Here is a 144,179-nt window from a genome sequence, read left to right as displayed (position 1 = left end):
CCAGGCCTTTATCCTATCTAGTCAAAGAGTAATATGCAGATTGACCGTCACTCCAACACACAATATGGCTGGCCCCATGTGGTCAAAGATCCTGCCCCCATGTGGACACAGATGGCCACCATAAGATGGCCAGCAGGGGAGGACAGTTGGGAGGAACCAGGCCTACAAGGGAGTGCAGTTGGGAGGGACCAGGATGTCAGAGGAAGGAAGTTGGGGGCAATTGGGCCTGCAGGGAAGGACAGTTAGGGACAAACAGGCTGGCAGCAGAGCAGTTAGGCATCAATCAGGCTGGCAGAGAAGCAGTTAGACATCAATCAGGCTGGCATGGGAGTGGTTAGGGGGTGATCAGGCTGGCAGGCAGAAGCGGTTAGGGGGAATCAGGCGAGCAGTTGAGAGCCAACATTCCTGGATTGTGAGAGGGATGTCTGACTGTCCATTTATGCATGATCCTGGGCAATCAGACATCCCTCAAGGGGCCCAGATTAGAGAGGGTGCAGTTGGGCTGAGGGACACACACCCCAGTGGATGAATTTCATGCACAGGGCCTCTAGTATATACATAAAACATGATTTAATATACTGTTTGAAATTATGCCGAAGTAAAGTTCTCATCCAGGTTGACTTTATCTCAACTGTGGTAGACTTAGAAGATGATGCTTACTTTATTGAAGATTTTGCTCCATTAGAAGATGGAAAGGGACAGAAGATGGGAGGGTTAGAGACTGTGGAATCCCAAAAATATTTAATGACATTGTGATCATAAACAACAAAAACCCCAGACATATTTTCTTTATGGGAAGAAAATGATGAAATCACTTGAAGATAGAGACATTTTTAATGTGTCTTTAAAATTTTTTTTTTATTTCTGAGATACCTGAAATTCTTATTGGCATACTTAAAAAGGAAACTGAGTCAGATGGGTGGTTGCCTCCTGTTCTTAATAACAGCAAAATATATGCTCCTACGTGTAATTGGGAAAGTAATTTCCTAAAGAGAATTTAAATCCGCCTTTCATCATAAGCTTGTGTAACCCCAAATCCTTCCCTGACCTGACTTTCAGCTTCACCATTTTTTTCTGCCCTCTTTGGGGGTAATGGGTCTTCTGAGGCTCTGGCTGTATATTTTTCCTGAGAAATAGGACTGAAATATTATAAAATAAACTCCAAACTGGTATCTTTTGGAACCAGGCTGCCATTTGAAAACTTTTTTTCTCCCCTAAAGAAGCAGAAATATACATTAATAAAATGAAAAAAGAAGTGTTCTCTTAGTTTAATAAACTAGATTTTCTAATTTTTTTAAAAAAACTTTGTTTCCCTCTAGTGCTCCAAAGTGCACAGTGCATGAGGATTATATAGAGACATGTCTAACTCAAAGGTATTTGTTCATTTAAAAGGAACTGGGAATATTCACTCTCATTGTCCCTTTATCTGGCATTATTACCCCATTCTGGATAATGTGTGGACCATGATCTGGAACCCCCTCATCTTCCCCAGCTCACCAGTACCCCTAAACACCTCCTTTCCTGGTTGTACTCAGATTTCAAGAGACTAAGCAGATGACTGTGTTTGTTTCCATGTCTTCTGCCTGGTCCTAGTATTTTTGTCTAAATTTAAAATGCTGCAAATTTATGATGATGTGTAGGTATTAGGTTCAAATTGGAACAATTTTTAGCTTATAGGTTAATACAATCAAATTAATTTAAGGCTTCATACAATCAAATATTCATTTTATTATGCCATAATAACACATACACATGGGATTTTTAAAAGAGGGAATTCTATTAACTTATGGATTTCAGGGGTCAGGCATTCTATTTTTGACCCAGAGACCCCATCCATGTCATATTTCTTTTCATTCTTGAGCATCTGAGATAATAGGAGTCTGTCTTCCCCCTGGTCTTAAGAAAGAACAATGATCAGGACTTGCTACCATAGCAAGAATTATTACTTTGGGGGAGAATTACTACCTTATTGATATTCTAAATGAGGATTAATATGCTTTGCAGTCACTCTAAGTTGGGGCTCAGAACTGGTGTTCAGAGCTGCTTAAAATGCCTCTTGGTAGGAGGCTCCTTAAGGTATATACAGCCAAATGATATTTTTATAGCTTTTTCAGGGTTTGATGATCTCACAGTGTTGACTGGACAACTCCCCACAATGACAGGTTTATTCATTAGAGAATTTAGGTGTGACAACCAGTCAGGCGATGGCTTTGTCCTCTTCTCAGAAAAGAAGGCAGTAGACAAACCAACAGGGAAACTCACGGATACACTGTGAGCTTGTCCAACCTTGACCTTTTGTGGTCTAAGTATATGGCAAGACACTCCAAATTCATACCACTTGTCTGTTGTCTATTAGATGATGGCCAGGAAACACAATAAAACAGCATCGCTCAGCTTTCAGTCAGCCAGTTTTCTAATTTGTTTGTACAGCCCGTGATAGAACTGCTGTGTAGCAGGTGACATCCTGGGTATTTAGAATATGAACAGGCAAGGTTGAGATAAAGTCAACCTGGATGAGAAGTTTTCTTTGGCATTATTTCAAAGATTACTTGGCAGTAATCTTCAAAGGAAGGTGTGTGTTTATCTTTCTTGGCACAGCTTTTGTTTTACTCATTCTGGAGCCCCACCTCTTATTTTGGATAATATATTCTCCAATCTCTTTGGCAGCTGTGCTGAGGCTTCTCCTAGCACCAAATTATCTGGTCAACTTAGGGAAAAGATTGGATAATTTTAATTTTTAGCATCTATTAGAAAGATTATTGCTTTGCAGTTCAGAATGTTGGTTGTGATGGTGAGACAACCATAAAGCAATCTTTTTAAAAAATATATATTTTATTGATTTTTTACAGAGAGGAGGAGGGAGGGATAGAGAGCTAGAAATGTTGATGAGAGAGAAACATAGTCCAGCTGCCTCTTGCACACCCCCTACCGGGGATGTGCCCGCAACCAATGTACATGCCCTTGACCGGAATCGAACCCGGGACCTTTCAGTCCGCAGACCGATGCTCTACCCCTGAGCCAAACCAGTTTTGGCCATAAAGCAATCTTAACACTCCAAAATTTTGGCAACTCATTTATGTAGAACTCAGTAAAGCGAGTTCTACATAATATATGTAAATGAACATCTTATTTTACTTAAAAAATTATTCCAGTTCTCTTACCCATTGCCACCAGCTTCATTTTTTTTAATGGCAACAACAAAAGGCAGCGATTTAGGATCTTCCACTAAAACTTGACTGTAGACCAACATTTAGGATGGGAGTTTTTAATGAGTTCATTCTTAATGTAAAAATATAGTGTCAAGTGCATGGGTTTTGGAAGTATACAACTTTGAGGCTGAAAACATGCTCTACCAGTTGCTAGTTGGGAGAACTCTCTGAGGTTTAAGACTTCATGGAATTAAGAGTCTCTCTTTTCTTTTATGCCACTCTGCCTTTTGTACTTGGGAAGTGGTCTAACACATAGTGAAAGCTCAAATATGTTTAATGGCTACATGAATGGTAAGTTTTTTTTCTGGGCTTGAAAATTCTTTTTGAGTTAGTGTTTTCCTATACAAAGACTGACCTATTACTCTTTTCTGAAGATGAATTATGTTCTGCAGAGTATTGTGTGCCTAAGAAGATGACACATCCCTCAGAAATCTGAAATCCCTTTCTTCCTGCTTCCTATTGTGTTGCTATGTGTTGAGCATGGCAATTAGGTTGTTCCTGAAACTACTTCCTCACTGAATGTTTTGTGACGTTTAATAAATAAAGGAACTCTCTGAATTCAGAGCCTATAAAGCAACAGTCATCAAAACTAAGGCAAAGAATTGTATTTTGCTGTTAAAACCTTCAGTTGTAAACTATCTTCTGTACTCTATGACCTGTCATCATCAGGGAGCTTTATCACACCAACATTAAACTTGGGTCTTACCACCAAAGTAAACTTTGAGAAGTTAGTTCTCAAGGTCTTTTCATAGTTACAGGAAGTTCCTGTTGCCATATCAAATGTATGTTTCTGGAATATCTTGAACATCAACTCCTTTAATTTCATCCACTTTACATGAGCAATTACTGTGGGACTGGCCCTGAACCAGGCTTGGAGCACTCAAAAGTCAACACAGATATTTCATATCCAAAAATTGTATACTATAGTTTACTGATAGGATAGTGATATGAATACAAACAAAATATGATGCCTTGTGGATGTGCGGGTGATCTGGCTATAACATCTGTAACCACATTGATCGCCAGGGTTTATTCGGCTGATCTGGCTGGCTAGAGGGTATCCCTTTTCTCCCTTAAATAAATAAATAAATAAATAAATAAATAAATAGTGCTTTGTAATAATGGAACATGTACAGAATAATGGAAAATTTCACAACACAAGGGTATTCAGAGACTGGCAATTGCCTATCCAATATTAACCCTTCCTTTCTTTCTTATAAAAGAATTCTAATTTTATACCAGGTAGAAAAAAAAATGCTCAGTTAAAAACTCCATTTTCTAGCCATTTTGTAGCTAGATGTGGCCAAGAGAGTAAGTTTTGGCTAATGAGATGCAAGTGGAAGTTTTGGGACTGGACTTCTGGGAAGTCTCCTTAGTGTGGGAATAAATAGCTGGAATGTAGACATGGTGGTTGGAGCTCCTGGAGCAATTCTAAAGGATGATGCCAATGACATTTTAAATAGACTAGTCCTCATTGGTCTGGTGTTCCTCATAATTAGAATCAGTTTATACATTCTAAACCAAATATTTAATTGGTAACACAGTGTTCTCCTCAAGATGTCTCACCTGCAGGCACACAGTGGCCATCTACTCCTCACCAGGGACATTGATATTAATCTTCCACTGAAGGTGTTGCCTGGCTTCTCCCCTGTATAATTACTTTTTTTTTCTTCACTTGAAACTAATTAGCAGTTATGTGATAAGGCACTTTAAGTCCATTTCAAGTTCCTGATTTTCATACAATTTTCTCTCTAGATTAACACCACTGATGATTTTTGCCCGATCTAATCTTTACTATGATGCTGCAAAACAATGATCCAAATGTAGTGCCACTTCCACGTTAACCAGTCAGCACTCAGCATTCTGCCTCAAAAGCATGAGACCTACTTTTTTTCTCACTTTTTTAAATCTATTTTTTTAAACAGTAATACTTATTCGCTCATATTTTTCAATGGTTTATAATTCATTACTGTACTTAATAATTTGGTACTCAAATTATCCCCAATTTGATTTGGCAACTGAAGGCCTATTCAAGTTGGTTCCTTGTCCTTGTGCAAGACCTAATCATTTTATTTTTCTTCACTTGCAGACATGAAATGCTTTTCTTACTCACCTTGTGGGTGATTAGTGAGTACCACATCATGTCTTTGAATCCTTAGCCTAAACGATATTACGAATCTTTGTGCAGATAAATTAGATATTAATTTAAAAGTATTTAGTTCAGTATATCTCTCTGAAGTTGAGCCCTAGTTCCTTTTAGTTGGAATGGCATTAAAGGACAAATTTTGGGATTAGGTATGCTTTTGGTTACTTAGATATCTTTGCTTCTTGGCTTTTCTGGTACACAAAGCTAGGAAATATGTATCTATGTATACATATATATGTATATTGACATATACATACAAACATATAGATGTGTGTACATGCATGTACATCTGTATATTCATAAACACATGCATATACAATTTCAATATTTTAGAAATTAAGTTTTATTCATTGCTAAATCCTATAAAATGTCTCAACTGTTTCAGAATCACTTCACTCAAACCTCTACAATAAATACATCTACTGCTGAAACCAGTTTGGCTCAGTGGATAAAGCATCGGTCTTGGGGCTGAAAGGTCCCAGGTTCGATTCCGGTCAAGGGCATGTACCTTGAATGCAGACATATCCCTGGTGTGGGGTGTGCAGGAGGCAGCTGGTCGATGTCTCTCTCTCATCAATGTTTCTGGCTCTCTATCTCTCTCCTCTCCTTTCCTCTCTGTAAAAAATCAATAAAAAATATTTTAAAAAAATAAAAATAAAAATAAATACATCTACTAAAAAAACCTCAGCATTTCGTTACAAAAATTTTCATCCCATAAGTATTATATTAATGAGAGAATAAATTTCAAAATCACCAGTGTGGGGTTTGTAGCTACTATTAGCATACGACTATAAATTTAATGTGGAAATAGTCCTTACTACAAGCTTCAGTGTTCTCTGTTTGCCACATTCACCTTGCTGAGTGTAAATCCTCAATGACTGGTGTGTAAATATGTGTGTGAGTGGTTGAGTGTGTGTGAGTGGTTGTGTGTGTGTGTCAAAAGGTTTTTTAGTGTGTGTGTGTGTGTGTGTGTGTGTGTGTGTATGAGAGAGAGAGAGAAAGAGAGAGAGAGAGAGAGAGAGAGAGAGAGAGAGAGAGAGAGAGAGAGAGAATTTATTGGCAAGGCACTAAGAGTATTTATTTTAAAACTAGAGGCCTGGTGCACGAAAATTTGTGCACTCAAGGATGGGGGAGGGGTCCTTCAGCCTGGGCTGCTCCCTCTCACAGTCCAGGACCCCTTGGGGGGATTTCCGACTGATGGCTTAAGCCCACTCCCTGGGAAATAGGGCTGGCAGTCAGACATCTCTCTGGCAGCCCAGGAGCCCTTGGGGGATGTCACCTGTGGGGAGCGGGCTAAGCCATTAGTTGGATATCCTTTGCGCTGCTGTGGAGGTGGAAGAGGCTCCTGCCACTGCTGCTGCCCTGACCAGCCATGAGTCGGCATCTGGCTGAGTAGCACTCTCCTGTGGAAGCACACTAACCACCAGGGGGCAGCTCCTGCATTGAGCATCTGCCTCCTGGTGGTCAGTGCATGTTATAGCAACCAGTCAGTCGGTCCTGGTCATTCTGCCGTTTGGGTCAATTTGCATATTACCTTTTTATTATATAGGATTTACTGGGTTCTCTTTATCCTTTTCTCTTTTTCACCACTCCATAAAGAAAAATAGCAAGTTGCACCTTAGATGAACACTGCTAGGTGAAAGAAACCAGTTTGAAAAGACTACATACTATGATTCCAACTACATGTTACTCTGGAAGAGGCAAACTATAGAGAAATAAAAAGATCAGTGGTTGCCAGAGGATTTGTGGAGAGAAGGAAAGGGAATAGGTAGAGCATAGGATTTTTAGGGAAGTGAAACTATTTTTGTAATGTATAATGACGGATACATGGTTATGCATTTATCAAAATCCATAGACTGGTACAACATCAAGAGTAAACCCTAATGTAAACTATGAACTTCAGTTAATAATAATCTATCAATATTGACTCATCAACTCTAACAAATGCATCACATTAATGCAAGAGGATAAAAATAGAGGAAATGGGGTGGGTGGAATGGGCAAGGGAGCATATAGGAACTGTACATTTTGCTTAGTTCTTCTGTAAACCTAAGAAGGTCTTTAAAAAATAAAGTCTAGCCAAAACTGGTTTGGCTCAGTGATAGAGTGTCGGTCTGCGGACTGAAAGGTCCCGGGTTCGATTCAGGTCAAGGGCATGTACGTTGGCTGTGGGCACATCCCTGGTAGGGGATGTGCAAGAGGCGGCTGATTGATGTTTCTCTCTCATCGACGTTTCTGGCTCTCTATCTCTCTCCCTTCCTCTCTGTAAAAAATCAATAAAATATATATTTAAAAAAAGTCTATTAATTTAAAAATTGCAAGTTTCAAATCTAGAAAAACTCAACTAGAGAAATAGAGAGCCTGTATATTATTATGAGCTTTTCAAACACACCTGGCACAGACATTAATTAATTTTCCTTCTAAGAAGTTGATCTAAATATTGTCAAAGGACTTTTATGTTGTTTTGATCAACTGTTTTTTTATGCTTTTTAAAAGTTATAATAAATTTGGATATTTTTGGAAGTAGAAAAAATACTGGGTGGGGCAAAATAGGTTTACAGTTGTTCACATGGAAAATAATACAATAATTAATAAATAATAATACAAGAATAAACTGTGTTTTGCATACTCATAACTGTAAACCTACTTTTGTCTACTCCTGCATTTTATTTGGCTTTCAATGAATGATTTCCAAGCCATCTTTAAAATAAACTCTCACACACCTGCCAAGGCAAGTCCTACTGGAATTTACCTAGTTTCCTTCTGCATTGTACCCTCCTGAGAGCTGCAGAGCTACAGATTTTTCTGGACTGTTCTCAGTGGCCAACCCACTGAATCTGAGTTCACATTAGCAAACTCCTAACTTGTGCCTGCTCTTCCTTGAGACTCCTAGTTCCCTAGCTTGGAGTAGCAGCCATGCTCCTGACCTGACTCCTGGGAAGGCACATAGACATTAGCTTTCTTCGGCCACAAAAACACGGCTCAGGGAAGAAACTTGAGTGACTCTGACAAGGAGGTCATGTTGTATATCAGGGCCCTTACTGGTCAGGACAAATGAGTCTCTCTGCATCTTTAGGGCAGTGATCTCTATCACCTAGATCACATTACACTGCAGTTTCTCTACAGTCCTCAGCAAAATTCTTGTGCCTGTTATTATGTGACTTGGAGAATGGCTTCTCTTATTCTGAGCGTAGCCATGTAGCCGTGCCCTGAAACTGTGTCCTTGTTGCCTAGCTGCCTCTATGTTCTGCTCTCTTAGTTTCTCTTGGTTTTGAAGGGTAGAGAGAGGCAGCCTGGAGGTGGCTGGCTCTGATGGGAAATGTGGTTTTCCGGGTGGTTCCAATGTCTCTTGAAGTCTGTGATTCATGTTACAGAATGTGATTCATTTCCCTGGTAACTGTTTATGATGACAGCGGCATAACCTTTTCATGCCAATCATTTTATACATTTCATAAACATAAAGGAATATTATTTAGGTAATAATGACAGGCTTGTGGGCTGTTGTCAACATAATACATGCAAATTATTACCAAAAAGGAGCAAAATGTAGTACTGATACACACATTTGCAACAACTAGGTGAAATTTTATAACCAGAAGAGAGTTTGATGAGAGAGATTAGAATCTAATAATATTTATCATTTTCCTTTTTCTGTCACAATGCCAAAAATAGCCACATGGAAGTCACTCTGCAGAAAGTGTTGGTGTGTTTCAGTCTTCGCTGTACCCTCATGCAAAACTGGAAATATGGAAGAGTGCTGCTAGAAATCCAGCTTGGAGACTACAGTAGTTAGCTAGGGTTGCCATAATAAAGTACCACGATTGGGTGACTTAATATATACCACTCTGTTGTATAAAAAGTTAAATATTCATGTGGGTTTTCTTCTATGGAAATTGTCCAACGAATCAACTTAGCTATCCTTATACTGTATTAATTATTAAAGCTTTATAACAAGTTCTTACATCTGAAGGGACAAATCCTGCACCTCTACACTGTCTTCTCTCTCTCTCTCTCTCTCTCTCTCTCTCTCTCTCTCTCTCAATCCTCACCTGAGGATATTTTTCCATTGTTTTTTTTTAGAGAGAGGGAAGGGGTTGTAGAGACACAGAGAAAGAAACATCTACCTGAGAGAGATGCATTGGTTGCCTCCTACACACGCCAGGGATTGAGTTTGAAACCAAGGTATGGGTCCTTGATTGGAATCAAACTTGGCATCCTGCAGTCTGCAGGATGTTCTATCCACTGAGCCATACCTTCCAGGGCCAACACTGTCTTCTTATTGAGAAAAGTCTAGGGTATTCTCTCTATTCTATGAAATCAACTGATAGACATCCATGAAGAACTCTGTTGATGCTTTGATTGGAACTACATTAAGTATATAATTATTTGGGGGAAAATTACTGTCTTTCTACTATTAAATCTTCTTACCAAAGTACACAAGATCTGTTTCCATTTTATTTAATTAGTAGAGACCTGATGCATGAAATTTGTGCAAGGTGCTCAGCCCTTGCAGCCGTGGCGGCTGCCTGAGCACTCACAGTCCCAGCTTCATCCGGAAGGTCGTCTGAAAGGTTGTTCAGCTATCTGGTCTAATTTACATATTGCGCTTTTATTGTTATAAAAGACTAGAGGCCTGATGCACAAATTCATGCATGGGTGGGGTCCAACTGGTCTGCCCTAGTCGGGGTGGAAGGGGTTGATCAGGGGAGGGGCCATGGATGTTGGCCAGCCTGCCCCATCCCCTGGTCAAACTCCTGATCAAACTCCAGTCAAGGGACAATTTTCATATTAATCTTTTATTATATAGGATTATTTCACTAGAGGCCCGGTGCATGAAGGCCTGGCTGGTGATCAAAGTGAAAGTGTCTGGTGTGGAAAGGCAGATCCCAGCTGACCTCTGGGCCTTGGGCAGCACCTGGGTCCCCAAAACCCCATGAGCCTCCCTCCACCTGAGTCTTGGCACCCAAGTCCCAATGCAGAGATACGGTGAGTGCAGCTGAATACCACAAGCCTGGGCACAGTGTGGGCCTCTGCACTGCCCAGCGGCACCACATGGAAGCCAGGCAGGCAGCATGCTCTCTCCCGAATGGCCTTGCAGACAGGCTCCTGACCAAACCCATGGGGAGTCCACCTGGCCCCTGCAGTCCTGACAGCTGCAGCCCATCTCACTCGGAAGACAGAAGATGCTGCACTGGGGTGGGGCAGGCTCCTCACAAGGACCTGGCACCTGAGTGTGGGGACTTATCCATCACGTGAGCCTTGGTGTCCCAGGGGAGGGTAGCAGGTGGAGTGAGAGCGAGCTTGGTGGACACCTCGCATTCTCATCACACCTCTGTCCCCATCACCCCTGCCCCCAGGTAGTTGGTGAGAGGTTTCAGCCCCTCTTATACCTGGATACTGCGAGAGGTTGGTCGCTTCCCCCTGGTGGTCAGTGCACTTCATAGCAAGTGGTCGAACTCCTGGTCTCTTGGTTGAACTCCTGGTCGAATGACTGCCTGAGGGGACAATTTGCATATTAAGCTTTTACTATATAGGATGTCCTAGAAAGTTTCATAATTTTCTGCATATCATAATTTTATTTTTAAAAGTCTTTTTAGCCGAAACCAGTTTGGCTCAGTGGATAGAGCATTGGCCTGCGGACTGAAAGGTCCCGGGTTCGATTCCAGTTAAGGGCATGTAACTTGATTGTGGGCACATCCCCAGTAGAAGATGTGCAGGAGGTGGCTGATTGATGTTTCTCTCTCATCGATGTTTCTAACTCTCTATCCCTCTCTCTACCTCTATAAAAACTCAATTATATATCTATATATCTATATCTATATCTATATCTATATCTATATCTATATCTATATCTATCTATCTATCTATCTATATATATATATATATATATATATTTTTTTTTTTTTTTATTATTATTTTTTTTGTCTTTTTATTTTTAAACTAGAGGCCCAGTGCATGAAAATTCATGCACTGGAGGGGGGTTCCTCAGCCCAGCCTTCCCCATCTCACTGTCCGGGAGCCCTCAGGGGCAGGAGGCAATCTGGCAATCAGGGGAAGGCAACACCCCATCACATCTCTGCTGCTGCCACTGCCGGCAACACAAGCCTTAGCTGGCCCTAGTTACCTGAGCTTTGGGCAGTCCTGGATGGCTGGACAGCTGCCTGCACCTCAGGCCAGCCCTGGGCAACTGGGGGACTGAGGGACTAGGATTCTCCGGAGGCAGGAATGTGGAGCTGAGGGGACTGGGCACTGCCATCTTTGAGGGCAGGGCAGTCAATTAGCATGTTCCCTATTTATTAAAGAAAATATGTTTTTTAATGATTTTAGAGAGAGGAAGAGTGAGAGAGATAGGAACATCAATGAGAAACATTGATTGGCTGCCTCCTGCATGCTGCCTACTGAGAATTGAGCCTGCAACCCAAGCATGTACTCTGACCAGGAATCATACTGGTGACCTCCTGGTGCATGGGATGATGCTCAACCAACTGAGCCACACCATCCAGGCTGCATATCATAATTTTCTTGCATATCACAATTTAGTAAGCATAATGAGGTTCATCTCCCATTTTAATCTACATATATTTGTGAGACTTTTTAAAGCTCTTATAGCTATTAAAATAAAAATAGAAATAAAATAAATTTAGAATCAGATATTTAAATATGCTATTAATAGAAAAGAATTAACTATAAACTAATATTTTTATTGAGAAAAATGTTTTATGCTATTTTATGCTATGTTATCCTTTTTTATTTCCATGGTATATATTCATAAGGAATGCTTTATAAGAAATACATGTCAATAAGATTTTTTGCTAAGAAAAAGACTGGGAGAATGAAAAGCAGAGCTGCTGATGACTTTCAGGAAATCAGGACTTGCAGGAAATGCAAGAAATGGCTGACTATGATTCAGCTATCTGTTTACCACTGAAATGAAATAATTTACATGAGGATGCCCAGAAGATTCTGGAAACATCTTACATCTAAAATATGCTAAAGAACATGATATGCCTTCCTGCGAGAGAGGAACAATATTATGATTTCTGCTTCTCTCCCACCTTCTAAAGCTCGAGTTAGAATATAATGTAAAACCCTGTAGCAGGGATTCTGAGAATGTAGTTCCTAGTCTTCTAGCCCTTGTTAATAAGAGATCTTGGGTGGTAAAGAATGTTGGGTGAATCACAGATAATTTGCACAACAAAAAAATACACAGAAATACAAAAATAAAGTCATTATACTATATCGGTATAAGCACTTGAAAAAATTTTTTTAATATATTTTATTGATTTTTTACAGAGAGGAAGGGAGAGAGGGATAGAGAGCTAGAAACATCAATGAGAGAGAAACATTGACCAGCTGCCTCCTGCACACTCCCTAGTGGGGATATGTACTCAACCAATGTACATGCCCTTGACCGGAATCAAACCTGGGACCTTTCAGTACACAGACCGATGCTCTATCCACTGAGCCAAACCGGTTTCTGAGCACTTGAAGTGTTTTAATTCTAGTAGAAATCTATATATACAAAAGCGTAATATGCAAATAGACTGGACTGCAGAATGACTGGTTGTTATGACGATCACTGACCACCAGGGGGCAGATACTCAATGCAGGAGCTGTCACCAACATGCAGACCCTGATTACTTGATCAGGGCCTGCTGGCAAACCCTTCGGTTCCCTCCTCCCTCCCCCCAGCTGGCATGCTCTGATTGCCCGATGAAAATTGGAACTGGGTTTGGGTGGCAGCAGTGGATATAGGTAGTGCCAGGCCAAGGTGGGTGCGAGCGAGCGGCACCCCAATCCCCCCCACTGGTCGCCCCACACACAGAGGTTGACCAGTGGCAGGAGGCAGGGCCAGTGAGCAAGCAGGAACAGCCAACCTATTGGTCCCTCCCCCTGGCTGGCAGGCTCTGATCATTCAATGGGGAATGGGGAACCGGGGGGGGGGGGGGGGGGCGGGGGGGGGGCGGGTGTCAGTGAACGAGGGTGGCGCCAAGCCAAGGCAGGTGCCAGCGAGTGGGGCCCTGATCACCCCAATGATTGCCCCACACACTCAGGGCAACCAATGGCTGCTGGCAGCTGGGGAAGATCAGCCCTGATCACAGGCCAGGCCTGGGGATCCTACCCATGCACGAATTTTGTGTGCCAGGCCCTCAGTATGTAATAAAAATATTTTGGATTATACTTTTCTAGAGCCCATTAACTCTAGGGAGTCTCTCACTCTCTAATTCGTAATCCTTCTCCCTAACATTTTGATTTTTGATCACATTCTTCAAAAAGGTGACTCCAGTAAATGTTTAGGACACAACAGACATACAGAATGCATCAATTTCCTCCTTCTCCATCCTGCGCAGATCCTATGATGTGTAGTCGATCTTTGGCTATAAATACTTTCTTCCTGAAAATTGACTAGAAATATAGACAGTAGATGGTACAGTTGAGTGAGCAAAATTCAAATGCTCTAATAAGGGCTGGGGAGAGGGGGAGACTGTAAACCACTCTTCATTAATATATTTGCTTCAGCACACAAAAACAGAAATAATTATAGACAGTATAGCTTTCTGTATCTGAGGTAACACTAGTCTAATCCAAAGCATTGATAGCACCCCTCATGCATTTTGCGTAACTTCTTTCTCCATGTTAGGGGCAGAAATAGAATATAAGGGACCAGCTACAATGATAAGAAATATTAATCATGCTCTGTCAATCATGATTGTTCTGTTCCGATTAGAGAAAGCACATTCTAACCTCTCTGGGAGTTGTACGCCCTGGAACATGGGAGCTAACATCGGAATGCAGTCCATCCTCCTGTCCTGAGAACTACCTATCATTATGGAAAGATCTACAACAACATGACTGAGACAATCTAGTCCTGAGGCACTCACTCTTTATAGCCCCCAGCCCCTATTGTCTATAATCTGGTCCCGGAGCACCTAGAGGCGCCAGCCCTCTGCAACCTCCTCCCTCCCAGCCCGCATGATTATCCTTTGCTTACTTTCCCACGTAATAGTTATTCTTCTACCCAACAAAAGCTGCTGGCTTATGAGAAGAGGCAGAGCAGATTTTTGTGGATGACCTGCTGCTCTCCCACACTGCTGGCGTTATTGGATTCAATGCTGTCTCTGCTTAATTGTATGAAGTAGTGACAGGCAGCCTGGACCCTTTGGTTGTCCAGTTACATAATTTGGTGACTCTGGTGGGACACAAGTGGAGCATCCTCTTGGGTGAGTACGGAGGATCCTGTTTGCTGCCTGGACTGGGGGCCTCCAAGGCTGAGGCCAGACCTTTTTTACTTGTAGCACTGCCAGGAATTTTCCCATTTTGAGTCCCAGCCACAGCCTCAGGATTCCCCATTGTCTCACCAAAATCCTAAATTGAATGGAGCCTTCTGAAACTATGTAACAGGGGAAGCCAGTTGTCTGTTGCCCCCTGTTTGGGGTGAGTTTGATAAGCTCCTGGTTGCAAACAGCCTCCCAAGGTTCTTGCCTGGGTATTTTGTTTTGCTGTGCATGGTAAGGTTTGGCTGTGCAGTTAGCCACAAATGGTTGTCTGTTTGTTGTGTGCACTTATAAATATTGTATAATAGGGTGATTTTAGCCTGATGTAACTTTGCCTGGAATCTTGCCTAAATTGTTCAAGGATGGGTGCTGGTGGCTTGATCCCAAAAGATACTCCATTGGGACAGATCTTGGGGTATTGAGTTACTTATGCTTATCCACCAATGAAAAGAGGGTGTTTTACTGCAGCAGTTTTTGGCTTCATCCTTAAATATCCTCTTGATTGGAGAGAAGTGGAGATTAGTGTTTAGGAGCACATGGTGTGAAGCTCTTGTCTGTGGATTGTGCATGCCAGCAATATTGTATGTAAAAGTGTCTTTGTTGATTGTTTTGTGTCTCTTTGTTGTTTGGTTTAATTTTTTAAAATTCTGTATTGTTTAAAGTATTACATATGTCTCCTTTTCCCCCCATTGACCTCTCCCCAGTCGTTCCCACCCTGGTTTAATTTTTTTTAAAAGATTGGACATATGCCACTTTGCTGGGGGCCCTAGCTGTTTGTGGAAGGCTGAACCCATGGCATGGATTGCAAGGACTTCCCAGCAACTGCTGAGGGTCAGCCGCCCCAAATGCTTAACTAGTAAGAGGTTGTCTGTCTGTGATATAGCTTTGGATAAGGATGTTCTTTGCTTGCTTTCTCACCTTTTGGGGACTTAGTTTACTCCTCACCATCTTATGAACACAGGAAATCCTCTGTCTCTGTATTTCGGCTTTGTGCCACTCAGAACCAAAGGTCATTTGCTGTTTTGGATTCTCAGGCCAATGTCCCAGACCCTCCTTTTGGGAGTACCCATTTATTTACTTTAGGAATTGTTTTTGTTTCTGTCTTGAAACAGGATATGATCTCTTTTTATATGCAAGATTCCACGTTGTTACAGTCTAATCTGAAAGAAAATTTTAAGAAATAAACCCTCTAAAGCCCCCAAGTTTTTCCCCAGAAGTGCCCTCGTGCAGGGGCCACTCCCACTTTGTAAAGAAAAAAAAAAAGTAAAGTCTTCGATAACTTAAAACTTTGGAGTTCTGCTGTTTAAATAGTAGAAATTATTAAATATCTAGGTATTTTGAAATAATAGGATACTTAAATATTAATTTATTTGAGTTTGTCTACTTTTATTTTAGAAACCTTAGAAAAGACTTGAAACTATTAGTGCCTACTTTCTCATACTTGTAATTCCTACTTTCCCACATTTTTGTCTTTCTATCAAATATAAGCAGCTGGCTTATGGGGAGAGGCAGAGCAGATTTTTGTGGATGACCTGCTGCTCTCCCATACTGCCGGCATTATTGGAATAAATACTCATATATGATTCACCTCTGTCTCTGCTTAACTGGCTGAAATAGTGACAGGCAGCCTGAATTCCTAGGTTGTCCAGTTACATCCGGACATCCTTCTTGTCTTTTAGTTTGTTTTCTTGGTCTCCAGGAACTGGCTTACTGTTTCATATACCCCTACCTATGAATAAGTCAGTCTTCCTTATTGAAAAAAATAACAACAAAAAAAAAAACATTTCAGTGCTCCACCACCCAATGTTGCTATTCAAGAGGGTCATACTTAGGTCACCAGTGATTCATGGGGCCATGACAATTGACTCCCATTGAGAAACAACAGGAGACTAAGCCCTTTGGACAATTCAGCTTACCTCTTTAGTCTCTCTGATCCTACACCCAGCAGATTCCTCCTCTCCAATAGGGAAGGAGTTTTACCCTTATGCAGCCAACAGAGTACCTTCATGACCCAACATTGGATTGTGTCCAAAGTAAGCAGAGCCACAACAAATCTATAAGGATAGTGACTGACTTCACGTTGGTTCTAATAGCAATCCTTGAGATAAAAAGGTAGGCTTCCTCTCAAGCTTTTGGCATTTTCCATGATTGATGTGACCTGTGGAAAATAAGGGTAGAGTTAAAGAGACATTATTATCTCCCTATACACATAGTGCCCTTTAGACTGAAAATGGTCCCTGTGAAGGAGGGCCTGTTCTGGGCCTGAAGCCTATCATTCCTCGTGGGATGCTAGAGGTACTTGCATCATCCTTACTGGGTTTCCACAATGCACCCTGAGTGTCAGGAGCTGTCTCTGGTGTTCCATGAAGGGAAGTAGATATGACATTTATGCAAAAGATCCTGTATTAGTCCCATCCTGTACTTGGTTCAGTACATTTGCCAGAGTAAGTTTTGCTTGGTTTTGAGTTTTGTTTCAATATTTTAAAGACGTCAGTAAGGAAGGAAAGCAAAACTACAGGTGCTCTGCTGAAACCGGTTTGGCTCAGTAGATAGAGTGTCAGCCTGTGGACTGAAAGGTCCCAGGTTCGATTCCGGTCAAGGGCATGTACCTTGGTTGTGGGCACAACCCCAGTAGGGGGTGTGCAAGAGGCAGCTGGTCGATGTTTCTCTCTCATCGATGTTTCTAACTCTTTATCCTTCTCTCTTCCTCTCTGTAAAACAAAAAAATCATACACACACACACACACACACACACACACACATACTCCCTACAGGTGCTTTAATGTGAATGTGGATTTCTGGATAAATTAATTTAGTAGTACTTTCCTGTAAATAATCCTTTGCCCCTGGCTGTGGAACTTGCTCTTTATGCCACACCTCGTGAGGAAGGCAGAGCTGCCAAATTCCCCTGTCTTTGCCTTTGCCAGTGTATTTTCTCAGGCCTTGTCAGATTTGGCTGTGCAGGGTGGGTCAGCCCACAGGGCGGGCTGCATACCTTTCCTGGGAGACCCCTGAAGCTGCCAGCCATCACAGGGCCAGGAAACTTCAGGTTGGACACTAGGGTTTGTTTACTGTGGTTAGGCATTTGCCCAGAGGTAGCTGAAGTGCTTCAGTGAGATCCTCTTGGTGGTAATTTTTTTTTTTTTTTTTTAGTTATTTAAAATTAAGTCTGTTTACCTTCAGTAAATGAATTCAACGACGTAATTTCTTTTTTTTAACATTTCTTGATTTGCCTCTGATGTCTTGACAAATTAAATAGTTATGTGAAATATATTGGCTTTCTTTCCTTCTAATCTTTGTAGTCAACTCAGGAAATCCCTGAAATAAACCCAGCCCCACTGTTTCTCTCTGCCATTGGCTCTGCTGGGTGAGTGAAAGGAAAAGGAAGGCATTTAATACAGCTGTTTTGATGATATGACACATAGCTTCACTATCCCAATCTTGTCCTACTTTATTGGAGAGTCCTATGGGCTGCCTCACCTAATTTGACTTCACATTTTTTCTTCCGTTACTGTTGGAGAAATATGGATTTGGATGCAAGAGTAAAGGACAACAGACTCTATGGAGTAGCTTTATTAGACCTTGCAGCAAGATAGAAGTTTGATCCCATTTGAACCTATCTATTTTTTAAAAATATATTTTATTGATTTTTTACAGAGAGGAAGGAAGAGGGATAGAGAGCTAGAAATATCTATAAGAGAGAAACGTCAATCAGCTGCCCCTGCACACCCCCCACTAGGGATGTGCCCACAACTAAGGTACATGCTCTTGACCGGAATCAAACCTAGGATTTTTCAGTCTGCAGGCTGAAGCTCTATCCATGAACCAAACCGATTTTGGCTGAACCTATCTATTTTAACAGGCAAATGGGCTTGATTGGGAAAGGAAAGGCAGAGAAGGAATATATGCTTCTAGGTTTCAGTAATCTGAGGATCATGCATTTTATATATGCCCTTTCCTACAGTCTAAGATGGAAATAAAAGTAGGAAGACCACATAACTTCTTAAGTAAATGGACAAGTAATGGTGGCGTACATTCATGTGTAGGATCCGTGAAGATTAATACTGAATTCTGTGACATGAACACATCAATTTATAAAACTTCTTCTTTTTCAGCTCAGAGCTTGCCATCTGTGGTGGCTTTTTCTTTCAATGGTGTGACACTTTCCAAACCTTCATGAGGAAATACATTTAATCAGATAAGACGTGTGCACTGAGTGTCTCTTTATTTCTTCCTACATTTTCTGTACCTACTTGTTCCACAGAGCTTATGAAGAAACAAAGTGGGTGAATGCTGATGTAATACAATGTTATGGGTGCTGGAAACGCCTGACTTTCTAAAAGAATCCCCCATTTTAGCTGTGAGACAAAGGGAATTACAGTCCAGTTTGTCTGGGGCCTTCCCCGGATGCCTGATGCCTTAGACACTGGAGTGAGCCCCAAAGTTGCTCCAAGCAACTAACCGATTAGGAGGAACCCTTAGGTGGGTCTTCTGGGATTGTGTTGCATAAGCAAACATCAAACACTTCCCTTCTCAGCCTTTCTGCATGGGGTTGGCCATGGGTGTGTGAAGTCAAGGTGCACTCCCTGTTTCTGTGTTGCAGAATTATAGTTAGACAGGATTGACAAGTCAGGTTATGCGAGTATTTCTGGGGGGAGAAATTCCTAACCATGACACCTTAGGTCAGATGCAGCAGTGGGAAGTCTAATGTTGGCTTCCAAGGACAGAAAATACACAGACTAAAATGAGGAGGCTTTTCCTCGAGGGGGTCATGGGATAGTAGCAGTGGAGAGTGGAATGGCAGACATGTTGCGACAGTGGAAGCAGGAGGAGTAGCAGCCAGTAGCAGAGGGTTAAAAACCCTGACTCTTTCCCTCCCATGTGCCTGCTGTGAAACTCTAAGCTTGTTGCTTAACCTCTCTGAATCTCAGTTTCTTCATCTGTGAAATGAAGATGGCAGTGTTACTTTAGAAAGTTGTTAAGATGAAATCAGGTAAGGTGGAAGTGCTTCTGAGCTTACCGGACATGGTAAGTGGTCAAGAAGTGTTCTTGAATGGGCTCTGTTCTCATTTCCACAGAGATGAACTTGTTGGGTCTTTGGCAAGTCACCTGACCATTCAGAACCTCAGTATTTTTGTTTTGAAAGTGAGGTTTCAATTTTATGACCTTTTTAGCATTCCCTTTCCACAGGGAAAGGAGGAAAAATAAGAGGCATATTTCCCCCCATAGGGTTAGTTACACAGACTAGAGACTGGCCCAGTACTGCCAGCTCCAGCCACTCCAGACCATTCTTCCCATGCCCATTCTTTACCATATTGTCTATGGCTGCTTTATGCTACAACAGCAGAGTTGAGTTTTTGGACATTGCTCACAAATCCTAAAATAAAATATTTACTATCTGGCCCTTTAAGAAAAGGATTGCTAACCTGTGGCCACCAGGAAAAAGAACAAAGAGGAGGGTTGATTCTGAGTTGTATCAGTTAAGTTAATAAAAGCATTATATATTTTTATTTTATGACATTTTTATTCTGTTTGATGCTACCATATCAATATTTGTCTCTTTATGTGCTCAGAGCCAAGGACTGTCATATTTTATTTGCTAATGTAGAGTTTGTGAACAAGGATCTTGATGGTTTCTCTAATTGGGAGGAGATGTTCTATAAGATGCATTTTTTAAAAGTAACTGTAATATTTTAAACAGCATTGACTTTGGAATTATAGGTTAATAGTGCCTTTTATGTATAAAAATGAATTTAGTTGCGTCTTTAGATTACTTTTTAGTATGCCTTAAGGATTTGACTGGTTTGTTAGTTGAAAATTTCCTCACTTTGTTATTCTTCTTTAGGCATTAGTGGTAGAACTGGTAAAGTCAAGATTTGTTTTTGTGGTAGACATCTGAATGTATAAACATATATAATTTTTTTTAAGGAGAGGACTCGAGTGTTGGCAAGGGGAATTGTTGTGAAATCAGAGTGGTAATAATGCACATCAACTCCAAAGAATTTAAGAATCACTGTTTTTAGGGACATCATTTAATGTTATGAATTTTGTTTCAGTAAAGGCTAATTCATTAGTTTAAATAATGTTTGGAAATTAAACTTGTTCTAGAATCTCTGCTCTCTTCTGCAGGATTTCTACTTTGCTTATACAAAGTGAAAGAAATGGAAGACCATTTTGAGATGAATGTGAGGAGGAATGTGAGAGGGGAGGAAGTGGGTGGGAGGAATGGGTGCAGGGAGTGAGTAAGAGAGGCAACCAGTTGATTTTTATCTCTCACACCAATGTTTCTTTCCCTTTCCCTTCCTTTACCTCTAAAATCAATAAAACAAACAAATGCAGAAACTGGTTTGGCTCAGTGGTAGAGCGTCGGTCTGCAGACTGAAAGGTCCTGGGTTCGATTCTGGTCAAGGGCATGTACCTTGGTTGCGGGCACATCCCCGGTGGGGGGTGTGCAAGAGGCAGCTGGTCGATGTTTCTCTCTCATCGACGTTTCTAACTCTCTATCCCTCTCCCTTCCTCTCTGTAAAAAATCAATAAAATATATAATAAAATAAAATAAAATCAACAAAACAAACAAATAAATGGAAAATTAAAAACTGTTTTGTTTTTTTTTAAAGAGAGAAAATAAATTATCACTGAGAACTGGCTAGATCAGGCTCAGTATAGACACTTGGGCTCCTGCCCTAAAGACGTTTACATTTTTATTTTTTGTTAAACCTTACCTGAGGATTATTATTCCATTGATTTTTAGAGGGAGTGGAAAGGGGAGTATCTAGGGTTGGAGAGAGAGAGAGAGGTTTTTAGAATCAAGGAACTATGGCATTATGATCACTAATCAATTGCCTTATCAAATTTTATATAAAATTTTAGATAGAATCCTAAAAATTTCAATTATTTTTAAGAGCATAGATTTTTTTTAATTCATTAAATCAAATAATTGCATGCATTTTGAAATATATTTTATTGATTTTTTTTACAGAGAGAAAGAGAGAGAGGTTTAGAGAGCTAGAAACATCAATGAGAGAGAATCATCTATCAGCTGCCTCTTGCACACCCCCTACTGGGGATGTGCCCGAAACCAAGGTACATGCCCCTGACCAGAATCCCTTTCAGTCCACAAGCCTACGCTCTATCCATTGAGCCAAACCAGTTTCGGCTTGCATGCATTTTGAACTTTTGATTCTTAATAAAATGTTTAGCTTTTTAAATTGTAAAAATATACAAAATTATAGAGAACACTGAGGAATAGTAACCATGCATCTTCAGAGTTTCAGGATGGTTTGTCGGCATTGTTTAGGGACAGAAGGCCTGGTCAAATAGCAGGAATGTGCCTATGTGACTAGCATGGTGTAAGGAATTCCAACGGAGATCCCTTTGGGAGTTTTCTTCACGAGTCAGTGTTCTTATTTTTTCCCCATGAAATGAAAAACTTTAATTTGCTTGATTTGGGGGTTAGGTGCATAAGTGCATGATTCAGACATTTTTCTATCAATTGAAAGGTATGGAATACTATAGACTTTCTCCAAAATTTCATTTTGGTTCTTTCTCTCCCTCCCTCCCTCCCTTCCTCCTTCCCTCCCTCCCTCCCTCCTTCCTTCCTTCCTTCTTTTTATTGTGCATCTTTTTTTTCATATGAATTCAGTGGTTCTTGATCTGAACAAATGGGTCCTATAAAGATGCTTCCAGGGAGAAGATAACTGGAGCTTGCCAGTGTCTCCTCTGACCTGTTAGTATGAGACAGCCTGCGCCATGATGCTTATCTTTAATGTGCTTGCTACATTGCTGTAATTAACTGCAGATTTCTAGGTATTATCATTTTGGTGTTGTGGGTATTCCCTGTTGAATGACCACTGTTATTGGGTTCCTATCAGCTGAGTTTTCTGGAGCTTATCTCTGATCTTTATAGCCTAAAAGAGGCTGACAAAGTAAAGGAAAGATTTGAACAGGGAAGAGCCCAATAAGCAGGTGATTAAAGTAGCATTCCCTCGAGATGATTAGGTTGGAAACAGAGCAGGGGTGGTGAGAGTCAATGGATAGGTGAGCGCTAGACTGAATTGGAAGATAGACTCAACAGTGATAGGCTAGTGACCATTTAATTAGAAGTGGATGTGAAGAGAGTGAGGGAGGAGGTTCCAACCTTGGGCAATAAATTCAGCTCTGGTAATTATATTTGAGCAATCTCTATATAATCTAGAGAAATCTTCTATTGTTTTAAGAGAACAGTGTTAGAAGTGAGTTGCAGAGCTAATTTTATAGTCTTTAAAATCAGATTTATACCAGTAAAACAGATAATCCAAATTTTTGGAAAATGGTGGATACCCTTTGTGTATTCATACTTACTGTTTATGATCTTCACTCCTTTATTCAGTGAACAATTACTGAGTGCTATTATAAGTCAAAACTGTTCTACATATTTAGAATAAAGATAAATTTGAAGGCCTGGTCTCTAATTTCAAGGGGCTTATAGTATAATACTAAGAAATATTTAGGGATGAAGAGACTAATGCAAAGTGGATGAATTGACTGCAAATTGAAAAAATCAGAAATGATGATCATGAAATTACAAAATAACAATCTAGATATAAAAGTAAGATTTTAATTATAAAATTAGATTTGTGATTCTAAGTTTTTCAACAGAAGAAAGAATAATTCTTTCAATCTTTGCGAAATTGTTTATTTCAGTGGCCAGGAGGATTGCAGTATATTTGTCGTGTAGCTCATGTTTTTCTACTGAAGACCATGAGGCTAGGAAATTGTAAGCCCCCTGGGTATCGCTGGGCTGCATAAATGCTGGATTTGGTAGGTAGGAATGAATGGAAAAATTTTCAAGCACGGTTTCTCAGTGTTGGCACTATTAAGGAGAGTTTGGCTGTGAGTCCTGTTTACCCAATTATAGCTCTGCTCTTACTTCTCTCACTAATTGGAGAGGTTAATGATTGCTCAGATTGCCAAACTATGAACTATATCCGTAAGAAGAACAGACATTTAGAAGACATTAAGAAGAAGATCTGGGAATGCAGATGGATGAGTGACTCTTTTTTCTCTTGACCATCTATTTACTGCCCACTCAGCCTTAAAAGTTAGTCAACATCACCTCCCACATCCAGGTAGACTTCTTCAGTCTCTCTGTTATGCCATACCCAGCACTGAAAATTGCTCTGCATGACTTTATTCTGGTGTATTATAGCTATTTAATTCAGTGTCTGTCTCCCCAAACATGGTGAGTTCTTGGAGAGCAAGCACTAGGTGTCACTAATTTTTCTATCCCTTGGAACTGAAACAGTAATAGAAGCATATTGGGTGCCTAATATCTTAAACGAACAAATAATGAAAGAAGCTAAAGAGAATAAGAGGGATAAGTTGGCAAATCCATTACAGAGGACAATCTGGTAATGCTTATCTAACAAAGTTAAAATGTACTAATCCTTAGATCCAGCAATTATATCTCTAAAAATTAATTCTACAGTCATATACAAACATGTGCTAAAGATTTATGTATAGTGTTATTCACTTCAGCTTTGTTTGTTAGCAAAAGCTTGGAAATGATGGAAATGTCCACTAATATTGATGAAATAGATTGTGGAATAATTCATACTGTGAAATGCCAAGCAGCTGTGAAAACTACAATGTAGAAAGGTCTTCAGGATATAATGATAAAGGGGAAAAAAAGGAAGATTCAGAACAGTGTAATATGCAAACAATAGTATAAAAAAATGGAGGAAATATTCATATCTTACTTTTGCATAGATCTCTCTCTCTCTCTCTCTCTCTCTCTATATATATATATATATATATATATATATATATATATATATATCTGAAAGGACCCAGATGAAACTAATAACTGATTTTTTTTTTTTTTTTAAAAAGATCAGGGCCTCTTATTTATTTATTTATTTATTTATTTTTTAATATATTTTATCAATTTTTTACAGAGAGGAAGGGAGATAGATAGAGAGCTAGAAACGTTGATGAGAGAGAAACATCGACCAGCTGCCTCTTGCACACTCTCTAGTGGGGATGTGCCGGCAACCAATGTACATGCCCTTGATCGGAATCGAACCTGGGACCTTTCAGTCCGCAGACCAATGCTCTACCACTGAGCCAAACTGGCTTCGGCCTAATAACTGCTTTTTATTTGGAGGGAGAGAAAGGCTTTTCATTGTATTCCTTTTTATATTTTTAATTTCTGAAAAAATATAAATAAATTACTGATTCAAAATACTGTATAAATAATATTTTTTAAAATCTGCATATGCCCTGGCCACTATGGTTCGGTGGTTAGTGCTGTCCCATACACCAAAGGGTTGCAGGTTTGATTCCTGACACATACCCAGATTGTGGGTTCCATCCCCAAACCAGGCACATGTGTGAGGATTAGAAAAAAACAACATTTGGATAATTAGATAAACTTTATAAACATTGCCAAGACTTGGAAGCAGCCAAGTTGGCTTCATTAAGTGAATGAAAAAACTGTGATATATCAACACAATGAAGTATTATTCAGTGCTTAAAAAAAAAAAAAAAGAGTTACAAGCCATGAAAGACATGTAGGAAACTTAAATGCATATTATTAAGTGAAAAAAAAAGTAATCTGAAAAGGCTACATGCTGTATGATTTCAACTATATGACATTTTGGAAAAGACAAAACTGTGTAGACAGTAAAACAGTCAGTGGTTGCCAGGGGCTCTGGGGTAGAGAGGGATGAGTAGGCAGAGCTCAGAGGATTTTTAGGACTGTGAAACTCTTCTGCATGATAGTAGAATGGCAGATACATGTCATTGTACATTCATCAAAACCCACAAAACGTACAGCACCAAGAGTGATACCCTAATGCAAATTAGGGACATTGGGTGATTATGAGGTGTCAGTGTAGGTTCATCAGCTGTGACAAACATACCACTCTGGTGGGAGAAGTTGATAATACATGAGGCTGTGCATGAATAAGGGCAGGGGTATATGGGAACTCTCTGTACCTTCCTCTCCATTTTGCTGTGAACTTAAAACTGTTCTAAATGTAGTCTATTTAAAAAGGGAAAAAACAACAATAACTAGTAGTTAGGTTTACACTATCATTCAAGAGCCCCAAATTCTGAAGTGATTTCTGGTCATTCTGCGGTCTGACCTTGTGATTTAATGTATGTGGGCTGTGATACACTATTTTTGGTGCTGTGAGTATATAGGTGCATACATCCATGCATATATATAGACATTTCCTGCCAGAAGCCACTGTGCTTTTCTGTCACCCAGAAGTCGGGCTCAGGCCTGCTGCAAATTTAGCTCACCCTGCAGTCTGGCCACAGTCTCCAGGTCCAAGTGCCTGTGCTCTTTTTGGCTCTTTGGAGAGACAGTGGAGCCCCTTACCCAAGAATGTGGGCTCCACATCAGCCTGTCTAGCATGGGATTTTAGATGTAATGATGTCTAACATCTACTTCCTAGTTATGTAACCTTTTTTTTTTTTAAATCTCTATCATGGATGAATATAACAGCAGTTCCTATATTGTAGGGCTTTTGTGAGGATCAAATGAAATAATACAAGCAAAGCACTTAGCAGTGATTGGCACATACTAAAACTATTGTTGTGTTGTTATTGTTATCATCACCATCTGCCATGCCTAAGCTCTGCTGTTTTCTTTGGGCAAGAGTAGTTGCTGATTTGAAGCATGAAGGAGAGTCAGAAAGCCTCACTTAGGAACTCTGGCCTGTCTTCTTGGCTCCTCGTTATGTCCTCTATTGGAGCACGGGCTTGGAGTTTAAAACACCTGACATCATCACTGTGATCTGTCCATTTGATAAAGAGATTGACTCATCAGTCTTATGGCACCAAGGAAGACATGGCATAAGGGCTAAGAGCTTTGCCATAGTGAACAGTGGGTGTGCACAGAAAATGGGTGTCAGGCTCCTGGGGGCTCTCTACTGTGCTCCGCACCTGCCTCATGGTGGCACCATCGAAGTGAACAAGCAATGCACCAGCTCCTGCAGCACTGACCTCTCTCCACTCCCAGCCAAAGAGAAATTGGTTCTGTAATTATCACCATAATGATATGTCTCTTGTTTTAACATGCACATAACATTTACTTTCTCCACCTGGGAAGAAGATTGGGGACCCTCTTATCTTTCAACTCCTGAAAGTCCCAGCATAATAGATTAGAGATGTTGATTTGTTCTTATATATATACTAGAGGCCCGGTGCATGAAAATTTATGCACTGAAGGGAAGGGCCTTCAGCCTGGACTGCCCCCTCTCACAGTTCGGGAGTCCTGGCGATCAGGAGAAGGCAACACCCCCATCACAGCTCTGCTGCTGCCACTACCAGTGGTGCAAGCCTTAGCCAGCCCTAGTTACCTGAGGCTCAGGCAGCCCATGCCTTGAGCAGCTAGGGGGCTGAGAGGAATGGGGGACTCCAGAGGCAGGCATGTGGAGTGGCTAGGCCCGAGGTGGGCCTGGCCTTGCCGTGTCTGCCACCCTGGCAGGGCTGAGAGGACTGGGTGCCACCATCTTTAAGGGCATGACAGCCAATTAGCATATTCCTTCCTTATTGGCTGTGAGCACTGCCATCTTTTGTGATGGTGTGAGGGTCAATTAGCATATCCCCTCTTTATTAGATAAGATATATATATATATATATATATATATATATATATATATATATATATTGTATATATATACACACACACACAATATATATATATATTAGAGGCCCGGTGCATGAAATTCATGCACAGGGTGGGGGGTTGCCCCTCAGACCAGCTTGCACCCTTTCCAGTCTGGGACCCCTCAACAGATATCCAACTGCCCATTTAGGCTCAATCCCAGTGTGATTGGGTCTAAATAGACAGTTGGACATCCCTCTCACAATTCAGAACTGCTGGCTCACAACTGCTAGCTTATCTGCCTGCCTGATTGGCCCATAACTGCTTCTGCCTGCCAGCCTGATCACTCCCTAACCACTCCCCTGCCAGTCTGACTGATACCTAACTGCTCCCCTGTCGGCCTTATTGCCCCTAACTGCCCTCCCCAGATGGCCTGGTCACTCCTAACTGCCTTCCCCCCTTTCTGGCCTGGTTACCCCCAACTGCCCTCCCATGCAGGCTATCTTGTGGTGGCCATCTGTGTTCATACAAGGGCAGCCATCTTTGACCACATAAGGGCAGCCATCTTGTGTGCTGGAGTGATGGTCAATTTCCATATTACTCTTTTATTAGAGAGGATATATCAGCATTCCAGCATGCATGAGTGAGGGTCCTCTTCCTCCTTCATAGCGAGGGGCCTTCTTGCTGTGCCCTCACATGGTTGAGGGAGGCCAGAGAACTCTGTAGGGCATTTTATAGAAACACTAACCCCAGCCATGAGGGCTCTACCCTTTTGACCTAACCACCTCTCAAAGGTCTCAGCTCCCAGTACCATCATCTTTGGGGGTTAGAACTTCAACAGATGAATTTGTCAGGGTGTGAGGGACCACAAACATTCAGACTATAGTAGGAGGAAACTATCTTATCTAATAAAAGAGTAATATGCAAATTGACCCTACCTCCACTACACCCACAAGCCACGCCCACCATCAATCAGAGTGAGTATGCAAATTAATCCCAACCAAGGCCTCCACTCAAGGCTACAAAGTTTCAATTATAGAAGGTAAACAAATCCAAACAGAAATGGCAGCAGCCAGGGAGCAAGCAGGCTACAAAGTTTCAATTGTAGAAGGTAAATAAATTCCAGATACCAGGGCCTCTGCTTGGGTTTCTGGAGGGTGTGGCTGACCTGAAAACCACCACAGGCCCCTTGCCCAGGCTGCACCACACCCCAAGGGAACCCCCAGCCTGATCTGGGACACCCTTCAGGGCAAACCAGCTGACCCCCACCCATGCACCAGGCCTCTATCCTATCTAAAAAAACAGTAATATGCAGATTGACCATCACTCCAACACACAAGATGGCTGCCCCCATGTGGTCAAAGATCCTGCCCCCGTGTGGACACAAGATGGCCACCACAAGATGGCCAACAGAGGAGGGCAGTTGGGAGGCACCAGGTCTGCAAGGGAGGTTAGTTGGCGGTGATCAACTCTGCAGGGGAAAGCAATTAGGGGTGACCAGGCCAGCAGAGGAGGAAAGTTAGGGGCAAACAGGCTGGCAGGGGAGCAATTAGGCATCAATCAGGCTGGCATGGGAGTGTTAGCGGGTGATCAGGCAGGCAGGCAGAAGCAGTTAGGGACAACCAGGAAGGCAGGGAGGCAAGCAGTTGGGAGTCAGTAGTCCTGGATTGTGAGAGGGCAGTCGGACATCCCTCGAGGAGTCCCAGATTGGAGAGGGTGCAGGCTGGGCTGAGGGACACCACCACCCCCTTCTCCTCCCTCCCCTGTGCATGAATTTTGTGCACTGGGGCTCTGGTCATTTAATAAAAACTATTAAATTAATGTATAAAAAGTGCTTAGAAAAATGCCTGGCACATTAAAAGTGCTACATACATGTTGTTATTTTTATTATTACATAGTAATATAATTTTTATTATTATCTAGTGCTCATCTTGGCTGATGGTCTCTTTGGATACAACACTTAGAGAAAGTATTGTCCTGTGTTGGGAGGTAGGTCAACAACACTCCCCCATATGAGGCCTGTGGCAGACATTGCTAATAAACCATGGCACTCTCCTGGGTAAGTCCAAAGCTGTCTACAAACCTCATATCCCTCTTCAGGGGTCTTCAAACTACGGCCCGCGGGCCACATGCGGCCCGCAGAGGAGTCTGATCCGGCCCGCCAGGTTTTTTGGGCAGTGAGCGCAGCCGAGGTGTTACAGTAGGAATTAGTAGTTCATATAGTCCGGCCCTCCAGCTCTCTGAGGGACCGTGATCTGGCCCCCACTTTAAAAAGTTTGAGGACCCCTGCAGGTAGCCAGCACCAAGCAGTTGGCTTTGCCACCTGAGAAAAACATTTGCATCCCAGCCTACGTCCTTATACTCTAAACCAGGGGTGAGGCCCTTTTTTGTGCTAAGGGCCATGTGGATATTTTTAACACTAGAAGCCTGGTGCACAAAATTTATGCACTTGGTGGGGGAAGGGGGGCGGTGGGGGGCGAGGGCTCAGTCTGGCCTGCACCCTCTCGCAGTCCAGGAGCCCTCTGGAGATGTCTTACTGATGGCTTAGGCCTGCAGGGAGTGGGCCTAAGCCAGCAGTCAGACATCCTTAGCACTGCCACAGAGGTGGGATTGGCTCTTGCCACTACTGCTTTGCTGGCCAGCCATGAGCCCAGCTTCTGGCTGAGTGTTACTCTCCTTGTGGAACCGCACTGACGACTAGGGGGCAACTCCTGCATTGAGCATCTGCCCTCTGGTGGTCAGTTCATGTCATAGTGATCGGTAATTCCGTCATTGGGCCAAAACCAGCTCTCCAACATCCGCGGAGGGGTCTCAGATTGTGAGAGAGTGCAGGCCAGCTTGAGGGACCCCACTAGTGCACGATTGGGGCCAGGGAGGGACACTGAAGGCTGGCCAGCTGGGGAGGAACCATGGGAGGACTCCAGGGTTTTTCCAGCCTGTCTTGCTCAGTCCCAGTCGGCCAGACCCCAGCAGCAAGCTAACCTACCAGTCAGAGCATTGGATCCTTGGTGGTCAGTGCACATCACAGCGAGCAGTTGAGTGACCTTAGCATATCATTATCATATTATGCTTTGATTGGTTGACTGGCTGACTGGATGATCAGACCTTAGCATATTAGGCTTTTATTATATAGGATCATCTGTGGGCCATACAAAATTATCAATTAGCCCACTATATTTGGTTGAACATTTAATTAGCTCACCCCTAATGCTTGGCAGGGCTAGACCGAATGATTTCATGGGCCTTACACAGCCCTCAGGCTGGATGTTCCCCACCCCTGCAAACAGACCAGGTACTCACAGTGAAATGGGCGTGGTGAAGTAAAGTTATTCTAAGTATGCTCAAGACTTCCCCATTCAGGGCCAGAGTGAAACCAAGGCCAAACCTATTTGCCACCTCCACACCCAGGCACATTCTTGATTGACCTCTTCACACTGAGATTTTTAATTTTGGGCAGTTTGGCGGGGGTGGGTGGTGGTTGTTTGTTTATTTTTGCTGAATGTCTGCTCAGTGATAAGGAGGTCTGAAATTTTCCCCAAGTGTTTAGAATTAGCTCTTTTTTGAATCAAAGGTTTGGTTCTAAATGAAAAGACACTGGTGTGGTTTAGTGGTATGGGTTCCTGGTCCATAAAAGAAACCTTCAATTACATGCAGAAATAATTGCTCAAAAGCCTTACATGTACTTTGAGCAGTGTATTTTACTTCATTACAAGGTAAAAACATTTCCTGGTTCTGTATTTTATGACGAACAAAAACATACATTTAAACATTCTATAATGAAAGTTACTGCTTGTCCCTGTAAACCTGCTCTGGAATCTGCTTTAGCCTTTCATTTGGGCTTTCTAATTTATATTTTTAGTTCAGCCACATCATACTTGGGCTTTTTAACTTTCTCATCTGTAGTATTAATGTCCACCATCAATCTAACCAACGTTTATGAGCATCACAGAAATTTAAAACGTATTTCTGAAATATTTTACATATATAAAATTCCATAAAAGGGCTGAACACACACACACACACACACACACACACACACACACGTATATATCTATAGACAGATATAATTTAAAAAATCATTTTAGATTTTCAAATTCCTTAGCCTAGAATAAAGGGCACATTAAGGAAGTCATGTCCCAACTCATAGTGACCGCACATTGCAATTGCCTGTGGCTTCCAGTCCGAATTTTTCTACCTCTTGGTATAGTCACTTCTGTGACTCTAGCCCAGCTGGCCTGTGGTTTCCAGGAGCTGTCTGAGAACCGGGAGGGTTGGTTAATTGTTGGTGTGACAGAGGAATGAAGGTGAAACTCCCATGACCCGGGTTCCCTTCAGCATTGTTCCAGGCTTGCTAAGCTTCTTTAGGCCTCCCTGGCCATTGTGGAAGGTGCGGCTCAGAGCCCAGACATTAGGAGCCCCTCCTGGCACAGCCCTCTGCACTGCTCCGTCCTCTCCAGCGCAGGCATTGACAGTGGAGTCTGCCGCTGCCCTCAGATGTGGAAACAGTGTTGAGCATCCTTTTCGCACCTGTGTATGTGGTAAAATAATAAAAGGATCAGGACCCTTATATCTCAGAATGTATTTTCCTACAATAGTTTACAAATATTCCATGTGTAAATAGTTTTATAAAATATTCCATGTGTACAACTTGTGTAGCAGATTCCTATTTTCTGATCTCAGGGTGCCCAAGGACTTTTCTCTCCGAAGAGATCTTGGTTCCCATGGGCAGCGCACTTCCTTTGGGTGTATCTGTGCCCCAGCCTTCGGCCACTGTGGGCAGAGAGCGATTCCTCCTACCCTGGGTGCTTTGTTTTGGTTTTTAAAAGAGAATCCAAAATTGGTTGAGTTCTATGCCACCTTGCCAGTGATATAGTCCTGTGTGTTGCTCATACCAATCTAAAAAAGTGATAAAAGCAGCACTTTTGGTTTTGGCCAAACAAGGCCATAACGTATAAGAAGATTTCACCAAACAAAGACAGTAGGTCCACCAGGGAGCCTGTTTTCATTGAGTTGGTATTTGCACAAGGTGACACCCTCTTTCACACCACCCACCTCCTCCCCGAGTGACTCAGCCCCGAGGGAGAAGCCTCTGAACTGCTCATTAACGCGGGCAGGTGAAGTGCGAGCACCACTCAGCCCACTCCAGGTGCACGGCGCTTCAGCGGGACCCGCCTCGGGAACCAGGCAGGCTTTCGGACAAAAAGTCCTGTTTTCAGTCAAGAGAGGTGAGTTGAATCATTTTTTCAAACAAATAGGTCTGCTTTTCTTGCATAACTTTCTTTGTTTTCTAAGTAAATGATTAAAATGAGAACTTAGTGTTCACTTTGTCTTTTTTCCCAGTTAAATTTTGGCAACTTCCAGTGAGCTGTTGCGCGTGTCCACAGCTCCTTATTCCTTGCTGTGATGTAGATCGCGTTGGAAAGTTTGCCCATCTGCAGGCATCACAGTAATGAGAACCTTTTGGAGTTTCTGCGTGGGAGCTGTCAGCTAGTGAATCCTCTCAGACGCAGGAGAGTAGATTCTTTCAGTCCAGGGGCCAGCACCTTCTGGTTTATTTTTCTCAAGGCTCTCCCTGTTTTCACAGATAGATGATACTTTTAGTGAAAGGATAAACCCTCTTGTTTTACAGATAGTGTTATATTTGTGTGGGGGGTTTTTTTGTTTGTTTTTTTGTTTTTTTGTTTTTTGTTTTTTACTACTAAAAACATTACAAGTCATTGAGCTGTGAGAGAGGTGACAAAACCACCCCCCACCCATTCTATTTTCCCCATTAAGAAAATCACATATTTTGCATTCATGTACCAAGGAATGAATCAGGGTGGGGTTAAATGGGGGCGTGGGGGAGGTGTGGTTTCACAGGAATTCGTGCTCCTTTGGCTCACTTCTCTATGCTGTACCCTAAGTTCTAACCTGAGATTGACTAATGTGTGTGGGGCAATTTTCAATTTCTATTCATATCCTAGTCCTGAAAAACCAGTTTAAAAGCCCTTTGATAAGAACAGAAAGGTTATTTTAGTCCGGCTTTCCTTGATAAATTGACTTGCGGGACTTGTGTTTTTTCTCCACCGTTTCTATTTGTGATACAAAGCTGCAGAAATCAAATCAAGGGGCTGCTCAAAATTTGCAACTACCCTGTTTCCCCGAAAATAAGACAGTGTCTTATATTAATTTTTTCTCCCAAAGTTGCGCTAGGTCTTATTTTCAGGGGATGTCTTATCTTTCCACGCGCTAGGTCTTATTTTCGGAGGATGTCTTATTTTCGGGGAAACATGGTAGCAGCTCTGCGTCCTTCAGAGGGGCGCTCCCCACAGTGTCCCGAGGTTCTATTAAGTTCTGGGGTTTTCATTGCTTCCCTTGCTGACTAGGTCATGTGCATCTCAGGGCCATTTAGAGCTCAATTCCTGAAGGTTTATTGAAGAATTTGAAAACTTGGCTTTCCGACCTATAGTAACCAGAGAGATAAAATTTAACATTTGTGGATTATACTTTTATTTTTCATGAACTATGATCAGATTTAAAACTGGCTTTCACCTCCACAGTTTATAATACAAATATAGCGTGTTTTTTTTTTTTTTTTTTTTTTTTTTTTTTTTAAATATTTGCTTACTCCAGTGTTTAATGTATTGGAGAAAACTGAGATATGACATCAGTAAAAATTTTAGTAAAACATTTGGTTGATTTTAAATGTCAGAATAGAGAGAGAATGTAGATAAACCTGCCAGGAATTTTATTACAGTTTTAACTTTGTGTAAATCTTAGATCTAATTGACGTAATTTTCAGTTGGAAAAAACATAGGCTCATCCAGTATAACTCATGAATTTTCTAGATGATGACAACAAAATACATAAATGTTAAGCAATTTGCCAAGACCAGAGTAACAGGACCTGCATGAGAAGTCAGATTATCAGACTTTTGTGTTTTTCAGTTTCTTTAATGATTTTTCAAGTTTCTTTCACATTAAATATGTACTAGCAATAACTGGGCATTCTTCTGGATCTATAAATGGACTATCACTGATATGGAAGTGAAGATTTTCTTACCCAGTTACACTTGAAAATTTATGACAGTATGTATGGTATGATTATGACATAATGGGATATATTTTTAATTTGTGATTTATGAAGTCAATCTTGTTCTTTATTACATGAATGGGTTTTTAATCTCAGGAAATGTTAGCTCCCCTGTAGGAAGATAATGAGTGTGTATAGGTTGTGGTACAGCCAATCAGGGACATACTCACCTCACCTATCATTCCATAGGTGCAGCTTACCTACCTGGCTGTCTTCTCTAACACTGGAATGTTTTTAAATTTATCTTTTGACCCTTCACCCATTTCTCTCACCCACCACCTTCTCATCTGGCAACCACTTTTCTCAAATACATCTGTGTCTGAGAGCTAAAGTGCTCAACATCCATCCATGTTGTTACAAATGACATAATATCCCCCTTTCTCATGTCTTAATAATACATACTTTACAGCTGATAGCTCAATTGATGTTTTTTTTTTTTCAGACTTAACCCATTGGAATTAGTAATTATTCAAAGAGGGTATACATTTTGGGGGGACACCGATATATGTATAAGTCTATGTCTATGTCTATGTCTATGTCTATATCCATATCCATATCCATATCCATATCCATATCTATATCTATATCTATATCTATATCTATATCTATATCTATATCTATATCTATATCTATATCTATATCTATATCTATATCTATATCTACATTGTTTTTATCTATTAATTCATTCATGGGCATTTAGGTTTTTCTATATCTTGGCTATTATGATATTATTAGTGTTATAATAAATATGGGAGTGCATATATTTCTTACATAATCCTATTTTCATTTCTTTTTGGTATAAACCCAAAAGTGGAATTGCTGGATTCTATGGTAGATCTATTTTTAATTTTTTGAGGAATTTCCATATTGTTTTCCATACCGATTGAACTAATTTATATCCCCACCAATAGTGCAAAAGGGTTTCCTTCTCATCACATCCTTGCCAGTACCTGTTGTCTCTTACATTCTTGATGATAGCCATTCTAACAGATATAAGGTAATATCTCATTATGGATTTGATTTGCATTTTCTTGATGATTAGGCATATTAATCACCTCTTTTCATATGGGTTGGCCATCTGTATGACTTTGGAAAACATGTTTATTCAGATCTCCTGCTCATTTTTAAATCAAATAGTTTGCTATTAATTTTTATGAGTTCTCTACACATTTTGGAGGTTACCCACATATCAAGTATGTGATTTGAAAATATCTTCTCTCATTTAGTAGGTTGCCTTTTTATTTTGTTGATGGTTTCCTTTGCAATGAAAAAAAAAATTGGCCAGTGATCTCACATCTAGAAATATATCCCAAGAAACTAGAAACACCAATCAGAAAGGATATATGCACCCCTATGTTCATAGCAGCACAATTTACAATAGCTAAGATTTGGAAACAGCCTAAATGCCCATCAGCAGATGAGTGGATTAGAAAACTATAGTACATCTACACAATGAAATAGGTGCTATAAAAAAGGAGGAATTGTTACCATTTGCAGCAGCATGGATGGACCTGGAGAGCATTATGCTAAGCAAAATAAATCAGTTGGAGAAAGATGAATATCACATTATCTCACTCACCTGTGGAATATAATGAACAAAACCAGGTCCAGAGACAGAGAAGCATCTATCAGATCATCATACCTCAGATGGAAGGCAGGGGAGGGTGGAGGTAAAGTGGAGTGATCAACCAAAGGACTTGTATACAGGTCAGGAGCAGGGAAGTAAGGGAAGGGAAATGGGGGGATAAGGTCACACATATAATACCTAATCCATAAAAAATAAATTTAAAACACCCCAAAAAATGAAGAAACATTTTAGTTTAATGTAGTCCCACTTTTTTTTTCCTTTTAATATCAGATTCAAAAAATCATCACTAAGGCCTAAGTCAAGGAGCTTACCTCCTATGTTTTCTTTTAGAGTTTTATGATTTCAGGTCTTACATTCAAATATTTAATCCATTTCGAGTTAATTTTTGTGAGTGGTATAAGGAAGTGGTCCAGTTTCATTCTTTTTCATGTGACTGTTCAGTTTTCCCAACCCCATTTATTGAAGAGAATATACTTCTTATTGTATATCTTGACCCTTTTGTCATAAATTAGTGGATAATTTATGCATGAGTTTATTTCTGGGCTTTCTCTTCTGGTCCAGTGATCTGTGTGTCTGTTTCTATGCCAATATCATACTGTTTTAATAACTATAGCTTTGTAATATAGTTTAAAATCAAGGAGTGTGATTCCTCCAGCTTTCTTCTTCTTTCTCAAAATTATTTTGACTACTTGGAGTTTGCTGTGATACCATATAAATTTTAGGATTTTAGGTTCTATTTCTTTGAAGAATGTCATTGGAATATAGACAGAGATTGCATTGAATCTGTAGATTGCTTTGGATAGTATGGACATTGTAACAATATCGATTCTTCCAATTCATGAGTACAAATATCTTTCAATTTATTTGTATCTTTTTAAAAAAAAATATATATATATATATATTTTATTGATTTTTTACAGAGAGGAAGGGAGAGAGATAGAGACCTAGAAACGTCGATGAGAGAGAAACATCGACCAGCTGCCTCTTGCACACCCCCTACCGGGGATGTGCCCGCAACCAAGGTACATGCCCTTGACCGGAATCGAACCCGGGACCCTTCAGTCCGCAGACCGATGCTCTACCACTGAGCCAAACCAGTTTCGGCCATTTATTTGTATCTTTTTCAATATCTTTTATTAATGTCTTATAGTTTTCATACAGGGTTTTCACCTCCTTGCTTACATTTATCCCTAGATATTTTATTCTTTTTGATGTAATTATAAACCAGATTATTTTCTTTATTTCTCTTTCTGTTAATGCATTATTAGTATATAGACACATAACAAATTTTTGTGTATTGATTTTGTATCCTGCAACTTTACTGAATTTATTAGTTCTAACAATGTTTTTAATTTTTAAAAAAATATTTTTTTATTGTTTTTTTTACAGAGAGGGATAGAGAGTTAGAAACATCAATGAGAGAGAATCATCGATCAGTTGCCTCTTGCACACGCCCTACTGGGGATGTGCCCGCAACCAAGATACATGCCCTTGACCGGAATCGAACCCGGGACTCTTCAGTCCACAGGCCGACGCTCTATCCACTGAGCTAAACCGGTTTAGGCATAACAGGTTTTTTTTTTTGTTTTTTTTAATGGAATCTTTGGATTTTCTATATATAATATAATGTCCTCTACAAATAGTGACAGTTATACTTCTTTCTTTCCAATTTGAATGCTTTTTCTTTCTTTTTCTTGACTAATTGCTGTGTTTAGAACTTCTAATGCTATAGAGAATAAAAATGGTGAGAGTGTCTAATTTTTTATTGTAGTAGAAATAGTATGATGTAAGCTATCAGCTTGTCATATACATCCTTTATTATGTTAAGGTACACTCCTTCTGTACCCACTTTGTTGAGAATTTTTATCATGTGTGGGTGTTGAATTTTATCAAATGCTTTTTCTGCATCTATTGAGACAGTTGTATGATTTTTAGCCTTCATTTTGTTAATATGGTGTATCACATTGACTGATTTGCAACATTTTGAGCATACCTAGAATAAATCTCATTTCATCATGGTATATGATCCTTTTAGTGTATTGTTAATTTTGGTTTGCTAATGTTTTGTTGAGGAATTTTGCATTTATGTCTTCAGGGACAGGTTTATTTCTCTGTAATTTTATTTTCTTGGGGTGTCCTTGTCTGGTTTTGATATCTGGTTTTGGTATTTGGTAATGCTAGCCTCATAAAATGAGTTTGAAAGAGTTTCTTCCTCTTCTATTTTTTGAAAGAGTTTGAGAAGGGTTGATACTAATTCTTATTTGAATGTTTGGTAGAATTTTCCAGTGAAGCCATGTGGTCCTAGACTTTTGTTTGTTGCGAAGTTTTTTATTAACCAGAGGAATTTTGATGGAAATACCTGAGAGATCTGTTTTTCTGGTGATTTTGTAAACAAAAAAAAAAAGAGGATATGTTTTGAATGACTGAACTCATACTGTGGAGTGAACTGCATATAATCATATAATTCACCAAGCACTTAACTTAAGCAAACATGATTTAACTGATAATGTCGCATATAATTTTGCCATTAACTTGAAGCATTCTTTAAGGAGGAAGTTCAAGAGAAAACTTCGTTGGTTTCACACAGCATATCTGTTGATGTTATCCTGTTTCTATGTCATTTGTTGACTTCTTTTCCCTTCCTGAGAATGTTGAAATAAGGGCTGCATGTATTAATTGCTGTGTACCTGTCTCTCTACAATTGCTCAAGTTCACTTATTTATCTAAAGTCTTTATCAAATGTTTTTAAATGTTTTTAGCTTACTATTATAAAAATCTATGTGATTTTGAAATTTAGGAAAGATCTTTTCTCAAATGGGTGCTTTATCAAATGACAACCACATTCATTAGGTTTGCATTTTATGTTAGTTGCTAAATTTTTTAGAGATATAAATCATCCTTTTATTGCAATCATTAATTGGAAGAGTGCACTTTATAGCTGTCCATTAAAGACAACTGGCTTACTTCTAGACATGAGAACTAATAGTCTTAAGTACACATTGTAATTGTATACTGGAGAGCTCTAAGCATCTAAATAATTTATTCTGTGCTTCTAGACGCAATTTCTCTAGCCTAAAAAGTTATTAAGTTTTCTTTATATGGAACCTTTTGGGGCAAAGTAGTGAACTATAAACCACATTTTTAGAACTGGGATACACACATCCTGGGAAATATGGCAGTATTCCAGAAAATGCACAGAAGCCACAAGATTAGTTAAAAGGTTTTGCAGAAAACTGCTCATCAAAAATCCTTCCTTCTTCCTCACTCCTTCCCAGTGTACTCTCTCTTGTGTCATTAGGTAGAAGCTTGAAAGGAATTCATATAGGAAGAAGTGCAGGAGGCTAGAATCCCGACAGATGTGGATTTAATTATGACCCCACTTTAGTTAAGCCTAACTTGTGAGATGATTGTGCTCATCTCACAGTACCAACAGATAAAAAGAAAACTTAAGCCCTAACTTGTTTGGCTCAGTAGATAGAGCATAGGCCTGGGGACTGAAGGGTCCCAGATTCAATTCCAGTCAAGGACACATGCCTGAGTTGCAGGCTTGATCCCCAGTGTGGGGCATGCAGGAGGCAACCGATCAATGATTCTCTCTCATCATTGATGTTTCTCTCTTTCCCTCTCCCTTCCTCTCTGAAATCAATAAAAAGTATTTTTTTAAAGAAAATTTAGGGTTCTTAGTGAATTTTAGATAGAAAGATATAGTTAGGTAGATATAAAAATACATATGCCATATGATATAATATAACATTTTATATTACTATGTCTTTCATAGTAACACAAAGAAGTGTAAAACATCAAGAAAAAAATCTCTACCAGAAAAATATGGTACTCAGATGAAGAAAATAAAAGTATTTACTTTAAGACATACAGACTTTCTTGAATAGAAGCTTCTTTGAGTGCTGTTCCTGGATGGAGAGATTAAATATCACAAATGTTAGCACTTCCTAAACCATTACATAGGACTCATGCAATCCTAATAAAAAATTCCAATAGAATATTTATTTTGGTACCAGACAAAATGCTTTTAGAGTTTATCTGAAAGAAATGAATGAGTAAAAAGAGCTGATAGAATTTCTACAAAGAAATTAATCAGGGATGCATGTGCTAGATATTGAAATGTATTATTAAGGAAAGAATAATTAAGAGATTTCTTGATTAGAACAGGCAACTATAAAGCACATTCTAAACTATCGATACATTAGAATTTAATATGTGACGAAGAATCATATATCAATGAGCAAGGGATTCATTCTACAATTACCAAAGTAAACCCATATGCATTAGAATTTCCATGTAATGATAAAATATTTTGAAAAATTATGTAAATATTTAATTAATCTGATTTGTCCATCAAATATTCTTCTACTAGAGGCCCAATGCATGAAATTCGTGCGAGGGTAGGCCTTTGCAGCCCCTGCTGCCGAGGCCCTTGCAGCACTGCAGCCCCGCCCCCCCCTTCCCTCACACCCCTCTTGGCCTGGTACTGCCTGCGTCCACCAGGACACACCCACTGGGCCTCCCTCAGCGGGGTGATCATGAGGCAATGGCTGGGCCCCTCATCAATCGCATTGCATCCACCTTGGCTGGCCTGGCACCAATGGATGTCATAACATGATCATCTGGACAGTTGTTCCGCTGTTCGACAGTTCAGTCAATTTGCATATTACCCTTTTATTATTATAGGTAACTGATTATGTACCAGATGCTGTAATAAGATTTAGAAATACAGCTGTGGGGAACATGATCTTGGTTATGATGTCAAGATTTACAGTGTGTGGGGGTGGGGGTTGGAGAAGAATATTCAGCCACACAAACAGGCAATCTGTATAGTAATGTTATAGAGAAGAATCCTTTGCTCTTTGAGTTCTCAGCCTGGGGAAGTAGGAGTTGTGCAGGTTGGGATGGAGTCACTGAATGTTTGTGGGAAGATATCTAATGCATGACTTCAAATAGAAGTCTTTCCCAGGAAGAAATTAAGTAGTGAAGAAAATTCAGAAATAAGAACGTTTTAGGCACAAGGTATAGAGTGAACACAATAGCTTAAAGGTGATAAAAAGGATGAAGACTTTAGGGAACTGGAGTGATTCACTGTGGCTGAATGAAGTTAAAATTTGAGTGAGGGAAGAGGACTGGAAGTATGGATTGGTGAGCCTTATTAACAACTTGGATTTTACCCTGACTGAAATAAAGCACCATAGGTATCATTAAAGAAAAAGAAATGCAACCAAGAGATATGTAGAAGTAGAGTTGTAGACTTGGGGATTGCTTGGATTTTGAGGTCAGAGAGAAGCATCATGGATGTACTATAGGGATTTTTAATGAGTGAAAGAGTTAATAAGGGAAAGATATAGAATAAAAAACAGAAGCTGCTGTTAAAAGAAAAATCACAATTAGAAGCTTAGTGATAAACTGGGAAAACATAGATATTTCTTTTTTTATTTCTTTTTTTTATTATTGATTTTGTACAGAGAGGAAGGGAGAGAGATAGTTAGAAACATCGATGAGAGAGAGTCATCGATCAGCTGCCTCTTGCACACCCCCTACTGGGGATATGCCCGCAACCAAGGTACATGCCCTTGACCGGAATCGAACCCGGGACCCTTCAGTCCCCAAGCCGACGCTCTATCCATTGAGCCAAACCAGTCTCGGCAAAACGTAGATATTTCTGATAAAGAAAATAAGAAAGCAATAAGAAATCTATAGCCGAAACCAAAACCGGTTTGGCTCAGTGGATAGAGCATTGGCCTGCAGACTGAAAGGTCCCAGGTTCGATTCCGGTCAGGGGCATATACCTTGGTTGTGGGCACATCCCCAGTAGGGGGTGTGCAGGAGGCAGCTGGTCGATGTTTCTCTCTCATTGACGTTTCTAATTCTCTATTCCTCTCCCTTTCTCTCTGTGGAAAATCAATAAAATATATTTAAAAGAAATCTATAATAATAACCAATGTATAATTTAGAAAATAAGAAGTAACCAATAAAATTAGAAAATGTGCAACTGAAGCAAAATAATAACACTTTCATCTTTTAAATTATTCAAGAGATTAATAAATGATCATTCTAAATGCTGGCAACTGTATGGACTCTCGTATGTTGCTAATGGATTATAAATTGTTATAAGGCTTATTGAAAGAAATTTGACAATAGGAATGAAGAACATTTTAAAAGTTATAGCCCTTGGCAAATAATTACACATTTAAGGGTCCATTCAAAGAAAATAATTAGAGGTGTTTTCAATGACTTTTGTATAATTTTGTTGCAAAAAATAGAGGAATTACATTATACTGATAAAATAGACCCATAAGATGAAAGATTCTGTAGTCACAGAAGAAATAATTATTTAATTATTTTTTAAGTGGCACTGAAAAATGTGTACCTGTAGGATATAATAGGCAAATAATAATATAATAATAATAATAACAGTGACTGATGAAAGGTGCCTGATTTTTTTCTTTGTGTTTTCTTGTATTTTCCATATTCTCTGTAATAAGCATATATTACTAATATTCTGAGAATGATCATATCTGAAGTTGGGATAAAGAATGACCACATGACAGAGCTGTTGTGAATGTGAAATATGATAAAGTATTTAAGGCAACTAACAGGATTTTGGCCCTAGTTTGTGGTCAAAATTTGGATTTGCATTCATTTAACAAATATTTTCAACTAGAACTGACAATAACCTATGAGGGGTTCAGGTGATAAGTCATTTTTATTAGCTAGCATTCTTATTAATAAATATTAACCCAGTGTTTTTGTAAAATGAAACAGCTGTCCCAGAGAGTAACACTTTATGCTAATACTTGATGTTATCATCTGCAGAAAAGACAGGTGGTGAAAACAAGGGTGGGTGGGAATCTTATATTAAAAATAAAAACCAACAGTAAGAAAGTTTTATGGTTGGTGACTATCAGACTCAGAAAATTGGTAGCATATAGATAAATCCCTGACTAGCTAAAAGGTTTTATCTGTGCTACATTCTGAGCTGTTTCACCATCAGTAAGCAAGTTTCCAAATTTTAAAATCAGACTATGAGGCCCTGTCTGAGAAATAGCCAACTTACAGCCATCGCAGCAGGCTAAATCAGTCCACCGGTCTGCTAAGATTGGTTTCCTTCTACACTGCATATTTAGAATAAACAGCCCATTAATTTAAATGGGCTTGTTGACATTTATGCTTCACGAAGCTCCGTTTTCTCCTTACATAATATTTCATGTTCTTTTAGGTGATAATTAGTTGTTTGATGGTTTTATTTGCCTTCTAGAAGGCACTGCTTTTGTTTATTGGTTTGTAATTATTGGGCTCCACTTATTCTTCTAATGAAACTGGTTTAATAAAATTTATGCTTTAAAAGTTCTCAGGGAGTTTTCCCTATTACCAGTGATTTCTGAGATTTAAATACTGTGGATATAGAACCATTATTGGGTTATGAAACCCTCAAGACTTTTTCATACACAAAGTTAAATGCCACTAGGGTGGGGACATATGCCATTTTCTGGTCATTTTACTGTATATCTTTCCTTATTCTATGTTAGCTTTTTAATACTTTCCATCACTATAAAGATTTCCCCTAGGTGACAATTTATATTTGGTATTTTCCATAGAGATATTAACTTACATAAGTATATTAGAAGCTTGATAAACTGATTGGAAATGTTCGGAGCAGTTAACATACTCAGTTGTCACTCTGTGATGAACTCATGAGACTTTGGTAAAGTGATCAAAAGTCTGCTCCAAGTCTCAGGCTTGCAGGAGGTCCGCCACAGATGTCTGCAACAAAGGAAATATCGTTCTTCTCACCTCTCAGTCTGGCAACTTGGTACCTGCTGGCCTTTTTTGCTTCCTGGGCTTTTGGAACAGGAACTTTGGTGTTAGGCTGATTTGGGTTGGAATCCTAATGGGGCACAAGCTATGTAACCTTAGGCAAACTACTCATCCTAAAACCTCTTTCCAAAAAGAACTAGTTTCACCCACTTCCAACTCCTTCCCTAGCCTTCTTCAAAAAGACTCTGACTTCATTGAAATTATTGGCCATAAAGTTTCACATAAGTGTACAATGAGGGTAATAATAGTGGCACCCTGAAAGCATTGTGTGAGTCTTAAATGAAATAATACATATAAAATTTAGCTCAAAAAGCTAAAGCTATCACATGATCCAAAATATCAGCCATCAGAATGGAATTCTTTTCTTATGCTTTCTGTTTTCTTGTTTTTTGGTCTTCTCTTATTCTCTATTTTGTTCATTTATTTTTTGTTTCACAGTTTTTCCTTTTCTGACTTATTTTTTCTATTCTCTTTTCTTTTTGCCCCACTCAATTCCAGTCTCTTTGCCCATATATAATCTTTCTTAAAAGAGAAAGTTATCAGGGAATGGTGAAGTTACTATTAAAAGGCAAGTCAGGAGGCATTTTGTTCTTGGGTGGGAAGGGAAGAGTGAAATCTACAAAGTATGTAGGTCAAGAGGACCCAAAAGATGAAGAATAAGATTGTAACTTAGTTGGGAGATGGGGAATTCTTGGAGTTGGCACAGGAGGAGATGAGGCTGAGATCAGGCTATGGGAATAGCAGAAAAATGGTTCTACATGGTCCCCAGGAAGTGGTATAAATTGAGAGAGACCATAAGGAGATAAAGAAAAGCTGAATAGAAGGCAATTTAAGGACCGAGATGTGCGATAGCTTCAAATACATCCAGAGAGCACTGAGAAAGCTTATTAGTTTTGTGATTGAGAACTGCAGATGAGTGATTTAATCTAAATCCTAAAGACAGATGTCCTTGGGCAGAAGATGTAGGTGATGGGCCAGAAGTTGAAAAGTTTCTTTTCCCCTCTATCCTAATTAACTGTGATGTCATGATTTCATATAAGAGTTTCCAGCTTGTGTATTCAGTGCTTTAAACTCAGGAAAAGGTTTTTGTAGTTCTCAGCATAATAGACACACAGCTTTCACACATTTTTGCCAATAATATTCCACATTTAAAATACAGTTGCTGGTGTCTGCCACTGTTAGTCATATGTACTGGTGACAGCTTTTGGAGGAGCTAAGATTGGAGTTTCATCTTAAGAAAGTGAGAAGTTAAAAACTTAATTAGAATGAATGATGGCACTTAGATATGAGCACAGTTGGCTCAATTGAGGCTAAAAGAGTGTTGAGTAGTTCTGAAACTCAGGATAACCTCAGTGCCTACATAAATAATTCCTTTAAAGACAGTATACAATTAACATTGTGTTGCATATATTTTTATACTATCAATTTGAGAGGGTTGTAATCTCTAATGCATGCTATAAAAGGCTATTTTAACAAGGGCATTATTCACAGAGACATATTTTAATAACTAGAAATGTTCACGTATAAAAATATTGTTTTATATTCTGGATAAGATGAAAGGAGTTCCATTGCAGTAAAATTTCTGTGCAATTAGAAGGTGATGAAATAGAGGCTTGTACTTAGGGTAAAATGGCCATAGGGTTTTAAGGGGGGAAAAGAAGCAGAGCAGGTCAGGCTGAAGGAGGTCATGCAGGAAATGTAGGAGAAATATATGTAGACTTGATGAGAAACACTTTATTTCCTCACAATATTGGTCATTTGCATTAAAATTACTGCATACTTATTAAACTATTAAATCTTAAAAATGGAATACATTAGTTTCCTTTCTCATTTACCTTCTGTAAATGAATAGCATGGGCCTAGGAAAGAGTATAAAATGTTATCCAGCTATTTAATGGGGAGATTAATCCAGGGAAGGATTAGGGCCAGGCTATTCATGGCTTCAGTGTGGCCAAGGGAGGGGTGAGGCTTGAGGCTGAGCCTTTCCGGGGATGATGGAGCAGTCATTCATTACTGCTGTTCCTTCCAGTTTCTCCCATTATCTTTCTTTTTAATTTTTTTTCTTTATTGATTAAGGTATTGCATATGTGTCTTTACCTCCCATTTACCTCCCCAAACCCCCGCTCATGCCCTCCCCACCTGGTGTCTGTGTCCATTGGCTAGGCTTATATATAAGCATACAAGTCCTTTTTCTCCCACCTATCCCTACCTTCCCTCTAAAGTTTGATGGTCTGATTGATGCTTCTCTATTTTGTTCATCAGTTTATGTTGTTCTTTATATTCCACAAATGAGTGAGATCATGTTGTATTTATCTTTCTCTAACTGACTTATTTCACTTAGCATAATGCTGTCCAAGTCCATCCATGCTGTTGCAAATGATAGGCGTTCATTTCTTTTTACAGCGTAGTATTCCATTGTGAAGATATACCACCGTTTTTTAATCCACTTATCTGCTGATGGGCACCTAGGCTGTTTCCAAATCTTAGCTATGGTAAATTGTGCTGCTATGAACATAGGGGTGTATATGTCCTTTCTGATTGGTATTTCTAGTTTCTTGGGATATATTCTTAGATCTCCCATTATCATTCCTCTTTCAGAACTCCAAAAGACATTTCCCTGAATGTTTGGTATTGAGCATATCACATGATACTTTGAGCGACATATAATGTGTCCTGTAAAGAGCCCATGGAGCTACAGTCACAGTTCCTCATTCTGCCACTTACTGTATGACCTTGGGCAGGTTATTTAACTTTTCTGATTGGATCCTATAATTAAATATAATAATGCTCATCTGGGATAATTAAATACATAAAGGTCATAAAACATGTAGATACTCAACAAGTGAACCTTGCTGGGAACATCAAAGAAATAAGCATATTGCAAGGGATAATATCCTATCTAATAAAAGAATAATATGCAAATTTACCATCATTCCAACACACAAGATGGCTGCCCCCATGTGGTCAAAAATGGCTGCCCCATCTGGCCACCACAAGATGGCCAGCAGGGGAGGGCAGTTGGGAGGGACCAGGACTGCAAGGGAGGGCAGTTGGTGGTGATCAAGCTTGCAGGGGAGGGCAATTGGGGGTGACCAGGCCTGCAAGGGAGGGCAGTTAAGGGCAAACAGGCTGGCAGGAGAGCAGTTAAGCATCAATCAGGCTGGCAGGGGAATGGTTAGGGGGTGATCAGGCCGTCAGGCAGAAGCGGTTAGGGGCAATCAGGAAGGCAGGCAGGCAAGCAGTTGGGAGCCAGCAGTCCTGGATTATGAGAGGGATGTCCCAGATTGGAAAGGGTGCAGGCTGAGCTGAGGGACACCCCTTCCTCCCATGTGCATGAATTTCATGCATCAGGCCTCTAGTTTTAATAACAAAAGAGTCACTTGTATCTTATGTTTTGTAGATCACCATGGGCTTTTAGACCTTCTATTTGCTCCACAATGGCCTCATAACAGGTAGAAAGAACATTTTTAGGCTCAAGTAACTGAAATATAGAAATACAATCTCCTGAACAGCTTTATTTTTTCTTTTGCAAGAAGAAGTTCAGAGAGAGAGAGAGATAATCCAGGGCTATTGTGGCAGCTCTAGGATACTGTCAAGAAACCAGACTCTTTCCAATTTCTCTCTCTGCCATTGTTAATGTGTGACTTTAGTCCTGGTGGTTAATCCCTGGTCCCAAGGAGCCTACTCCTACCTTTTGCAGGGCATCCTAGTTCCTGAGAAGGGAAGGGTTAAGGCAAAACGCCAAGGCACTTTCATGGAAGAGGCAACAAGATAAAACTGGGAAAGCAAGTGGGTTTGTTGGAAACTCTTACTAGAAAATACATCATGGACTCCGGTGGAGTTAGTGAGGTGTTTATAGGATACCTAAGGCTAGTAATTGGCAGGTTAAGAGCCATGATATTGTTTGAAAGTCTTATCTCATCTGATTCCTTTTAGCTAGGACTTCTGGAGAATGCCTACCTACCAAAGGCAGGGAAATAGCAGACCCTCTTGTAGGATGTTGGATCTGACTAGAGCAAGCCCTAAATGTAAAGAGGAGGTATCTGCTTTTCTCTAGACAACTCTCTGCAGGATGTGCTGACAACCTGGAGTCACTGGCATAGAGGAAAGATGAGGAGCCTCAAGCTACAGAACTTTAGGTTGAGTCCCAGCTTGGCCAGTCATCAGCTACTCAAGCTTCTGTATCTGCAAAATAGGGATTATGTCCCTCTTAAAACACTGTTTAGAAACTCAATGAGATAAAATGTAAATAACTATAAAGTCATCGAAAGTATTGGTATTGTCTGAGCTCTCCTCCCTGCCTAGCAGAGCCTAATGGGAGAATTGAGATGGAATATGCAGGAAAATCTAAAAACAACATCCATATAGAATCATACAGTTGTCATGATTTATGCCTGGCTTCTTTCATCACTTAACATGTATCAGTACTTCCTTCTTCTTTGTTTCAGAATAATAGTCCATTGTATGGATATACCACATGTTATGTATCCATTCATTTCTTGATGATCATTTGGGCTGTTTTCAGTTTTGGGCTATTGTAAATGATGCTGCTATGCCCATTTGTGTACAGTGTTTACGTGGACATATGCAAAGGGAATATCAGGGAGGACACCGAGAAGGCTGTTCTGTGAGGGTTTGAATGCTGCAGTGATTCCTTGAGAGACTGCCCTGGGTCTCGTGCTGCCGGGCGCTGGAGGCAGAAGTCATGGGACTTCCACAGAGAGAGATGCCAAGAGTCAGGCAGGCCCCTGCTGTCTACCTTCCTTCTCTCACTCTAACGCCAGGGCACCTGTCTGAACCTGTAAAGATTCGTGATGAGCATTATTTCTGGTTGCTGAAGAAGGACTTGGATTTGGTTTAGAAACTAGATTCTGCTTCTTATCACCTTCGGCATGTTGGACACTCTCCCTGAGCTTCAGTTGTCTTATCTGGGAGATGAAGGCAACAATAACTATCTTGCAGACTTTATTTGAGGCTGAGAGACAGTGCCTATGAGGTAACCTGTTCAGAGTAGGTGTTCAACTAATAGGTATTTACATTATTAGCAATTGCCCTCTGTGTGGAGGGACATTCAAGTTAGAGATAGTGTGGTCCAAAGCTCTTGGAATGACTTTGTGTTGAGAAATGTTTTAATCACTTTTCCCAGAAGAACTTTATTAGTTTGCTGGGGCTGCCACAACAAAATACCACAGACTGGGGAACTTAAACCACAGAATTTTGTAGTCTCACAGTTTTAGAGACTGGAAGTCCAAGGTCCAGGTGTTGTCAGGTTTTTGGGTCTTGTGAGGTCTTTCCTTTGCTTACAAATGGTCACCATTTCTCTATGTTCTTGTATGGCCCTTTCTTTGTGCACATACATCTCTGGTATCTTTGTGTGTCCAAATTTCCTCCTCTTATAAGGATACTAACCAGATTGGATTAGGGCCTATCCTCATGGCCTCATTTAATGTAATCACAACTTTAAAGAGACTATCTCCAAATACATTCACATCCTGATGTATGAGAGTTAGGGCTTCAACATATGGATGTTTGGGAGACACAATTCAGCCAACAATAGCACCTAGAGAGCATCTTCTCTGGGAATATAAAAAGATGGGCACTTTCAGTCACCTATAAATTGCTGTCTGATAATGGTACCAATAGCATTTATTGTTTAACAAAGTGATTTTTGTGTACACTACTCATTGGCTCCTCAAAACCACCTCATGTAGTTGATGGCTGGTGTCATTAGCCCCATCTTCCAGAGAGATTAAGTGGCTCAGTGACAGAACTTGCTGTGTGCTTCTGCCATGAGATCCAATGCCCTTCCAGCATTGCATTCCCTGCCCAGTTGATGAACTTTGCAAAAAGCAGAACACCGCACCCAGGGAGAACAGATATCTCTGACTGCCCCCAAATTTTCTAATTTTTAAACAGAAAGTCTCACATTAGCAGAAACTTATTCATGAAACAGAAAAGGCAGTGCCTAGGGCCTGTGATTTTTTTTTTTTAAATATATTTTATTGATTTTGTAGAGAGAGGAAGGGAGAGAGATAGAGAGTTAGAAACATCGATGAGAGAGAGTCATCGATCAGCTGCCTCTTGCACACCCCTACTGGGGATGTGCCCGCAACCAAGGTACATGCCCTTGACCGGAATCGAACCTGGGACCCTTCAGTCCCCAAGCTGACGCTCTATCCATTGAGCCAAACCGGTCCTGGCATGGGCCTGTGATTTTTTAGGAGCCCACAAAAAGGTTCTAATTTTTATTTCTTTTATCAGCAGAAGAAAAAGTAAGTGAATATATAATCCTATATAATAAAAGCCTAATATGCTAAGTGTCCAGTTGTCCGTTAAACCAATCAAAGCTTAATATGCTAATGATATGCTAAGGCCATTCAACTGTTCACTATGACATGCACTGACCACCAGGGGGCAGACACTGCAACGAGTAGGTTAGCTTGCTGCTGGGGTCTGGCTGATCAGGACTGAACGAGATAGTCCAGACACGCCCTGGAGCCTTCCCACAGTCCCTTCCCAGCTGGCCAACCTCCCATGTCCCTCCAGCCCTGATTGTGCACCAGTGGGGTCCCTTTGCCTGGCCTGCACCCTCTTGCAATCTGGAACCCCTGGGGGATGTCAGAGAGCCGGTTTTTGCCCAATCCCACAGGCCAGGCCAAGGGACCCCACTGGTGCATGAATTCCTGTACCAGGCCTCTGGTAATAATAATAATAATAATAATAATAATAATAAAAAATATATAATAGTGAAGCCAGCATGAATTATTAATCTTTATTCTAAACAGTCATAAATATAATTTTAAGTGTATGTGTGTATGTGTGTAAAGGAAATTTTTTAAAACCTGATAATGTCCTGTATGTGATCAGTTGAAATTTAAAAATATATGTTACAGGAAAAGAAGTTGTTTTTCTTGTAACAACTTCTAGGCCCTGGCAGGTATGGATTGGTAATTGAGCATAGACCTATGAACCGGGAGGTCATAGGTCTATGCCCATGGGGGTGGGGGTGGGGGGGAAGTGCCTAATACAGGCCTGGAAACCCAATCAATTCCAGGCAAACTAGGACTGTGGTTTGCCTTAACCCCTTAACAGCTTAGAAGTGGTGGTTGGTCATAGCTAAGAAATGTGGGGCTTCCCCAAGCAGTGGTTACCTAAAATGATTAGAGTTCCCCAGCTCTGGATTGCCATGCCTCTGGCTGCCTCCTTCCTCATCACACTTCTGCTGACTGGGCTTACCTGGGCTCCCTCAGAAGAGCCATTTGCCCTCCTTCGGGTGCTCTGCATGATGTGCTTCAGTTCAATGTCTCATTTTATTGGCCTGGCTAGACACTTACCTAACTCATCTTTTGTCCCCAACTTCTGGCTCAGTGTCTGGCATATCATAGACAGTGAGTACACATTTATATATTTTTAATTTTTTAAATTATCATTCACACATATATATTATTATTGACAGCATTACAAATCTCCCTCTCCTCTTCCCATCCAACACATATTTAGTGATTGAATAAATGGACTAACTGGTGACCTAGTTCAGCCACTTGCTTGTTCTATAGCATTGGGGACACTAAACACTCTGGGTCTCAGTTTCTTCATCTATAAAATGAACACAGTGGAATAGATGAACTCTCAAGCCCTTAGGGGGCACTTTATGTCATATATTCATTATATCAGATCCTGTGACTTTGTCAGTACCAATGAAAAATGCGTCTAGGCCCTGGCAGGTATGGATTGGTGGTTGAGCATAGACCTATGAACCGGGAGATCACAGTTCGATTCCTGGTCAGGGCACATGCCCAGGTTGCAAGTTCGATCCCCACTAGGGGGAGTGCAGGAATCTTATCGTTGAAGTTTCTATCTCTCCCTCTGCCTTCCTCTCTGAAATCAATTAAGAAAATATTTTTTAAAAAGAAAAGAAAAATGTCTCGATAGCAATGAAGACTCCCTTGTAGATTCTTAGAGTCATTGTTGTGTTTTCTCCACCCCCATTTTTTCTTTTAGATCTGTACTGTAAGGCAGCATGTCCAATGTGTCCTTAAGAAAAACATCTCCCACAGGAAACGGTATGTAGATGATTTTTTCCGTTCCTTAGAAAACTGAAAAAAATCTGGGGCAAACAACTCAGGGGTCCTAATGATTTTATATACATAATGAATGCTCAGAAGCAACTGTCTACTTTAATTAGCATTGCTAAAGTTAGGCTGAAGAAAAGAGTTAGAATGCAACAGTTTTACTCATGTAATTGCAATCCAAAGACTTTAAAAAAATAAAACCAGTAAAAAGTGTCCTGTTTTGTATATGACCTTGTATGTTTCTGCTCCCATTAGATCAACGAATTAATTTATTTATAATTAAAAGCGTTTAAAATAGTCCTTTACATATTTTGGAAGCATATTTCTTTCTTAAGTACAAGGCCACCCACGAAGCCCTAGCGTTGTTTATCCCAGGCCTGTGGCTCGATGTTCCCTGGTGCCAGACAGCGCCTCATGAGCTGCATGGGCAGTTTCAGTTGGCACCTGAGCAGTTACATGTTATCTTTGATGATGGGGTGTGGGCTTTGTTTTTTTCTCGCTAGTACATCCCACTTTGAAACAGTACTGGACTTGCCAGCCTAGAAGGCTAATGTTGGCCAATCAGATGTGACTTTCAAAATTTCTAGGTTAACAAACCCACACTCAAGCCCGTTCCTTCGTTTTTCTGTTGATAGCTATGAAGAGTTCTACTCAGGGAACAGCACAGAGACAACAGCGTTTTCTCGAGGTGAACAAAAGAAGGGCTTTCTTACAGGATAACAGCTGGATAAAGAATCGTCCTGAAGGAAGGTAAGAGGACGTGGAGTGGGTGGACGAGTAGAGAGAGAGCCAGTTTCTGTTTGGGAAGCGAATGGCCATCTAAAAAGGGAATAATTTCATTTTAAAACACTTTGCTACGTGGCTTAATTTTTGGTAAGATTTATGAAATATAAATTGGTAGCAAAAGATTTTCAGGAGCATCACTACCATTTCTACTGTCCACATACCGAAGAGGCTGTGTCTCTAGCGAGAGAAAGCAGGGTTTCATTGTTATAACCAAATAGGTGCTTGTGGCAGGGAGATTTCTGGTGCATGTGGACTGTGTCAGTTGAAACAAACACAGAATAGTATGATTGCACATTTGCAAATGTAAATAACAATTTGAAATAAAATTTATTTATGCACAAGTGAAGTAAATAAGTTTGTAATTTATTTTAGTCCCAACTAACTATTTCCCTCCAGCTGGTTGCAAATATGGTATTACTTTGAAAGGGAAAAGACTTACCATTCAGGAAGCTTTGTCTGCTTTAAGCATTGTTTCAATGATGATTTTAAAGCTATGACCATATTGTCTTCCTGCCAACATAGATTTATGATAGACATTTGTCCAGCCCAGATATAGCTTTATTATAAATTATGTATATTCATGTGCACACTTTTCTGATTCCCTTTTACACATCAGGCTTGATACCAGGTACTTTATGTATCACGCATTAGTAAATCTCACAAGAATCACACAAAGTGGGTATCATATGTTCATTACACACTTGGGAAATCTGATGCTCAGAGAGGTAAAGTAACTTGTCCAATGGCACGCTACTATTAAGAGGTGAAGTCAAGATTCTAATGTGACCATTATTTTTCCAGTATACCAATAGTTTTCAATCCAATCAGGGTAGTTTTACCCTCAGGGGATGTTTGGCAAATACATTTTTAGTTGTCAAAAGGGGAGGATACACCTGACATCAAGAGGGTCAAGGACAGTGATGCTTCACAGGACACTTCCCAGAACAAAAAAATCATGAAATCCATAATGTCAATAGCGCTGAAGTTCAGAAACCCTCCATTACAGAATACTTACTCTGAATGTACTGTCTGCGGGTGGTTATTTGAGGAGTATACTTGTAACAGTTAAATAAAAAATGTCTAGTGATTTCTGTTATTAAATATTATTTTAAGGGACTCTGGGGATATTTGGAGATTCACACTAACTTTTTAGAGTTGACACTCTTGGACAACAACGACTTCCTTCTGTGAAGCAACATTGTGACTTCTGTCAGAGCCTAATATGGCATTTCTTTTTTTCATAGTGGTAGAGTGATGTCAAATGTAGAGCATAAATTTTGGGTTGCAAATATTTGCACAGATGGGTAAAGACAGAGATGTCTAAGACAAATTACACTTGGCAGGGATGGTGGTTTTTGTGCCAAGCATGCCTCCTTAAAACGTCCCAGAGAAGCCAGCCTGGGTGGTATGACAGCTGCTAAATGAGGGGAAGTTGGCTCTGATGTTTCCCCTACTCCCACTGGCCCCGTCCTGGGCTGTGTGTTATAATTTTTCTTCAGGTGAAAACATGTATGATGTCTGCTACTCTCTTCAAAGTTTAGGGAAGGATACCAAGGAAGATAAAGAAATTCTCTTGGGATATTTGAGGGTATATATTTTCTGGAGCTGTTTCACTATTCTTCTTTGCTTCTAATTGTCTACTATTGTATTTCATAGCTTTGTTATACATGGTTTCAGAGTGTTGAGTAACATAAGTGGAGCAGAACCAGGAGAAATGTGGTATTTCAGGTTTGCTTGGGTTGACATGAAAATGGTTCAGGTACTTACTCTCTGCCTTGGCTCAAGACCAAAGGCTCTACTACATGTTTTGACATTTCCCCAAAATTGCCTGTACTTTCAGGTCTGCTGTGCAAACTGAGAAGGACATGGCTTTGGGATTTTCTGTCTGATGGTCTTTTGCAGGGTTGACCAATTGGAAAAACAAAAGTTTGGAGTAAAATGGTCTGAGTCCTAGACCCATCTCTGTCACTTGATAACCTTTTGGCCTTAGGAAAGCCACAAAATCCCTGACCAATTTCCTTATCTATGAATTGGATAGGAGGGTGTCTTCCCTGCCTATTTCATAGGGTTAAAGACCAGAGCAGACTGTGTATTCACATGGATAAAAAATGGGCTCTATCTCCTGTGAATAATTACCAAATAATATTAGCAATTATTTTCCTACTCATGTCAAGGAAAACTATCAAGTCCATAAAATAAAGATGTCCAGACATAATGGGCTTAATTAATTTTAGAACATTTTTATAGAAAACTTTTGCCTTCCTGTAAAAAAAAAAAAATGACTCTCCTAACACATACAAAGTAGGCGGCCTTGTGTTCCCACACTCTTGATGGAAAATTAAAACAAAACAGCAAGCACTCACTCCATTGTTGAATCACATGGAAATCTCATGGAATAAATTAGAATAACGATCATTTGTACTGACAAACTTGTTTCATTCCACCGTGCTCTTTCAAGTGGGGACTGGTTAAAATGAATACATAGTTGTGTTTTTATGCCTGAAGTAAATGAGTTGACTTTGCCAAAAATTGTGAGCTGTTTAATGTCTCCCTTATTTAGCGATTGCTAAATACTGTGGTAACTTTTCACGTGACTTCACTTTGTTCTTTCTCTGCAGAGATGAAAATTATGGTAGGGTGGTGCTGAACCGTCATAACTCCCATGATGACTTGGAGAGGTGAGTCCTTCAGACCAACTACATCATTAGCAGAAACACAAAGGCTGTCGTTTTTGAGAAGACTTGTTCAAGACAGACTGCATATTTGCGGTCGCCTCGGGCTTTCCATGATGCCTGGGCACGTGAAGGATGCTCTGTGATATCACCAGGGGTTTGTACAAGGCAAACTCTGTACTTCTCCAGCTCTATGCTTCCCTACCTGCCCCTTGAAGAGTAGAATAACAAATCCTCCGCTTCTGATGAGAAAGGGAAAGAGAAAGCGTTCCCACAGAGACTTGACCAGATAAGATATCTCTGAACTTTAGAGAAAGGAACTCTAAAAGGAAGGCCTAACAGCTCCAGAGTTCATGTGCTTTCTGGGATAGTGCACTCCTTTTTTTTTTTTTTAGAAATTTCTAGGCTTGTAGAAAACCAGCAAATAATACTCAGTGGCAAATGGACAGACAAAAACAAATTAGTAGGGAAATTCAGACAAAACTAGTAATCATAATGATTTAAATAATCTAAGATCGATCAAATAAATAGATAATATTCTTATTGAGACACATTTACACTTGCACATATACAACCACACCCATCAAAAGAACCCAATTATTTATCAGACACAAGTTTTATCTGGTCCAGTGGCCTGCCTGTCACCAATACATACATAAAAAGGAGTGCAATTGTCTTGCATGGTGTGATCTTTAAAAAGTTAAGTAGATACTTTCCATATGTCTATTTTGGAAACTTGTGGAATTTTCTAAACTCTTTTAAACCTGGTCATAATTTTGACCTGTTGTAAGGTACTGTGCTTATGGCCCTCTGCACAAAGTGTCTGGTTTTCTGGTTTCCAGCCTCAGTTCATCTGGTTGAGTGACTGCTCTGTGATTCCTCAACCCCTCCCTGTGCCTTCTTGTTCGTCATGATTTTGAAGATCACAGCTTTGTTCTGAGTGGGGCCCATATCACCAATCAAAGGGAGCCTGATCACTGAGTCCAGCCTTCAGTGGAATTGCTCCCTCCACTTATTGGCCCCTCTGTGGAACTATTAAATAACGTGAAGAGAAAAACTAAGCTTCATATTCTCAGTGTGTTTTAGGATAACAGGTCTTAAGGCCTTCTGTGCTTATTTTATATGTGAAATTATTTTGGTTTCCTGAAACCTTCCTGTTGGTGGGCAGCATTTTGACTAAAGCAGCACACTTTTATCTTCAAAAAACCTTTAAACCCAAGACATTTTCCCTTTGACCTATATCTAGTGTCTCAAACTACATTTTCTGAAAGGGTAGTATAGATGATTTTTTTTCCTTGCACTTGCTCAAACAAGATGTCCACTTGACACTTATTTGCCCCCTTTCTGAGGCTATATCCACTTTGGTGTTCACTCAGCACCACTTTGGAGCACCTGCTATGTGTTGACATTGTGCCAGGTGCTGGGAATACAAAGATGCATGAGATACCATCCTTAAGGAGCTCTCACATTCATGAAAATGGATGGATCCATAAACTAAATTACTAAATAAAATTTTCTGTGGACAGCACTCTTGTGGAAGTGTGTGGGAATGCTTTGGGGAGAGAGAGGAGAGAGACAAACTCTGCCTAAATAGAGGCTGGGGTCATCCAGGTGAGTGCTGCTGCATGAAGGATGAAGAGGAGAGATTCCCAAGCAGGAAAGGGTAGCTGGTGGACATGGGGCCTGTAGAGAAGCACTCCCAGCAGAAGTGACAAAGTGTGCTAAGAGCTCCCGTGATCAGAGACTGAAAATTAAGAAGAAAATAATAAATTCTCATCACCCTAGATAAAAAGCTTCATCTTATCACAAACTAGAAAATTTTACAGTGTACATCTCTGTCAGACCGTGAAAACATGTCAAATAGGCATAAAGGATACTCGCACAGATGCCTGCTGTGAACCAGGTGCTATTGTAAGGTCTGGGAACAAAAGGAAACCCCTGCTGTCATAGAATTTGCAGCCCAGTTGGAGGTGGAGGAGGGAGGGACAGAAAAGAAATAAACACAATACAGTATGTTCTGTGTGGTAAGCGCCAGGAAGACTAAAGCCAACTAATGAGTGTACAGTGACAGTGTCTGAGAAGGGGCAGCTTTAAGGAAGGGTTGGATGGCCCTGCAGCACCTACTTGCACTCGAGCATTGCATGCAATGAGGAGCCATACCATGGTTTGACTGAGTTTCTAAAAACTGAGGCATTTCCTTTACTTTGCTCTTGCCTCAACTGACACTATTCTCTCTACTCTGTTTTATTGTGTTCACATTTATGTATCCTCCAAGGTCCCAAACTAAACCCTACCCATAAAGCCTTCTCTGCTTCCTATCTCTGGAAATAAGCTTTCTCAACTTGGAACTTCCTTGTACTTTACCCGAGTCTCCTTTACAACACTGACCACTTTCTACCTGTGGGTATAGGAAAGTATCTCATTTGTACCTCTAGCTCTGCATGTGTCAGGTCCACAGTTGTTTCTTAATTTCCTTAGCAGTGCTGTGCATTGTATACTGTGTACCTCCAAATATCGATATTTGCTTAAAAATATACAACATCAAGTTGAAAATTAAATCTGAAATATATTGTTTCAAGACTTTTTACCAATTTACCTTTTATCTGGCAGCTTCAAAGGGTGCTTTTATATGCAAACACAGTAAATCATGGCATAATTCCCCAATGAACTTTCTTTCCCTGTCCCACAGGGTTATGCGAGACTTTAAAAAGGCTTTATATTTTTTGCTGATTGATCATTCTGATCAAGGTATTTCCATGATTGATAATCATAATTCATACTATTGAGACTTCTATCCTCTCTTCCCTGATTTACTTGTCTTCTTCCCTCTCACATTCTTTTTTTTTTATTTCTTTCTAATTTTTCCTGTTTCTCTTTTTCTTCTTTTCTCTCCTTTTCTTTTGTCTTTCTCAACTCTCTGTATTGTTTCTCCTCTCCCTACTTCTCCCTATGTCTCTTCTCTTCTCCTCTCCTTCCAACATCCATCTGTTCTCTCTTTTTTCACTTTCTTTTTTTTCCATTTCTTTCCAATTTTTCCTGTTTCTCCTTTCCTTCTTTCCTTCCCTTTCTTCTGCCAATATGTTCTCATCTTTCAACCCTGTCCGCGGTGCTGAAATTTAAATAAAACAGCTTGTAATAGGCCTGTTGGGCTGCCTTATGTGCTGGAAAAACTCTGCAAACAAAATATAGCTGATTATATTCAATAGTAGACTGACTTCCTGTTATGTAAAAATCAACAACATTGACAAGAGTACATACTAATCATTTTACATGTTGTGTTGTTTCCTCAATGTTACATTCCAGTTAGAAATAAGTGGACTTAGAGAAGAATTCCTTTATTAGCAAGAGATTTGGGTTTTCCATAATTTATTTTTTCCAAGTAAAAATATTTGGATACTTAAGGTCTATTTTTCTTGATAACATACACCATCTCCTACTGACTAGGCCAAGATTTTACCAAATGCATGGTAGGTTTTATAAACTGTTTGTTTTTATCATTTATTTGATTTTCCTTTATTTTTGCTACAGGAAAATAAATGAGATAAATGAGCTAAAAGCCACAATTAGCCGGTATAGATCTGATGACAGTTTGGACAGGTAAGGCATTTTGAATTGTGTAAGCAAATGCATGCCATATATTAAATCCCATTTCCTATTAAGCATGGGGTATTTAAATGTTTACCAAGGTAAGCTTTGAACCATTATATTGTATATGCAGGAACAGAAGGGCAATAAGAATTGAATTTTCTTCTTCAAAACTCAAAATATTGACTGAATAATACTATTTTCCTAAAATCCTACTAATAGTAAATTGATAGAAAAAAATTGAAGAAACTGGTTTGGATATAAGTAGGGTGGGCATTGTGTGGAATTGGTTCAATTTAAAAGGAAGAATATAGTTATTTTTGTGAATATGAGTTGTCATTTCTTATTCCAACTTTTGGTCTTTCCATTCCAAGGTGGAGAAACAATAGTTTCTATATCACTACTTTATGGAGAGGGTGTAAATTTTAATAACACGATAGTTTTGATCCACTATAGGATAACGGCATTAGCTCTTTAGTTTAGAAAGGAAAATGATTCTTTCAGCCCTGGCGTCACCATATGACTTATAGAATGAGTACATTATTGTTGTGCCTGTTGTTAGGAAAAGGCTCATCTCTATGGAGAAAGTTCAGAAATATATACTCAGGTTGAACTGTAAATGCCACAAATCACATTTAAATTTTATATTTGGTAGAGATGCATAGTAAGCATAAGTAAAGAACATAGTTAACATCTTTAATTGGAGTCTAGACACAATGAACACCTGCAGCCATTGATAACTGAGGTCACTCCCTTTGGCTCAAGATGTGCTATTATTGTAGACAAAAATGCTGTCTGCTGCGTTTAAAGCAGATATGCTGAAACTTATAGTATTACATTGGTTCAACATTCAGGCTATGCCAGTGTTAATTGACACAGCAAATGTATATACTTTACTCACAGATTTTCAAAATCAGTTACCTAAAGGAGGCTGTCAGCACTGGTATCCCTCATGAGCTGACACCTCTCTTATAATTAACAGCCTTACCAAAGATGAGTTTGTAGAAGTATATGTGCTAGATCTCATCTCCACAGCACTGAGTGGAGAGAAAAGTCCAAGTGCCTCTGTCCATTCACCCTGGCCTTGATGGTGTCCTATTGCATGTTAAATTAGAAGAAAATGCATTTCTAGAAATGAATTTGAAAGTAAGACAATTATGCTTTAAGAAAGGTAAGTATGTAGGAGAACTAAGTCTTTGTAGGCTCTGTGTCTGAAAGTTTATCAGGCCAGTCAGTATAGGGACTGAAGTATTAGCCAGACCAGACCAGACCAGACCAGACCAGACCAGACCAGACCACATAGGGAAACTAGCTGAGCCACTGTCAGCTCAGCTGCATGTTAGAATTACTGAGAAAGCTTTTAACTGTCACTGTTAACTTGTTCCCACAATCTCACATCCCAAAATTTTGGACTTAATTAGTCTGAAGTGGGATTCAGGCATTTTTTTTTAAGTTTATAAAGTGATTCTAATGTGCAGCCAAAATTCAGAACCACCAATGCAGTCCCAAACCTTAATTTTATACACTATAATATGAAGCCAGAGATCACCTGCTTTATTTATGCAGAACTTTAGTAGCATGTTTGGGAGAAATGTCCTGGTTAATCCATTTTCCAGGCAATGATATCTCCCAACAGTAATCTATTGTATATCTCTCTGAATGTGAAAATAAATATCTCTCAGAGTATGGGAGAGGACACAGGGGTCAGTATAGAAAGGCAAGTGCTGTTAAAAGGAGTTTGGTCCCATAATGTAGGCCACTCCTAATGCAAGATATGGAATAATTTTAGTAGGAAGATGATAAAATATATATTGTGTATGGGTATATGTGTATTTCAATAAAAATGAAATTAGTTTAAATGAAATGATAGAAGTACATTTGAAAAGTTCCATTTAAAAGATATACATATTTAGTTTTAAAATATGAGCTATTATAAAGAAACATAAGTAAATAATTGTGTATGTAGCATGTTATATGACAAAAATCCTGTCAGTGGTTTAATGATGAAGTTGGAAAATCTAGGTTAGGGCGACCTCTAGTGTTTTATTGTGGAAATTTACACCAAGTAATATTGTTAATAACTGGGTATTTTCTATCTCCAATACCGATTCCTATTAAATAACCTATTTGTCACAAGTTTGTGAAAACTTAATTTTTCAGAGAAGCACAAAATAATCTCTGTCAGAAATAAGACATTGGAATATATACTGGAATGATAGTTTAGAGTTCTCCCCATGATTATTCATAGACTGGATGAGATAGAAGTGAAGAAGAATAACTGAAGGAAGATATGAGTTTTGGAACAATCCACAACAGAATCAGATGTGTGATGATCTGGAGCCCTACTGGATTGAGTTTGGGAATATACTACTTCCTGGTTGTGTGGCCAAGAGAATGTCACCCACTTTCTCTCAGATTCCATTTCTTCATCTATAAGATGAAAATAATTACACCTCTAAAGAGTAAAGGAAAATATAGGAAATGAGCATTAAATAGAAATAGGTAGCCATTTGTATTATTACATGCTGTATTGCCTTCTTAGGCTTACACTGTAGAAATTTTACTAAATTCATTTAATGTCAGAACTCACCTTTACTTAAACCTCAAGAACATTTGGTATCTGTTTACTTTAAACTGGTTGTTGCTTTCAGTGTTCCACAGTAGCAATTTTCCAAGATGATTTTTACTTTATCTGAAGATCTCATAAGCAGCCATAAAGTCTGAGTAGAATTTTCCAGGGGCATTTAGGATTTAGGATTATCTGACATCTTATGTATGGTACCCCCAGTGGTTTACTGCAGTTCTTTACATAGAAACATCTTGGAGGCTCAGTAGCAGTTAGTTCAGGGAACAGATTCATAGTCTTTGCCTGATGGTCCCCTTAGGTAGGAAATTTTTATACATGGATTCTAGGATTCTGTAAAGCTAATGGCTGTATTGTGAACAGTCTGTTGAGAATATGGATCTCTGGAGCTTCCTTCCCTTTTACATTTAAAAGTTATCAGTTTGTGGCATTCTTATAATAAAAGCCTAAAGTGCTAAGTGTCCAGTCATCCAATTGCTTGTTCAGCTAATCAAAGTATAATATGCTAATAATACATAAGGCTGTTCAACCGCTCGCTATGACATGCACTGACCACTAAGGGGCAGTCAGTTTACCAGTCGACCAGTCACTACGATGTGCACTGACCACCAGGGGGCAGACGCTCTGACCTGTAGATTAGCTTGCTGCTGGGGTCTGGCCAATCAGGACTGAGTAAGATGTGCCAGATATGCCCTGGAGCCCTCCTGTGGTCCCTCCCTGACTGGTCAACCTCCCTGGCCCCAATCATGCACTGGTAGGGTCCCTTGGCCTGGACTGTGCTCTCAGGCAATCCAGGATCCCTCGGGGGATGTCAGAGAGCTGTTTCAGCTTGATCCCGCAGTCTAGACAGAAGGACTCTACTGGTGCACAAATTCGTGCACCGGGCCTCTAGTTATTTACCATAAGCAGAAACTGTGTTTGGGGCTGACTCATAAAATTTTGGTGTATTTACCCAATATTTTAGTTACATATGTCAAAATGACATCTAGGAATTTAAATTATTTTAAATGACAATCTAGTCTTATTTTTTCTCATATAAATATTTTTTAAAGAGTGAGGCATCGTATCCATTTTCCCAGAAATGTTTTATATAAAGCCCTGTACTAAAATTGTTGGTAAAAGTGAAAGTTTAGAAATAGTCATAGTAGATCCATAGTGTGGGATCAGTAGAAGAGTTTCACTGGCCTTCTATTTTCCTGAGCCTAATTTTGTTCCATCCTAGTTTTATGCAAGTCTGCAGAATGTTGCAGAAGATAACCTACATCTCAGGAAGAGCCTGATGTGAGGGAAGGAAGGGATGAAACAGGGGCTACAATCATGAGATCGCACTACGGGCATGGAGACTCCAGGGTTTCTAATTTGTCTTTTTTGACACAAGGGACAGATAAACACACCCTAGCTAGACCCATCCTCCTTGAGGAGAGCTAAGAGTAGAGGGATTAAACCCTCTGATGGCTAATAGGCCCTATTAACGAAAAGTCAAAGTAAATTAATTCACCAGGGTAATGTGACTCTTTTTACAAGTTCCTTCTCTCACCCCCAAATCTCTGTGGGTTAACATAATAGATTACTGCTTGCTCTCATCAGAGTCCAATGCGATTGGCTGGAAGAAGGGGACTCTGCCCATGAAGTCACTCAGGGACCCATGTTCTTTTCATGATTTAATGCTGCCACCTTCAATCCATGGGCACCAAAGCCATAATGGAAGGAGAATAGGGAGCATGGTTATCACACAGGAGGTTTTAGAATTTGTCTGGAAATGGCAAACAAGATTTTTCTACATTCTCCAGTCTAGAACTCAATCACGTGGTCCCAACTTAATGAAGACTGAGAAGTGTGGTCTTCCTGTGTGCGCAGAGGAAAATAAAATAAGTTTGTCTATGCCACAAAACATTTAAAAAATACTTGTCCTCCTTTGGTGTACTTTACCAACATGGAAAGTACTGTCATTGTCTATGTGTATTATTAAACAATAATGAATATAAAATAGTTAACGAGTTAAATGCTCAATGAATCAGAAAGGCTAATTGAAAAGCATGAACTTTAAAAATTCCAAATTCTATCAAAATTGCCTCACAAATAGATTTTTGCCACAAGTAGCTTCTTAATTGTAAAAATTTTCTAAATGTAACACCTGAAAAAATATTTCTTTTTACTAGAAAAAGGTTTTGTCATGAGTTATCCTAGCATAAAAGAAGTCTAAAAGGAGTTTAATAATGTAATGTTCATCCAATCTTTTGTCTTGTTTCTTCATAAAGGATCTCAGATAGACATGATGCTGCTAAAACATATAAGGCCAAAACCTTGGATAACCAACTAACCAATAGGTACCAGTATTTACTAAATTTGGGAAAGGCTCAAGTTCAATGTATTTCTAAGAATGACTTATTTACTTACAATTCTTCAACCCTACTTAATATCTTTCTGTAAATTCTTATCCTCTATGTTTTTTAACACAGAAATCTGGAGTAAAAACCTTTATTCCTGTTCATGGTTAGAGAAATGTAAAATCTTGTTTCCTGGCTTAAAGTCCAAGAGAGATCATTGCTTCAGGGCCCAGGGGTCTTCAAACTACAGCCCGCGGGCCACATGCGGCCCGCAGAGGAGTCTGATCCAGCCCGCCAGGTTTTTTGGGCAGTGAGCGCAGCCGAGGTGTTACAGTAGGAATTAGTAGTTCATATAGTCTGGCCCTCCAGCTCTCTGAGGGACCGTGATCTGGCCCCCAGTTTAAAAAGTTTGAGGACCCCTGCTTCAGGCCATGATTCTTACATTTATGCTTCTGTTTAAGTTATCCTGATGGAAAGATTAGGAAATACATGTAAATGTCAAGTTTTAAATTCTTATTGCTAAATAAAATTACTGAAAAAATACTTTTCTGAAAGAAAAAAATTTCTTCTGCAATCTAGTACAAGACAGTAAAAGATTATAAAACCATTACCAAATTTACTCTAATTCTGATGCTTTCCTTTTCTTTCTCTCAGATAATCTCTAACCCTTAACAATCATAGTTTAAAATTCACGGACAATGTCAAATAGATGCAAGTATGTATTAATTCTTCATTGCTGCTCAAACTTTTGCCTTTTTTTTTTTTCTTACTAGAAATATGTCTGCGTTTAGATCACCAGAAGCAACAAAAATGTATGTACTTTTCTAATTGAAGTTATGTTTTCAGAATAAAATGTATTTCTTTATATGTGTTAAAAACAAACAAAACAAAACAAAACAAAACAAAACAAAACAAAACAAAACAGGATAGACTGCCATCAGGCCAAAGTTTAATTGTAACATAATACTATTGCTTAGGCAGAGGGAAACTTCAAAGCTTCAAATATTTACTATGTGGACTTTAACAGAAAAGGTTCACTGAGCTCTACTCTTAACCAAACACCAAAGCCTAACTATTTTTTTCTTTGCTTTTTTAAAATCTAGATTTTTTATTTGTTTTGTCCCCACAGAACCATTTTATTTTTTTCTTAATCCCATGCAATTAAATCATTCTTTCACTCTATTCAAGTGCCTCTCCAAACACCCATCATATCTACAACTCAACTGAGTCATGCAATCATGGTTTTGTTAACAATCTATTTAGATGAAATATATTTTCCCTGAATGTACTATTGGCAATTGTAAATTACCCAAACTAGGTAGATTTAAAGTGTTTTGTTTTGTTTTTAATCCTCACCTGAGGGTGTGTTTATGGATTTTAGAGAGAGGAAAAGAGAGAGATAAAGAGAGGGAGAGAGAGAGAGAGAGAGAGAGAGAGAGAGAGAGAGAGAGAGAGAGAGAGAGAGAGATGTGAGAGAGACATTGATTTGAGAGAGAAACATCAGTCAGTTGACTCCCTTGGGTATTGAACCTGTGACTCAGGTATATGCCACAACCTTTTGGTGTACAGCATGATGCTCCAACCAACTGAGCCACCTGACAAGGGCCAAACTAAGTAGATTTTTGAAAACTTGATTAGTTTTAAAATTTGTATTTACATATAAAGTAATTTTCACACTGGACTGAACCTTTCAGTTGAAATAGGCCTGGGTCACTTCCATTGTTTTGAGGGTCTGTGAATATTAATGAATACTAAATAGAGATTAAAAATGGTGTGATTCTTAAATATTTTATTAAAGCAATGCTTTTAATACAAAAACATTTGAGTATAATTTTTAGTCACAATATAATTACTATATATATATATATATATATATATATATATATATATATATCCCATAGCACACCCAAATTGATTGGTCTGGATTTCAGATACACAATTAATGTCATGTAATGAATGATTTCTCATTAAATTCCCTGGGTTTTAGTTACTAAGATAAGAACCTGTCAATTTATAAAATCGATAAACTGAAGAACTTTTTATTTTTGTCCCTCCGTCTTCAAGTTAAACATTTTGTGGGGGCGAGTGGGTGGGAGTATGAGTAGGTTATAAGACCTTTAACGGTGGGTTAGAATGAAAAAGTTTCAGGAACATGAATATTTGCTCTTGTGATTCAACAGGCGACCTGGAGGTTTTGTCAGTCCGAACACCACCAGCACCCTCCCTCCCACCTCTGCTACAACCCCAGTAAAGAAAAAGAGGTATGGTGGGCTCCTTGTGTCAGCTTTTAGCCGATATTCTCTCAAGGATTCTTCTTTAATAATTACGGAACCGAATCACCTACCAGGGCCCCAGGCAGCATTCAGAAGTTGCTCTGCCCTTCCTCCTCGCCCCTCCCCTTCCCAGGGATCCGCTGCCTGGTGAATTCAGTTGTCCGCAAACTTCAGTTCACCCCTCACCCCCCAATATCCTTTTCAAACATGAGATCTTTTCTCTAGTTCCCTTAGCGCCTTGAATATCTAGATGTTGTTTTTTGACAATAGAGCCCAGATATTCACGTAACACATTTTAATAAAATCCTATGCAGGCAATGTCTTACCCTGAAATAATGACCGGTGTGGCCATAGGGGGCCAGGATCCTGAAACCAACTTGCTTGATGGTGCCTCCTCTGCTCTGTGGATGGGGCTGACCCTCCTTCTAAGCAGAGAATCAAAGACCCTGTCTCCAGACATTGATCTGTGCCTGTGTGATTGTCGCCTCCTCCTCCAACTTCTTCTGCATGGCCTCCCTCACTTGGTGCTGGTTCTGTTTATTTAACAGGCACCGAGAAGTAGCTCGGCCTCTGGCAGCAGAATAGTCTCCACCACGTAATGGTGGAAGGCATTTTACATGTTGGAGAGAACACAGTGCTAGTGCATGCCCATAATGGAAAACAAGCATTTGTGAACCTCAATGCTTTTGGCAATTTCTTGTTTTCTGTGCCTACGCGTAGGATTGTGTCTGATTCAGGGCAGGTGCAGAGTGTTTGTTGATGGAGTATTTGACTGACCTGGTGCTGCCAGGGTCCTCCTGGCTGATTCTATTTTTCCTGCAGTTGGGATTCTGTTTGTATCTGCAGAATCTCAGAGAATGTGATCATCCTTCTCTTGGACCCGAATTTTACATCGCCGCCTTGATCCTTTGTTTGTTAGAAACAGATTGTTAAGGTCAGTTAGATCAATCTCGCACCCAGCACAAGAACACTTCCTCTAACAGTCTAGGCTAGGGGTGTCGAACTCAATCAGAGAAGGGGCCAAAATCTAAAATCCAGCCTAAATCGCGGGCCGAATGGTTTACTGAACAGTCATAAACTGACAATGTTAACCAGAAATGTGAATTTAAAATGAGTGGAACAATCTTTTCCTTAACAGTGCTGTTAACCAACTCACATGCTATCAAGCAAAACAGTAATATTGGTATCAAGCAAAACAGTAATATTGGAATGTACCTAAAATGCTCATTGTTTTGTTTTCTGGCTAGATGTCTGACACTGTTTTCCCCGGATCAATGAGTCAATGTTCGGTTTTATTTCTTGGGCTGTAGCAACCCGCAAAACAGCATGGAGGTTGTCATCGGTAATGCGTGATCTGTGCTTGTTTTTGTTCAGATTCATTATTGAAAACATCTGTTCACAAAGATAGGTGCTCCCGAACATGGATAGAATACGGGTAGCATGAAGTCGGAGCTCTGGCATTGAGTCAGGGGGCAGTAGAGGGTAGAAGTCCTCAATTTCAACATCCTGAAACCTTGATTTCAGGCCACTGTCAGACTGAAGCTCAATTATCTCCATCTGAAGGTGATGGGGCACATTGTTGACATCAACTGTAAAAGGATTGGCAAGGATGTCAAAGCCTGAGTGCTGTGTTCTAAAGTCAGAGAAGTGCCGCTCAAATTCACTTAGTAAACGGCTAACTTTGGTAGCCAGCCGACTGCAAGGAAAAGTACCAGAAATAGTGGTTGAGATACTCAAACAAACGGGAAAGTGGGCAAGATTGTCCTGTTCCAGTTGGGACTTCCATAGTTGAAGTTTACGCTGGAATGCTGTGATCATGTCAGACATCTTCGTGATGACTTGTTTGCGTCCCTGCAGCTTCTGATTCAGTTGGGCGAGATGCTCGCATATGTCACACATCATAGCAAAATCACATAGCCAGGCGGGATCCGACAGTTCAGGCAAGGGCTTTCCTTTACTTTCCATGAAAAGAGCAATTTGTTCTCTGAGCTCAAAAAATCTTTTGAGGACTGCGCTCTTGCTCAGCCATCTTACTTCTGTGTGGTATGGCGGGTCTCCATGCTCTGCACCCACCTCCTGTAAAAACTGCTGGAACTGGCGATGATTCAGGCCACGTGCCCGTATAAAGTTAATAGTTTTAATGACTGTGGTCATTATGTCATTCATGTCCAGAACTTTTCCACACATAGCCTCTTGGTGGATAATGCAATGATAAGTAATCAAGGGTGTGTGGCAGTGACTTTTTTGCATTCTTTCCTTCATTAGTCCAACCAAGCCTTTCTTTTCTCCGCACATTGAAGGTGCGCCATCGGTAGTTAGCCCCACCAACTTTTCCCAGGGTAATTTAAAATTATTTATAGATTTCTCCACAGCCTCAAATATATCTCTACCAGTCGTCGTCCCATGCATGTCAGCTACATCCAAAAGTTCCTCAGTGACAGAGAGGTCGGTCTTCGTAGCACGTATAAAGATGGACAGCTGCGCTGTATCAGTGTTGTCTGTGCTTTCATCGATAGCAAGTGAAAAAGCGAGATAACTGCATGCCTGTTCGGCCAGCTGTGATGATAGATTTCCTGAGAGTTCGTGAACTCTATCTGCAATGGTGTTTCTTGACAAACTGACATTTTGAAAACTCTGTATCTGGTCTGGGCATACTTGCTCACACACTTTTAGCATGCATTGCTTCAAAAAGGCACCCTCTGAAAAACACCTTGAAGTACGGGCAATTTCTTCAGCCACTATAAAGCTTGCTTTCACTGCAGCATCATTTTTCGCTGTAGCCTTTGTAAACATTTGCTGCTGTGATTGTAGTTTGCCTTTTAGTTCTTTAACAATTTTATGCTTTTATTCCAAAGTATATTTGCCATACTTAACATTATGTTTGGTGTCAAAATGACGACGTATATTGTACTCTTTCATCACCGACACTGTCTCATAACACAATATACACACTGGTTTGCCCTCTCTAAGCACAAACATGTATTCATTTTCCCATTTGTCATTAAATTGTCTGCCTTCACCATCAACTTTTCTTTTCCTGGACATTTTGGGATCAATATTGGCAGTAAAAGATGTAGTTTATTGGAAATCTGCGTTAGAAGGAAAAAGTTGAAAACTGCACAGGGATAGCTTGATTTGGCAGATGGAGTGGAGAAAAACAAAGTCAGTCAATAAATGCCTGGCTGGGTACAGATAGCAGATTCTGTTGCGATTTTTATGCCTGCACTTTATGCCAGGAACTGGCAGCTTCTGCTGTGTATTTTTTATGCCCGCACACTCACTCTCTCCTCTGCTCTGCCACCCGCACAACCACATTGGATGCCGGACTATAGGTCACGCCTCCTGAATCTCGCGTGACTTGTTATCTATGCGCATGCGTAATAGATAGCAAGTACAGCTGCCGGCGAGGCGGCCGGCGAGATCACAAGCCTCCTATGTCACCACGCGTCATTGTGATGGAACGCAGCGGAGTGCAGTGATGACAGCGTGGTGCGGGCCACATTGCAAGGCCTGGCGGGCCGGATTTGGCCCTCGGGCCTTGTGTTTGACATGTGTGGTCTAGGCCTAACTCAGGACCCCTGGCGCCAGCGATATGCCTCTCATTTCTATGATCCACCTTTGACTAGCTATGGTGGGCAGCATCTACTACTTACACTGAGGTGAAACCTTCTTTGATTTACTCCTATCTCATCTTAGTTCCCTCCTGCGGGGTGTCTTCCAGAATTGTGTTTTGTTTTGTTTTAGAACTTCCTTTTTAACGACACAAGAAATGCTTATACTAGAACAGGCTTTCTCTTAGGTGAGGGACTGCTCTGCTTCCAGCCCAAGGTACTTTGTAAAGGCACTGGATGTACAGGGATTACCAAGAAGGAGGGGGAAGAGGAGGGGATCCAGCAGTCCTGAAATTTCTGAAGGTCCAGTTTTTAGCACTGGCTGCAACCATGGGCATCATTCACTGCTCCCTTTTCAGATGCTACATGCTTTTCAAGTTCTCACTTGCTTCGTAGAGAGGACAAAATGCAGCCCGAGTTCAGGTTGCTAAGGACAAGCTAAGCTGATCTAACCGTGCATTCCTTTTCTAAAAGACAGGCCGGCTGTTGTTCTTTTCACTGCAACCCTACGGTATTGTAGTACAAGTATTTGTGCTACAACTTTGAAGTTACCTTTTGTTTTGTTTTTTTGTTTGTTTGTTTGTTTTTAAATATATTTTTTATTGATTTTGTACAGAGAGGAAGGGAGAGAGATAGAGAGTTAGAAACATCGATGGGAGAGAGTCATCGATCAGCCACCTCTTGCACATCCCCCACTGGGGAATGCCCGCAACCAAGGTACATGTCCTTGACCGGAATCGAACCCGGGGCCCTTCAGTCCCCAAGCCGACGCTCTATCCATTGAGCCAAACCGGTTTCGGCTGAAGTTACCTTTTGACCATATTGGAAAATCAATTATTTTATCCAATTGCCTTTGCTGCCTATATCAGAAGTCTTAACAATATAGAACATTATTCTCCTTTGTAGCACATCTTCTTATCAGACACTTGGCTTTGTTTTTCTTTTAACAAAAATGATGGGTATTTAAAACACTCCTGACTGGGATAAGAAAAGAAAGCTCTCAATGTTCTAAGTCTTTCTTTTACTTTCTTTTCTCTCTCTTAGTTTTTGTTTTGTTTTAATTTTGACCTCATGACATAGATCTCTACTTAAGGGTGTTTTGGAGAGGGCAGTGATTGAAACAGACAGGGGGTTGAGAGGAAAAACAGATGTCTGATTGGTTGTTTCTTGCAGACCTTTCAGTGACCCTGCACTGAAAACCTTCAATGTCCATGTGTGATACTGGAGCTTCCCCTGTGATTTTTTTTTTATACCATCAACTTGTTTTTGCAGCAGAATTTGTTTATTTATTTATTATAGTTGGCATGTAATGTTATATTAATTTTGGGTGTATAGTATGATTAGTTTTACAACTGGCACTTTGAACTTCTGAATCTCCTTCACTTTTCGCTCATACTCCCCACCCCCTTCCCACCTGACAAGCATCAATTTGCATTCTGTATCTATGAGAGTTGTTTTTTTTTGTTTGTTTGCTTGTCTGTGTGTGTGTGTGTGTGTTGTTTTGTTTGATCGTTTATGTTGCTTTTTAAAAGACTCCACATATAAGTGAAATCATATGGTTCTTGTGTTTCTCTGCCTGACTTATTTCACTTAGCACAATACCCTCTGGGTATACCCATATTGTTGCAAATGGAAAAATTTCATTCTTTTTATGGCTGAGTAAGATTCCATTATACATATATACTACATCTTTATCCATTCATCTACAATGGAAAGCTAGCTTGCTTTTGTATGTTGGCTATTGCAAATAATGGTGCAATGAATATAGGGGTGCATATATATTTTTGAACTAGTGTTTTCAACTGCTTCCTATAAATACTCAGAAGTGAATTTGGTGGGTCATATGATAGTGATATTTTTAACATTTTGAGGGCTCTCCATGTTGTTTTTAATGGTGGCTGAACCGTTTTACATTTCCACCAACAGTGCACAAAGGAGCATCTTGGGAAAGGCCCTGGTGTAGGCAGAGGCCAGTCACCATTTGTGTGGGTTTTAGGGCTGTGTGGTAGGAGCTTTAGTGCAAGCTGAGGACAGCTGTCACTTGTGTGGAGCCTGAGGGTGTTTGGAAGAGACTGCTGTGTGAGCAGAGGCTGGCTGCTGCTTGTGTAGAGGGTCTGAAGCCTCGGGAAGAGGCTCTGGTTGGGTGAGCTGGCTGGCCAGGGCCAGACCCCAGGGAATTGTTAGAATTGGGAGATTACTGTTAGCCAGGTTAATGGAGAGTGCAGATTTTACACCCACCTGTGAAGGGACATGTGGGTAGGAGAGCTCAGCAGAGAAACAATGGAACCTGCCAGCCCTTCTGTCCTAAGAGAGAGCTTATAAACATCCTTGCCCTTGCCCTAATGTTATTCAATTGAATTATTTCTCTGTATGATCCAGGCATACTGCTGCCTCTGTGCCTCTGTGCTAGAGCTTGGAGCTAGTGAGTTTGTGTGCATACCCTTTAAGGCCAGTATCTCAGTCTCCCACAGACCTTTTCCTTTCTCAGATATAGTCCTTGCCAGATATTATGGGAACTTCGTTTCCCAGCACAGATGCCCCCAGCTGAAAAGTCCAGTGTGGAGCTCAGACTCATTGCTCCTGTAAAGCCAAGATATCCCTCTGGTTTATTAAGTGTGTGTGTGGGAACTGCCAGGACCTTGTCTCTGACCCTCTTATCTGTCTTGATGTGGCTTCTTCTTTACATCCTTCATTATAGGATCCTGTTAGGTAGTCTTCAGGTGGTTCTCAGTGAAGGTTGTTCTATAATTTAATTGTAATTTTTATGTGTTTGTGGGAGGAGGCGAACTCAGAGTTTACCCACTCTGCCACCCTGACTCTGCCTCGCGTTTTAGGAATTTAAAGCCAACTCTATGTCCTTCTACCCAAGCCCACTCTGCTCTAGGCTCTGTCACTCTTCTCTGAACATCTTCATCTTTGGTTTATATCTTAATCTTTTTGACAGAGCCCTTAGCTATCTCTACCAACTAAAATTATGCCCTAGTAATGGGAAAACATCTTTCTAATTGGCTACATATGTATTTGTATATAAGCATGTACAGGGTGTCCCCAAAATGTATACACACTTTGAATAATTATAAAGGCAGTATTTATTAAAATACATTTCATTTTCAAAATGTAATAGAATTTACGGACATTGTGTGTATACATTTTTGGGGGGAACACCCTCTATATGTATGTGTGTGTGTGTGTGTGTGTGTGTGTGTGTGTATGTGTATATAATTGAGGTTAGCATTGTTGTGGTGTTCATTTATGTTTTCAGCATCTTACTTGTCAGAATTTTCTATCAGTTTTTTAAAGCCATATTTTGAGTAGAACATAAAATTGTTATTATTTTTATTATGAAATGCAGAAAACAGAGAGAAAATGAGGTATTTTTATGAATCTACTATAAAAAGATTTAAAAAATGTTATTATTTTTCAGATTTCCTTCAGCTCTCTTTTTAAAGAAATTTCCACATTGTTTAGTGTTAAAAGACATGGGAGAGGAATTTATGTAGGGAAGTAGATAGCCTGTGTAGAGGATGGTTAGTTTCTTTGTTGTTGTTTTATTTTTTTTAAATTGTTGACAGTATTGCAGATGTTCCCCATTTTCCCCTCCTCCCCTGCCTTGCCCCCTTCACTGAACCCCTAACCCAGTGGTCGGCAAACTCGTTAGTCTACAGAGCCAAATATCAACAGTACAATGATTGAAATTTCTTTTGAGAGCCAAATTTTTTAAACTTAAATTTCTTCTAACGGCACTTCTTCAAAATAGACTCGCCCAGGCCATGGTATTTTGTGTAAGAGTCACACTCAAGGGGCCAAAGAGCCACAGTTTGCCGACCACGGCCCTACCCCATCCCAGGCCTCCACTGCGCTAGTGTCCATGCCAGCGGCTATGAATATGTGTATATATGCTCCTTGGTTAATCTCTCTTCCACCCCTAACCCTATTCCCCTTCCCCCTCCTCACTGAGATCTAGGACAGTTAATTTCTACTGCATTTATGAAATAGCCTGTATTTTATTTCTGGGGGCCTTGTAAAAAAGTCATCTCGTTGCCTTTGTTTAGTCTAATTATTTTCAGCTTTTCCTGTAGACATGTGTGTACGTGTGTGGGGGTGAGGGGTATCAGGCCTTTCAAGCACAGTGTTGATAACTGATGTCATTTCTTCACAGACAGTCCTGGTTTCCACCACCCCCTCCAGGATATAATGCCACTCCAGGCACAGGAGCAAGCAGAAGGTAAGGGAGAGGTGCCAAATGTAGTCGCTATGTAATGTGATGGGGAAAAGTGTTAGATATTGACAATGTGTAATTGTGGATGTGACAATTTTGTGAACTCTGAGTGCTGAACAAGACAATGCCCCTTGGAATGCAGCCCTGGTAGGAAATCTGACAAACTGTAAGGAGTACATAAATAGCTGTATTAGTTTGCTAAGGGCTGCCGTAACAACCTACTACAAATGGGGTGGCTTAACAAAAATGTATTATTTCATAGTTCTGGAGAATAGAAGTCCGAGGTCAAAGTGTCAGCAGGGTTGGATCCTTCTAAGGGCTGTGAGAGAGGATGTGTTCCATGCCCTTCCTTAGCTTCTGGTGGTTTCTTGACAACTTTTGCAATGCCATGTCCTAATTTGTATAACCATCATCCTGATCTGTGCTTCATTTTCACATGGTATCCTCCCTGTGTGCATGTTTGTGTCCGAATTTCCCTTTCTTATAAGGACACCAGTCATATCAGATATGGGGCCCATTCTACTCCAGGATGACCTAATCCTAACCTAACTAATTACATCTACCATGAGCCTATTTCCCAATAAGAGCACTTTCTCAGGCACTGTGCATTAGGACTTCACCATATGGATTTAACTGGTAAGAGTGGCAGAGGAGAGAACAGAGTCAAGCACCAAGCAGGGCTCCCACACGGACCCTGTATACAGGCCCACCCAGCCCAGGCCAGTGAGATGCTTGGCACATTCTCAGATCCCTGCTCAGGGGCAAGAGGGGTAAATGGTGGCAGCACACGTGAGAGGGGACCTCTGGGTGGCCACTCTGGTCCTGGCTACTGATCTAGGCTTTCTGGTCCTCAGTTCCTTCCTGATTCTGCCTGCAATCCTGGTCCCCCTACCTGGTTCAGCCTCCCCTCTCCATCCTGGCCCCAGGTGGCCCCTATGGCTTCTCAGAGACTCCCTGGCAGCCCTGTCACATGTGTTCACACGGAGGAAGGGGTGTGTGTGGCAGAAGCAGCTGTATAAATGTGGGTGCAGGGGCAAGTCCTCAGGGGTCACTTGGACAGTTTGCTGATGATGCAGATCAGGGCCTCGTTCTCATCCTTGAGGCTCTGGTTGTCAGCCTGGAGGTTGGACAGGCTCTTCAGCTCCTCTTCCAGCTCATCAACCTTGTGCTCCGGGGCCCTGCACTCAAATCTCTCCAGCTCCAGGAGGGCCGGCCTCTCTGCAAAGCACGCCTGCCTCTGTGTGGCGCACTCCAGCTCCACACTGAGCTGCGCCAGCCGCAGTGTGGTCTGGGTCAGGGCCTCACGAAGTCTCTCGTTCTCAATGTGCAGCTCTGCATAGAGCTTCCCGAAGACTCCCTCAGTCTCTTCTGATTCCGGCTGGGGTTCTGGGGTTCAAGGGGGAAGGGCTGGATTCTGGCTGATGTCTGCTGGCTTTGCCTCCTACCCGCTCCACAGGCCCTCTCCTCTCTTTGCCAACTCTGTGGTGCTCTCTGGAGGCCTGTGGTCCCTGTCCCTGCCTGTCAGGCACCTCTACTCTCTGGGCAGGGCCATTAGAATTCTCAACCCCAGGGACTTGGGGCTGCCAGGAAGGGTCCAGGCTCTGTTCAGCCCGCTCTTGATTGGGATGGGAGAGTCTGATCAGGGGCAGGCTGGCAGGGGGCGGGGGGGTATGAGGTTGGCCGGCCCCACCCCCTGATCGAGCTGGTTTGCAGGCTACAGTGGGCAGCGGCAGTTCACTGAAGGCGGGTGGGAGCTCCTGAGGCCTGCAGGAGGCGGGAGGGAGAGGCAGGAGTGAGCCACTGCTGTGGGAGGCAGGAGTGAGCTGCCGCTGCCCACAGGAGGTGGGAGGGAGCTGCCACTACCTGTGGGATTCAGGGGGAGGGACCAAGAGGTCAGCAGTTCAGCCCACTTGCCAGTCAATGCCACCTTATGGTGACCAGTTGTTTGGTTGTTTCGGGCACATTGTTCCTTGCTATCTATCTATCTATCTATCTATCTATCTATCTAGATAGCAAGAGGACATAGCAAGGGGATATAACATTAGTGAACATGCTGAATAATCACAACTTGGAATTACATCCACCTTTTGTTAAAATATTCTTTTAAAAAAGCCTACTCATTATTAGGTGACTTCCAATTATATGAACTGTCAAATATGAATTATATTTCTAGTTTAAAACCTTCTTTCCCCTTGTTTAGATATTTCTCTATGAGTGATACTTGGCTACCTAAGTGGGAAAAGTTTTAACTAGGAGTTTTACTAGCTGTTATTACTTCCCGAGTATTATAAAATCCATCAACTTTTTGTCTTGATAGAGAATCACTGGCACTTAGAAATATATATACTACTTATTTCCAAAATAAATTAGTACTTTTGTCTTCTATTTAGTATTCCAATATTAATGTAAATTATTATTATAATAAGCAACTGGTTATATAACTGTGCAAAAATGTGGAAGGATTATTCATGAGTTAACATCTCATGTTCTCAATGCGCATTGAGCTGTGGATCTATGCACAGAACTGGCAGATCTTGGCTGTGTGCCCTTACAATGAATGCTTGCTGAATGTGATTTACATGGAATATAAAGTGCTCCTATTTCTGATTCCTGGCTCAGGTCCACAGCACCAGAACTAAGGAAAAGAGAAGATTATTGGACTCGGTTGATCAGTTTAGATATTCATTCCTTTTATAGAGCACAGATTATTAATATAATGGCTAAACTAAAAGACTTTTCTGTGAGGAGTAGAGCTAATGCCATGCCAAGCTTTCCGGGAGAAGAAGAGAGTAATAACAACACAGCAATGCCTCTTATTTCTAAAGTGCTTTTCTTTGGAAGAGCTCAAACGAAAGCTTCTGTTTCTCACCTTTAATGCCAGGACATTCCCAGGGCTGAGAAATAGTCTTTTTAGTAAAAGCTGAAAAATAGAAGCAATTATTAAATGATGAAAGAAAGCAAAAGCTTCAAAAGAGACCTTTGTTCTCAGAAGAGCCCAAAGAAAATGAAAATAGGTCAAACACAGATTAAAAATATGCTTTTTTCTAAATTCTCACCTAAGGATAAGTTGTTTTTTTAAAACTGATTTTAGAGAGAGGGGGGGAGCTAAAGGGAGAGGGAAAAGGAGAGGAGAGGGAGATAGAAACATTGTTTGGCTGTCTCCCATACATGCCATGACTGAGGATCAAACCCACAACCTAAGTATGTACTCTGACTTGGATTCAAACCCAAAACCTTTTAGTGTATAGGATGTTCCAACCAATTGAGCCACCTGGCCAGAGCAAAAATGTGATTTTTAATATTAGCTAATAGCTCAATGTTAACCTTATTTTCTTTCATCCTTCACTTATATACTGGTTTCCTTCTCCCTTTTCTCTCCCCTCCCATCTTCTGCAAAGGAATTTTCCCTTAATACTGACACTCACTGTCTTTTCTGTTCTTCATTTTGTGAACCTTCATTTTCTTTTCATCACATTATCTTTATCAGAGATTTCGTTTCTCCCACACGTCCCTGTTTGTGTAGCACATGTGAAAAAGACCATCATACTCTGCAATCATTATAGAGATTAGCATTTTTACTGAACTTTTTGTTGTTGTTTGTTCTCAACCGAGGATATTTTTTCCCATCGATTTTTAGAGAGTGTGGAAGGAAGGGAGGGGACAGAGAAAGAAAGAGGAACATCAAATGAGAGAGACACATGGATTGGTTGCCTCCTGCACATGCTCACCAAAGTAGGGAATGGAGCCTCCAACCGAAGTATGTGCTTTTGACCAGGAATGGAACCCTGAAGCCTTTTGTATACAGGCCAACGCTCTGACCACTGAGCACACTGGCCAGGGCACTGAATTTTTTTAACCCTTGACCTTTCTGTGGCCTTTGAAACCATGGTCCACTCCATCCCTTCTTTGTTCCTTTTTTGACTTATATAGTGTGGAACAATCACATTTAGTTGTGTTTGGATTCAAACTTCTGTTGGCATTGTGTTTGGATAAAAATCTATCACAGGCATGATACAAACTGCACCTAAAAGGTCTCAAGCTTTTTTTTTTTTATAGACAGAAGAAAATATAAATAATATTTATATTTATATATTTACCTATACCTGTGACTACATAAGTCTGTGCTTATGGCTATATTATTTTTACATCTACATCTAATTCTATATATTCAGTTAATATAAGGCTAGTGAAGTCAACTAGAACTTAAATGAAAATATTAAATTTTCTAAAATAACCGTAAATTTTAGCCAAAAAAAAGCAATTTCCTAAAATAAGTATCATTTTATTGAATGATATCCATTAGTTTTTCAATGAAATGGTCAAGAGCTGTGTGATCAAATAAAATTCTGGAGTTAAGAATTAAATATCTGTGAAAGCTTCTTGCCCCCCTTTTGATAAAACAAGATTAAAGAGATAAGTTGTAATTCACGTCAGCGAGACACAGCATATAAAGTTTGGAACTTAAATGAAACCTCTATTATCTGATTTCTAAAGCTGCTCCTTAGTCATCAGGAGATAAATGTTCTCTGACCTCCTCTTCCTTCTCTTGCTGAGAAGGGAAACAATCAGCATAGTGTTTGGAATGACCAACCTATGCCAACACTATTGTTTTCTCTGAAATCTATCTAAGGCCATCAGAACCTATAATTTTTTTCATTTTAATAAAGACTGAAACAAGATCTTAGCTGTTCTTCATTACATTCATCTGTCTCTCTGATCAAACCCCTGCTTCACTGTTTTTCTCCCCTTTCCATGTCCTTTCATCTTAAAATAATGTTCCTGAAATTTAATAGCCCTATCTTACAAAAAAAAGTGAAAAACCATGAAGTTCTCAGAATTGTTAATGATACTTTCCATCTCCATTTTCTGGTTCCTGTCATGATTAGTTCATGAAAATAGCTCTCCCAGGTCAATAGTGATCTTGATGATAAATTCTTTTTGACCTCTCAGTCCCTATGACTCCTTGTCCTTTCAAAAGGCACCACTGGCCATTCCTACCTTTATGAAGTCTCTCTCCTTGTTCTTTGAGAAATATCCCCCTCTTCACCACCAACACACTCTCCTGAGTTTTAGTTCTCTAGCCATTCTTTCTCAGGCTCCTTTACTGCCCCATCATCCTCTGCCAAGGATGACATGTTGATCTTCCTAAAGGTTCCAAGTTGTTCTTCTCTTCTGAGTCTGTGCCCTATCCTTCCACAGCATCTTCCATGCCCAGGGCTCTAATGGACACTTGTTTGCTCTCAACTCTATCATTTAAGTCCATTCCATACCTATCTGAGTTACCTTTGGTGACCACCTGCCTACTCAATGCCTTCACTTCAATATCTGAAAAGCACTGCGAACTCAACATGCTCAGAATGAAATTCACAATTTTCCACACCAACCTGGTTCTCTATGTCAACCAGGTAGCACCACTGAAAATTTGCAGCTATTTTTTTACACCTTTCCATTCTTAAACACCAATGTTCAACCCACCAGCAAGTCCCTTCAATTGACTTCTGAATGCCTCTTGAATCTATATACCTCTTTTCATTTCTATCATCATGTCACTCCTGGATCACAACTGCAGCTACCTAAGTATTCTCCCTTCTTCACACCGATACACACTTCCCTAATCTCTTCTTTACACAGTTGCCAGAGTGATTTTATATGTGTGTGTGTGTATATATATATATATATATATATATTTAATTGGAACATATTATATAAATATATTGGAACATAAATATATATATATTTAATTGGAACATATCACACTCCTAAGTAAAAATTGTGACCTTTATCATTCTTAGAATAAGGATACAAATCCGTAGCGTTGACTGCCAGCTCAGACCCTCATAACTCCCCTGTGCTCTCTGTTCTAACCTTTCATAGACCCTTCACACATAAGGCTTCCTCTGCTGGGAATGTAAGAGGGTCAGTTGAGCTCTTGTGGCCATATTTTAATCTGATTCAAAAATGTCACTCAGACTTATCTCTGTTGTGTTCTCTCTGCTCTGCACTAACTCAGGCATAAGTGATATCAGCTTCTTTTCCTTGGTTTGTCCAAATACCACTTGCATAAGTTTTTAATAAGATTTTAATGTGCGATGGCGGGAGTGGTAGTAATGCATTGTAGAAGCCCAGAACAAACTATGTAAAATGTTACATTACAAATTCCTATTTGTAAGTTCCTTGGCCACCCCTGCTATTGGTCCTTTCTCATTGGCTGACATTATCTCTGTAGGCATGACCCTGTTGCTAGTCGCTCAGCAGCCCCTCACTTCTTCTTTCTTCCATCTCTCTTTTCCTCATTTTCCTCTTCCTCTCTTCTTCTCCTTCCCCCTCACCTATTCGATAATTCCTTCAAATTACTTATGCCAGGTAGTTTAGGTCTCTGTATCTGTGCCAGACTATCCTCATAGAAGCTTATCCTCATAACTAAACATAATGTTATACTCACTCTTTGGGAAGCACTCTATTTTTAAAGCTGCCTTTAAAAATAAAATTATTTTTCATGTCCCATCAATATAAACATCCAGTCACACACACTTAAAATGTCAAAACTGTCATCGACCTCTCTGTCTCCCTTACTACCTTTATTCAGTCGTTGCAGTTCCAGGGAAATGCTGATCAAGGAAAAAGATGTGACCACCTGGTGGCAGTAGCACACTGTAGGCTTCATTCTGATGGTACTTTGACAGGTTGTCATGGGGAGGAAGTGATTGACAGCATGAGACTTGGGGGTGGGTGGTGTTGGTCAGAGATGAGGCTTACATGTCTAGGTGATCCCACTTAGCAACATAGTGGGAGCTTCAAAGGGTAAGAGCAGCTTGGGGTCTTTTATAACTCCAAAATTTGGATAATATATGGTTGTACAAGTAACCATAACAGAAGATCAACTGTGGGATCATGAAAAAAGCATCAACATTTTTTGGGAACTCTGATGTGGTAAGAAGAGCTTCTAATAAGGGATTCAGAAAAAGGTCCTGAAAGAAGTGGGATTGAGGAGAGGCAGGAGAGAAATTACACAATGCTAGGCTTTCAATCCCAGGATGATTTTAAACATAGTGGTGTCACCAATCAGTGTAGGAAGAAATAGGAGCATAATGAGAAGTACACAGTTGGTCTTATGAAGCTGCATGTGTGTTGAGTTTAGCAGGTAGAGCCTGGGATACTGGAAGGATATATTTGTAGAGATAATTTCCAAGCAGTGAGAAATGGGAGAGATGCTCAGACAAGAGGTTGGCCAGATTTGATTTGGGAATGAGCCCCAAATTTTAAATATGGTATCTTCAGAGTGAAATTACCTATGGATAAAATATTAAAGGGGAAGAGAATGAAAGTTGAACATTGATATGTGTCTATACAAGGGGTGGTAGAGGAGGAACCAGAAAATGAGACCTTAACTATTGCAAGTATGTGGTAAAGGTGCAGTGCAATGAGAGGCAGCCAAAACCAGCCCATTCTTCACATTTTCACTTCCTCTACACAGCTTTCTCAGTCCAAGGGGTGCTCTTTGTAATCTGAACTCAGAAAGCTTATGGTCTGCAATCCATCGTGGATGACCTTTAAACATTACTTACTGTTGGGGCATATTCATTGACTAGATAGCATCATCTTATATAATCCTTTAACTCATCAATAAATTTGTCAATAGTAATTTCTTAATAAGTACATAGTGATTAACCACTTTTAATATTTCTTAGTATATACAAGATAAGGAATTTCCCTCAACTCATTATCAGAGTTGTCTTGATTCTATGTGCTTAAGTTATGATGTCTGTTTAAACTAGCTCTTGCCCTGATCGATTTGGCTCCATGGTTAGAGCGGTGGCCCACAGAACAAAGGGTCATGGGCTCAATTCCTGGTCAAGGGCATGTACCTCAGTTGCAGGTTTGATCCCACTCAGTCAAGGAATGAGTGGGAGGCAACCAATTAATGTGTATCTCTCACATTAATGTTTCTCTCTCTCTCTCTCTCTCTCTCTCTCTCTCTCTCTCTCTCTCTCTCTCTCTCTCTCTCTCCCTCCCTCCCTCTCTTCCTCCCTCTCCCTCCCTCCTTCCCTCCTTCTTTTCTTCCTCCTTCTCTCTACCTTCCACTCTGTCTAGAAATCAATGGAAAAATATCCTCAAGTGAGAATTAAAAAAAGATAATAATAGAATAAACATAGCTCTCTCTTTCTTCCCCAAAACTTATTGAGCTCCAACTGTGTACTAAAAAAGACCTTTGCTAGTATTCAGGAGTGCAGAGATGTGTAAACCCAGTCCCTATTTCAAGAAATTCAAAGCCCATGGGGAAGTCAGTTTGAGCCAGGAGTGCTAAACATGAAGCCTGTCCCCAGCTGAGTGGCTGTTTGGAGGTATGATAAGCACAAAGGCTGACACAGCCACAGAATATGTGGCAGCACAGGGAGGAAGGCAATGAAGGATGTGTTTGAGGTACAGTAGGGTCCAAAGAGAAGATGCCTGAGGTAAACCTTAAAGAATGGATAAGAGTAAGCCTGGTGCAGAGGTGAGGAGAGGACAGAGCTCTTCCAAGCAGCAAGGAGAGAAGGAGCAGATTCTAATGTCAGAATGCATGCTGTGATATGTGTGTATGCGTGCATGCATGTGTCTATTTGTGTGTGCAGAACTACGGGATTTCTATCCAGGACACCTTCTCTGCATTCATCCTTTATCCGTTGTATTTAGTAGCAGCAGGAAATCTGATAGTTTCAAATATGATGTCATTTGGAACAATGTTATTTAGTATAAGAAATTATGGAGACATACTCATTTATAATTTGTGATAAGGTCCGGTACCTTTTCAGAATATAATTTCTGTTTTAAGAGTTGATGCTTTGCTGTTATGTAATTTCAGCTCTGACTATGCACTAGAGATTGTGAAATGTATATAAAAGAAAACACAAATATAATCATTGTGCAAAATTATTAGAAGGCCAGAGCCAATGAGAGTTGTTCCTTTTTCACTTCATTTGGAGATTTATTAAAAGGCCAGACATCAAAACTGTTTGTCACTAATCATTAGTATATGCCCTAACTTTCAAGTTTCTAAACCTTTTCTCACCTTCCAGTCCTTCAGGAGTGATAATATTTGCCAGGCTTGATCCAATAGAATGGATAGTAGGTGCCTTTTGTGAGAAATGCTTAGTTGCATCACAATGAAATATGGAAACAAGATTTCTGGAAAGTTGATGTTGAAGTTGCTTCTGATTTCAGAACCTACCTTTCAATATTAGTATTCTGTTTATAGAAAATCCAGTGCTTCTGATGATGCACTTAGGTGACTTAGAGACTCAGTGGTTAAATGCCACATGAAGCTCTTGGAAGTTAAATTGAGGTAGTTGCTCACCAGGCAGCATGAATGTTTATGACTGTTACCCAATGTTTAATGATTCAGAATTAACACAAAAGCCATCACCACCAGGAACAACAAAACAACAATGTGGTTGTTTTTTTTCTTTTCTTCTTTTTTTTCTGAAATAATTTTCAAAGACAGAACAAAATACGCAATATCTGGTAAAACAAATCATGGAGAAACACCTAGGAAAATGACCATATAGTTAAATGCTTGCTTGCTATGTTCTTTCACACTTTTTCATCCAGATCTGTTTTAACCTCTTTTCCTTCAGTGGTTTTTAGTTTTTGTTAGCTGATTGGTAGATTTTGGGGGGGAAAAATCATGATTGAGAAGTGTGTTGCCATGGCAACCTTGCACTACAGTTATATATATATATATATATATATATATATATATATATATATATATATATATATATATTGTCTGTTACTATAAATGGTAAAATATAAGCTATCTAATTATGCTGCAATGTTTTTAACTCCTTGGGAACCAAACCTCCACAAAGTTTGCTGTCATACTAAATAGAAACAATATATTGTACTTTTACCTCAACAAAAATGTGTACATTAACTAGAATCTGCTTTGTAAAAATGAAGATTCTAATGCACTCAGTAAAATGTCTAAGTGCAGTGATTTTAAAACCTTATTTGAATGCCTAAAATGCCCATTCAAAACCTTAAAACACACACACACATTCAACGTTATCCTGAGTTAAGGGGTATTATTGTTAGAAGTGTTGTTCAAATAAAATGAGGAGGAAGCGGATTCACAATGTGGAATGAAGGTCTGAATCTTTAGCAATCAGCTGCTTTTTCCTCAGTCCTGTGGGATCAACATAGACAGCCTCTGACCTCCTGACACTAGTTTTAATTAACTCATACATTCAAACAGCAACAAACAGAAAATATCCCTGTTTCCTCTCAACCCAGATTCCCACTGCCCCTCCATCCTTTAGAGCCTGGGCTGTCTCTGCCTTGACAGGGGAGCCCCTTGAAGTATGACAAAGGAGGGAGCCTTCAGGTTCAGAAGCAGGGGCAAAGAAGAAGCTGTGAAAATCAAGATTCCTTGGGGCAAGCTCTCTGTTCCAAACATCACCCTTCAAACTAAAACTCCCTCTGCCCCAGCCATAAAACCAAATTATTCCATTAAAAAAAAAATTATTTCATCATTTAGTATTGCCTAAAGGTTATCAGCTATAGGTTATAAGTCTCACCTCAGTTAATAGCATGAACACCTGACAGGCTAAAGGGCTGTCTATGGTAATTCAAATCTTAGTGTCAATAACATAAATCAGAGGTTTTTCCTGCTAAAACTGGGAAGAATTGGAGCACATTGAGGCACTAGTAGTTTTGATTTTGTGGAGAGCAGATGGCTTTGGAGCAAGTAGACCCTGGGAGGTAGGGAAGCTTGGAGGTGGGTGGCAGGAGCGTACTGTGACATAGGACATTACTTCCACAAGCCTTGGGGAGGACAGTGGTAATACCAGGTTGGGGGGCGGAATGCAAGGACCAATGTTTTATTTAGGACTGTCCTCATAACTTGTCAAACGGAGGGCTCTTCTCCCTCTTGGGCATGTACAGAATGCCATGTAAGTGGAATCACATAGTATATAGAATCTTTTGAATCTTCCTTTTTTCACATAGCATAATACATGTGAGATTCATCCATGCTGTTGCATGTATTAATAGTTCATTCCTTTTTGTTGGTAAATAGTATTCCCGTGTATGGAGATACAAAGTTCATTTATTTATTCACCAGTTGAAAGACATATATATATATATATATATATATATATATATCCCAAAAGATGCTTTAAATATTCACATACAGGTCTTCATATGACCATGTGTATTTATTTCTCTTGAATAAATGTCTATAGGTGGGATTGCTAGGTCATATAGTGAGTATGTATTTAATTTTATGAGAAGCTGCCAAACACTTTTTAAAGTGGCTGCACCATTTTTGCATTCCCACAAGCAATGTATGGGAGTTCATGTTTTCCACTTTCTAAGCATTTCTTAATATTGTCAACTTAAAAAACATATTAGCCATTCAAATAGGTGTGTAGTGTATCTCAGTGGTTTAAATTTGCATTTTCCTAGAGACTAGTGATGTTGGACATCTTCATGTGCTTATTTGTCATGTATACATCTTCTTTGGTGAAATGTCTGTTCAAATTATTTATCTAATTTTTGATTGGTAGTTAGTTTACTTCTTGTTTACTTTTGAGATTTTTTTTTTTTAAAAGGCGTTCTGTTTACAAGTTCTTTGTCAGATATGTGATTAAAAAAATTTCCCCCCCAGTGTGTGGCATGTATTTTTCATCCTCTTAATGTCTTTTGCAAAGTTTTTAGTTTAATGAAGTCCAATTTATCAAGTTGTGTTTTTTTTTAAGTGAATTATACTTTTGGTACTGCATCTAAGAACGCTTTGCCTACCCCCTGGTCACAAATATTTTTCTTCTAAAAGTGGTATAGTTGTATGTTTTATATGTAAGTCTATGACTCATTTCTAATAGACTCATTTTGAATGCTGAAAATGCTTATAATTTCACCTGATAATTGTTGAACTGTTCTTACTATGTCTTTGAGAAAAACTTTTAAGGACCAAAAGATGCTATGACTTCACCAAGACTTGAAATTTTCTCTCTTTGTATCTACTGACCACCTAAAAGGGTTATTAATGTTCTTATAGATCCAACATAAATTATACTAATTAAGATTTTATGAACCACAACAGCATCCATATACATTAGGAAAGTGCAGTAGACAATGTGCAAGGTGCTTGGTCTACAGCAAGTACTTGGGGCACCGTGGAACTGAGAACTCCTTATAATAACTCTGCCTTCCCATAGTTGTGTAATGGGTTGAAGCCATAGCTCTGGGCCATCTTTTCCTTTTATGAATAAACTAGAGGCCTGGTACATGTTGCTGGAACTCATTAAATATAAGTTCCATCTCTTTTATCATCATTGGACTAAGAAATAAAATTTGTGGGATACAAAAGCCGGACATAATGAAAAGTGAAAATGAAATTCATAATTAAATATTAGAGTCAATTGTTCTAGTTTCAACCTAGACCTATGCTGCAATAATAGAAATATTCTCCACAAAGTCAGTTTTGAGCAGAAGTCACAGAGCTAAGCTGATTATTAAAAACAAGCAAACACAATAACAACACTATGAGAAGATATGATCTTTGCAGTAGCACATGAAAAAGAAGTGATAGGAATAGCTTTACAATGTTATTTCTATTAGCTCTCATCCTTGCACTACTATCTGCAAGTTTTCACATGCTTCTTGTGAGTGCTGCCATTTTATCCCTGAAAGTTATTCATTACAGTTATAGCCTCTAATGTGTTAGCATTAGTCCTGCAAAGGTCTTGTGGGACTGAGGGAAAGACAGAGGGAAGAGCCAGGGTCAATTAATCCAAGCTTAAACATATGTCTCAAAGTGGTATTCAAACAGGATCATTCTACATGAATGTCTCTTGTTTCCTTCTCTTCAAAACGTTCTAGGTTCTAGCTTCCTGTTTTGCTCTTGTATTTTAATCCCCTTGCTTAGCATCACCTCGAGCTCCTGGCATGGCTTGAATGATTTCTCTCATTTCCCCGGATGGCTAGGGTCCTATCATCTGGGACTGTCATTGCAGAGATGCAAATGACACCTTCTTTGAAATGAATTGAAGTCAATGTGGCATTGCCTAGCCCCTGCCCAGCAGGGGTGTAAATGCATTACCCTCGGAAATATGCTCCCCAACTTTTCTTGGCTTTGGCAACTCTACGCCCACCTTTTCTTTTCTTTCCTGGGTATGCTCCAAACCATCTCCACACATCTCTGCCTCCCAGACACACCCAATCAGTATTTTCCCGCCTTTTGGGGGCCTTAGCCATTCCAAACCGGAAGAAATTTGGCTTTTCATCAATGAGTTCTGGCATAAACACTGTTTGGCATCATCCTTTTTTAATCCTCGTTTTCATCTTGTCACCCTCTCCTGCCTATTCTCAGATATCCAGTGCCCTGTGCAGATCCATGATTACCCAGAACTGACTACCTTCATACCCCTATCCTTTACCCCTGGGAGAAAAACATATAATTAGCTAATCCACACAGATACAATAAAGACACACGAACATGTGAGTGATATCAAATTATCCCCCAAATGGGGATATTTTTTGAGAAGATGATGGCAACACTAGTAAATTACTATCTAATTATAAACTCTAACTCTGAGCCACAATAGGAGACCATTTTTATGTAAATAGGTTTTCCCAGCGTATCATGTAACACAAAAAACTCAGCTGAACACCTGGCACCTACTAGGTACACAGGTGTGGAATCAACAATGGACTTCTTCTGTGGTGCAGCTGAACTTGAAGATTTTGAAAGTTTCAGACCCCGCTTCAAGTACCCATTTCCTTCTTTACCAAATAGAAACTCATCTAATTGCTCCTCTCACTTATTTCACACATCTTTATTGGACACCCATGTCATACACAATTCTAGTACTTGAGATACAACTATCCTTTTAGGAGCTTACAGTCCAGTGTGAAGACAGAAAATTATGTGTAATCCAAAACATCATGATATGTTCTGTGAAGAGGGTGCGCTTTGAGAAACACAGGAATGTTCCCAACACAGTGTTGGGTACCTCTAGAGACAGTAACGCACAAGCCAAAGTCTGAATGGCAAGGAGGAGGTATCCAGGTGAAAGGGAGGAGGCAATACTCCAGAGAGGATCCAGAATATGGTGATGTGTGTGTGTAGGGGTGAGGGGGATAGGAAATGCAAGTAATTGGCACAGGTTCAGTTAGGGGTTCCTGTGGGGTAAAAACAAAGACCATAGCACTAGGCACTTCTTGAGCACTTAACAGTCAGGCAGTGCTCTAATGGGTTCATGCCCTTCTCCTGGCTTCAGTGCCACCATCCACATGAGAGTCAGGAAACCCACCATGCTCCACTCTCTGCTGCTCACTGCCCATCACCCAGTCTCACTACCACACTCTGGGAGAAAGCTCTGGGACTAATTCATCTATGTCTGCCAACCTTGTTAACATCATCATGATCTCCCAAATCCTTCCACAGTGCCTCATGGATGTGCCATCCAGTATCATCAAAACTTGCTGCTCTTTAACCTACTCTCTGACTGAATGATCTCTCACTTCTTTGTTGGGTTCTCCTAGAGGACCCTGTTCCCACAGCCTTCCTCTCAGGAAGGACTGTTTTCCTCCTAACCCCACACATCATGGGGCTCTGTTTGCTCCTTGTTGCTACTTCCTATCAATTTTAACTCCCTCCTCCTTTGCACGCCTCATCTTCTTTGAGCCATGCCATTGTGCACTTCTCTTCCTCATTGGAATTACCTGAAGGTCTCTGGATCACTCTTTTCACTCCTTGAAGATTTTTGTCACCAGGCTCATTGTCTCTCCAATGCCTCCTATCAGAATGCTTGGTGATTTCAAAACCTATGAAGAGGATCTTTTCCCAACATGGCCTTTCATTTTCTTGACCCCTCCAATGATCTTGTCTTTGAACATACCTGAGCCACCCATAGGTATTGCTCTTGTAGGTAACCACACACAGTATAAAATTTCAAATTCAAAGCTTTCTCTCTCTGGCTTCCACTTTCTGTCTGTCCAGCTCCCACGCCTCCAGTTTTCTGATTCCAGAAATTTCTCACCCCCACCACAACCATCAATCCATTAATTTTATTATCCTTTCACAGTTTATTATCCTCTCTTCCCCTCTCTCCATATCCATATTTCCCTCCATGTCAATCTCATGGTCCCTCGTTGTAATCTCTTCTACGTGTGCCCCTCCCCTCCCTTGCTACTATTCTTTTGATGTATTTACTTGGATAAATTCTAAACTTAGTTGAATTCAACTCTCGGTATATTCTCCCAAAGCAACTTAATATGGCAAGATAAAACAATGTTAACTAGCCTTATTTTAATTCTATGAGTACCAACCTTAAGTGAGCCACTGGCGCTGCCCAAGGAGCATTAAGAGGCAGTATGGGTTGGGGAGGGCTCCTGGAGCCAGATTTTCTGCGCCATCATTTTTTGCACCATTAACTGTAGCCTCTTCATTGGATCATTCCCATCATCATGTCTACCTACTCTAGTAACCTTCCTTGACCTTCATGTAGCTATGTATCTTTTCTCTCTTCACTGTGAAACACCTCAATGTCACTACTTCCCATTTTCTCTTAAATCCACTCCTATAATGTTTCTTCACCACTGCTCCATCAAAACTGCTATTATCAGAGTTACCAATGACCATTATATTGCCAAAACCATGCTAACAAACAGTCCTTGTTTTGTTTGATTTATCAATGGCATTTGGCATGGCCAGTTACTCCTTGGAACTCTTACTCCTTGTTAACATCTGCACCCTCACATTTCTCCCAACACTCTTTTGCTGTTTTCTTCTCATATTCTTGACATCTAAAAATATTGCAGGGTCCAGGGCTCAACTCTTGCCCACTTTTCATTTCTACTTACACTGACCCTTGGTGACTTCATCCAGTTTCAAGTATTAAACATTACCTGTAATTTGATCATGCCCATATTTATATGCTCTTCCATGGATGTTCTCGTGGCTCATTTATCACTTCCTTTAGGTCTTGGCTCAAATTTTACTTCACAGAGAGGCCTTCCCAGGCCATTCTATATAAAATACTATTCCTACCCCTTATTCTGTTTTATTTTTCTCCATATAGCACTTTTTCTATCTATCATATATTTATTTGTTTACTGAAAGCCTTTTGAGAACAGGGAAATTGTCCACTCTGTATAATGCCTTATACATAGAAAGCTACCAATAAATGTTTGCTAAATAAGAGCATGATTTCATTCAATTCTGACAACACCCCAGCAATCCTAGTAGAAGGGTTATTACAGAAGAAGAAACTGGGTCTGGTTAACTCATGGTCATACAGCTGACAGTTCTGGCAGCCTAGGTGTAGAGCCTACATGCTCACCTAATGTGCTGCAGGGACCAGAGAGGTACACGGAGTCTAGATCAAGGCTACTTTCAATGGGTATGGAATTTATCTTGAGAATGATATGGACAATTGGGATGTTTGTGGTGGTGAGGTGAGTGACATGCTCTGGGTAGGATGCTGACTCAATTCAAAATAGCACATCAGTTCCTGACTCCAGTTCCTAGGTCATCCAGTCAGGCACTGTTGCAAAGTTTAGGCTGACAGTATGTCTGTGCTTTCTAGCATCAAACTGGCCTGTACTAACAACATTTAAGGGGGATTTAGAAAAGAATTTCAAATCAACTTTACCTTGAGGTCTGTGGAATTGAAAACCTTCCTTGCTGTTTCTGTAGCTGACTGATAGTTGACATAATTCCTTAAGGGGCTTATATATTAATACCCAAGAGCCATGCTCAGGTGCTGCTGATCCAAAAATGCCATGACTTGAGCCAAATAGCCTAGCAAAGTATTAAGCTATTTAAAAAAACACACTCATGTTTTAAACCATAGTTAAAGAAGATAAGACTTCCAAAATTTTGATTACATATTTAAAGTATCTATAATTTAAATATTTGACTTCTTTAAAGTTTAGTGCTTTTTAGATTTGACCTTTTAGTTATCTCATGTATGGGGGGTGTAAGATGCATAAGATATTTTAATGTAGGCAATAAGTACATTTGATTAATAGATGCTAAAATAGATCATGTTTCCAAGGTGAAATGAACTGCTGTGTTCTATTTTAAAGGGAACCAGGTGTTCATCCTCCAATACCACCAAAGCCCAGTTCTCCTGTTTTATCTCCTAACCAGCTGAGACGAGATAATAGGTAAGGCCTAGCACTCCAAAATTTCTGAAATGAAGAAGTTCAAGGAAAATGAAAGCAGTTGAACTATGACCTGTTTTTGTGTAAAGTATGGGTGTTTTGTGTGTACATTTATTTAAGAAACACTTGTAAAACTTTCCTACTTCTGTTTGTCAACACAAGTGTATGTTTATGTTTGCCTCTGAATACTTATGACCATTAATTGTCTTTGGAAATACAATTTCTAGATAGAAACTGAACAATGTCAATGTCTAGGAAGTGTTCATGCTCAGATACCCTCTAATTTATGTAGTAGGAACCGATATGCAAGGAACCTCTCTCTCTCTTTCATAAATATAAATGCCCACATATATATGGTTTTATTATATGCATATATATACTATATATATATATATATACAAAAGCATCTTATATACAATATATGTACATATACTGTATATATATATATATATATATGTGTGTGTGTGTGTGTGTGTGTGTGTGTGTGTGTATTTGACATGTATGTATATGGTTTATATTCAGTCATAGTTAGGTTTCCCATTAAAAACTACAATTTTTGGTAAAAGATGTTTTTGAAACTTTTTGTTACTGCTCAAATCCTCCCTAGGTAAGAAATACCACTGAGTAGTTTTTAGTCTTATTTCAGCTAAGAAATTTGTTATTTACTTCAAAACTATCACAAATATTGAAAAATATTCTAATTAACTTGTCTTCAAATCAGGAATAAAAGACAGACTGCTTTTCTACTTTGAATCTCTGACATTCTATAATTAGTACTAAGAAACAAATTCAGAGACCTGAACATCTTCCCATGTGTTTCTATTAAACTGTTTAATAAGCTCAAATCACTTTTTAAGTTGTACATTGCACATTTACATTATTATTGTGAAACTTAAAAATGGTGTCTCAATTAAGACAATCATCAAATCCACTTCATTGCCTGCCTTTGATGCTTTTGTATTTTTGCTTTTCAATGGTGATTTTTTTTACAACATGTAAGGCAATTCTGGAACTATTCTCTAGTAAGAGGGTAGCTGCAGCTAGAAAATGCTAATTAGGCAATGGAGCTATGTAGCAGTAAGTGTTTGGCCCATTGAGTTAAAACCCCAGGTCTGAATTTCTATCCAGTGAAACTTCATAGGGACTTTGAAATGTTCTTAGAATAAAAGGATACATTAATATATATATATATATATATATATATATATATATATATATATATATATATATATATATATATTTTCCCCCAGAAAGGAGAGGATAGAGAGTTAGAAACATCAATGAGAGAGAAACATTAATCAGCTGCCTCCTCACACCCCCTACTGGGGATGTGCCCGCAATCAAGGAACATGCCCTTGACTGGAATTGAATCTGGGACCCTTCAGTCCGCAGGCCGATGCTCTGTCCACTGAGCCAAACCAGTTAGGACAATGATACATTTTTTTTAATGTGTCAAGAGAATACATCTTCATTGAATTAATGAAAAATATAAGCCATATTTATAAGTTTTTATTTGTACAATGGTTATAATTATACTCTTAAAAATAACTTTTTAAGCTCTTTATCTTACATTGTATTTTCTTTTATACCATTGAGCAATTAAATATTTATTTAAATAGCATTTTTAGGGGGCTAACATAAATTGGATTTAGTACTCCTAAATTCTAATCTAAAATCAGCAACTCTAGAGTAGTGAATTTATGTAGATTCAAAAGAAGATAAATTTCATGGGAATTGGTCTAATCCATTTTAAGTAGTCTAATTTATTTCTTCCACCAATGATCTTAAAAATAAAAGTAGGACAACTTGCATGCTTTAAGTTCTGATTATTTTAATCACAGCAAGATGGTTTTAATGAAAAAACATGGAAGGGAAGTGTTCCTTATGTAATTACCACAAGTCCTCAGGAGCACAAAGAAAAGGTGAATACAATTTCTTGAGAACAATCAAGAATGTGTAAGTAGGTCAATAAGATACTGGGAAAAAGAGCAGAGAAAAACCTATATCATAAATTGTGACAGAACCTAGCATTATAGAACTTAATTCTGTCAAATCTGAACATTCTGGATATAGTGCGTATACTGGAAATTTAAAATTTTTTCCCATCATATTTGAGCAGTTATATTTCATGATAGTATTCAAATGGAACATTTTTAAGAAAAAATTACTCACCTGATGTCTAATATAAAAAATTATTATTAATATTTTAAAACAATTATATCATTATCTAAAAGAGATAAGTATCAAAATGCTCTATTGATGACTGAAACTAAAATAAAACAAACATAAATGAACATATTTAGAATAGATATTGCTATATATACTCAGTGGTTAAAAATATATTAAGTGAGATAAACTAAATTGGAAAGTTACTATATTAGACTCTATAATTTCAAATGGAATCTGCCGTTGAGTTCTAGAGAAATTTGTTATCTCAAATAGTGTTCTAATACACTTGGATTTTTTGGACATAAATGTTTTGTTAACAATTTAAATTTTACAGGGAAGTGTTTTCTTACCTAACAAATATTAATTTAACTTTTAAAATACAGGCAGATTTGTCCACCTAAAGCAAGTGTATATACAGAAACCAACAGATCTGCTGAAAGAAATATAAGGTAAAACGAACTATTTCTATGTCTATGCATTTATAGAAATGATAAAATATGCTTTATTAGAATACTTAAAAATACTAAATAATCCTATATAATAAAAACCTAATATACTAAGTGTCCAGTCAACGAGTCAGCCGTTCAACCAATCAAAGCATAATATGCTAATGATATGTTAAGGTCCTTAACCACTTGCTATGACATGAACTGACCTCCAGGGAGCAGACAGTTTACTGGTCGACCAGTCGCTCTGACCTGCACTGACCACCAGGGGGCAGATTCTCCGACTGATAGGTTAGCTTGCTGTGGGGGGGAGGGGCTGGTGTCTGGGTGATGGGGATTGAGCAGATGGATAGGACATATCCTGGAGCCTTCCCACAATCCCTCCCTGGCTGGCCAATGGGTGATGTTGTAGAGCCAGTTTCTGCCAGATCCCAGAGGGGGAGCACTGCTCAGCCAGAAGCTGGGCTCATGGCTGGCAAGCGCAGCAGTGGTGCGGGAGCGTATCCCACCTCTGCGACAGCACTAAGGATGTCCAACTGTTGAGGGCCTAAGCTGTCAGTTGGACATCCCCCGAGGGCTCCCAGACTGCGAGAGGGTGCAGGCCAGACTGAGGGACCCCCTCGTGCACTGGGCCTCTAGTTAATAATAAAATAGTTAGTTTTCCAGCTGATTTCAATATAGTGGGAAATAACTATTCTTATATGTACCTAAGAATTCTATTTACTTAATTTTTATTCTAAGATTTACATAAAGAAAGCAATCAAAATTGTCTGAACATAACAGAATAAGATTAAACCCCTTAGATAGGAAACCATCTCTTCATGTCCCAAGGCTGGTGTTGTATTAATGAATAGGTGTAAATCTAGTCATTCGATTGAACTTGTTCTACAAAAGCTTTGTCCATGGCTGTATAAATAAGGTCACCTCCAGCTCTACCTGCTTCATCAGGAAGAGGCCCACACATTGTATTGACAACTTTGGGAAAGGTTTTTCCAGGACAGTCCTGAGTTACGCCTGTTGTCTTGCACACTCTTCTAGTTTAGTATTTGTTGTGGATATATCATTATGACTTATTTTTTTTTAGAAAAAAACACTATTTGAAATTAGCTTTTAAGCCAGTGCTATTTTATAGACCTATCAATATGATAAGCCAATTTTTATTATTATAAGTTTACCATTTTAATCATTATGGTAAACCAATTTTCCAGGCAAAACTTCTTTTTTGAAACATACATCACACAGATACCTTACCTATGGGAAACATCATGTTTCTCTAGTATCTAGTAACTTAAGGTGCAGCACTACTTCGCCATTTCCCAGACTGTGTCCCCATGTCCCACCAGAGGCTAATGCACGTCCTGCACAGGAAGGGTTCATTGGCCCAACATATTGAGGAAATACAAACAGAGTTCTCTGACATACGACTTCTCAAAGCCTTCAGTATGCATGTGTACCTTCTGAATCTCCAAAAGTTGGTTACACTTCTCAAATTTACTAGACTACAAAATTTTTTCTTTATCAAACATTGTGAAACACAGGCCTTAATTACAGGGAGACCTGTAAGGATTTTTTTAATTATTCCTTTTCATGATGTAGAGAGGGACCCACATCGATTTAAGCTGTCTGGGTATCCTGTCCCATGTTTACAATGTACTTCCTTTCCCTTTGGAAGCCTAAGAAGACAGTGCCTCTTCACCTCACGTGAGGGATGAACCAATCATCTGAATAGGCTGCTTAATACTGACTGGTTTCGGTAGAAAAAGTTCTGAACATGCTTCTGTGTTTACTTGTGCGGTTTATTTTCTTTTCCACATCCTTCTTTTTAGGTGTAGAATTTCAGCCAATTACATCTTAGAAGAAACTGTAGTTGTTTCAGTGAGCACTAGATGGCAGAGCCAATGTCCATGTGGAATAACAGCGTGGGGTGTGTGTGTGTGTGTGTGTGTGTGTGTGTGTGTGTGTATCATGAGTTGATATTATAGAACTATTTTGTTATTCAGTTAGGCTCAATAATCTCCAAATATCACATGAACTATGGCTTTTTTTTTTCCTCCACTGAGAACAGTGAGAAATGTTAGCTGCTTCATGGGTAGTTCTACTGTCATTGACCTGTATTTACTTTTCATTGTTTGAAGTCGTCAGGATCTGGAGAACATCGTCAAAGTGGCGACTTCACTTCAGAGAACTGACAAGGGGTGAGATCTCAGAGCTTTGAGCTTGTGTTTTTTTCTTCTCTTTATGTTTCAAAATGCTTTACCAGTACCTTAAAGTTCCCAGTATAAGCAACATTCTGATGTTTGTAATATAATACAGAATTTAAAAGAAGAAAGAATCAGTGTCTGTGGATGTGTCCTGAAAAATTTGCTGATATTTATGGATACTTTTCTTCCTCTGCTTTCTCTTCTGGTGACAGTACATAGCCTCATGACCTCAGCGTTCATGGTCTTGACCTCATTCCAAACCACCAGTCCTGTAATTATGTTGTTTGTCAGATCTCTATTTATTTCTCTCACAGCCTTCCCAGTTAGCATGTCCTAGACCATATTCAACTTTCTTCCTAAAGAGGCTACTTCCTGACTTCTCCTCTGTTCTAATATTCATCTTTCTGGAGTCATTCTTGATTTGTCCAGGTCTTTCTCTCTCTATGTAACCAGACATATATGGATTAAATGTCTAAAGTATCCCTCATGCCCTTATGGCCTCACCCCTGTTCAAACTTTTATTTACTTCAGCTCAGGTTATTAGAGTAGCTTGTTCAGATTTACTTACACTCCTCCAGTCTCTGAACAATGACTACCCATCATCTCCACCAAAGCTCTTTTCCTAAGTTTCTGCTCAAACCCAACTCCACTGGCCCCCCATTGCCCACCCAATCACATAAAACCTCATACAAGGCCCTTGCTGAGCTGGCCCCAACCTAACATTCTAAAGTTATTTCTGACTTTACCCTTGCAGTTACCCTATATTCAATACCAGGTTAAATTACTTCCTATCTATAGTTTCCAGATACCCTGCCTTCGCTTATGCCGTTCTTCCCATTTCCAGCCTCAAGGTCACCATTTCCATTCACCCAAGTCCTACCTATTTTTCAAGAACCAGGTCAAATATCACGTCTTCTAGGAAGTCTTCCCTTAGTGATCTAGTGAAATGTAACTTCTGCTTCTCTAAGCAATTAGAGCTCCACAATTTATATTTTGTAACAACTAATCACACATTGGTGCTATTTCGTGTTATTTATGTGAATATTTCATCATCTCTATCATCTCTAAGTCTGTCAGAGCAGATATTTTTTTCTTATTCATCATATGTTATTTACTGAGTCTAACCTGATGCTTTGTACAAAGTAGGTGTTTATAGAATATGGCAAAATAATGATGCACAGTGAGAAAACCTTGAATATAAAGATTTCATAGTTTAAATCCCATGCCTACAATTTTTTTTTCTTCATGGAATTTAGCAATGCTTAGTGTTACTAGGGATTGCAGCCTCAGTTGAAAGAACTGCAGAGAATAAACAGAAGTGACACTTAGCTCTGTGCAAATTCACAAACAAAAGAGGAGCTCTGAATCTGGAAGGGAACTCGAGAGAGTATCAGGAATGTTTCATTTCCATTTCTCCTCTCATCAAATTAGAGCTCTAATTTAATTATTCATTTTGGTTCGAAGCAATATTTTGTTTTTAATAGGGTTTAAAAATAGATAGTTTTTGGTAAGTGAAAGGGAAGTTTAAGAGAGAGATAGGGGAGTGATACTGAAGAGATCACTGATTCTCATAAATCAAACAAAGACAACCAGAGTTGCAGTCCATTGAACTTTCCTGTCCACTCTCCCCAGCCACGACACACAGATTCCAAAGCCAGATACATTCTTCTCAGAGAGAAGTTGCTGCTTTGACGGGGGTGGGGGTTGGGGGGGGGGGGGGACAGGGAAAATGTCTGTTGCTTCCGTAGCTGAGTATTGTTCCTGTGAGATGCTCATAGGGACTAGAATAGCTTTATTTATCCCAGCTGCTCTTTGTGAAGTTCCTTTGTGAAATTCTTATCTGATTAAAAGCATTTAATTTATTGCAAATGCAATGGTGAAACTCAATATCCAAAGCTTTCATCAATTTAAGGTCATTTTAAAAGCTGAACTTCTTCATTCAGGATGTAATCTCTATTTTATTTAATTTACTACAGAGTGTCTCCTCATGATTTATGCTAATTTTCTCGTGATAAACACGAGCAAACCCTAATCCTGATAATCTCATTATTGTGACTCATACCAGTCAGAAAGGTCTGTGGCTAAAATTTACAGGATTGTTAAATTTGCTCTTTCCCTTGGGGACATGGACAGAGTCACAGACTCAGAGTTGGAAGGTAGAATTTCAAGCAAGAAAAGACAATGGGGCATTGTATCAGGGGCCTGGGTAATGTTTGTCCCACATAAGGAGAGAACATTCATTTTTTTTCACAGACAGTGACTTTTGTATTTCAGTATTTATTCTCAGCCTTCAATCCTACCATAGAATACATAATATTACCTGAACAGGTTCAGCTATGGATGGTTGTTGATCTAATGTGCTCTTAAGGGTCTCTAAGAGGACTGTTGTTGCTGTGTCAGGCCTCTTCAAAGCACATACATCACTCTGCAATTATACCTTTCTAAGCCTAAGCCAATGTCTTGGCATCTCTAAATGCAGTTCAAAAGTGAAAAATGAAAATTTTATTATTGACTGGGAACTGTTTAATATAATGGCCAAAATTAATTTATGGCTTGCCAGGCATCATAATAAGCACTTTATCCTCATTAGTTTATTGATTCTGTGAGGTGGGAACAATTCGTATGCCTATTGTACAGATGGAGAAGTCAAGGCAGAGATTAGGTAGCTCACCCAGAGTCGCCAACTCCTACATGGTGAATCCTGCACTGGGATTCCTCACTTGGGAGCCTGATTGTGTAACTACCAAGTTACTGGGCCTCACAGCCTCCTGGTTAACACCAGTAATGAATCAAGAAAAAAGAGAAACATTGAGAAAGTATTAAAAACATGTGGTTCTCAATCAGGAAGCAGAGAGAACCAAAAATTTTTAATTGAAAAAATGAATGAGGGACACCAGAGAAATGGTGGTGAAGAGGGTGAGGAAAGGACACACTTGAGGACCATCAAACCCACTGAGGCTGCTTTCTCCGGGAGAGCTGAGCTTGTGTTTCTAAGGAATATTCTGGTACCCAGAGGATTCGCTGAGACAGGTTGTTCTCAAAGAAGCAGCCAGTGAAGATTTTACAGTACTCAAATACAAAAACAGGCTACCAAATTTAGCTGGCCTGGGATGAGGTTAACAAAAATTCAAGAAACCAGTCAGACTTAAGGATGAACAAATGTTATTGAATAGCTGCTTTGTGCAAATACATTGTGCAAGAGTAGGATCTATAATTAGGCAATGTACTTGTTGACTCAGTTAAAAACCGGTATTACGTATCTACTGGATGAAAGACACTATATGAAAGACTGAGGAGGATCTGAGGTAAAGCACAGTTCTAAATTCTAAGTGGGATATGTCTGTGTGCACACTTGTATGCACAGGAGCAGGGACAATCGTATGGGACAAGTTGCAGTTGCCATGTTAAGTGCATTCATGTAAGTGTCCTAGAGGAGGTGCAAATAAACAAAATGCTGCTGGGATTGCAAAAATGGAGGGACTCTATTCAGTTGGAAGTCGGGAAAGAAGTTTTTCGAGAAAGAGGTGTTTGTTAGATGGTAGAGGTGGGACACGTGTTGTATTTCAGAGAACTCAGCTGTCTTAAGGTGAATCTGCTCTTTGATTCTGGTCAGGCTTTGACTGATGTGAGATTTTTTTTTTCTTCCAAAAGTGAAGAATTGGATAATATCATCAAAATGAACAAAAGCTTGAGTAGGTAAGATTTCAATACATTTATTTTTTGCTTTATTACTGAATTACATGACATGACTTCTTATGTCTTTTCAATATTGGAGCATGAGGACCCACATTCTGGGCTAGGCAAAAGTATCCTACAGATTTTGAATAAAAAGCTTGTGGAAATCATCATTGCATCATTATTATGAATGGTTATTATAATGCAAAGACTCTAATATTAAGGTAACTTTGATTTTCACATTCCATTTAATAAAGAAGTTAAATAAATAAATACATTTCTCTTCCCAAAATATTACCTTAGTATATAAACAGAGTTTGGTTTGATCACTACCTGCTGTTAGTTTAACCATTACATAAACCACTTATTATCTTAGGTAACATTATCTCTGTATTTTGAATCATTTGTAACTGTATACTTTAAAAATTATAAAAAATTGAGGTTTGTGTTAGAGAAGTGTGAAGTTATTTTTTTAAGATATATATTTATTGATTTCAGAGAGGAAGGGAGAAGAAGAGAAAGAAACATCAATGATGAGAGAGAACTGCCAATCGGCTGCCTCTTGCACACCCCACACTGGAGTTTGAGCCGCAACCCAGGCATGTGCCTCTGACAGGAATTGAACCTGGAACCCTTTAGTCCACAAGCCGATGCTCATCTACTGAGCCAAACCAGCTAGGGCCGGAGTTTTAACTATCTCTCTGCCACTTTGCATTTTAACATACTGAAGAGACTGGACCAAAGAAAAAGAGAAAAAGCAAATGTCAAATGTGTTCATTGATCAAGAGATGTATTTTTCATACCCTGTTCTGACAATAATGATCTACATGAGAAAGAGGTATGAGGTCATGAATCATAGACTCAATGGCCTGTGGAGGCCAGGCCGGTGTAAATGACTGTATAAGACTTAGGGGAATGTCCTTTCCAAAGAGCACAGCTGCTTCCCAGCTCCAGCTGAGTATTTCCATGTGAGAAGTTGAGCCCAGTGTTACAGGAGGTCCTGAAAATTCAGGATTTTATAGGTCATGCTGTCTTGTAAATATTGGCTCACATTAAAAGAAAAAGCATCCATGGCTGGGCTGGTGTTGCTCAGTGGTTGAGTGTTGATTGAGGCACCAAGAGATCTCTGATTTGGTTCCCAGTCAGGGCATATGCCCGGGTTGCAGGCTTCATTCCCAGTAGGGGCTGTGTGGGAGACAGTGGATCTCTCATCAATCTTTCTATCTTGCTTTCCCTCTCTATAAGGAAATCAATAAAAATATATTTAAAAACTACAAAAACAAATAAGAAATAAACAATACACCTGTGTACCTGTTATGGGTTATATATATCCCCAATTTGTAACTTTTCTTTAAGTTCCACTGCAGTTTAAATGTTGAGTCTATCAAAGTATCTGTTTGGAATAAAGCAATTTCAAGAATGTGGCTCATCTTTCCCCACAAGCTTCTATTTCCTGTCTTAGATGTAAACTGGTCTATGTTTCTATGGAGTCTATGTTTCTATTATTACCACTGACAAGGTTTTTTATTTAATACATTTGAAGAAATCAAGGTCTTGATGGCATCTTCAGAACAACTCCTAAGGCAGAGCAAATAGAGAAAAGGTAAGTGCATCTGTCTCTAACCTGCAAATGTGACCTCCCAGATTGCTGTTTTATTCTGTCAGACACTAACTGGGAGGGAGTTGGATCCTCTGGCATGAAAATGTACTAGCAGATGGGGTGGTGCCCTCAGCATTGTGCATTTAGTTCAGACATAATTGCTCAGAAGGAGCTCTGCTCTTTTGTTCACTAAGAGTAAATGAGCAATTCATGAGGAATGTTTATTGTAGCTGACCTTTCAAGATACCACATAATTTTATTGCAATATGCAATTTTTTTTATTTGAATTTCTTTCTGTTTTACAGAGCCCAAAGCCTTGACTGTCTTCTCTTTCTGAATAGCCGGCCAAACAAAGATGGCAAAGGGTAAGACCTGACTAAGACTCTAACAGGCCTCTTTGGTTGAGTCCTAGACTGTATTTGCTGAGGGAGACCACCGACTCAGAACAGGGATCCGGAGGGCTGGTGGAACAGGCCGCCCAGTCAGGGGCAGGAGATGGGTGGATATCTTAGGGCCGGCTCTGCACCAACAGCAATCTGGGTGACCCAGAGCCTGTCACTTAACCTCTGGGGCCCTCCGTTTTCTTATCCAATAAAATGAAGGGTATGACCTAGATGATCTCCAAGTCTCCTTTTAAATCTAAAAATGGAAGAAATCTGGCTATTCCAAGTAGTGGACAAAAGGCTGGTTTATGAACTAAATGCATTTATTGTAAGACTTAATGCTAGGAGCACAGCCCTTTACCACTGATGTATTTATGATACACTAAGGCCATTTTCATTTGAAATATTAGTTGAGTCACTTCATAGATATATTTCAAATGTATTTGTAAATATCTCAAAGTCAAGAGCTATGCTTTTGTTTATTTTGTCTGATTAAAAGGTTGATGAATGATTAGTAACTGAACTGATAGCATTTAAGGGATTAAGTTATAGTTCTAGACTTTCACTGATGTATTAGAAAATTGACTTATATTACTGGTATTATTTTTTTCATGTTGAAAGAAACCAAACTCTTGACAGTTTCATAAAAGAAAACCCCAGAACAGTCAAGAATGACAAAGGGTAAGGATTTATGAGAGCTCTGTTTTTACCTCAGGTTGACTGTTTACTTTGTATTTGGTTAGTCACTAAGTTTGCCTTCCTAATGTGATAATTATTTCTTTGTCTTGGTTTTCTTTTAAAATTATGTATCTGTGCCAGTCTGTGTACAGAATGGCATTCTAGCTTTCCATGCCACTCTCAACTTACTCTAATGTCAAACACTGAAAATGTATTTGGCAAAAGTGTTAGCAATAATAATCCCACAGACCTGAAATGCTTGTTAATAATACAGTACATTATTATAATGTAAATATGGAAGTATTATTATAGGTTAATTTTTCAAGTGGAGAACAGATGAAGTGGGAAACTGGTCAATTCTCTGTAAACTTTGCAGGAAAAGGTGGGATTTCAGATATTTAAAAAATGAAGTTTAGAAAGGTCCACAAAAGTAATAGAAAATAAGAAGAGTAGGGTGAGTAGAACAAGTAATCATTTTATGGGCTATAAAGGAAGATAAAAGTGATTTGTAATAACTTAATAGCAAAATGGGCTTTGATGCTTTGTTTGTGTAGTAGGGGGAGTTCATAGTTCCTTATTCTTTCTTCTCTCCCTCCCTTCTTTCTTATTTTGAACAAAATTAAAATATCAATAGTCTTATCACAGTGAAATCAAAGACGGATGAAAATAGCAAAGGGGAATGCTTGCATAATCAGGGACTTGAAAGGGATAAGTTCTGATAATTCCTAATAGGTTTATGCTATTGGCATGTGAAAATTTTATTGGTTATGGTCAATTTATATAACATGCTAAACCATCATAGTGTCATTTCCACTTTTCCAAGATTACTCAGAACTTTGGACTTTTTATTTGAAAATGACTTCTCCAAATGTTCAACTTAAAGAAGATTTAAAATCTTGATTATCTGACTTCTCCCCTGTTGTGAATGATGTTCAAGTTTAAAGAAGACAGCATCTGAACAGATATATTAAAGTTACTTCCCACCAAGCCATCCATAAAGGACAAAGAAAAAAAAAGCTGAGACCTGGAGGAACTTACTCTTTAAATATATATATATATATATATATATATATATATATATATATATATACACACTCTATTGATTTCAGAGAGGAAGGGAGAGGGAGAGAGATGGAGATAGAAACATAAATGATGACAGAGAACCATTGATCAGCTGCCTCCTGCATGCCCCCTGGGGATTGAGCCCGCAAATCAGACTGGAATCGAACCTGGAACCTTTCAGTCTGCAGGCCGTTGTTCTATCCACTGAGCCAAACCAGCTAGGGCAGAACTTATACTTTTAAGTTGATTTAATCATAGCTGAGGATGGTTAGGACCTTGCTATTAAATAGCTACTATATCATGTCAGCATATCTCAGGAGTAGAGCTACTTGAACTCAATATTTCTAAGGACTTCTGATGCTTTGATACTTTAGGTACTGATAACATCTTAACTCCTGCTGTGAGAAATCTGCTATTGTCGTAAGAGATTGAATTGTTCTCTCTTTCTCTGTCTCTGTTGCTCTGCCCACCCACCTCTGCCCCAATGTGATCAAGAAACCAAGGCCTTGGAAGTTTTATCCAATTTAACCAAAGGACTGACCAGTATGAGAAAGGGTAAGGAGAACTCCTACTTGATGGGCTCCTTTTAGGTCAGCTTTTCACGCCTCATTAGAAATAGGAGTGCTGTGCTTTCCTCTGTGGCAGATGAAGCTGCAGTTTTAGGCCTATTAGAGTTAGCAGGCGAAGGAATACGACAAATGTTGTGTCCATAGGACCACATATTTGAGATACATTAAAGTCAGGAAAACCTGCGATATAATCTCTTATTCTGTATCATCCTAAACAATTTAAAAATGAGCCAAATGTTATATTTAAATGAAGAAATATAAAGCACAAAATTACAAAGTGAGAGGTATGTGAGCAAGTTTTTCTGAACTGATTTATAGCAAGTGTTACTATGGGAATTAATAAAGAGAAGCTAAGGATAATTACATCAAAAGTTTTTCTGGTCTTCTGGTCCTGGAAACATCCGACACCCTTTCAGGGGCATTCTTGTTTGTATGAGTAAAGCTTAGATAAAGCTCAGATGTGACTTAACCGGCATGAATTTTTCATGGTTTTCCAAAGAAGTCAAGATCTAGAAACAATTATCAAAGCAAAAACCAGGGCAGGTAAAACTAACAGAGAATGAAAACTGTTTTGATGTTTCTGAATCTTGGTTATTTTCATCCAGATTAATTGTGTGATCTTTTCAGTGACATTGAAAGGGTTGCATCTTTAAATTTGTCTTCTCTCCTCTGTGTCTGACCCCTACTGCCCTGGCCTTCACTTTGGAGATTCTATAGTACATTTTGTATGAATTTACATTTACATATAGGCCAACTAAATCCAAAATTTAATTTAACTATGTTGTTCATAGGCAATTTTATAATAAAAATGAATTTAATATCAGTATAATAAATTTCTTTAAAATCTTGAATCAACCATTAATGATAAATATATATATAGTAATATATATATTACAATAATGTTTGAAACTGATTTAAACATTTAAAAAAATGGTGAAGACCTTGACAATGTTAACAAAATTAATCCCAGAGGAAGTAAAAATACCACTGGCTAAGACTTATTAGTGTCTTAAATCTGATTTCTGTAAGTGATAATTAATAAGAAGAATGATTTAGCATTTTGACTTTACAGACATATTTTATTAGCATGGAATTGGAAAATAGCGATGGGCCACATGACCTTCCCTCTTTGCTCTAAAAAATCACTTATTTTTTAAGAAATGTCCCAATGTTGCTTTTTCTCCTAAATTTTAGACTTGGATTGTTTTTAAGGATGTTATGGAATTTCTTTCTTTTCTTTTTTAATATATTTTAATGATTTTTCACAGAGAGGAAGAGAGAAGGACAGAGAGTTAGAAAAATCAATGAGAGAGAAACTGATCAGCTGCCTCCTGCACACTCCCCTCTGGGGATGTGCCTGCAACCAAGCTACATGCCCCCGGCCAGAATCAAACCTGGGACCTTTCCATCTGCAGGCCAACACTCTATCCACTGTGCCAAACCGGTTAGGGCTGAATTGAATTTCTTGTGCCCAATGAGAGCACAATCTAGATATTATTTTCAAAGTGGATCTCCAAAGTGACAAAGATAGCCAAGAGTGGAGTTTGACTAAAACTCTTGAAAATTAATGTTTCTGAGGATGTGGTCTCAGAAGGCAGCCAAGAGGAGGGCTGGGCAAGTGCACACGTTGGGAGAAAGAACATCCTTCCACTTCTCTTCCCACTATGTGAGCATGGCAGGAGCTGTCAGTCACCTACTATTGGGATCCTCTACTGTCCCTTTAGGTTCCTCTTCTGCTCCTTTTGGTATTACTCAATGCATTTTAATGGGGGGAACATATGTCCTCTGAGAAGGGAGTCATTCATTTTTCTACCATTTAAGGTGTTTTTTTGCCTTTGTAACTCACTGTAACTCGATTATTTTTAGAAGGTTTGAGTTGTGGGAATGGTTGAGTTTATATGAAAGGATATATTTTTATTGTTTTAAAATATTTATTATTAATATGTGTTAATAACTTTATACATGTATTCAATAACTTTAATATTTGAAAATTATTAGCATTACTCTTATTTAAAAAACAGAATAGGCAATTATATATGATTTATGGAGTAGAAATTTATATTCTGATTGGATCAAGCATAGAACTTTAACTTCAATGCTGACCATTTGGGGTATTCTTACAAGATGTATCCGAGGGCAAAGTTGATTTTGTTAAATAACAAGTTTCACATTTACTTATGCATTTTGAGAATAGAACAGAAAACATGTTTCTTGTTAACAAAAAAAAAGGAAACTTAAATGTTCTCCAGCTCAAGATGTAAGAGAATTTTTATTTGTACTTAGAGCTTGAACAATTACAATGACAGAGAACTTGTATATTTACCACTCAATTTGTCCAATCATTGTTCACTTAATTAGTGTTTTATTTTAACAATGTTCAGTAAAATTTATTTTCTTTCTCAAAGAAAACAAGACCTCAGTGGGCGCATTAAAGTGAGTCCTGAAACAAATAAAAATATGAAGAGGTAAGATATTTAAAGCTTTTCCCTTCCTTTGTCTGGCATTTATAAGCATATTAGCAACCTGAGTGCCTGTATTCAGGACAGTAAATTGATCAAGCTGGAGCAGTTGTACTTTGGATACACAGACATGATCTCTTGCATTTTATTCTTGGTTAAAGTTTGCTGCCAGATAGATTTTGAGATGTTAAATGAGAATTTTGACTGAGCTCTTCTGAGCTAAATGATTTCAATGTATGTGTATATGTAGGTGTGTGTGTGTGTGTGTGTGTGTGTGTGTGTGTGTGTGTGTAGTATAATAAGTAGGAAAAGTAGGCTTAGACTTTTTCATATGGAAATAATATAATAATCCTATATAATGAAGAGCTAATATGCAAATGATCCACAGGCCCTCACACCATCATGCAGTAAAGGCTCAGACACTCAACACTGGGGAGACAGGAATGGGAACCAGTCAGGCACAAATGAGTTGAGAGACAGGAATGGGGACCAGCCAGACTATGGCCTGGGAGAGACAAGCTGCTTGCCCCGTGGTCCTGGGTGCCTTCAGCTACAGCCACAGCCCAGGCAAAGCCACCCACCTATGGACCCCTATGGCTGTGGCCAGCCCAAGTGAAGCCAGCCTGGGTCCTAGGTGCCTGTGGCCAGCCAGAGGGAGGGAAGCCTGGGTCCCAGGTGCTTGTGACCAACCAGAAGAGGGAATCCTGGGTCCTGGGTGTGGGGCAAGGCAGAAGCAGTTAGGGGCAGTCAGGCCAGCAGGGGAGCAGTTAGGAGTGATCAGGCTGGTAGGGGAGCCATTAGGGTTAGGGGCGACCAGGCTGGCAGGCAGGCAAGCAGTTAGGAGCCAACGGTCCCAGATTATGAGAGGCATTTGGACATCCTCCGAGGTGTCCTGGATTGGAGAGGGTGCAAGCCTGGCTGAGGGACATCCCCCATACCCCCGTGCACAAATTTTGTGCACCAGGCCTCTAGTTAATAAATAATAATATAAGAATAAACTCTGTTTCACATATTCATAACTCTAAACCTACTTATGTCCTTCCCTATACATATGTATGTGTGTATTGAAGGCACAGAGATACATACACTTATAGACACACACATATGTAGTGTGTGTGTCTATAGGTGTATATATTAACTAGGATTCTTCAATTAAGCAGAATAGGAGATATATAGATAGATAGAGATAGACAGATAGGTGGGGAGAGAGAAAGAGAGAGATTTATTAGAAGGAATTGGTTCATGCTGAGAACTCTCAAGCTCATATTTATGTAGCAAACTGTAGCTCCTAGTTTAAGTGTAAAGACCTGAGAACCAGGAGAGCTCATGGCATAAGTTCTTGTCCAAGGGCAGGAGAACAATGTCACAGAATAAGCAGTCAGGCAGGCTAAGTCCCGTTTTTCTTAGACACTAGTATTCTGTTCAGGGCTTCAACTGATTGGATGGGGCCTACTCATGTTAGGGAAGGCTATCTGCTTTACTCAGTCTAAGCATTCAAATATTAATTTCATCCAAAACCTCGAAGACACCCCCAGAATAATGTTTGACCAAATACCTGGTCACCCTGTGGTCCAGTCATGTTGAAACATGAAGTTAACCATTACAATTTGTGCATATAGAAGTATTGTGTGTATGTATATGTAAGTAGTGTTTGTTTGTGTGTGTGTGTGTGTAGTAGTAGTAGTAGTAGTAGTAGTATATGTATGTGGGTGTGTAAGTATGTATATATGTAAACTGTTTTCATGTGTGTAGTATATTTGTGTGTACTATATGTTATGTGGGTGAAGCATGGTGGGTGTTTAAGATGAGAAGCTTAACCAAGTGTACTTCATTAAGAGGTCTCCCACCCATGAATTGTCAAGTAAATCTGGAAAGCTTATGTCCTCTTGCTTTTTACTTTTCAAAAAGCAGATGGGAATAGATTTGAAACTGAGCTTGTGGGCATGTTGCTGAAAACAGTGTACCAAATAGTTCCATGTGGTTTTAGTAGAACTCGTTTCCATTCAGTTAACTCAGGACATGATATTATTAGATTCTAAATGTGTCACTGATGCCTGTAGGCCCAGGGAGCAGGGCCAGGGCTGGGGCAGCAGCAAAGCTGGGGCACACACTGCTCTCAGCAGCCTGGCTTGGTCAGAGGCCCACAGACTTGTACAGCTTTGCAACAAACAGATGGAAAAGAAAGCATTGATTTCCTTGGCTACATGGGTGGTTCAGGGTGGTATCTTGAGGTAGCGAATGTGAACAACGAATCCAAAAGACTGAGACTCAAATTCTGACTCTGTCACTGGCTAGCTATGTCTCTGTGCCTCAATTTACTCATCAACAAAATAGGAATCATAATACTACCATAACCAGCACATAGTAGATACAAGTAACTGTGAGCAGTAATAAAGATCAGGTGAATTTTGCTTTCTTAATGATTTATTCATCATTTAAATATTTAATTTACTTTGACTCTCTAGGAAATACCTTCTAATTTTTATAAGATTATTTCAAATCATCACCTATTGTTTTTCATATGTTGATGTGTATGTGTGTACTGCATGCCTATGTGTGACATGTGTTCACATACAAAAGTTTGTGGGGATTCATGTGTGTATGATTATGTGTGCAATATTCTGTAAACTTTTTTTAAAGTAAAATAAGATTATGCTCCCTTCCTTATTAAAAACTCTCAGCATTATCACATTTCAGATAGAATAAAATCTTAAGCCTTAATGATGGTCTTTTACTTGTTTAATAAGTCCAGCCAAAACTACCTTAGATTCCAGGCTCATTCCTACCTTACTGACTTTATGAACTTTGAAATTTTAATAACCTTACACTAATATGTACTTTATTTAATATGTTTAAAGAGATCAAAGTCTTGGCAATATAATGAAAGCAAACCTTACAACCAATACCAATATTACAAGGGAGGCATTACAATGCTTATTGTTGTGTTATTTATTTATTTTTATTGTTTTTGAGTACTCAAAGGTGGACATAGCATCCTAGGAATTTTTATTTTCAGTCACTGGCATTTAAATTTCACATACTTGGTTTAAGCAAAAACCAACAAAGTGTTTGAAAAATCAACAAGGAGTTTTCTGGAGTAGAATAGCTATTTCTGTCAGGTTAATTGTTTCATTATTTGTATGGAAAAGATTCAAATATTTTAGCTGCTTTTAGCCTGGGTATACACATTCTCAGACATTTGGATACAAGTAAAAATTCGAGTCAACATCTGGTTGCTTCCAAATATCTCTATCTTTGATGTATAGATGCAATCTCAGAGACTATGATATGATCTTAGTAGGGCCACAGGGCATGGAGAAATGGTAAGAAAAGCAAAATTCCATTAAGATCAAATGCAGGTACTCTAAAGGGTAACAATGAAATCCTAACATGTTTTCAGGGACTATAGAGAGTTTTATATTACAGTAAATATATTTTACATTTCAGAACTCCATGGATTTAATCTTTATAGTTTGTTGCCAACACAGAACTAGTAAAAAGATGTAGTTTTAACACACAGTACTAGAGGCAGATTTCAGGCTATATATATCATGAACATTAACAAACCGGTATATTAATTTTAATCCATTATTGAGAATAGTGAACTTGCTAAAGAGTGTCATTTACAAAATATATATTTTCCAAAGTTAATTTGAAAGTTCCTCAGCATGTTGAAGTATGATATTAAGAGGGTGCTTCTGGAATGTGCCTTGAGACATATATAGGGACTACTACAAAACATTTAGTGCACCTGGCAAAGGTCAAGAGTGTAGCATTAGATAAATCATGATAGCAACAGAGTCCTAGGATGGCATTTGCTACTAGCATAATGGCTCCAAGATTAAAATCCCTCGCTGAGTCTCCATGAGTTTTAGGCAGGTATAAGCTCTTACATTCTTCTGCATTGTCACCTTTACCAGTCTTCAACTCTTTGATCTCACCAAGTGTTGATACTGTTTCTGAATGTTAATAAATAATTTTGCCCACTTGTTATTAATCTCTCATTAACCTCAATTTTTTTTTAATGTTTTAAAGGGGCCAGAGTCTTGGCAATCTCAGCAGTGTGACCCCTGAAGTGAGCAGAAGTAGCTCAGGGTGAGGATTATGTCTGATCTTTCTTCCTTCCCCAACCGCAGCAATTTGTGGCACTCTTCAGAGCAGCTGTGTTGAAAAGTCTTTGAATTTGAATCGGGAAGTCTGGGCTTCATTATTTGCCACATGGTGCCTTGAACATGCTGGCTTAGGCTTCTACAGTTATAAAATGTTTCTCTCACCTTTATCACTTGATTATTGAAAGAATGATTATAAAAATAATGGGTATAAAATCCCATTAAAGCAAAAATGCACTGTAAATGTAAATCATTAACAAAACAAAATAAAACAAAAAAAAAGAGTACAGCTATAGCATCAGAGGGGGAAGGTGAAAGTTTTTGGCAAATCACTAAATAATTCCTGAATGTTTTTTTAAAGCTCAATCTTGTCTACTTTTATGGTTTTATTTTCAGGGTAAATGACAAACCAGTATGCCAATGATTTGTATAGAGGTTTTTTTTTTTTCTCTCTCTTTTAAATGAAGGGAATAAACTGGTATTAATTCAAATGCCAAAACTTAATAGCATAATTCATCTTGAGTATATATATTATTTAAATTAATATACTTAGTTGATTTAATTCCATTTTTACTTACCATGTGTTTGCTTTTTGATTTAAAGTTCCAAAGACCTTGAAAACCTCATCAAAGTGAATCCAGGAACAGACAAAAGTGTGCAAGGGTGAGATTTAATAAGCTCTTCTTTTCCATTTCATGTTGACCCAGTGTTTAAAATAGAATTAAATCATCATTCCAGCTGACTGGCACTCGAAAGTTCAGGAAAAGTCATGTAACCTCCACAACCTTATATCTGAAATGTTAACAATTTTGACCAATTAGGTGAATAGTTGTTTTTTCAGGATGGACAGGACAGTTTTATTCATTGATTTGTTTATTTTATTTTATTTTATTTATTTATTTATTTTTGAGCAGAGGGATGGCACGGGAAAGGGGAAAGAGAACTGGACTGGAACCAGCACATGTGGGTCCAGGCTTGGCTCTGCCCTCACTAACTGTATGAATGTGATTGGTACCTCTCTGTTTGGGCTTCAGTTTTCTCATCCTCAAAGCGAGGAAGCTAGACCAATGGCTCTCTAGTTACTTCCAACGCTAATTCCATCACTATGTCTCAGTAAGATGGCTGGAGTAATGGAAAGTGCTTGCACTATGGAGTTAGATTACTTAGCTTAAAATTTCAACCCTGCCTCCCTTAGCCATGTAGAAAAATCTTAATCTTTCTGTATCTCAGTTTTTCCCTTTGTGAAATTGGGATGGTAGTTCTTCTGTCATAGATTTGAGGTGAGGTTTAAATCACAATAATTATGTAAATCACTTAGAACAGTGCCTGGCCCATCACAGATATTCAAAAAGCTTTAGTTATTATTTATTATTTCTATGCAGTTATAATTAGGGCCTCAATAAATATATTCATAGACAGCATGGAAAAACTCTAACCCTATGAGATACCTCTGTTATAATAAATACTTCATTATAACATGTTTTTGTAATAAAATGTCCCTAACTTTTAATAAATATTTGCAACTGTGTGATATAAATTGACCATTGATCTGATCATTTCTATAATCTTTTAAAGGAACCAAAGTGTTGACAGCCTTATCAAAGTGACTCCTGAAACAAACAGAACTAACCAAAGGTGAGGTTCCTGGAACTCTCCTATCTCTTATGCCCTTTTTTTTCTATTCAACTTAAAAACATGATAAAATTTATTGTCCCATCATGGAGACAGCCAGTGATGGCACTAAAAATCAATAACTCTGTGTCAGCAATCTGGCATTTACGTCCTTTGCTCAGGGATCCCTGGCTGTGAGCTTTAGTGGAAGAGAAGGAATTCTTTAAAGTATTTCTTATCAGTATGGGATTTGTGTTCCATGCTTGGGGTTCCCTCAAAATGAATCAGAATTGCCCAGGAGGTGAAGCATCATCCCAAAACAATTTCCTAGAGATAAGTACTCTAAATAAGTTTTATTTTATTTTATTTACTTTTTAAAATCTTTATTGTTGAAAGTTTTACACATATTCCCCTTTTCCCTGTTGACATCTTCTAGCCCATGTCGCCAAGCCCAAAGGAAATTTCTCTTTCCTTCCTCCTCCCTTGTTTACTCCCTTCTACTCTTGCTTACAGAAACCCTAAAATTGGGATATCATTTAAAAAATGATTCTTAGTTCATTGAAATAATAGGAATATAAAGAATGACATCTGTCTGCCTACCCATTGTTGCTCAGTGGTTGAGCATTGACTCGCGAATCAGGAGGTCATGGTTAGATTCCCAGGCAGGGCACTTGCCCGGGTTGCAGGCTCAATCACCCACAGGGGATATGCAGGAGGCAGCCTAGAGATGATTCCTTCTCATCATTGATGTTTCTGTCTCTCTCTCTCTCCCTCTCCCTTCCTCTCTAAAACCAATAAATAACATATTTTTAAAAAATGACATTTGTCTTTTATATAGAGGGAATTTACTCTAAGACACATTATGTTAAGTAAGCAAAAAGATATCAAAACCATTAATCTATAAACATATATTGTTATGGTAGTTTGAACATGAGTTAAATACATTTTGTATTTTTTTTTTCCTGGTAGATTTCCTATCTTTACACATAGGAATGCTCTTCTTTTACACTATGTAGCTATCATAAAAAGATTCTTAGGATAGGTAAGCAACTTTTGCTTGAAGGTTCTAGGCAGTAAATACTTAAGGTCTCGGGTGGGGGGGGGGGGTCCAAAACAGTTCTGTTTTAACTAGTGAACTGGACAGCCATACATAATACATTATAAACAAATGGGTGTGGCCATGTTCCAATAAAACTTTATTTACAAAACCAGACTGCAGGCTGGACTAGATAGTATTTTATGTGGGTGTGAAAGATGAATTCTGAATATAGTTTGGGTAACTTCCCAAACACAGCCTACTGCCCACCCATCCCCACCCTTTGCATATATTTTATTTTATGGTTTTCCAAAAATTTCATCACTCTTTTATCTGAATATTTAATGCTAACTTGTCCTTAGTTTTTTTCCCCACCAAATAAGAATATAACATTATTGTCTTTGTCTGGGAGTCAGATACTGAGTTTAGAGGCTATATAATATTTTACTTTGCAGGTTAAGATTCAGTGAAAGATAGGTCTCCCTTGTTTCTCTTTAAAAAAGACTTAGTTTCTATAGCTTGTAAAGCACTCAGCGCTCAAGTACTTATTAGTCATTATTTATTGGTGTCATTGTTACTGTTACTATTTTTTCTTCATTGTTGGGTCCTTGTAGCCCTACTCTGTGCTTAAGTCAAAGAAGATAGCAGCCAGCCAATGTGGTTCAGTTGGTTGAGCATTGTCCCATGTATTAGGAAGTTGCCAGTTCAATTCCTAGTCAGGGCACATGCCCAGGTTGCAAGGTCAATCCCCAGTAAGGGATGTGCAGGAGGCAACCGATCAATGTTTTATCTCCCTCTCCCTCTAAAATAAATTAAAAATTATTTTTAAAAAAAAGATAGAAAAGAAATTATCCTATTATGTTGAAACTTATAAAATGATTAATAGTCAACCATTTTTGACCCTCCAAATGATAATTTCATACAGTTCAACACAGTGCAGATGGGAAGACGTACATAAAATGAGTTTATAGGTTAATTCAAAAATTATTTAAGTGATATAATTCTTTCTGATCTTAGTTTCTCCTCAGGATCTATAATATTGTCCCCACAATAAAGTACATCAAATTAGGGTTCTTATTCAGGCTCTTTGGTATTAGGGTTTGTATAAAAGCCCTGTGTAATAGCAAAAATGTCCCTTTAAGGTTATGATTGCCTATTTGAATGTTTAGAATAAAAACAACTTTTATAACCTGAAGTCTTACTAGTTCTGATTTAGCATTGCATAAAGTGTGATTCTGAAGTGGTTTGATTTATATTTTGAAGTGACCTTAATATTACATATTCATGTTATATATATTGCTATATATCTTAGAATCGGAAAATAACTTTTTTTGGAGTCTCAGTTTTTAAATTTGTTTAGTTGGTTGGGTTTTTTTTGGAGAAGAGGGAGAGAGATATAGAGAACATGAAAATGATGAGCAATTTTATATTTTCCTCTTATTAAAACCTCCAAAAATATTCTAAATGCTAATTCTACTATATAATATATAATATATATATATAATAAAATATTATATGGATAATAAGGAATTTGTAAGTAATTTAAATTTGAGGTTGCCTTTAAAGAAATGAAATAAAATGAAAATGAATTTTCATAAGTACAAAATTATGCAAGAAATGGATAGTAGCAATCTGTTTTTTCCTAGGACTAAAAAGAGAATTTAAATAATGATGAAGTTTTAAGTTAGCATAAATCAGCCCTGACCAGGTAGCTCAGTTGCTTAGAGTGTCATCCCAATCTGCCAAGGTTGTGGGTTTGATCCCCAGTCAGGGCACATATAAGAATCAACCAATGAATGCATAAATAGTAGAATAACAAATTTGTATTCTTCTCTCTCCCTTCCTCTCTCTTTGATCCTAAAATCAATCAATAAAAAAATTAAATTAGCAACAATCATTTAATTAAATATTAAGGTTGAATATGCACATTATTGATTTTAGTTTATGTTTTAGGAACCAAGACCTGAACAATCTTATCAAAGTGATCCCCTCAGCAAACAAGAGGTAAGTTTATTAAGATTATTTAAGACTCCAATTTATGCCAAAAAATAAAATTATTTTCTTTGGCTAAGGATATTTTGTGAGGGGGGGAGGGGGGACATGAGAAATGATGAGAACAAATTTATTTATTTTGTTTTGTTTTATTTTATTTTGTTTTTAATCCTCACCAGAGGATATTTTTCCATTGACTTCTAGAGAGAGTGGAAGAGAGAGGGAAGACAGAGAGAAATATCAATATGAGAGAAACACATTGATTGGTTGCCTCCTGCATGCAACCTGACCAGGGCCAGGGCTAGGAAGGAGCCTGAAACCAATATACATGCCCTTGACCAGAATGGAACATGGGACCCTTTGATGCACAGGTAGATGCTCTATGTATTTATCCAAGCTATCTAGGGCAAATTGATTTGTTGGTGTATAATAATGCTATAAAGATTTTTCTTTTATTATTGCTTTCATTTATTCCATTAGAATATAGTTTAAAATAATAATATTAAAGCTAATTCTGTATAACAAGAAGCCTGGTGCACAGACTCGTGCACTGGTGGGATACCTTGGCCTGTGGGGATCAATGGAACTCCATCCCTCCGCAGCCAGGCCTTATCTCCCAGCTTGTGGGGGAGGGGCATGCAGGGGGAGTATCCACAGGAGAGACTCCTGCCACTGCAGTGGTGCTCGCTAGCCCTTGAGCTTGGTGTCTAGTGCCTGTTGGTCAGCTGAGCGGGACCACACTGACCACCAGGGGGCAGCTCCTGTGTTGAGTGTCTGCCCCCTGGTGGTCAATGTGCATCATAGCTACCAGCTGGCCATCTAGTCAGTTAGGATTTTATATATATAGACTAGTGGCCTGGTGCACAAAATTCGTGCAAAAGTGGGGTGTCCCTCAGCCCAGCCTGCACCCTTTCCAATCTGGGAGCCCTCAAGGGATGTCCGACTGCCCATTTAGGCCCAATCCCACCTAAATGGGCAGTCAGACATTTCTCTTACAATTCTGGCTCCTAATCGCTCATCTGCTTGCCTGCCTGGTCACCCCTAACTGCCTTCCCTGCCAGCCTGATCGCCCCTCACTGCCTCTGTGTGCTGGCTTGATCGCCCCTAACTGTACCCCCCGCTGGTCTAGGTCCCCTAACTGCCCCCCACTTCCAGCAAGGTCGCCCCCAATTGTCCCCTCCCTGCTGGCCTGGTTGCTCCTAACTGCCTCCCTTCTCTGGTGGCCTGGTTGCCCTACACAGCCTGCTGTTCAGTCATTTGGTTGTTCTTCACTAACCCTCCTGCTGGCCTGGTTGCCCCATGCAGCCTGCTGTTCAGTCATTTGGTCATCCCTCACTAGCCCCCCCCTGCCAGCCTGGTCTTAGGCAGCCATCTTGTGATGGAGTGAGGGTTAATTTGCATAGTACCTCTTTATTATATAGCATACTAGGCACCTATTGCAGGAATATTTCTGCAAGGATTCTGGTGGGCTTCCCTCCAGCCACAGCCACCTCCTCTGCCCCCTCACCTCTCCCTCTGTGACAGGCAGGATGGAGTGGGACGGGATGGGCGGGAGAGGCAGCCACCACCACCACCACATGCCTTGCCCTGCACACTTGATCCACTGTGCCAACTGCTGCTGCTGCCTCCTGGGCCATGCACACTACCACCTTCACCACTATGCACTCTGACCTGCCATGCCCACTGCCACCACCTCCATGGCTGCGTGCGCCGCCACTGCATGCCCCGCCCCATCCCCCACTTGCTGCCAGTGCTTTCCCTCCAGCAGCCGCAGCCGCCTTGCTTTCCACTTTCCCTCCCTCTTCCTTCTATGCTGTCTTCAGTCTTCACTCCTCCCTCCCTTTTTATATGCAAATCAACCACCATCTTTGTTGGGTTAATTTGCATACTTGCTCTGATTGGCTGGTGGGTGTGGCTTGTGTAGCGGGGTGGTGGTTAATTTGCATATTACTCTATTATTAGGTTAGATATCTTGACAATGTTTTCATGATTTTTGTTTTTGAGTTTAGTTGGTACATATGAAAATGCAAAATCTTAGAGGTGAAATATAGGAACTTCAAGGAATTCATAGCCCAGTTAGTTTGAACAATTTGAAAACCTTTGTTTCAGTTTAACCTAATCAATTTACAGAAAAGGAATTTAAGATTCAGAAAAGGTAGGTGATTTAACTAGGGTCATAGAGAAAACTGATGGGAGACTGATAGTTCTGTGCTCCAAGTAATTATTGAGCATCAACTGGTTTGAAGTTTACAACTAGGTGTCATGAGTAGCACATGAGATATAATTATAGGCCATGAACGCCAAAAGGAGAATTCGGTAGACATACTGAATCTTATTAACAGCAGGCAATTATCATAGATTAAAGCTAATTATATACCAGAGATGTCATTCCGAGACAATAATAGGCTTTCAATTTAATTTATTGCATTTTGGAATACTCATGTACTTTTTGCTGGATATAGAATGCATTCTTAGCATGCTACACTTAAAAAGAAAAAAAAGGCATTAAATAGCTAACTTAATAAACATGAAAAGTGATAAATTTCAGATTCCTAGATTCCTAGGAGTAGAAGATGTTAGAGATGGGAAGAGCCTTAGAGATGACCCAATCCAATTTCCCCATTTTATGTGAGAATACCGAGGCCAGGGACAAAAATCTGTCTTCTGTGAGTTCTTCTAATTTCTAGCCTGACTACCCTTGTTTAAACCACAGCACACAGACTTTGATCTTAAAATAAATGAAAAGTAATTGAGAACCTTGGGAAATAAAGGAAGCTGTAAGGATGGGATTATTGCTCTTGCCATGGGACAGCCAGTCTTTACTGCTTTAAGGGTCATTTGAATGATTATTTCATAGAATGATTACTGCCAACTACTTTACAGCTTTTAGAGTACATGGAAGTAATAATAGGTTTTAATATTCCAATGTATCTCTTTACTACATCCTTAACGCAAAATAAATTAAATCAGTAATTTCAGTAGAAAAAAATGTCATATTTTTCCTGTATAAAATGCAGATATAAGATTCCTGTGGTTTCAGGTACCCAGGGCCTGAAAAAATAACTATAAATTTGTTGTTTTCAATTCATTGAGATAAATTGCATGCACTGTCAATCAAGGCAAATCAGGACTGTTACTGAGATCCTTATTTTATTAACACACAGTATTGCCTTTTTAGGACTAGGAATAGAATATAGTGTACATTTATGTTTTCTAAGTTAGTATTTCTCAAACTGTGGGCTGCATCCCATTACAGGGTTTTGTAATTAGTTTAGTGAATGGCAATCAGAAATTTTTCTCAAGTAAAATGAATTAAATAGAGTAGAAAACAAGAGTTTTTATATAGTGAGGATATTAGTTTGTGACATTTATGTTTCATTGTGTGTGTGTCTGTCTGAATAAAGAGAGTATTGGGCTTTGATGTAAAATATGTTTTCTAATGGGCTTTACAAAACAGTAGCTTAACTATCACTGTTCTAGGTAGTTGGATGAATCCAATTTTCTATGTTCAGCAGAACAGTTAAAATGGAAGTTCTCATGTTTATGGTTAATTTATAAATTCAAAGATTCTTGCTTTTGAGCATATTATCTCCTCTACAAAGTTTTAGTCTTTGTATTTTTTTCTTCTAATATGTCACATTAACATAATTTAAAAAATTGTTATCTTCCAGGCATGTTTTTGCCTTAAGGCAGATTGATAGTTTTTTTTTGTTGTTGTTGTTGTTGTTTTTTTTTTTTTTGCAATGGATATTTTAAATATGTTAATCATTATTTTAACAGTAATTGTAGATACCAGTTGATTATTTTTGAGAATAATATTATTGAAGACTTGAGGCCCAGTGCACAAATCCATGCATCAGTGGGGTCCCTCAGACTGGTCTGCAGAATTGGGCCAAAACCAGCTCTCAGACATCCCCAAAGGGTCCCTGATTGCAAGAGGGCACAGGTCAGGCTGAGGGACCCCACCGGTTCATGATTGGGGTGGGGAGGGACACGGGAGGTTGGCCAGCTGGGGAGGGACCATGGGAATGCTCCAGGGCATGTTTGGCATGTCTTGCTCAATCTCAATCGGCTAGACTCCAGCAGTAAGCTAACTTACCGGTTGGAGCGTCTGCCTCCTGATGGTCAGTGCATATTATAGGGAGAGTTGAGCATCCTTAGCATATCATTAGCATTCTATGCTTTGATTGGTTGTATGGCCGACCAGCTGACTGGACACTTAGCATATTAGGCTTTTATTATATAGGATAATTCAAAAGAGAGAAAATTCAGTGAGTGGCTTTCTGCCTACCACAGGGGTCTAAGGTGATGAGATCAAACTGAGTGAATCCATGGGCTAGTGGGAAGCACATCCTATGGAGAAGCCTAGGCTGGGGACCTTTTTTAGATCTTTTTGATGATTAACCTCTATGAGGCTCCCCTTCTCTTGCATCAATGTTTTTCATGAGTAAAATATATTTTATTTTTATATGATTAAGAGGGTTGTTGGAGGGAAGGTGGTATAGGCAGGTTGCTGTCCAAAATGGTGCTGGGAGCAGATGTCAGTCCTGTGACTTCTGGACATGGCGGGCTATTGTATTTCTTTGAATAGATATCAAAAAGGAGTTTAGAGGAACACTTTGAGAAGTCACAACTTTCCAGCATCTGAAACAAGGCATTATACACAATGAAGCAGTGAATGCTAGCAAACCATGTGAAAGCAAATATTGTTCTGTGACTGGGAAAAGAAACTGGTAGGAGTGCAAATAGGAATCAGACATTTTCAGAGGATGTTATTCATTTGACCATGAACAACGGAGTTTAATTTGGTTTTGCAGTCATCATAGAGGGAAGAAAACCCAATTTTGATGGATTGCTGAAACTCACACTAATGCCAAATCTTATGTTAAGTGTAATCCTAATTTTATAGCTTATATTTAAATTATATAGATATATATATTTAGTTGGTGAATATGATTTTTAAAATAGCAAGGTCATTAGAATCAGTTTGTATCTTCAAAAAGTTAAAACATTTCAGAGTGGCTCTAGCTGTTTTGGTTCAGTGGATAGAGTGTTGGCCTGTGAACTGAAGGGTCCAAGTTTGATTCCAGTCAAGGGCACGTGCCCTGGTTGTGGGCTTGACCCCCCAGTAGGGTGCATGCAGGAGGCAGCCAATCAGTGATTCTCATCATTGATGTTTCTATCTCTCTCTCCCTATCTGAAATCAATAACAAACATATTTAAATTAAAAAACAAACAAACAAACAAACATTTCAGAGTGAAAAGTACTAAATCACCAGATGTCCACGGTGAACACTTCGTCAGTGTGTGCCCTAGGCTTTGGCAAGGAAGCATGTGAAATCAGAGTAACTTGCCTTCTGATCCAGCACCATTTATCCTCCTCTGGATTGGTTAAAAAAAAACTTATTTCAAGGTTGTTCTGGGCCAAATCAATACATCTCAAACTAAGTGGTAAGATAACAAATCCTTTCTTCCTATTCCCAACCAACTTAAACCCTTATTACCACTAACCGAGTTGCTTTCATTTTTTTCCACTTAAAGAAATCAAGATCTTAACAAGCTCATCAAAGTGAATTCTGAAACTCTCACCAACAATCGGAGGTAATAGAACTGTACTAATTTTTGTGCTTTATCGGGAAGACTATTTTGTCTTATCAGTACTCTAAGCAGATTTGTAACCTTTATGATCTTATCAAAGGAACCTTCTCATTAATCTGCAATCTTTTTATTTTTCTCTAAAGAAACCAGGATCTGGATACCCTCATCAGAGTGAACCCTGAAGCGGTCCGAAGCAGTCAGAGGTGATCACATAAAATCCATCATATCATGCTTTCATGAGTCTGTTGTCCCAGGCAGTGGTCAGCAAACTCATTAGTCAACAGAGCCAAATATCAACAGTACAATGATTGAAATTTCTTTTGAGAGCCAAATTTTTAAACTTAAACTTTTTCTAATGCTACTTCTTCAAAATAACTTCTTCTAACATCACTTCTTCGCCCAGACTGTGGTATTTTGTGGAAGAGCCACACTCAAGGAGCCAAAGAGCAGCATGTGACTCGAGAGCCTCAGTTTGCTGACCACGGTTCCAGGGTGCAATGGGTTATTGAACTAGTACCACCAAATATCCATCACTAACTTGAACTTAATTTTTTTCTCTTTTGAATAGCCAAGACTTGGACAATCTTATTAAAGTGAAACCGTCCGCTCTCAGGAACACGGCGCGGTTAGTGACTTTGCCTGACTATCATGACATGCTCTTAAGGTTCTGGGTTAGGTATTTTCTTTCTTTTCTTTTCTCATCTTGCCTTTCTTTCTTGAAGGCTTTTATTTTTCTTTAGTGTCAAACGGGGACACATCTATAACCCAGGTGTCTACTGTTCAGCAAGGAAACATTTTGTACCCTTTTGGAATCAATGTAGTGTTTTAGACTCAGTTCCGTATTTTTTAATTGCACCAAGACAATGTGGTTTTTGTTATATTTAGGAAACAGACTGTCAGAACTGGAATGAAAAATGAGCGAAATTAAGTAAGAAAAAGTGTTTTGGGGGAGCTGAGCCAAACTTATGGTTCACATAGATACCTTCTGAGATCCGAAAGACTATTCAGGGTCTTTGAAATTACAGATCCACAGCTCTCAATATGACAGCAGATTTTAGCCTTGAGCTTCCATTTGAGTTCTTCAAACATCTTATTGTTCATCTGCTTTATGTCATATCGTTCACCTAAAGGACTTCATTAATAGTTAATGGATAATGCACCACAGTGCATTAGAGGTCCAGAGTATTCTACTGACCTGAAATTTTATCAGAAAAAAACATATAGGTAAGAATCATAGTATCAATCTTCTGTGGGGAACAAAGCAATTCGGACACGGAAAAGAGAGAAAGAGGACAGACAGGGCCATATTCTCATTGATCTAGATGTCTCCTAGTTTGTTTTCAACATTAATGCTTTTTTTAAAAGTATTTTTTATTTATTTTATTGATTTTGTACAGAGAGGAAGGGAGAGAGATAGTTAGAAACATCGATGAGAGAGAGTCATCGATCAGCTGCCTCTTGAACACCCCCTACTGGGGATATGCCCGCAACCAAGGTATTATACATGCCCTTGACCGGAATCGAACCCGGGTCCCTTCAGTCCCCAAGCCGACGCTCTATCAATTGAGCCAAACCGGTTTTGGCAATGTTAATGCTTTTTTCCCACTTTTTCTGTCTGTATATTTTTATCTGTTGTGGGGGCTTCTGAAGCAGGAAGGTACAAAGGCAGTTGCTACTTAGAGAGTAGCATTTATTGGGCACCTGCTATGTAACTGGCAATTTATACACATTTAACCCTTACAACAACCCCATGAGAAATATATTCATTCACCCTACGCTATCAAAGAGGAAGCTTTAGCTCAAAGATGTGAAAACACATTATTGACCTAAACTCAGGTCCCTGTGACATCACTATCGGCAAGAAAAACAAAAGTTCTGGCTAAAATGGCTCAGTGTCTCCTTCTCTTTTAATTCTTTACACTCTGTACAATCCCTTCTTTTTTGTTCCCTTTCTACCTCTGCAATTAAAAAAACTACAATCAGAAACATGTATTCTAGAAAGTTATTGTTAAAATGAGAGGGAGGAGAGAAAGTACTGTCTCGCAGAGTTTTTCTAGCAGCTGAAATACCAGCAGACTTTTGGTGTTGCTTCTGCCACTGAAAATCATATGAAAATATCTTCCTTAAGTAGAACCATTTCTTCATAGTGTACTGGTTGGGGCAGATTTTCTTTTTATTAGTAACAGTTTTAGGAGTGATTAGGTTTAATAACCACATGTGGCTACTATAGCAAACTCTTCCGTTAGTGGGCCATTCCATAAAATGTTCTCTTTCTCTCTTCCCTCCCTCCCTTCTTCCTTCCTTCATTCTCTCCCTCCCTCCTTTCTCCTGCCTTCCTTCTCCTCCCTTACTTCCTCCTCCCTCCCTCCATCCCTCCCTCACCTCCTCCTTTTAACTTTCTTCTCCTTCCCCCTCTCCTTCTAGCAAATGTGCTATGTTGTCAGACCATGGTAACTTTCTCATAAGATTTTTGCCTTTTATTAGAAGAGACTAATTTTATAAAAATATGGTTTCTATCAGCAACTCCTGATAAAAATATCTATAAAAATAATACATTATTCTTACATAGGTAGGATTTCTATAATTAAAAAAATATATTGGCCTTCGTGTTGTTTTCAAATGGCAGCTTGATCCACAAATGTAACCTAAACTGATATCTGAGGATTCTTTAGTATTTATACCAGATTTGACAGTAATCAGCTTGGTTGTTCAAGGATTTTCTCAAAATAGCTGAGCAAGGATGACTAAGCTGCCTATTTGAAAAAAGTGACTTCATTCAGTCAGTTCAGCCTCCTGTATCTAGAATGTATTTATGCTGGCTGCTTGATTTTAGTGGCTAAAGGGAGAGGGGTCATTTTAAGGTGCCCCCAGTGGGGATAACAGCCACAAAGCACTTTCACATCCAATGCAATGTGACGTGAACACTGATTACTCAATAGTGTAACTGCAGTGAATCCGAGTTCTCTTTGTGGGACTTTGCTGACATTTCCAACAGCTGTATCTTTAATTCACAGTCAGGGGCAGAATAAACTTCAGCCATTGCTCAGAATGTAAGCAGGTGTCCCTGAGCTCCTTCTAAGAACACAGCAACCCGAAAAAATGCAGATGTGCACGGAATTTTCATCGATTCAAGCAGAAACTGCAGGCTCTTAGCGGTGACAGTTTCATATCTTCATGAAATAAGAGATACTGAAGGGAGATATTCAATTATTTGTAGCCTGTCAACTACGGCTCCCAAATGAAGGCTGAAAATCATCTCGTGACATTTAGGCCTTTACAGTTAGAAAAAGCATCCTTCATCTGAAGTAGAAAAAATAATTTGAACTATTGGAAGTATCATCCTTCCAAAATTTTAAGGACTTCCCATTTGCTGAGACATACCTCCACGTTTTCAGTATTCCAACAAGAGCTCCATCCTATTTTACATTTCCCATATTTCTGCTCTCAAGTCAGAAAGCTAAAGGGTGGGGGAGAGGGTGACACTAACTCTTTCCATTGCTTCATTCCCCGTAATCAATAGGTCCTTTGGAAGCTTCTAATTATCTCAGGAACTGAGATATTTCAGCATCCCTATGACTACTATAGTCTAGATTGCTGGACAGTCTCCTAATTTCTCAGCTTCCTATTGTACTTTCTACCCTGCAATCCATTGGCCACATTATAGAGTGTTTTTTCTAAAACACCAATCTGTTCATCTCATTCTTCTGATTAAATGGCTTCCCATTGCCATTGCCATTGGATAATGTCCATACTTAACCTGCTTTCCAAAGCCCACCCCATCCTGCCTCCACAGCCTTCTCACCACATCTTCTATTACATTCCACCCACATACCCTAACTTACCCACACTCCTCAGTCCTTCTTCATGGCTATTGTGTGGTTAACTTCTGCTTATCCTTCAGGTCTCAGCTTAGGCATCAATCTCTCCAGCTCTGGAAGGCCTCACTCCCTGCCATCATATCTGTATCAGGTCCTTCTAGATGTTCTCAAAATCTCTATCCTCTCTGTCCCATAGCATTTCCCTCTTATAGGGAGTGGTTACTTAATCATCTCTCTTCAACTAGAGGATTTTTAATGGTAATATTGAGTATCTTTTTCACTTCTTTATCTACAGTGCATTGTACAATGCGTAGCTCATATTAGGTGTTTAACAACTGTCAATTAGAGGTAAAATCTCAAACTAATCAATCCCTATAATCTTCCTCCTAGATAAACTCTATTGCTTTCCAGTTCTAACATTCTGAGCCCCCAGAGTGAAACCAGAATGAAGAAATCTGGTGTCTTCTAAGTATCTCCTTTAGCCAGCGATCATCTCCTGGTCATGGCATATTCCCAGTGAACTGTGGTGAATTAGAGCCATTAACATTCTTGGTCACATCTTATATTTAAAATATCTAAAATTTCCAATTCTTTATGGAACTGTCAACTTCTTTAATATATAATCTTTATGATTCCGTCATTAAAAAGAGTGGTAAAAATACATAAAACTGAGCCCATTTTGGGGTGTCAACAGAGTTGAAGAATAATATGGTTATCTCACTGTATTCTATACTCCTTTCAGAGAGACAAATTTTCCTTTTGCACTAAAGTTAAAGCCTAAGATTTAGTTCTTGGCATGAAAGAAGTACCATAGTAAAACTTTTATATGGAGACTATTAATTTTGCAAATGCGTTTGATATTCTATGAAAGCAATTTAAGTAAGCTGAAGAGAGAGAAACATATTGAGGCTTTTAATAACTAACTCTCATGTCTCATGGGAGAGGAAGAGCAGTTGGGAGTGAGTTGATAACTTTCTCTCATACAATGCTTATCCTAGAAAAAATTGTCTAGTAAGAGACCATAATTAAAGGGGATCAAATATAGGGTGATGGAACGAGGCTAGACTTTGGGTGGTGAGCACACAATGCAATATACAGATGATGAGCCGAAACCGGTTTGGCTCAGTGGTAGAGTGTTGGTCTGTGGACTGAAAGGTCCCGGGTTCGATTCCGGTCAAGGGCATGTACCTTGGTTGCGGGCACATCCCCGGTAGGGGGTGTGCAAGGGGCAGCTGGTCAATGTTTCTCTCTCATCGACATTTCTAGCTCTCTATCTCTCTCCCTTCCTCTCTGTAAAAAATCAATAAAATATAAAATATATATATATACACAGATGATGAATTATAGAATTTGTCCTTGAAAATTGTATTATGTTATTAAATAACATTATCCCAATAAATTTAATTTATAAAATGAGACAATACTATTGTGGTCCCCCAAATTTCTATTTTCCTCTTAATCTGCTCTATAATGTACAGTGGAAAATAAATTACATAATGACAACATAGATAAATGCTTATATATGAAATTTATGCTATGGCTCTATATAACAGACAACTAATACTTTCTCCCAAACATTTTGAAATCTACATAAAGAAAAGCATTATTAGTTGCTATGGTTAACAAAATTTCTTTTTAGTATTTCTCACTGTATCCATAGAGAAGTGATAGTTTTTCTTTGAGTTAATTCCAGCTGCTCATAAACTATTCAATTATAAAGTGCAACTGGCACAGGAAGGGTTTGGAATTAAGCCTTTGCTCAACCCTGAAGCACTTGGCTAGGCTTCTATAAAAATCTTTTTTTTCACACTTTGACTCACAGCTTTTCATCTTCTACCACAGTGTAATAGATGTGGTCTTAATTAAAGAATGAAATTTATTTTTATATCCTTCAGCTTGAGAAGTTTATGGGCAATCTGAACTTCTTTTACCGGATCTTCAAATCTAGCTAATGACATCAATCAGGGTGAACAACCAAAGCAGATACACATTTTATACTTCACATAATCTAGAACTTTTTATTTTGCTTTAAGTATTAGTGTAGACTATTCAGAATAAAATCTTATATTACACCCTACCAAATTGATATGTGACACTGCTTATTGAAAACTCCACTAATACTATGGTTTGTTCAGTGATTCACTCTGAGGTCACTTTGGGAATGTTCTTTGAAGGCATGCATAGGTGCCAATTTTGAATTATCTATTTATAATTATTGCATTTGTAAGATTCTGGTTTCTTTTCTTTCCTCAGGTTCAAATCCATTCCCATTTTCCATCACAATAGCTAGGGTCCAAAAAGACTTGGGGGCAGGGAATGGGAAAAGCGTAGGAGGAGATGGAGAAAGTGGCGGTGGGAAGTGGGGGTGGAGAAGAAAACACAGTACCTGCAACAGGCAGGAGTAAAAAATGCTGGAGGAAGTGAGGATGCCCACCATCGGGCTGAGAAACTAAACCTAATCATGTTGTGAGGGCAGAAGCAGACTTGTATTAGTTTCCTAGGGCTGCTACAACCAGAACCACAGACTAGATAGCTTAAAACAGAAATTTTTTTTCTAACAGTTTTGGAGGCTGGAAGTCCAAGATCAAGGTGTCAGTAGAGTTGGTTCCTTCTGAAGGCCATGAGGGAAGGATCTGTTCTAGGTCCCTCTCCTTGGCTTATAGAAGGCTGTCTTCACCCTGTGTCTTCACAATGCCTTCCATCTGTGTGTGTCTAAGTCTAAATTGCACCTTCTTATAAGGATACCAGTCATACTGAATTAGGGCCCATCCTTATACTTCATTTGAACTTGATTATCTTCGTAACGACCCTATCTCCAAATAAAGTCACATTCTAACATAATGTCATTAGGACTTCAACATAATGGCTCATTGTCCAATTTATAACAACATCCCAAAATAAGGAATAAGGTCATGGCCATGTGTCTCTGCTCTCAAGTTGCAATGAGAAAGGTTCTCAGTTCATCCAGGGTTAGCAGAGCACCACTTTCTGGGACAAAATTCTTATTTCTCAAGATTCACATTTCCTGGTGATCTCTCACTACTAACTATGGTGTAGGCATTCGTAGGAAGCTGGATTATGGAATACCATGATACCTCACTTTTTTATTCCATTATCCCCAAATATTTAGTGAAGTGTTATTTAAAAACATTAAGGGGATAATCACTTCATGCCTATGCTATTAAGATAGTACAGTGGCCCCAGAGGCCAATAAGGTGGCAGTAGGAAGTAGTGAGGGAGCATCAGGGGTTAAGCAAATGCAAAGTCTTTGGTCTCCGTTGCTGAATTTGAAGGACGTAATCTAGGAGGTTTTCTTATACAGTCCTAAGCAGTTATGTTGAGGAAGTCATTTTTTAAATTTCATATATTCAAGCTGCAGAGTCAAATTATTTTGATATTTCTGAGAGATTTCTGTTGAAATCTTATATATTTTACATATATTAATTGGCATATTTCCTATTAAAAATGTGCAGTTAGGATTTTAAATGTGAGGGGTAAGTGTAGCTAAGGAATGTTGACTAACTTGCAGATTTATCAATTATCAATAGTTGGGTGTTATAAAAAATTATTAAATCTTATTTCATATATAAGATAATTTTTAAATATTATTTTTCATCCATATAAATATTAATTTTGTGAGTGAGAGTCCTTATACTGATTCCATGTAAAATAACCTTTTTTAAGTGTACTATTCAGGATCAGAAGGAAGATTTACAAAAGCTGAAATTCTAAAGATGTGAAAATTTAAAAGAAAGAGAAAAATGAAACAGTAGTCCTCAAAATTTTGTAATCAATTATGTCTACTATCAGTGTTATAGCACAAATATACTGAAAATAACTACAATTCTCTTAACTATCATTTACCTATGCTTATTCAGTTCACCTACAATTGTAGTCATTGTACCCACAAATTTTATTTACATTAACTCATCTGTTCTCACTGCAACCCTATAAGATTAGATTTTATTATCCTCATTTACAAAAGGAAGCTTAGATAGGTTGTGAAACTTGCCCAAGAAAATAGGGGAATAGATGGCCTCACTTTTACTCTTTTTAAAATATATATATTTCTTACTGAGTTCAGAGAGGAAGGGAGAGGGAGAGATAGAAACATCAATGATAAGAGAGAATCATTGATTGGCTGACTCCTGCACACCCCACACTGGGATCAAGCCCGCAACCCAGGACACTCAAACTCTTAAACTATGTTCTTAACCAACAAAGTTCATGACAAAGGCTTTTCCAAAGTTCATGACAAAGTTGGAGGTGGGGGGGGAAGAGTTAAGAATTATCAGAGTTAAAGTAAAGATATATTATAAATAACTAATATATAAGTAACATATCACAGGATATTTATTGTATCTTATGAAAGTATGTCAAATCATAAATGTAGCCCAAGATTTAAGATTCTAATTGTCCCATTTATCCTGCACATTATGAATTATTGATTCAATTTTATGTTGATTTTTCATGTTTCTGTAATCCAAAAAGTTGGAATGAAGTCTCTAATTAAATAGCCAAGAATTGATTTCAGAAGGACAGGTGGCTCAGCCTCAAATCTTGACTCTTTTACAAATTAGTTAATTGACCTTGGAGAATTCACTTAGCCTTTCTGAGCCCCAGATGCTGTCCTGCAAGATTTTGTGAGATCTGAATGAGATAATCCATATGGAAATACGCAATTAGTACTTTGTGACACAAAGTGGTACTCATTGAATATTTGCCGAATGTGAATATCAATCAGTTGTTTCTTTTCAGACCAGATTTCTCAAACCTTCCAAAGATTAGTTCTTTGTCTCATAATATCATGCTCTCATCCTTGAGTTATATAGATTAACAGCTCAATGTCAGATTTCCAATGTCCCATAGCTTTATACCACAGTATCTATGTCTAAGATTGTGTACTGATTTTTAAAGTTTTTATTCTGTTTGTTTTTTATTTCCTAAAATTATATTGTAACTATATATAATTAATTTTTTCTATAGAGATCAGGACCTGGAAAATTTAATTGAACTAAAATCTAATGTACCCAAAAATAAGAATGGAAGGTAAGGCTTAATTGAATTTACTTTTATTTTATGAATTCTATCTGAGCCTGCATTAATTATGTAAACTTGGAATGTTTTCTAAAGAATTGCACTATAGTATGGTATTTAAGTATAAATACTATCTCAACACAGGACAATGTACAAGGTGATTAATAAGCTGATATAGGAAAAATTATTACAATTCAAATTCTGTTAAAATTTCTGACTAAAAGCCTGCTGTTCTATTGCTTAGTATAAAAGGCATCATGAAAATTCAAATCTGTGCACTTGGCCTGTGAAGACTTATTTTTACTTACTGTTGCTTGGTAGATTTTTCAGTGGTGCAGAAAACACACTGAGATTATTTTCTTTGGATGCTTGGTGCTAAAAGAATACACAAATTCATCACAGCCACAAAACAGTATATTTCTTTATACCACACAGTATAATGGCTTTAAAACTATTGTACCTTGGTTGCTTTTATAGGAGGGCTTGGGTAGAAACTATACCTTATTGTTGTTGCAGACTATTTAAATTAGGAAAGAATAAAAAAATTATTTTATGGTAGCAAATCATATATATATATATATATATATATATATATATATATATATATACACACACATATATATATATATGATTTGCTACCATAAAATAATTATATATATATATGTATATATATATATATATATATATATATATATCCCTAAAAACAATAGGGTCCTATTTTATATCTTCCTAAGGTGCAGCTGCCTTTTCTGTTTAAAAGTTTTTTTAATCTAAAGAAGTGATATTGTTGATATTTTGTGCAAGAGAATATAAAATCAGGAAAAGAGGCAGGTTACTTATTCCTCCTCCTATATTTATAGATATACTATAAATAACTACAATTCTCTTAACTATCATTTATGTTTATTCAGTTCACCTACAATTGTATCCATTGTGCCCACAAATTTTATTTACATTAACTCATCTGTTCTCACTGCAACCCTATAAGATTAGACTTTAATATCCTCATTTACAAAAGGAAGCTTAGATAGGTTGTGAAACTTGCCCAAGAAAATAGGGGAATAGATGGCCTCCTCCCCCCTCCTCCCCCCCGCCCTCAATTGTATAGAAGGCTCTTGCATCTAACAGATAGTTTTTCTGTTCTCTTAGCTCCCCAAATCTTCCTTCCTTCCTTCCTTCCTTCCTTCCTTCCTTCCTTCCTTCCTTCCTTCCTTCCTTCCTTCCTTCCTTCCTCCCTCCCTTCCTTCCTTCCTTCCTTCTTTGTATCAAGGAAACCTTTGATAAAATGAAAGAATAAATTTTCAATTGCATTACCTGGCCAGCGTGGCTCTGTGGTTGAATATCTTCTTATGAACCAGGAAGATGCAGTTGGATTCCTGGTCAGGGCACATGCCCAGGTTGCAGGCTCAACCCCCAGTGTGGGGTGTGCAGGAGGCAGTTAAACTTTCCTTGTGGTTTTCATGTCATTTCTATATTGGAGTTTACTAACATGGAGGAGAATAAGGAGCTAAACCTTTCACTATTTTTGCATTAGAATTTTTCTCTGTTTTATAGGAAAAAGCAAATATGCTTATACTTTGTTAAGCATAGTGACACTTTGAGTTCAGCAGAAATCTAAGTCAAAGTTCTACAATCTTTTAAGTATTGCTTTCCATTAAAAATAAAATGAAAACTGGAATTTCTCCAAGCAACCTCTGGATGATTTTCATTAAATTGATAAACTCTCAGATATATTGTACATTAAAAGCTTTCTAAAATGGCACTGCGGCTGTGAAAATGTTACCAGTACCAACTTCAGGTGGTCCCTGCCCTTAATAAAAAGTACTCCATCCTAGTACTAGATAATGTGTCATATGCCGAAAGATTATTTTTTAAGGTGGTTTCTGTGAATAAGTAAAATAGGACATGTATTCTGCCTGTGTACCTGTGCAGAAATCCAGCAAACATAAATGGGTTCCTGTAACTTGAACAGAATTTTAATAAAATTTGAAAAAAAATTCTAAGTGGCTTTGATTTTTAAGTGACAAACATTTGTTTGCTTTCTCAGGCTAGAAGGCCAAGTCAATGGACTGACTGACGCTTCCAACAACCGGTCCACAGGAATGACTACCCATTCTTATGAAGCGAGGAAGAATTTCAGGTAGTATCATGGTCAATTATAAAACAAATGGCAGGACTATTCTTCTTTTGTTTTTAATAAACATCTCATATACAGCCTGACCCTTCTTTTCAAATGCAGAAATTTCTCATTTTATTAGTGGCTAAACAGGCTTTCACAAAGGTGTTGAGTTAGCAACTTGGTCCTTGGTAAATTGTGACATCTGGATAAGAAGGTGTAAAATGTAATTTTTCCCTAAAATGTCTACAGTGTGGTGTGTTTTGTTGTTTTTTATTTAAAGCATGATTGTGATATTAGTATTGACATTCTTTAGCTAGATTTAAAAGTTTCATTAAAGTCAGATGTTATGTTTAGTTAAGGTCTATTTTTGTTTGGGATTTGGGGGACTATGGTTTGGAAAGATGAATGGAACATCAGGGAAACTAAACGTCCCATTAAAGACACTAAAACATAGTGCACAGATACTCAAAATCATCTTCATGCTCTACAACAGATTTAGTGAGTGACCAATTTTCATATTAATATTTTAGAAAAAGGCCAAGCCAGTGGAAGGCAGGAATGAAATGGGAGACGTGGGAAATTTTATAGAAATAAATTAATACTAGTTTAATGTTTATATTTCAAAGGTAATAGTTTAGAAGTAATATAGTATTTTTTTGCATTGAATTGAATAATAACTTTGTTTTTATTATTCTTGTACATAAACTTTAAATATAAAGTTAATATTTTTCTCCAGTTCCAATGCTGACACCAGGCCTGCAGGACCAAAGGATACCGTTGTGTACACGAGGACATATGTGGAGAACAGGTGCTGGAAGTTTATTTTAAAAATATTTTTTTATACTTACAATTTTAAAATAGTTTATATTTAAGAAGAAATTGTATTATTTTAGAGTGTACTTATATATATTTTTTTCAAATAGAAGACCATTTAAGAGTTCATTGGATTCTAGGTATATAATTCTTCATAATGTTTCTAATATTAAGTAGTTATCAATCATAAAAAGTTATTTGGTAGACTAACAATTTAATATAGCATATGTATACACAACAGGAAGTCATTTGAAAGTTTTCATATACGTTTATATGAGAATACGACTATTTATTTATAATTAGCTTCATAAAATCGCTCAAGAATTTCTATGCTAATTTGGACTTGAACTTTAATTAAATGTTAGTACCCACTGTTGTTTGCCATTTACCTGAAATAAGGGGTATAGTTTTTGGTAGATATACTCTGACCCAAATTCCAGGAAATTGTTGTCCCACAAAATCTGCTGGTTGTGTGATGGATGTTGAGGAAAACATCAACCAAGGCCAGTGACACGTGCATTTGATTTTCAAGGAGAATAAAAACAAGAATTAGTCTAATTGTGGGGTAATGTACTAGTGGGGCATGCAAATGCAGGTATAGGTGACATGTGTTAATCAGAGCCCATTTCAAAGAAACCAAAGGGCAGAGCATCTAGGAGGGCTTTTGGGGGAAGGAGACTCAAGGAAATTCAGTCCATTCAGTGTCAGAAGGTGAAATTTGATTTTTCTGCTGAATCCAATTTTCCCTAAAGTGTACACTGATGGCGCAGTGCAGTGCCGAGGCCCCGGAATTAGACCTGGGATTGCATCTTTGTCATTTAGAGACCATGTGCCTTGGAAAACCTGCTTAACTCTTCAAGTCTCAGTTTCTCCATCATTGAAATGGGAGTAATGATATACGTGTCATGCAAAATATGTGCACACTCTTATTTAGCATTGTGGGTTGTGTGTTCCATAATATAGGTTATATTGTATTTCTGACAGCAGTCTGCCTATGGGCAATTGGGAGGGAAAGAGAGTTTTCTCATTTAAAAAAATCCCAAGGGAGGGCAGTAGAGTATTGCTCACACAAGGAGCATATTGCTTCCATTCCTAATATGTGCACAGGTAACATATGTACCTGGGAAGCAATTATGAGCAGCCAGTTGGTTAGTGTACTACAGATTTCATTTGCCTCAAGGAAAGAGTGACGTTTAAAAAACTGAAGCCACCTAAGAAATGAAACATGGAGGACTTTTAAAAATTATGCTTTTATTTTTTTTTATTTTTTTACTTTTTTGCTTTCACACTAAACTAATATTTCTTGGATGTATTCAAGTAAAAATAGAATCTTCTATAGCTTGTGTAAAAGTTGAAACGTCTCTAGTTCTCCATGTGAGCGATGTACATGTGCCTGTGCTTGCACTGGCTCTCACTTTATGCATTTCCTTTATGTTAGACTCCATGTACCTTTCTTGTGTTAAATAAGTGAAAAAGGTGCAAGCATAAAATTTATGAAAAATGGCATACTTTGCTGTGCACTCTTGCCTCATTCTCTATGTGAACTTGGAGATGGCTGTGTATCAATATTTCTCCTGATTTAAAAAAAGGCATTAGGACATCCTAACTTGACTTGTACATCACAAAAAAATAACAATAAGGCTGTATGAGGAGGTGTGTGTGCTTTCTCACCTGTCTACAGGAATATACATTAACACTAAAGAAATAGTCCAGTTCTCACGTGTCCATATGTGTTGTTTGTAGTAAATTCCCAAAGGATGGCTACCAGGAGAACATTTCTGGGAAATACATACAAACTGTTTACTCAACTTCAGATAGGTAAGTATGTCTATATTTCCAGACATAAAATTCTGTGCACACACACCTGTGTATGTTTTATAGACATACCGTACATTCTCGTTGTCTGTTGTACTTGGAGATGGTGCTCCTGATGGTTATTGTTATAAACAGGGTGGGGCCAAAGTAGGCTACAGTTTTGAGTATGTGAAACAGAATTTATTCTTATATTATTATTTGTTAATTCTTGTATTATTTCCCATACGAAGATCTGTAAAACTACTTTTGCCCCAGCCTGTGTGTGAAGTATTACAACCTCTGCACCCAGGAATTGGTTCCTTGGCTTCTGGGCTGTTGTTATTGCATTTTATTCCAATAGAGCTTCTGTGCCTTACAGCTGCCTTCCCCCCCAGGCCAGCCCCTCTGCTTTGCTGACTCCCAGGAGCCCCAGTACCACCACATATGAGAGTCTAGATCTCATTGCATCACTAGACTGTGCCCTCAGCCCTCCCTCGGTGCGGTTTTCTAAAGCCATCTCACCTTACCGACAGCTGCGTGGATACTGCCGTGACCCACTCTGGGCCCACACTCAGATCCACATCGTAATCCCAGGAGGGGTTACAATGAGTATCAGTTTTGTGCTGGTAAACCGACCTCAGGCTTTTGCTGTTAGTGATCATCTTTTAACATTTAATGCTCAGTGGGGCTCAGAGATGACCCTCATGAGAGTGTGGCCAGCAGATTGCCAGTGGAAGTAATGAAAATAAATAATTAGCATGATTTCCCAACCACTAGAAACCAGCTATAATGCAAATGTCTGGTGTTCTGCTGACAGTGTTTCTCTATAGAAGAGCCTGGGAATAAGGCTCATTGTGAGTAAAGACATATCTAACTTTTATGCACAATTTGTAATGAGGTGCTTGTCCCTGATCAGTTACTCAATAAATGTTTCCTGTTTTGTTTGTCCTCACTCGAGGATATTTTTTCCATTGATTTTTAAGGAGAGTGGAAGACAGAGGGGAAAACAGAGAGAAACATCAATGTGAGAGAAACACATCTATTGGTTGCCTCTTGCACGAGCCCTGACTGAGGCCGGGGAGCAGCCTGCAACCAAGGTACATGCCCTTGACCAAAACTGAACCTGGGACCTTTCGTTCTGCAGGCCAGCGTTCTACCCACTGAGCCAAACCGGCAAGGACAATAAATGTTTTCTGAAAAACATGAACCTATGTTCTGTTTGCTAAGGGAAATATGGATGGACCAGAAATCAAAATTGTATTTCCTGCCCTAGCCAGTTTTGTTTAATAGGTAGAGCATTGTTGGCCCGTGGACCGAAGGGTCCTGATTTTGGTTCCAGTCAAGGGCACAGACCTCAGTTGCAGTCTCTGAACCTCAGTTGCAGGCTTAATGCCCAGCTCTGGTCGGGAAGTATGTGGGAGGCAACCAATTGATATATCTCTCTCATATTGATGTTTCTCTCTCTGACTCTCTCCCTCCTTTCCACTCTCTCCAAAAATCAATGGAAAAGTATCCTTGGGTGAGGATTAACAACAAAATAAATATTATGTCCCCTTTGTCATTTTTATAAAATTTTGTTCATTACTAATGCTCTCTGAATGTCTTGACTATAAGTCATTGCTCTTTGAAGGGTGAAATCTATCCAAGCGTAAGATATAGGTGATCAAATACCAGAGCTGGATTCCTCACATACTTAGAAAACACCTTTGACTAACAGGGTGATTTTAATAAGGACAATACCAACATTGGAGCTTTCCCTGGGCTCAGAGCTTTAGTGTTAACTTAAGGAAGGAAAATATTCTTCATAGAAGTATTGCTCTTAATATGAAGAATTTCAGTCCTTGAAATTCAAGGTCCTTGAATTTTTTTTCTCAGACATGAAAGCAGAAGTCAATTTTCTATTAAAACCAGTCAGTCCAGCAACTTTTTTATGTCGATTATTGTGTGGCATGAGCCATGTCCCCACAGTTCTTATTGAAGCACGCTAATCCCACTTAAAGTGGCTTTCCACTTCACAGGATTAAGGCAAACTCCTCTGCACATTATTTATGGCCTTCAGAACCTGCTCCTGCATATTGCCTACTGTTTAATCACTCCAGACACTCTCATTGAGTAGCACTTTGGTACTACCTGGTCACTCTGCTTGGAATCCCCCATCATGCCCCGCCCCACCTCACTGAGTTCACCCAGCAGGCTCCTTCTTCCTCAAGCTGTAAGTCACATGATACTTTTCCACAAGCCTTTCCTGCCTTCGCCTGGAATTAGTTGCTCCCTTGGCTATTCTCTCCTAATTCTTTCCACACTTCTATACTATGCTGCGATTATCTAGTCATGCACCTAGCTACCCCTGTGGACAGGAAGCTTCTCGTTGGAGGAGACTGTCTCACTCTTCTTTATAGTCCCAGCTCCTAGCTCAGTGCCTCTGGAATGGATGATGATAGAGCATGCCTGTCTCCTACTATTGAAGTGCTTGCATGGGACATGATGTGTGTGTACATATGTGTAGAGTCCATAGGAAAATATTTGCCAGGATTATATAAGCAAGTAGCTATAGAAGAGTAAGATGAAAGAGGAAGTTTTTATTTCTATACATAGGTTTAGGAAGAGGTTACTTGACTGGCTGAACACGTAAAGCAAGGTTATCTACTCCAACCCTTTTCCTCTCCACCTCCTCCTCCCTTTCATTTCCCTCCTCTCTAATTCTAGTCCTGGGCTAGATGACAGGATCATCCTGGCTCATGGGTATGACTCATTCATTTTAACATTGTGAGCCCAGCAGTCCTCATGGGCAGGCCCAAAGGTAGCCCAGGGACCCTGGGGCCATGCGGCCTTGCTCAAACCCTACCTCTGCTACTCACTCACTGTCTGGCAGGCACCTTTCTGTGCCTCAGTTTATTCTTCTGTAAATTATGATAAAAAGAATAGCATCTGCTTCTCAGAGATGTGAAGAATAACTGAGCTTAAATAAGCAAAGTGCATGGAAAATATACTGTACATAAGCATTTTAGCACCATATAAGTATAAACTGATTTTATTTTACCACTCCATTTTATACCAGCTCTGGAAATTTCAGGCCTGCATGCCAACAACCCTGAAACTAATAAAGTCCTCAAGGTACTATTAAGACAGTTCTAAGACCCTCCAAAAGGAAAAGCATCACATAGTTATTGGCTTTTCTTAAGGCTCTGCTGTGACCCAAGGTCTTTTTGGACTTGCTGAATAAATATGTATAGTTCATTTATTATTAAACATTATTTTTCCAAAGTAAATAATAAAATGGTATTTTCTTCATCAAATTTGTGTGTGCAGGGGTATTGTATCATATTGAAGAATATAAATTTTGTCATAAAATGTAGCCCAGTATTCTGTCTTTTAATGATACCAAGAGTAGTGTCACAGGAGAGCATTTTAATGACTAGACCCTATACCCTAGAGTCCTAGGGATCTATCATTTATTAATTTATTATCAACACACTCTTGAATGAAGTTCTATTTTGTCCTATTGAATGTTTTGAGAATAAAAATTTTATATTAATGTATAGTATAATTTTTCTATGATATATATAAATTAATAATTCAAAATCCTCTTTGAGCTTCAAGGGGTACTTATAAATTAGTTCAATTAGGAAACTGCAATTATCTTTGCCCTGCCCACATATACTTTTGATTGCTAATGAATTAATAATTTGAGACCTTCCTTTGTGTTAATTCTTTGATGTTATTTTGAGGAAACTAGAAGAATCAATTCTATCACTAAAATAAGTAAAATCTAAAACTTTCCTCAATGTTTACAGTTTCCTAAAGTATCAACAAATTAGCATCATTTCCACATGACTTTATGGGGAATAACTCTGTCTTTTGTAGGATGACAAATTTATTTTAATTGCTAATATCTCCCTAGGTCTGTCATTGAAAGAGATATGTGCACCTACTGCCGAAAGCCCTTGGGCACAAAAACCAAAATGATTTTAGATGAATTACAAATTTGCTGCCATTCCACTTGCTTCAAGGTAAGGATATGTTTATTGTATTTAACTAAATATAAAATTGCATAATGCCTGGAATAAAAATAATTATTTAATGAAATACATGAGATGGAGTTAAAGCTTTCAGAAACACTCTCATCCACATTAATAATGCACTGCTTAAGTATTTCTCAGACTTCTTCAGCCTAACCTCTAAGGTTTTCAATTACTGTCTTGGCGTTAGGCTTAGAGTTGATTACTGAAACATTTATTCCTCAGACTCTAGAGATTTAAACCTATGAAAAGATAAACACTTGTTGTCTTTATAAAAGTTTTTGCAAGATTTTAATAAATCATGCATTGCATAAAATATATAATGAAGTGCAGAAAGGAAAGAAATTTGTTAAGAAGAAAGCCAGCAGCTTCTTATGAGTGCTATCAGTTAGGACTGATAAGCTTAATAGCAGTTGAAACTCAGTCTGCTTTTGAGAGCACGATTAATGATAGTTAATTGTGGCTCAGTATAATAGCGATGAAGCTTACATAGTAGAATGCTTCCGTTTGTATTTTCATATTGCATTGCTTTTATATCTCAAAATAAAATTGAGTAGGTTAACATCTTAGTTTTTGGTGTAACTGGATGAGCACTGAACTGGAATCTAAAGATCTGAGTTCAAGTTTTCTAACTCTGTCACTCTAACTATGGTTGTGTGACTTTTGGACAATCACCCAACTTAACCTGGCCTCAGTTTTATCATCTGTAAAAATTAAGAAGCTGACTAGATTAATGACTGTACATTAAAATCATCTGGGAGGTTGGAAGAAAAATAGAATGCTTGGGACCAGCACTAATTAAATCAAGACTCCTAGAGATGATTTCTGGGCATTGGTAGATCTAATGGGAAGCCAGTTTGAGAACTATTTGCCTGACTCTAGGGGTTCTTTTTGTGTTGACATTCTATGGGTTGATGGAAATTATCTAATTCAGTCAAGTAGCTATAATGCTTTGACAACTAATTATTTCTCCTCCAAGTAGCTTCAGTGATATATAGCAATCAGAAATAAGAAGCTTAGTTATGAACAACAAAACATATTTTAGGCCACTTTATATAGAATACTATTTAAATATATTCTGAAAATTTTATAATTGTTTAATGATGAGAAAATGGAATTTCCTTTTAGTTATTAAAATTTACTCAGTAAAAAAGAGATTATAGTTCTTTATTTAAAATTAGTATGCAGAAAAAAGTTAAAACAAGAAAATTCTCCTTGTTGGTTTGGGTAAATACAAATAATTTCCATTTATTGTATTTTGGATTATTTATTTTCATTTTCAACTTAATTATAAAATTCTACTAAGAATAAAAGTGTCCCCACACTCCTAGAAAAAGATGGATTATTCTATAGCTATGGTAATAGAGAACCATGTAGAATGGCTTAAACAAGATGAATTAATCAATGACAATTTGCTTCAATGAACTGGCTTCTGAGAGCCAACCAATCGATGATAGCTTCATGCTTGAAAGTCAGCCAATGGACAGGGGATTTGCTCCATGAACATAGGTCTAAAGCAAGCTAACCAATACAACTGAAGACAAGCTTTTCCCTATACCCTCTTAAAGGCATAGAGGAACAAACAGAAATTTGTTTTGCTTAATGTTTGCTTAATGTCCTGTGTGTATTCCTGAATTCTGGATTGCATGAGTCTCCTTAATAAGCAAACAAAAAATATGCTTTGTGTTTCTGTTTGACATATCAATTGGTGATCTTGTCCTTAGCATAACCAGTTTTTTTAAATTTATATCTACTCTATAGTGAGTTAAGTAGAAACTTGAATGATAGATATGCCCTGAAATGCACAGTTCTGCATGGGGATTATAAACAAGTACACTCGCACTTTCTATGTGAATTTTCATGAGGCCGCACCTGAGTGCTAATATGGAGAACTGTACTGACTGAATTGAAAGGGCTTTTTATCCTGTTACACTAAGAATCTAGACTTTATTTGTAATGTAAACTTTATTTATTGCCTTTTCCTTTAGTGTGAAATATGCAAACGGCCTCTGGAAAACCTGAGAGCAGGAGACAGTATTTGGATTTATCAACGGACAATACACTGTGAACCTTGCTACTCCAAAGTTGTGGGTAAGTGTTAAGCTCTGTAAGAAACAGTTACTTTTGCTAATAGTAATGAGCATTTAATATTGTTGAAAATGAAGGATTTCAATAAAACAAAAAACATCTTATTAATTATAGTTAGGAATTCAGTTGCAGATAGTATGACAGTATTTTGTTTTTATGGTATAAAATCAGTCAACATTTATATTTTCTTCTGGTATCAGACCTGGCATTAGTACAACTAAAAAAAGAGATTATTTATTATAGAACATTTTCCATTTTTTCTAAACAAAAATAGATCTTCTCTGCTCAAATAATTGGAATTGAATTATTTGTGAATTACCATATCTGTGAATTACCTTTTACATTTGCACTAAAATATACTTTTCTACCTAATTTGGTTATTATGCTAAATTCCTTATAATGTTTTTCATAGGAAATTTAAAGTTAATTATATGTAATTAAATATTAAATTCTATATTAAATATAGCATGCAAATATTTTTATCAGTTTAAGATAAACATTACTATAATTTGGTCTTTTCATTGGCATAAATGGTGTGAGAAGCAAACATTAATGGCCTGCATTTTCAGCTCACATTTTCTGTAAATTTATCATGAAAGCTTTAAAAGTTTATTTAAAAGACATGCACAGTGCCCAGTAAGTTAGGAAACTAAAGTCCTATAAAACTTGATTCATTTTTTTAAAAGCCAGTATCAACAATTTATTTTTAATTCATAATAAATAGATCCAATAACCATGATATTACTGGGGAGCTAGTCAAAGCACTGCATGGCTGGCTGGGTTCCTGATGTTTCAGTGGTGAATGAAAGAGGAACATTTGTGATTCTTTGTTTCCTGAGATCCAAAATATGGAATTTGGTGACAAATGTGGAAAATGCTCTAAGAAACCCTCTTTTCATCAGGCTGCATAGTCAGTAACAAGAACAAACCTAATTATATTCATACTTTGCCTTTTATTTTCTGCTCTCCTGAGCCAGTTCTCATATTCTACTTACTTCCTTAGTTAGCAGCCTTTTCCTGATCCAATATTATATCAAGAGCCTTGATGATATAGTAACAGCTCTAACTTCCAGCCTCTCAGAAATCCATGATATGGACTAGGAGGTGTGGCTACCAAAAGACTCAGCGGTCATAGTGCCTTCCTCCCTGTCTATGTGTACTCCATAGGCATTGCATTTTTTAAAAATCCTCTCCTGAGGATATGTTTTTACTGATTTTAGAGAGAGAGCATGTAGAGAGAGAGAAAGAGAAACATTGATATGAGATAGAAACATTGATTGGTTGCCTCCAGTACAACCCCCCTCACACACACCCCTCTTGACCTGGGACCTAACCTAGAATCTAGTATATGACCTGACCAGGAATCAAACCTGCAATCTTTTGGACAAGGCTCTAACCAAATGAGCCATACCAGCCAGGGCAGCATTGCATTTTTATAGTAAATTTAAGTTGTCAAAACATAACTCTCATCATCTCCTAAATATGAGTACCAGGCAATAGTTCTTCATGTTTATGGTATGACCCAAAGCCATAGTGATGAATGAAGTAGAAGGAAAATATAAAATGCTGAATCTACCATGACCCCCTTGATGAATGATAGTTTAAAAATTTTTATAGAATTATTTTTGTACTGGATTTGCATATCTAATTGTTATTTTCTTAACAATTTTCAGCAAAGTGGATTCAATAATTCTGGCACATGGGAATCAAGAAGAAAGCATTCATTAAGGAATTAAAAATTATTTTAAGAATATGTAATTTAGAAAAGCTTTACTCTGAAGATTGACTTTTGTATACAATGAACAATTCTGCTATTGCATAAATAACCTAATTGCCCTCAAAAAGGTCATATACATAAAGGGAACCATCTGTTATCTGGCTAGATTCCGTCATCAAAAATTCAAGTGGTTTCAATTACCAATGTCAAAGGAATGATGCTCCTGATGGCTGAGAGCATCGTTACCCCAAGCAGGCCCACCCCTGCTCCATCAAGCTGTGCATCGTGATTTCCATTATAAACAAATTCCTCATTGTCTCACCTTTGTTTCCCTAAGAATTTGGACTTGCAGACATTATTGACAAATTATCAAGAAAGCAAGATATGTTTCCTTCATGTGCAAAAGAAATGTTGATAGAAATGTTCTTATAAAGTCTGGCCAATAATAACATAAAGCCATATGGACCTCAGAAAGTCCCTTGAACTTTCTGCTCTCTCTTTTTTTTATCTACAATATGAGTGGCATTGAAAACTGTCCCAAAGGTCCCCTTCTGCTCCTCAGATTATTCTAAAGCAAGTTTTTGTTTCTCTTTAGAAATATATCTGAATATGTCTTTGTTAATCATTTTGAACTAGAGAGGACATCTGAACAGCTTAACTTCAGTGTAATTATTCATTTTATTGCAGATATAATTTTAAAAAATGGAAAGACATTGGCTTATGGGTAATGGGTAAAATTATATGGCATGTATTTTACATATTATAATTTGTTAATTTTTGCATGTGTTTCAAATCTGGTTATATAAATAATCTATGAGAAAATAATGGTTATGGACTACAAAAGACATGTTCTTTAGCATGTTACATCTATTCATATTACATAGCACTTTATGTTTACAGATGGCTTATTCAAATAAAATGAACTATCAGTGATACCAAATCATTTTGTGGCCTGTCTATAAATATCATTCATTGGCATTGATTTTGTCAATTACAGTGATCACACTTTATTATATTCTATACACACTGTTTAATTATTTAGCTTCTAAAGCTATAGCTTTTACTTTCAAAGAGCTTTTTTCAAGGAATTGAAAAACCCAGTAATCATATGTGAGGAACTTAAACTATTGTTAAGATTGAGAAATTGAACTTATAAACTATTTTATGTGTACATAGCAACTGCTTCTTGAAGGAAGGCATATGGAACAATGAGGAGAGGGTGTCATTTGGGGGAAGTTTAAAGCAGTTGTAATCAACTGACATAAATTAGGGTGATTATAAAAAAAAGATAATCATGTATTTTTCAAATGTTGATAAATTTAAAGAATTAGTCTTCTGGATGATGATTTCAAGCATCTGCTCTTCTTAGAGACTAGTCCGTGGTTGTAAACACAAAATGCTTATCAAAATTCAGCAATGTATAATTGTTGTCCTGTAAAAAGGAGCCAGGAAAAAACAATTAATAATAATTTGATATTCATTAATTCATGCTTGATGAGAAGCAGTGGTAATTGAGCCATATGTTTTATTGTTCCTTAATTACATGCTATCAGAGTGGATCAAAAGAAATCATTTTCTTAGAGTTGGAATTCGTGGCAGAAAAAGATGGATGGAATAGTAGCCCTGCCTTTTATGAAAGTGTATTAACATCTCAATGCATTTGTAGTAATTAAAAATCATTTGAATGACATTTTTAAAGTAGTCTACTTTATAATGTTTCATTAAAAAAAAAACCTAAAAGGAACATATTTCTCACTTTTCTGAAGCTGTTTAATGGACCCTTTCTTCCACTATAATGTATTCAATTAAGCCAAAAGCTGTTGTAAAAATGAAACAAATATGGAGTGTAGAGAGAAGGGCTACTGATTCACCTAGCCAGCTTCATCATATCTAGGCTTATTCACACTATAGGAATGACAGATTCTTAAAACAAATTGGAAGGTCTCTTTATATTGCAGCACGTTAAGAGATGTATCTGAAAGAGTATGAATTGCTTCAGGACAATGTCCTTCTAAAAAGCAAAATGGCAGAAATATAATAATCTCAGAAATAGAATTTGTTAAAATAGCATGCTCTCTTTTCATAAGGCCAAGAAATAAAAATGTATTCAAGAAGTGATCGGTACATCCCTAGCTGTTTGACTGCAATCACTTTTACAGCTAGGTCTGAGTGAGGAATGGCCAGCTCTCACTGTG

The 144,179-nt window shown here is 38.8% G+C and overlaps 1 protein-coding gene across 3 annotated transcripts; it reads left to right on the top strand.

The window, feature by feature from the left end:
* Nucleotides 1-32,310: 32,310 nt before the first annotated feature.
* SCEL (sciellin) lies at nt 32,311-142,926 on the top strand. Of its 3 annotated transcripts, XM_084877119.1 has the most exons (32): nt 32,311-32,450; nt 51,713-51,774; nt 52,419-52,533; nt 55,188-55,247; nt 58,770-58,838; nt 63,669-63,737; nt 64,511-64,549; nt 65,918-65,998; nt 73,781-73,846; nt 90,914-90,994; nt 93,544-93,609; nt 95,742-95,801; nt 99,459-99,503; nt 101,026-101,085; nt 101,388-101,447; nt 102,087-102,146; nt 103,701-103,760; nt 106,180-106,239; nt 110,269-110,328; nt 110,946-111,005; nt 111,918-111,977; nt 114,943-114,993; nt 120,523-120,582; nt 120,723-120,782; nt 121,148-121,204; nt 129,384-129,446; nt 131,482-131,574; nt 132,290-132,361; nt 134,110-134,184; nt 138,062-138,170; nt 140,168-140,270; nt 141,941-142,926. In XM_084877119.1, exons 2-32 carry the CDS (start codon nt 51,732-51,734, stop codon nt 141,955-141,957), a joined length of 2,034 nt encoding a protein of 677 aa, XP_084733245.1. In that variant the 5' UTR covers nt 32,311-32,450; nt 51,713-51,731; the 3' UTR covers nt 141,958-142,926. The 3 variants fall into 3 exon arrangements, with proteins under 3 accessions (XP_084733245.1, XP_084733246.1, XP_084733247.1); XM_084877120.1 differs by lacking the exon at nt 63,669-63,737 and having other exon boundaries at nt 32,326-32,450; XM_084877121.1 differs by lacking the exons at nt 32,311-32,450; nt 51,713-51,774; nt 63,669-63,737 and having other exon boundaries at nt 52,305-52,533.
* Nucleotides 142,927-144,179: the final 1,253 nt, after the last annotated feature.

Source organism: Pipistrellus hanaki (assembly GCF_964339955.1).
Source record: "Pipistrellus hanaki genome assembly, chromosome: 3".
Taxonomy (NCBI): domain Eukaryota; kingdom Metazoa; phylum Chordata; class Mammalia; order Chiroptera; family Vespertilionidae; genus Pipistrellus; species Pipistrellus hanaki.
This window is presented reverse-complemented; position numbering and strand designations above follow the sequence as displayed.

What these genes read in the sequence shown, in the direction of transcription:
- SCEL (XM_084877119.1), top strand. Translation starts at nt 51,732, where the DNA reads ATGTCCAATGTGTCCTTAAGAAAAACATCTCCCACAGGAAACG. An exon ending in TCTGATGACAGTTTGGACAG is followed by an intron (nt 58,839 to 63,668) that starts GTAAGGCATTTT and finishes TTCTTCATAAAG; the next exon opens with GATCTCAGATAGACATGATG. An exon ending in GCGGTCCGAAGCAGTCAGAG is followed by an intron (nt 120,783 to 121,147) that starts GTGATCACATAA and finishes TCTTTTGAATAG; the next exon opens with CCAAGACTTGGACAATCTTA.